This window comes from Acanthopagrus latus, chromosome 10, assembly GCF_904848185.1.
Source record: "Acanthopagrus latus isolate v.2019 chromosome 10, fAcaLat1.1, whole genome shotgun sequence".
In the NCBI taxonomy this organism is placed as follows: domain Eukaryota; kingdom Metazoa; phylum Chordata; class Actinopteri; order Spariformes; family Sparidae; genus Acanthopagrus; species Acanthopagrus latus.
In genome coordinates, this window is record NC_051048.1 from 5,545,906 (window position 1) to 5,649,831 (window position 103,926).

The window sequence follows — 103,926 nt, forward strand, 5'->3', positions numbered from 1 at the left end:
AACTTGAGTGTTAAGTATTGTTTTTGTCATAATGTTTCATTACTATCAAATCATGTTTGGATTTAGACTGTCATTAGCATTTTTAACGAGATTACTCCACATGTTAGTTAGCCAGAGAGCTAGCTACTAACAGGCTACTAGAGTTAGCAGTATTCATTGCCTAGCTTGGAGGAGAAGTAGCTGACTGGCAAGTGTGCTAATCTTTTTATTACTGATTAAAACAGCAAATTAAATTACTTGTTTGTATCAACCGGGGATGAAATCTGATTTTTTTGGGCTAACCCTGTGAATTCTAGTAGCTAACAGCTAGCACCCAAGATAGTAAAAGTGTAAATAATGGTGTGTTTTCCTGCACAAACCCAGTCCAAAGCACTTAAATCAATGTATTACTAGCGTGTTTTATCAGGAATACTTGCACAAATCTCTAATTTAACTGTCGGAGTCGTGGTGCATTGTGGGAAATATAGGCTAATATGTTCGATATATAAAAAGATATTTCCGGTCCTGCTGCATCGTTTTTTATGCTTTTTTCCAGCTTTTCACACACATCAGCTCCTTCCTACTTCTTACACTACAGCAGGTGTCTATATTTTTTGTTTTTGTCAACAAATTCAAGAAAAAGACCAAAGTCAACAATGTGATCTCACATTCCTACTTTGTGACACTCATCCCCAAATGTATATTTACTTATAGACATGAATCCAAATAATAAATAATTTCCTCAAGCAGCTGGGCATTGTAGTTTTTTTCAAATGTCACTCAAATTAGCATAATCAGCTAATTTGCTGGGGACTATTTTCAGCTGCAGATGAATATATGTTCATAACAGTGTATCTTATTATTGTTTTATTGTCTTGTTTGTACTTTAAATGCCCATGGATGTTATTTCACCCCTGAACAAACACAGGAAGCAGAGTAGCAGGAGTAGGAGGTGACGTTTCTCTTTCCGTCTTTGTCACAAACAAACTCCAAAAAAAAAAAGAAGAAGAAAAAAAAAAGAATGGAGGCTCTGAAACCTTATTGTAAACACACATGAAGTGTGGGGAGATACGTGGAGTGTTTCCAAGCAGCGACCTCTGTGAAGCCCGTCTGTCTGTCTGTCTGTGTCAACCAAGAGTTAACATTTAAAAAAAAAAAAAAAAAAAAAAAAAAATAGACAGAAAAACCCCGCTTCTGACGTCACTGGAAATCCCCTATATCTGCTGTCTGACTCTGACACAAAGTCAACACATTCAAATAAAAATAAATGTCAGAACCACATCCCGTTAAGTTTTGTATTGTATAGTGTATAATAATAATAATAACAATACTAAAAATAATGTTTATAAAATGCACCGGAAATGAACTTTTTAACGGCTGTGGTGTGAGACGACAGGCTCGTTGTGAGTGCGTCGGATAATTAAAATGATATTTTCAGGGCTGGTCATGCGGCCATGAAGCGTCCGCCCTGCGTGTGATATGAGCCGCGTGTGTTTTTCCTTTAGTTTCGGTTTTGTCTTCGGGGTTTCCAGCAGACTTCCTCATCCGCCCCAGAGGACGGCTGCAGCAGGGAGGGGTCGACCTCCCACAAGCTGGAGGGTTTTGTTTTTTGTTTTTTTTTAAGGGTCATTTTGTGACATTACGACGCGTGTTGCTGAACTCTGGATGTTGTTGTTGTGTGATAGCGGAAGCGCGAGGCTGCGAGCTGCGCCGCCTCCCCTGCTGGAAACGAAACTTTTGAGGGCGCGCGGCGGCCGAGCTCACGTAAGAACCCCGCTCAGAAATATCACATTTTAACGCTTAAACCGACTTTTGTGTGTTTTATCCCGTCCCGTCGAGCGGATTATCCGCCTCCCGCTCTGCGGCTGTCAAAAACGCGTTCATCGGCGTGTTAATATTAGAATGAGTGTTTCGCAATGCTCGCACAGCTGCCAAATAATGTCCGATAATGCGTCATATTTTTACGCGTTGAAACCGTCTTAACGCAGATTAAGTTGTGGCTGTGTTGTTGGATCAAAAGAGGGGAAGCTAGCATGAATATTAGTCTCTATATTAACGAGGAAACAGCCTTGTTTACATGTTGGAGTTTCCTCATCGGGCACGAAGAGGCAGTCGCTCGGACTTTTCTGGAATATTTCCATTTTATGTTGCTTAACACTTCTGCTGCACTTCACTCAAAAGAGGATTGTTGGACTTCATCAGCTACTAGTGAGGTAGAAAGTACCCAAGAGACATATATGAGTGAAAGTAAACATATCGTGCTGAAATATTAATTTAATAAATGTGAAATTCCCCCACACAGTGTCTGCTACTCCAGATTAGTAAATGACATCAGGATTATTCAGTGTTTCACTTGTTTATTCTGTGATAAATCTGAATTTTAACTTTGTGTTTTGTGAATATTTTCGGCCTACAAACATAATGCGACATTTGACTGTTATTTTGCATGTCCATGCACATGCACATAACCTATTTTGAGCTGTGTATGTAAAAGTATCTTATGTTTAATCAACTAATGTATCAGAAGTAAGTTTCTGGCATTAAATGTACTTAAGTATCACAGTAAATACATATATTTACAGGTATACATCGATTGTCGGATCCAGTATTCAACATTTTTTTGATTATCAGAATCTTTTTTTTTATCTAATTGACGATAAAATAAGTGTTATTTTTAGATTATTCTTATTATTGCACTCCTTCAATGTTAAGGTTACTCAAATTTTCATTTGATGACTGTTTAAAATGTGCTGCTAATGCTAAGTGCTTATCTAAAGGTCATATTGGAAACTTTATCATGTGGACAAATCATTTGTTTCTTTTGAAATAGCACATCTATGGAACTTGTAGAAAGGTGCAGAGTGAAAGTATCTCTTTTGATTAAAAACAATATTATATAATATAAAGGAAAGTAGACTAAAGGTAGTCGACCTGAACAGATTGTATTTATTTTTATTGAACTTTTACTTCTTTTTCATATCAAGTTTAGACTCTTGTTTTAAATTATTACGTTCTACTGTTAAAAAACTCCCAAAATTATTTGAAAGGTGCCATTTAAATAAAGGTATTGTTGCTATTATTATAAATATACTTAGTTATATTCTACCACTGTACTCTACAATATTAACCAGGAGAGTAAAGTTAGTTTTTAGATTAAGATTTAACATTCGTAAGAAATCAGACCAGTTGTTTACTGTGTTTTGTTTGTTGTTGCTGGGCAACAACTGCTCGTCCACGGAGTCGTGATTGCATGGACGACATTGTCTGCACTTTCACATACTACAATAAGCGTTAAAGCCACAACCACAACATCAACAGTGCACAACAACAGTCTCAGATATTTTTTCTTCATTTTTGAAGGAAAATAGCCTATTCCGACTTCTTAAATGTGAATTTTCTGCTTCCTTTACTCTGCGATGGCAATATAAGCAATATCGCTGGATTGCGGACAAAACCATATGACCGAACAGACAACTGATTAATCGACAGTGATGAGAAGTTACAGCAGAATCAGAGATATCACTTGTTTTATTCTACGCTTTCTTCTTCCTTTTTAAAAACCTGGCGCTTACTTTACCCACAATGGAACCACAGCATGACATCACTGGAGGAAGTTCATCAGATATCATGCAGCTTCCTCTGGAGCCTCAAAAGAGTTTATACCACTTTTTCTCTTTGTACTCTCTGTAAGAACACTTGTGTGAAAAAAAATGTGTGAAATAGGTGGAGTTACCCTTTAAGAGAACAACGTCGATCAGTTGTGTTTGAAGATTTGTAACTTAAATTGTGTTGTTGTTGTTTTCTTTGTTGCAGTATGTTTAACTCTATGACATCGACTTAAAGACAAAGGATGGACGGCGAGAGAAGTGATGGCGAGCCGGAGGTGGTGGACGAGTTTGCGTGTGCCGGCATGCTGCGTGGATCTCTGACCAAGCTGCACGGCACCGTGGAGAGGATCTTCGGCGTGGCGTTCGGCATCGGGGCGGACGATCTTTCCCACGGCAACAACGGGCAGATCTGGCTCAAACTGCAGGGGCAGAGCGACGGTGTGAAAGCCGCCAAAGTAAGCCACCGTCTCCTTGTTAGACCTGATCGAGAGCCAGTCCGCAAGACTTGATTTGGAGAGGTGGTTTCACCTCCAGTGCTAGTCTAGAGTGCACTTAGATAAGAGGCTGTGCTGCTGGTAAATGACTCATCGAGGGTTTTTAAAATGTTGATTGATAAGTCCTGGTGGAGTTTCAGTTTATGTGTACATGTGGTCGACCTGATAACATATGACCGACTGACTGACTGACTCATGAACGCAGATGACTTAAAACTGAACTGCAAAATCTCCTCGCGTTGGTTGCTCTGTCAAAGCGATATATTTCGATATATTCTATTTGAATGTCGTGTTTTTTCTCCTTCTTCAGAATAAAAATATAGATATTTAGACTCTCCTGCTGCAGTATTTTCCACAACTACTGCGGCAATATTATAGCAAAACTATAATGACACAAAATGTCTCTGTGTCGCAGTTGTTTGTGAGGGGAGTTGTGAACCAGGAGGAGCAGAAGGAGGTTTCCTACCCGAAGCTCCTTCACTGCGTCTTCTGCGGAGCCAGGGGGCTGTTCATGGACTGCCTGATAAGAAGCACCTCGGCGCTTATAGTGGTGAGTGTTGCATTGTGGGTTTTTTTGCTTGTTTGTTTTTCCACACTTGCGTGAGGAGGAGGTCAAAAAGGAGAGACATCAAAAGCAGGAAGAGTTCGAGGAATCAGAATAAGCCAGCTTTGTTCTTCTTCAGGCAGCATCAAGGAGATTTTTCTGGCACAAGTCGGGAAATAATGAAACGTGATTTATATAAAACTGCGACACTCGCAGCAGCACACGATCTGGAGCGGGGGGTTTCACAGTCTGCCTCTGTGGGTGGGTTAGCTGTCGACTACGTCTCAAGCTCCCCCCCTTTTTTTTATATATATATCTCTCAACATTTTGACAAATTGGCATCATTAAAAGTAAGCCGAATTAAAGTCTAGCACTTCCTGTTTACAGTCCAAGTGCAGACAACTGCCACTGGGAGGCTCTGATCTTGAAGAAAACTAAAAAAAAAAAAAAATTCTCAGGCAAGTTCTGTATCAGGGAGAATCTTTAATCTTTGATTTCTAAGCAGATTTATGGGTGTGTATTCACAGTGGACAAAAGAGTCAAGTCATGCTGAATCTAAAAATACGTGCAGCCAGACTGTGTTCATATCTGACTGAGAAATGACTCAAAGGAGGAGTGTGAATTGTGACGCAGGTCGCGGCATACGCCTCGCACCTCTCCCTCCGTGCTCGCCCTCCCCTGGGGAAGGCGTGGCTCACAGTCACAGAGGTCAAAGGTCACACTGATGCCATTTTTCTGTAGAAATCTTTGTTTTCTTTTGAAATAATCAATCTTACAGAACTTGCATAAAGGTGCAGAATATATGTATCTGTTCTCCTTAAAAAGAAAATCTGTCTTGGACCTCAACGCACCATTTTACCATTTATTTAGATCAAGAGACTTCTCTTGTTTGACAAATCACAGCCAGCTGAGTGCTGCAACTCTGCAACCCATCGCCCAGAAAAGGATAAAAACTTCTCTTTACAATGCTTTATATAATTTTTTAGCTGTGAAAGTCTTCTCATTGGCTTAAACAGATGTGATGGAGCCGTGGTTTAGACTTTAGCTCTCCCTTCGTTGGTGTACAGGCTACCAACCTCCATCTTCTGTCTAACTTCCTTATCGCGTACTTGTCTTGGGTTCATCTTACGACATGTTTTTCGCAGCTCTAAACCTTTGTCTGTTGCTCATGTCCCAGCTGCTACTTATCCTTTCAAGGACATCGTGTGCGTGCAAGCAAATAATAGAGTAACAGTCCATCATCTGACATCCTCGGTTCTCTCCCTACAAAAGGCTCGCTGTGTTCTTTCTCAAATCCCGGCCTGTCTCTCCAATGTATCTACCCTTCGCAATGCTTGTTTCAGTCACACCTGTCAGCAGGATAAGTGCAACTCTTAATAATACAGTTAATTAATGCAAAGTGATTTTAGCTTAGCAGCCAGGCACTTGATTCACCTTTTTTGAAATACACTGTATACAAGCATGGGGTTAAACGAGACAGATGTAATTCATTACCAGCCAGAGTTCACAGAATTATGTAACACGCCTCCTCATATCGATTCACATCATGTGGCTTTCATAGGAAAACATACACAGTACACTGGCATAAACTGTGAACCTTGGATCGAGCCGCGGCAATAATTTCTGACCTCTCTTACCTTCCCAATGTATCTGCTGTGTTTTACCTGCACAGCTCTGAATTAGCACTGATTTCTGTCCCTGTGTGTAGTTTTAGAGAAGAAATTCAAACTTGGAATTTTGATATTTACAATGTCGATGAGGTAACGATACAAACTCAGACATATTTATTTTCTCAATAAGTGACTAAACGATCTGTTCTCAGAGGAAAACAAGGTCCCAGGACACTGTTTGAAGCTAGAAAAGGTGGCAGGGTCCGCCACATGTAAACATAACCGTATGAAACTGTGTTGCGCTTTAATGTCCAGTTTCAGTTTATTCAGTTATGAAAACAAAGAGAGTTTGTTTATTTAGTTTGATTAGGCATATAATTAAAATCTTGTTCTGATTAAAATTTCTTCCCCAAAACTACAGAGTGCTCCTTTAATGTGCCCTTTTTTTTTTTTCTTTTTTTTTTTTGGATGACGCAACAATGACATTGACTAATAATGTGGTATCTTGGGATTGCATTCTAGTTATTCTTACAAGAAATCACATTATTGGTCAATATCATTATTCTGTCATATTTAATTGTAATGCTGTGGTGTCGTCGTTGGGAAATTTTACCCTCTTGCTAAAATGTTTAAGTCAAAACGCAAGTACACAACTCAGGGAAACTTCATCAGCTCTGTCACTTTTCATTTTCACTCTTAGTTGTTGCTACAAATTGATTGGAAATCCCTCGTTATTGTGTCATCATCAATAGCTCGAAAGCTACTATGTAATTTTGGGGAAGAAGTTTTTAATCAGAACGGGAAGATCCTCATTGATTTTTCATGCGAAATAAACAGACTCTCTTTGTTTTAATGACTGAATACGCTCAATACAAACTGACCTTAAAGGACAGGACAGTTTCATTCTGTTTTACTTTGTGTATATGTGGCAAAACAGCGTTGCAGCATTCTCCTAAACAATTAAAGGGGGTCTTGTTAAAAACGCTAAAAATAACAAACATAAATTGGCTTCATGCATTTGTTCAAGCAAGTGTCAAGAAGCCCGAGATCCAAAATTGATTTGAAAGGGGGTTATTTACAATCTTTTGTAAGCTGAAATCTTTCGCTGTAGATGTTTAGCTAAATGTGTTAGCATGCGCCCTGTCTGAAGAGGGTGAACCAGCTCGATCACACATCGAGGGTTTGAATAACATCTTTTAAAAACATTTAGGGGGCTTCTGGAGACTTGGATTATGTCAGACAAGCTGTATGGGTCTTTTTTCAGTTGTTTCTTAACTTTTAAACAAGTCCACATCTACTAAGTTTTGCTGAGAAGTTCCAGCTTCCAGTGAGTGACTTATCATCCGTGGGTGATTCGATTTAATTCCTACAGCCCTCAAGATTGACGTCATGCTCTTTTCCTCTTGTCAAACCAGGTTGGTTCTACAGGATCCCTCCTTATCTCGGGTCTTATGGAGCCGGTGGTGCGAGCCTACTCCCTCATCGCAGAGCTGGTGGAGAGATACGAGGGCGTACAGTCCAGATACTCTGAGAATGGGGACAGAGGCCTAGGCGAGTCTCTGGATTCGCGCCGAGCCTTCAAAACCCTTGTGGAGAACTGGGAGGACAGGCACATCCTGGATCTGCTGGTCTTACCAGGGTCGGTGAAGGAAATCCTGCTGGATTTGGTGAAAGAATCGGGGCTTGGATCAAACCCCAGACTGGCACTGACAGATGGAAATGCAGGGGTGCGATCGCTTGAGGATTCAGAGGGTAGATGGGACAGCACTACTGATCGGTGGGTAGAAGGGATGACTGCAGGATCGGGGAATGACTCTGCTGCGAAAGACTCCTTCTTTCAGGCTTTCCCCACATCTGGGGGAGCTCGAGGGAGAGCAGAGGGAGCTGAGGAAAGACTCATTCGTTCTCCACAGGAGGTGGGAGAGGAAGAGCAGCTGGAGCAAGTGGCAGCAGGAGGTACCAACATGACAAAGGGAGCAGGGGTGGAGGAAGAGCAGGAGCTGCAGTTTTTGCTGCTTTTGAAGTTCTTCACAGCCATGGGGTACACGGAGGATGTTGTGAAACGAGTCCTTGCACGAACGGGACCCAAGGAGGCCTCGCAGATCCTGGACGTGGTCCAACAGGAGCAGGATCGCAGTGACCAGGAGCAGGCAAATCAGCATCGCCAAACCCAGAAGAATCAAAACGGAGTTGCCTCTAATCAAAGCGAGAGGAACCGACCTTGCGAGACGGAGCACAGAGAAGATGAGGAAACGGCAGCAGGAGGAAGTAACGGAGATGTGGGAGATGTTTGTGATAAAGCGGGAGATGCAGCTGCAGGCGGCACAAGTCCCCTTAAACAAGAGGGTAGTACCGAGAAAACGGAGGAAGGACGCGAGGACGACTTTGTCTTAGGAGTGGTGAAGAAAGCTGCAGCCAGCTGCGGGTACAAGGAGCAGAAAGTCGCTAAAGTCTACAACATGTTGCCCAATCGATCCACTCACCAGCTGCTCCTGGAGCTGCAGAGAGACGGGAGCAAAGAGACGGACGCCTTCAGGGAGGGCCCGAGAGAGATGGACGACGTGGTGCTGGAGAATCTGAAGGTTGGGCCAGGAGAGAATGAAGCACGAGGAGAAAGTGAGCTTTTCATACCTGCAGAAAAGAGAGAATCTGATGACAAAGGATGGGTAATGGTGCCAAACCTACCTGGACCTGTTGCAGAGCCAGATTTATTTGCTTGGCATGATAAACCCCAGCAGCACAAGATGAATCAGTACAGCTCAAAGCCAAAGCGACACCAGCCCCCCAAGAACCAAACCCTGCACAATATCGTCCTTCCGGAAGTGAAAGGACCACCCATGCCCATTTACTCCTCATCCATAGATCCTCCACAAAACAATTTCCAGTCCAACAAACAATACGGACAAACTGACTACTGGCCTAATCAAGCCGCCTCAAAACAAAACCATCCAACCCAAGACATCGTCATCAATCCAAAACCCCGGTTGGACTTAAAACGAGCGCTCCAAGCCCCTCAGCCCCCCGTCTTCACAGGGAAAGACTCGTCTCCCACCAGGGTGAGGGAAAGGCAGGGCTTCATGGCCACCTCGTCAGTGGTGGTGACAGGGGAGCAGCGTTTCCTGGAGGGGCTGCAGATGCCCTTTGACCTTCAGCTAACAGACAAGCCCGGGGACCCGAAGCTGAGGGCGATCATCATTGACGGGAGCAACGTGGCCATGAGGTGGGAAGGATTCATTTAAGTTTGTGTTTTTTTCTCCTTAAAAGTCTCCAGCACATTTAAGTTGTGGTATATTTGACGTCTGTTTTTGAGAACTGTTCGATGTTTTCCACAGTCACGGGCTGGGTCACTTCTTCTCCTGTCGAGGCATCGCTTTGGCCGTCCAGCACTTCTGGGACCGAGGCCATCGTCACATCATCGCCCTCCTGCCACAGTGGAGACAGAAGAGCGACCCCAAGACCAAAGGTAACACTTCCTGTTCCTCGTGTAGTGCTGCAATAGATGGAGAAAGTTAATTACAGCTATTTTGAAAATGGATTTGTCGTTTGAGTCATTTTTCAAGCAAAAACGTCAAACATTTGCTGCTCCCAGCTTCTTAAATGATTGATGATTGAATTGATTTGACATGTTATTGAATTCAGTAATTAATTAGCACATAAATAGAAAATAATCTTAAAAAGCCGGCCTAGTAGTTGAACACAATATTCTTTCATTTAAGAAGCTGGAAAAGGGAGATTTTGGGCATTTTGGCTTTAAGAATGATATTAAACAATTAATCCATTATCACAACACTCACCGAATAATCTGTAGATCAGTTAACTGACTAATCAACTAATCATTTCAGTTCTAAACCCACAAATGCACTTGCATGTTTTCCACTATTCACTACATTCAATGGTACATTTACTTTAATCCTGGCTCTTTTTCAGCTAATCATGATGCATGTTTTACGTGTTATAATGTCACTTTGTCAAACACTGTGTGATTTCTAAATGACGAAGCCTGATGCGCTTCCTTATATTTGACTCTGAGTCACATGTAACAGTAAAACAAATCAGATGTTGGCAAACTTGTGAGTGTGTGGGCGTGTGTGTGTGTATTTTCCCTTCACTAAACATAGTGTTGTTTGTTCCTGCCACACAGAGCAGCACTATCTGGTCGAGCTGCAGCAGCTGGGCCTGGTCTCCTACACACCGTCCAGAGAGGTCCAGGGCAAGAGGATCAGCTCGTATGACGACAGGTAGACAGTCTATGCTTAAAATAACAGTGTCTGTGAAAGTTACTGGTTACTGGTTTCACTCACTCACCGGTGATATCTGTGTGAAAGTGAATAAGAAAGGAGGATCTACTGGCCGAAATGTAATATAATATTCACAACTATGATTTTAGTAGCGTATAATCACCTGAAACTAAGCATCACTGTGTTTTCATTACCATGAAATGAGTCTTTAATATCTACAGAGTGTGTTTTGTCCTGCTGCAAGACTTTACTTTTTGACGTTTTAAAAGAGCAATTTGAACCTCCCTCTCCTCTCTTCTAACTTTCTCATCCTGCACTTGTTTGGGTTTCTTTTGTGAGTTTCTCTGCTGACTCTCTACTTCTCATCAAAAGGACTCCCTCTGTGCAAACAAAATCATTATCTATATCCTTGGCCTCTCCCCACTGAAGGCAGCTGTGTTCTCTCTCACACCCTGGCTTTTCTCTCCATTGTATTAAACCTTCATAAAAAGAGGTTAACACTTGATCCAGTCACATTTATCAACAGGATATGTACAGCTCTTTAATAATACTACAGTTTGTTAGTGCATAGTAATGAAATCACAGCAGTCGGGCACCTAAACCAGACAGTTAAATTAATTAATCTTAACACTACTGAAGTTAGCATGCTAACCAGCTAGCCCCCAGCCCATCCTATCTCGTGATACCACCACTTTACTGACAAAATGCCACATATTTTTACACATATTGTCTTTACTAAACAGATAAGTACAACAACACGCCCTCTGAATTCAACTTTCTTTGCTAAAGTAGGGCATAAATTGGACATAACACATGTCCTCTCGTCACCTGAGTTCATAGTCCTGATCGGAGCAGCTGTAATTCACCTCCGTACCCTTTCCCCTGTCTTCAAACTGGCATCTGTAAAATCTCTCAGTGTTCACATACTGCATGTAAAATATACTAATCGACATTCGACAAGTATGCTCACAACTGTGAGCATACTTAGTGTTGTCTCTTTGCAGTGCAAATACATTATATACCCAGTTTGAACGAGGAACTGGGACAACCACTTTGGAATATTAGGTTTCAAATCTTTCCCTGTTTCCACAGATTTATGCTGCAGCACGCACAGAAGACAGACGGCGTGATTGTGACGAACGACAACCTGAGAGACCTCTCAGATGAGTCGCACGTCTGGAGGGACATCATCAAAAAGAGGTATGAAGAGTCAACACATTGTTCAGATGTGACAGCTTCCATAGTCTGAATTAAAATGTGACGTACCAGCCAGCAGGATAGAGTCGCACAATATAGTACTTATATTTCAGTACTTAATATGATCTGATTAGTCATTCATATGTCTGTTTAAAGGGCTAGTCCCCCTATTTAAAGTGGTATGATTTCTTCCCCAGACTTCTTCAGTACACGTTTGTTGGGGATCATTTCATGGTGCCGGACGACCCTCTGGGCAGAGGGGGGCCTCACCTGGATGACTTCCTTCGCTCAGAGCACAGGTATTAACACCCACGCATTTATTATTTCATAAGAAAGAAACTCTATCATGTTGTGTCCTCTGAATTATTTCTCTTATTTCCCCTCAGGACTCCTTACCCAGGAAACCACTCTTTTGCCGGCGTAGCCACCAATTTCCCTGCCTCCAAACCTCCCCGCTCCCAAACTGAGGTCCTGAACTTCCGCGACCGAACGCTGGGTGGAGCTCTGGATCCGACACGTGGAGAGAGTCGGGTTAGAAGGCGAGGACATGGAAGAGGATGGGACGCCGGTCACCAGCACCAGCAGTTTGGAGCTCTGGCCGCAGACAGGAGTCCAGAGGAAACAGCCAGCCTGAGGGAGCAGCTCTGTCAGGTTTTTGCGGGTCAGGACAACATGGTGGCGCTGGTTCTGCAGTGCCACCCGGCAGAGACAGACATTAATGTGCTGTCTGGTCTGATCCTGGAGCAGCAGCAGGACTAGACGCCTTAAAGTCTTGGTGTTCCCCGTGGGTTAATTCAGACTTTTTTATGCCTTATTTTGCCCTGGTTTGAGTGATTATAAATGTTTCCCACCAAAGCAACTACAAGAAGAAGAAGGAGTCACACCAGCTAATCATTGATCTGCATTAACAAGGACCAGCTTTCTGTTCACAGTCCAAAACACATAATTTATCGGTGGTGAGATAACTTCACTATCTCATATATTACTGTTTCTTCTTACAATCCCTCTCCCGTGCATAATGTTCTATCCACAGCAAAAAATTCCAGATTAATCCAAGTCTGATTCAGCAGAGCAGCTAATGATGCTAAGCATGCTGTCCCTTTATAACTTGTTTGAAAACTCTTCAATCTTTTTATAAAGAAAAATGAGTTTGTGTTCCACATGGTGGACGTATTTGACATTCATGTTCCCAAGCAGATGAATCCTGATGTTTTAATGATACCCGACACTGATTAATGACCAAGGACTAATTACATTCCCATCAGCTTCTACTGCTCTTTGTGGTCAGTGCTAATTGGCAAACTTTAGCATGCTAACACATTAAACTAAGATGTTGAGCTTGGTTAACGTACTTGCTAAACATTGGCATGTTAGCATTGCCATTGTGAGCGAGTTAGCATGCTGATGTTAGCATTTAGCTCAGATCATTGCTAGGCTACCAGCAGTGGTGGAAGGTGTATTTTTCACTCATGTACTCTATCTAAGTACAGTTTTGTTGTACTTATAGTTGTAAAACATTTTGTGCTGCTTTATACTTCTCCATTTTTAAGAGGAAAATACTTTTTAACCTTTTGTTCTTTTAAATTTTTACTTGTGTCTAGTGCTGCTAAATAGCCAGTGCTAGCATGCTTACAGGCCAAAGAAACATGTAGACATGGAAAATTGGAATGTCAGCATTGGCACTGTGAGAATGTTAGCATGCTGATGTTAGCATTTAGCTATAGTAGCGCTTCACTGAGCTGCTAGCGTGGCTGTAGACTCCTTTCTCTTTGATTTTTGACACCAATTTGTAAAGACAGCTATCAAACATCCTCTTCAAGGGTGTTTTAGTGGCTTGACGTCACTGTTTTTCATTCTACAGCCATGTTAGCGAGATGATTAATTCTCACTTGGTTCTTGTACAATTGTTGTAGGGGTTTAGAAAAAGAACAGAAAAAAACAAATCTATTTTTTCTGAATTGTAACCCCCTAAAGGTTTTCACCTGGTTGTTTTAAAAGTCTTACAGGCACATCGGTAACGCTGGATAAAGTTGTAGATAGTTGTTGTTGTATTGAGATGGTTTGGGTCCAAATGTAGATAAGCACCACCAGCTGTCGGGAATGGATGTCATGTCCCAATGCTAGAATAATACTAAACCAATCATTACAATATTCTGTGCACTCGATGTTATATATTTTTTTAACTTATTTTAACCAGGTCTGATGTTGTCATGACCGTAGCCTTGAGCAGAAGATCATTTTAGAGTGTGTCTGGATGAGGAAACAGAGCTTCATGAGCTGAGAGATGATAACAAACAAGGGCTAGTAGATCTTTCATCCTTATATATGATTGAAGATCAGATCCTCGATCCAGCCTCTCAAAGTTCAGATAAAATAAACATATTTTTAATGTTTATATGTACATTTTATGGCTTTAAGAGGTCTGCCCTTGTTTCTGTATTAAAGTGTTTCTTGATTCAGATCAAAATCCTTAAAGTGTTTGCATGGTGTTTCTGAATGTCTCTGTCTTGGGATCAGCCATTTTAAAATAACATCAATCTAGAAAATTATAAGTGTAAAACCAAACCTACGAATTTATAGAACTATCACCGGAGATAGAGGAGCTAAAACAGTGTTGCGGTGGTAGTTTGCGCCACCAGTTAAGCTAAAAGCACTCCATCTGAAGTGGATGCACAAACTCAACCACATGTCAAGGTTATAGATAATGTCTTTTCTAATCAGTTCAGGATCTCAGTGGCTTCCGGAGACTTGCATCAAGCCATGTAGAACTTTCTGATCATCATTGGATAGATCGATGACGACTGAATTTTCATGTTTGAGCGAATTTACCCGTTGAGCATGCTTTTATTTGGTGATTTTAAAGGTCAAACGACAAAAATGTGGATGAATCTGAGTAGAAAGTGACAAAAGGGAAGTCGACTGTACAAATAATCAGTGTTTCAGCTGCCACTTAGTGACTCAGTGTCAAGTCCTAAATACACATCCTCATATATATATATACAGTGAGACTGTGTTGGAACGACTCTCACAACTTTCCACCAGAGGTCGCACTTCACCACTGTTTAGAGTAACTACGATGCCGCAGACAATGCTTCAAATTAAATTCCTACTGTGAAATGAAATGAGTGATGCATCCATGTTTTACTTACTGTTTTCTGCCCTCTGCAAACAGCTTTTGCCTCAGTGTCATGGTGAAAGTTAGCTGTGGTGGAGGAAGTAGTCCTTTAGATAAGGACAAGCCGTCACACCACACAGTAAAAATACTGCAAGTGGAAGCAATACATTTAAAAAAGCACGTTTGCATAATCATTATAATGTACTATAAGGAACTTTTAGCTGATTATACCTCTTTATGACCTACATAAGCAAAAGAAAAGACCAACAGCAAGAATAGTGTCTATTTATGTTTGTCTTTGTTGTTGTTGGTTTATTATTTTTGAAGACACATCGCAAGGCAAAGCTTTAGCTCAACAAACAAATCTGTTCGCTGTAGGATTAAATGTAACATAGGTGAATGAACGTTAATGTCACCAAAACAATGTTGACTTGGTTTCACTGTTGTTACATTACAGTTATTAATCTTTCATAGCCAGAAACAGATACATAACCTAATCGCTGAAGAGATCTGCTTAAAAGACAATAATACCAACCAAAACAAAAGCTCACAATCAAGATCTTTGACGACACACGGCTGTGGTGCTCACACCACTTTTGACCACAGGGGCTGCCAGAATCAACAGGAATGAGCAGCTTTAAAGTTCTTTAAAGCTGCTTTAAAGTAGTAAATACATTTACTTAATGCAGAATAATGTCCTATTTGACTGTGTTCAATTATTAATTAGATTGTTATAAAAATGGATTCATCTGCTACTTATTTCTTCATGAACGGATTGATTTATCGACTGGCTTTTAAATTATTTCACTGACAAAATGAAGAACGCAATCCAAAATTTTAAGTCTTTTTGTACACCCGTAGGTTTCAGCAGCCAGATATTGGAGTAAAATCTGCAGTATGGTAAGTCATCTAGCCTCTTGTATTGATTGCCATCGGAAGCACTTTCTGTCTTCTTCCACATGCAACAAATAGTTACACAATGTGTTCACTGTACATATATTTGTTTTATTTATTTACACAGGACAATAGAGATGTCTTCATGTTGGATGACTTGTTTCTTTTTTTGATACACAGGACGGTTAAGTGGCCTCTTTCTGAGAATAGTTGTGTATTAAACCAGTTAGGTGAGTTGAAAACAATAGTGAAAACAGACCGCATGTCTATTTCGAGAACATCCTGAGGATCTTGACAAAAGGCTCAATGGACCAGCCCAGTAAATTACATCCAGCACGTCCGATGACTTCTGATGCGCCTCGGCAGGAGTTAAAACTAAAGCGAGCAGCAGTGGGTGCTGATTGTAGGTCTGCTCCGTCTATGTAATCGGCAGTTTAACACATTTGCATACTGTGCTGTAATGGAGAGGTACAGGCATGTAACAATGCAGAGAAAAAGTGACATCACATCACAGAATAAATGTTATCTATTGGGAACCAGCAGATCTTATATGATGTACAAAAATTGCATGATGTCCGGTAATGAAAATGATAAAGTAGAAAGCAACAGGACATCAGATTTGAGGATATAAGTCTCTGTTTATGTCTCCACAGTTTTAAAGTGACAGGTCATCATAAAACTACTACAGAAAATGTCTCTTTACAGAAATCTGTGTAGAGTCATGTCAGAAGAAAGAAGATTCCAGAAGATTCCAAACATTTTCTATGGATAATATGACAGTAGTGTTGTTATCTTGAATCCTTTTGGCGATGGTAATCACGTAGTAAAAATTTGACGTGAAGACGGACCGGATTCACAGTTTATCTGATCAGAATCAGGTTTATTGCCAAGTAGGTTTCACATAGAAGGAATTTGCCTTGATGTTTGTTGTGCATAACAATAAACATAATGAGAGTGAGAAGAAAGCAAAGTGCAGTTACTGGAATCAAGTGAGTCATGAACAGAACTAGAGAATATAGAACAGAAGCAATTAAAAGACAATGGTATATTCAAATATATTGACCCCTGGAGCGCAAATGGTCAAACATTTTGTAGAATGGGCTCAGACAACAATTGAAACCCAACCAGATTGCTTGTGGTTTAAATTGTACATTTTAAAGGAAAGAACAGATGTCAGTCAAATGAAGTTGATTAAAAAAATATACATTTTCTTAAACACTTGGTTAAAATGTAAAAACACGTGCCTCTAAATTGATTTGCTCAGTGCACAAAGTACCTCTGGGCATCACGCAGGAGGCACACTCAGAAAATACACACAAGTTAACCTCTCTGGACGAGTCACATCTATCGTGGCATACATCTAGCGATGAAACAATGCATCAGCGTTGAGACTTCACATGGTTTCCATTTGGCACTAAAACCTGCAGCTGCTCCGTCTTTACGACAGCATGAGTGTGTGCATGTTTGCTGACGTTGTAAAATCGGTTGTTTGGCAATATAGGGGGAATATTGTCACACCAATAAACATGTTTGAGTTGAAAAAACAAATAAGACCAGAGGGGCACACGGAGGAGAGAGAAAGAGCGTCTGCATGGGATTATGAAGCTATTTCTACAGGATAGGTTAAACGTAAAGAGCATTCTCTCTGTACGCAGGTCAGTCAGACTCTCCCTGGTCAAGCTGGTCATGTTATGGAAAGAAAAAAAACGTCTCCCTACTTTTAAATGAATAATGTCCCCAGTTTCTTATTAAGTGTTCTGAGTGAGGATGCACTGATATCTGCCTTGTTATGACAGTTATGAGCCTATCTGCAGTAAGATGACATTCACTGATGGCTGATGGTTATCTGTTGTGTGGCATTAACTTTGTGAAGCCACATTTTGCGAGCTGCAGACTCCCAACAGTCCACCATCTGTTTGTAGGGCCGTGAGAAGACTGAAATAATGTAATCACTGAGTTGGCAGAAGTACAGTAGACTGACAGGGGGTTTGAAAAAGTTACTTTTTAAATAAACGGTGTGTGTGTGTGTGTGTGTGTGTGTGTGTGTGTGTGTGTGTGTGTGTGTGTGTGTGTGTGTGTGTGTGTGTGTGTGTGTGTGAAATAAGGTTATATTGAAGGTTGTGTCATTCATTTGTAGAGTGACTCGTACGTATTTTTCTTTCCCCCTTTTTCTGCCAGCATTAGCTCTAACTAAGTGTACCTAATTATCCTGATCCAAAAACTATTAAAAGTTGTATAAGTACAGGCTTTGACATGTGGAAGCCCGGATGAGAACTTAGACATAGTAAGTGAAGTAGGTCGTAAGATAATAAGAAACATCAAAATTATGAAATAAGAAGTTGGAACGATGAGATAAAGAGTCCAAATTTTGAGCTAAACCAGTCAAAAAGATGAAAGTCATAACTACAGACAAAAAGTCAAATTCACAAGTGAGAACTGATAATTATGAGATACAAAAGCAGAAATTTGTACATAGAAAGTCATAGCTATGGACACAATGTCATAATTATGATAAATTATCATCACAAATTTGCCTGGCTGGATTGGAGCGCGCGTGCTCGCGTGCGCACGCCCCCGCCGTCACCTGCCTCGCGCTCGGACCTCACACATTCTCCGTCTCGAGCGCAGCAGCAGCAACGGCTGCCGCGGACTCACTAACGTCTGTTTGTTTGTTTTTTTTAACAAGAAAAGTCGGTTTAACGGGATGTTTTCGACTTTTTCACGCGTTTTTTTTAAAGGTTTAAAGTCTTTTGTAGTGACAGCGAGAGGCTGACGGGGGGGGAAGTTGAATGACAAAGAAGCAGAAGGGAAATTAACCTTATCGTGTGTTGGAGCCGACAGACGTTAAAGGGAGCGACGGGAGGGACGTTAATACACGATGAGGTGAGAAGATCATTCATCTCCACAAACATTAGCTTTCTGCAAATCGCTTTTTTTGTACTTTTACACCGGCTAATTTCCCAACCCAGTGTTGTTTCAGCCCTGTCACACAGTTAATTAAGCACATTGAACCGTTTAATTAAGTTAATGAACCGATAATAAGGATGTCACAAGATAACTATTAAGCTAACTTTGTTTAGCGTTATAGTGACGTGTCTGTCATATAAAATAATCAAATATACGACAAAACAACATACTGTAGTATTTTTCACCATGAGGAACGACTCCTTACTTTCACGATTAGGCTAATTACCCTAACTGATTATTAGATTGACTTTTGTGAAGGTTAAACTAGCATTAACTGTTGCAGTCATCCGTTACTGCACAGATAAATCTACTTAGATTATTGATGAAAGCTTATCATTCTTCAGCACTGGTGATAACACCTCATGCCACATTTTCCCTGGCAAATTCAGAAATTCAGCACTGTAGATGTAGCTGCCTGTGTTTGAATTGTTGGGTTGAACAGTCTCTTTCTGAATTCCTCTTGGTCGCTTCAGAGATGAATCAATTATTTAATCCTAGTAAAAGTGACTGACAGCTATTTTGATAATTGATTAATCATTCCAGTCATTTTTTTTGCAAGCTCAAATGTCAAACAATGGCTCGCTCCAGCTTCTTGAATGTAGGAATTTGCTTGTTATCTTTTTTGGTTATGATGGTAAAGACTTATAATATCACAGTATTTGCAGGCCACATTGCGATGCACGATATGTACCTCAATAATTTGAATTCTTCTCAAAAGCACTTCATAAATGTAATCCCTACCTTGATACCAGTATTGCAACAATATTGTAGGGACGAGTAATGGTACTTTCACAAAACACTAACACAAGATTTCTGATCAATAATCATCAGTGATGGGGATATAATGACCAAGGCAAGTATTAAAGCAAGTAAAACAGTCTTGGGGGCAATGCTAATACCGATATCAGAGAGTAATACATTTTGATATTGATATATCGTCTGATATTCACTCATTTTTTTGAGACAAGTAGTTTATTAAACGATTGGTCAATAAGCAGGAAATGTCAAACACTTATTGGCTGCACCTTCACAAATATAAGGAAATTTGCTAGTTCCGTCCTGGATGTTTCAAAATATTATTAAACAGAACAAGCAGTTGGAGGACATAATCTCAGGCTCTGCTTCTTACTGTTATATGATAAAACCCAAAGTCTGGTAATGGATTCATTGGAAAAATTATGGACAGATTAATCAATAATAAAAAGACAGTTGCAGCCTCAAGTCAAAGGTGCAATATGTAAGAATTGTCCACCTGTTGAAGTCATAATTAAAACAAATCGGAGGCAACATATCACCAAAGTAACCACTAACTGCTAACTGTAGCTTTGGTTAGCCACTCAGCCGTGCAGCTGCTCCAGACTTTGAGCTCGGAGCGCTGGGTAAGTGCAGGAGCTTTGAGCCCTGCAGCACAATACATCATAACATCAGAAAACTGCTATTTCTTCACATTAGCTTCATCATTTTAGTTAATTTTTGTGTTCTCAACTTCACATATGCACTTTTAAAGCACCATAGCTAAGGTTTTTTATTTAGAATAGAATAGAATTACTTTATTGGTCCTAGACTGGTAAATTATTTTAGGCATTTATCTAAAACTAAAAAGTCAAATTAACTGGGTCCATGTTCCTAGTTGTTTGGGATCTAAATAGGTCCAAGTTAGTTTTGGAAATACCCTTTTTTTCTCTTCTCTTTCTCAGTGCTTTACAGACAAGCAGAACAGAGTAGTGAAACCAGCAGACAGTGGGAAAAGGACACCAGTGGAACAGCAGCAAGAACAATAAATGTACTGTTGTTACCACACGGTTTCACAGAAGTGTGCTGGCCTTAAACAACACACATGGTGCCTCATTAGTATTTGTGTAGAAAAAGAAACTAGACTGTTGTCATTTAATGTATAAGGGCACTGCATGAGCGTCAATCATGGTGGAGGGATGAGTCAGATGATTTACTTCTAATCCCTCATGACTTTGCTTTTAGATTGGATGTGTACCTGTAGCAGAAGAGACAGATTAAAGAGAGGTTTTTTTAATAATCCTAGAACTGGAGCAGACAGAGGGAAGTAGGCATGATATTTCGCCCACTGATCCACACTGTCTGTACAGTACTATGAGAGCCAGATGAAAAGGTGGAAGAAAATAAAAAAAGTAGCACAGGGGCAGATTATAACACAAAGTGTAGGTGCTTACAGGAAAAAATGTTTTTAATGTGCACTGGGTGCGTCGCGGATATGTCATTCCAGTACACACCTGAATAGACTGTACGTGTGTGTCACTGGGGAAGAGCCAGCAGCTAGACCAACAAGTTTTTGCATAATGGGGAAATAACAAGAAGTCATTCGTCATTAGAGTGGCATTAAAACCATGCGGAGCTATGACAGCCCTGCTGTCATTATTGGACACAGACACAAGCACAGTCTCTCAGCTAAAACAAATACATGTTTAAATGTGAATGAATGTATTTTTTCTGTTGTAACCTTTAAAGTTTTTGTCTTTTTTTGGCAGCAAGAATCGTCTTCAGTACAGTATGGATCAGAACTCGTCAAAGGAGATCATGCTATGGTTTAAGATTCCTTATCAGCGATCTTTGGGACCTTAATGGATGGATTTTGATGATATCTGTTTGACTGTAGGAGAGTATTCAAAACAAAGGAGCTGGACAGACAGACATAGGAGGACGTTCTCCCTGCCGCATGGACATAAACAACACCTGACAAGTAAAAGATAAAGAAGGAAAACACAATCCTGGAGTGTTCTTATCATGTAAACAAGCAGACTGAGAGATAGACAGCCAGAGAAAAGCAAAGTGACAACTTGATAGATGGTGAGATCCCTCACACTCTCACAGGTCACAATGCCAGACGAGTCTCAGGGTTTTCAGGAAAAGGGGAGGCCTGGAGACGAAGCGTCACAGGTGTCGGCGGTGCCAGATATTATGGTGGTCTCCAGTGATGGGAAGAGCAAAATCACCAGAGGCAATAATCTGGAGCTTGACGACTTCGGTCAATCCGCACAAAGGGGTGACGTGAACATTTTGCAATCAGGACTCGGTGAATCCCAGGCTCCTGTAGAGGTGGGTGTGGCGAAAATAGCGCAGGCCCCTGAACCTCTCATGGCCAATTCTTTATTAAAGGGAACAGGTGTGACCCTGCAGGCTACAGATCACGATGTCCCGGTCAGCTCACCCTCTGATAAGCTAAAAACCGACAACAGCACGAATGGCTGCAGTGACTCTGACTACAGCAGCGCAAAATCCAGCCCTGGATATGCGTGCACCAGTTTCAGCACTGACCTCTGTGAAGACGAGGTATCCCAACTAGATGGGGGCTCCTTAGAAAAGTCGAACCCTATCCCCCCTGTCAATTTCTCTGAACACACTTTAGACAATAACACCAAAAATAGTCCAGATGCTAACAAAGACATTTCCAAAATAGACTTGACCATTGAGCCAAAAGCAGAAAACTCAATCGACGATTCATTGAAAGTCTACCAAACAAGGGACAGCATTGATTTCAAGTGGGACGAGATGGATGGAGATGAGGACAGGCGAAGCACCCAGTCCAAGCGGACTTTGAAAGAAGACATGTGTTGCTGCTACCAGACGATCCACAGGGCTTTCCTGCATTGTGTGGAAGAGACTCCAGCCATGGTGTCTGGGCTGGTGCTGTCTTTGGCCTTCTGCGTGGTCATCATCATCCTCATCCCCACCACAAGGGTGAGACACGGACAGTGTGTGTGCGTGTCTGTTTGTGTGTGTGTGTGTGTGTGTATGTGAGGGGATATGCTGCGCATGTAAACATACACTTTTCTTTGATGACCTCCCAAGTGTCAAGAAAATTAAGTTATTTATCAAGTAGAGCTTAGAGATTAGTCATTCAAAAGAAAATTAACTACAACTGTTTGGTGATTGATTCATCATTTCAGTCATTTTTCAAGCAGAAATGTCAAACATTTGTTGGTTCCTTCCTCTTAAATTCAAAAATGTGCTGCTTTGTTATTATTTATGATACTACATGAAGAGTTTCTAGGTTTTGGACTGTTGGTTGCAATAATATGGAGTTTGGAAGTGTTAGAAGTTCCTTATGTCCTCTGTGAAATGTGTAGATTAATAAAAGAGAGAGTTTAGGGCTTCAAACAGTTATTGTAATAATCGATCACAACATCCCAAAGCTCATGGTGATGTCTTAAAATGTCTCGTTTTGTTTACTGTGACATGAGACAGAAAAAAGCAGCCTCACACTTAAGAAACTGAGAAAAATTTGTTGCTTTTCTTTATGTGTTTTTGCCGTATATTTTGCCAATAATTACCGTATTTGTACACATATGTAAGTTAAGGGCTCATTTGGGTATGAGAAAGGTAGTCGACTCATGCATTCTGACAGGCTCACAGGGCTTCAAAAATCTGTCTGCGTTGCATAAGTGTCCTGATTGATTCCACAGGAGCACAATGCAGAAAAAACATTTTACAGCCAGATCACCTGTGAGCCAAGGAAATAGATCATTAAACCTGTTCTTCTAAAACACCACAACATTCTTGTGCTTCAGTCTACATGACTCTCATTCCTCCAAAACAGCACAGACATGGGTCATCTGGGTCAACCTGCAACTTTAAAGCTGTATGTGATGACTTTTCATTGTTAGCAGTGCTTTAGATAACATACAGGATTTATCGAAGCTAATATTTAGACCCTAGATAATTACACAAGCACAGAACTGTTGTATTGTGCTGGAACTGATGCCTTTTTTTGTTCCGGCTGAACAGATGTGATAAAAACTACATGCTCCACTTATGTTCTACTTTTGTTTCTTGGTCCAATTAACTGTGCTAAAATATATATAATTGTTCCACTGTATCTTGGAAAAAGTGTGTTAATAGTCTGGTGTGCTGAAAGTCAGAAACAACAGTGTTGATTCTCTGAACACATCATGTTGTCCTATTGCATAAATGAAAATACCTTTACTGCACATGGCAGCAGCAGATAAAAAACATTGCACCAGCTGTTAATAGCTCAGCCTGGCTCTCCTGTCTGATGAATAAAGGCATTTTAATTTAGAAGCAGAACAAGCAGGTGGCTTTTGGATAAAGTGAACAGCTGAGTCAAAAAGGGACGATAAAAGGTAGATTGTTTTAAAATTCATGTAAACACAAAGTGCTCCTTGAGTGCTGATGCTCACACAGCATCTATGAGGAAAACCGTTGAAGATATTACTACCTTTGAATTGAACTTTTTTAGGTGTAACTCATCACATTAACACACTAAATTGCGTTTGTTTGCCCACCTCTGAACAGAAATTTAACAACCATGTTGCCACGCTGTCCGTGGTGTGTGTGGTTCTCTGTCTGAGTGCCGTCCTGCTCATCTGCCTGCCCTGGCTGGCCACAGTGAGGCGCTGTGGAGGAGCCCTGGCCCTCTTTGTCTGGGGGACGCTTTACATCACTGCCATAGTCTACATCTTCGATGGAGGACCTATCAGTACTTGGGAACAGGTGAGAAGGAAGCATACATTAGAAATTTAAGATTAGTTAACCGCCCTTGAAAGTTTAACCCCTAACTCTCCTACCTTCCCTTAACTTCTCAGGTGGCATTTTTCCTCTTCCTCTCTCTGAGTGTGTACACAGTGCTGCCTCTCTCTATGGCCTGGGCCCTCATGGTTGGGATTGGGACCAGTGTTTCACACATTATCATCATCAGCGTCTACGTCTCCATCAAAAGCCCCGAGACACCAGACCTGGCTGTGCAGGTAAGGTCTGAAATAGAGATGCACCAAGTTTGATCTGCTGATTTCAGTTTTCTTTCAAAGATCTGTAATTGACAGAATATGCAAACATTAGGGCATGCCGAAAAACACATTAAATTCCAGTCCCTGGCCAATCAATTTGTGTATTTCTAGAGTGAGAAGTTCAATGTTCAGTGAAATTTGCTTACTCTCTTTATATTGCCATCATGCCAGTTATTTAAATATTTGAGTGGGCCAGCTTAGCTTGACGTTATGACTGGAACATGGGGGAAACAGCTAGCCCAAATGTGCTTACTATCTAAATAGTTTTTAGATTTTCTTCTCAGTTTAATTTTCTTCCAGCTTTTTCTGAAAAGTCATATTGACAGCTAAGCGTGTGCGTGCTAGTAGATAGTATTGGGTGAAAAACAAATAGCTGCACATAATAAAACATCATCTGTAAATGTAGTCAAATATTGGCAAATGAGCTTCCTCTGAAGCCTTTCTGCAAAAATACAGTCCAAATTCAAATATCCTTCATCAACCTGGACAAAATGCAAATTATCTGCATCACTATTTATTGGTTAGCAGAGTCCTTAAACTGGTTTTATGTGGTCTGTTGTTTGCCTCGGGGTACATAACAGGGTGTTGGTTTTCAGTCAGACATGAAATACATTAATAATGACACAAGTAATCATGTCCATATTTTCAAACAGCTTTTCACTACCAGAAGGTGTTAAAGTGGTTGCATAGTTGACTGAGTATGATATATAATATGAATGAGTTCATATTTAGGCTACACACACTAAATGTTGATATTGATTATGACCAGCTTCCCTACGGTTAAAAGTTAAAAACAAGTTCCTGTATAGAGGTATTAAGATTTAAATGGATAAAATTGACAGGATATTTTGATTTGGCCTTTATTTAGTGTGTTTGGCCCATTCATTGAAAGATTTTGGCCTTGTCCCAGTGAAATATGCTGATTTTTACCACTTTTCCTTGTTGAGTAAATATCAAAGGGTTAGGATTGGGGTTATCAAAGTCTAAGTAATCTCCTTTCCTTTTCCTCTGACTTCCCTCTCAGTTGATAGCGAATGCAGTGCTGTTTGTATGTGTGAACTGTGTTGGGATTTTCCACCTGTGGATGACCGAGCACGATCTGAGGCTCTCCAATCAGAAGAGAGAAAAGTTCGGTGCCATACGCTCCCAGAAGGAATTAAAGAAATATCAGCAGGTAAAAAAATTCAACTCAGCAGACAGTAACGCTTTAGCTTCAATTGTTCGTCATTCAACTCAACCTTGCTTTGCTCATCTGTATTGCAGTCCAAGTCACTCCTTTCTATAAATGTGTGACGTTGACAATCCAAGAAATCCATACTTGTCCTCTTTTGTACAGCTTGTTTCAGTTCCTCTGAGTTTAAAATCGTTAAGTGTAATAACTCTCATTAAAGGGCTCTCTACCTGGACAGCCAGCGTTTGGTAACTGTATGCTTTGCTGGCTATTAGGTCAATAGATTAATCATTCACTTGTCTGAAGCCAAGCAGCGATTGAACAAGCACACCAGAATGGACACTATTCACTGCAAGTAAACAAATAGATGAAACGTGATCCACTGAGTAAACATGGCAATGCTTCAAAGCAGCCTTTGATGGTTGCCTGTTTCTTTTACAGCCATTGTGAGCACTCTGGCCCCTCTATAAGACAAAAATCACCCAGTGTAGGAGATCTCAAAACACATCACCCTTCATCTCCAAACAATTTTTTACCCCCGTCCTCTGTGTGTCTTTGGCAACAGGAGCAGCTCCTCCTGTCCGTGTTGCCACGGTACATTGCTATGGAGCTGAAAACGGAGGTGATAAAGAGGCTATCCAAGCCCAACAGCAAGGAGGAGAATGAGTCCAGCTTCCACAACTTTCACAGCCTGTACATACGGCAGCACAAAGATGTCAGGTGATGATCACAGTAACACATTAAGAGACAACAAGACAGAACTTTATTAATCCCGAAGGAAATTCTTCAGCCAGAGAACCTGTGAATATGTGGCTGATATTTGTGTCCATCCGTTTGTGTTTGTGTAGCATCCTGTATGCAGACATTGTAGGCTTCACAAAGCTGGCGAGTTCCTGCACACCAGAGGAGCTGGTTGCTGTGCTCAACAAGCTCTTTGGCAGATTCGATGACATTGCCAAGGTGAAATACCAGCAGCTCAAAATAAGACTTATCTCTTCACAAAGGACAGTTTTGTGTTAGTTATGAACCTCTCACTTCACTGCTTTGTGTTTCTTACTATAGAAGAATGGGTGTCTTCGCATTAAGATCTTGGGTGACTGCTACTACTGCGTATCTGGTCTGCCTGACCCCATCCCCACCCACGCCAGCAACTGTGTTCAGATGGGATTGGACATGTGCACTGCTATCAGGTCAGGTTATCTAAAGTTTTTTTTCCCACAGGGTTGTTTGACGTTTTTTTTCCAGCCACAGGAATAAAAGCCTTTCAGTATTCCTAATTTGCATCTGACATTACCGATATTACCCGGTACAACTTCCTCTTGGTCGCCATGGCCCTTTACTTCACTACTCTTGCCTATATACAACTCACAGCACACTGCTGCAGACCGTTGGAATCACTAGAATTTGAAACAAATTGCACATTTTCAGTGTGGTCATACTGTGTTTGCACCATGTTGAACAAATATAGAGATAATGGCTGTGTTTCTCAAGGTTATTTGACATAAAGTGGGATGACAGAAACATATTTTGTTTATAAATCTTTAAACCTTGTGTACTTGTTCCACAAAGACCTGCACCATATTTCTGCTGAGGCTGATCTTGTCCCCTCAATAAATCTTAATTGTTAGTATATGATTAGAATATTATGAGATATGCCAGTTAGAATCACTGTTACAGATGTTAAGAATGAAAATAGTTGCACAGTTGCTCCAAAAACATAAAATGATTTTAAAATATTGTGTCCTCTTTTTTTGTCTTTCTAAAACTACCCATACAAAACAGTGCAAAACTATTGAATGATATTTACAAATATTCCAACAAGAAGTGCGAAAAATGAACAGGACCATGTGATTCAGATTTTCCTGAAACTTTTGTCTCCTTGTAGTAAGCTACAAGAGGCGACGGGAGTGGAGATCAGCATGCGAGTGGGTGTTCACACCGGTAACGTGCTGAGTGGTGTGATCGGCTTGCAGAAGTGGCAGTACGATGTGTGGTCACATGACGTTACTTTAGCCAATCACATGGAGTCTGGAGGTCTTCCTGGGTGAGAAAATCTTGAAATCTCGAGATAATGAATTCATTAAAGTTTAGTTGCATCTCTGTATGCTTTGATGTAATTTTTTGTATTAATTACTATAAAAAGGCGAGTTCATATCACAGAGGAGACGCTGCAGCACTTGAACGGAGCGTACCAAGTGGAGGAGGGCAACGGGGGGAGTCGGGATCCTCTTCTTACAGGAAGAAAAACCTACCTGGTGATTGACCCCCACGAGCCAAACAGCATCTCTAGGAGATCTCAGTTGGTAGGTGCACATGTGTTTGTCCAGTGCAGATATTGCAGTCAGTCATCTAAGTCTATCATCTAACAGCAAGTTTCAGAAGACTTTTTTTGTGGTACTGACAATGATGAAGGATGTTGGATGGGCAGTTGTCTCATTTTTTAATTTGAATTGTTCAAGAAAACTTAAGACTTGGACCAAATGATTTGAGTGTCATGTCTGGTAGATAAAGTCATCTCCATCTCCATCATTTCAGGCAAACAATCTCACATCAGGAGAGACCAACCAACGGGCGTCAATCAAGATGTCTCAGTACCTGCAGTCCTGGAGGACGATCCACCCGTTTGCAGATCTAAGCAACCCAGGTGGCAAACCATCCAAGAAGTCAATCATCCCCAAAAGGACTGTCAGGAACCAATCGCAGCTGCCTGCAGTATGTATTTGTGCTGCAAATATTACACACCACCTCTCGCTCTTCAGTTCCTCGTCAGTGTTTGATCGTAACTACTCTATTGTTTATTTAAGAGAGGTGTTTATTGGTTATTTTCTGTTGGCTTTTTGTTGACTGTGTGTGTTTGTTTCAGGAAAGCCCACCACAACAGAACAGTAACACCTGGTAAGTTTTCACATATATGAGAAGAATCTGAGAAACATGCAGTTAAAATACATTTTTAAGCATTTTGATGTTTCTTGCTATTAAGTATAAAGGAGTTCTTTTACAGCTTTATTCCTTTAATCAAGCCCTAAATTGAGGCCCTGAAGATTGTTTCCTAAAACAAAACGTTTCTTCTTGTGGTTAAAGCTGCTTCTAATGTGTTGTTTTTTTCCCAGGTTGGTCGTAGATAACGGTGTTCGGGGATCACTGGACACAATTGACACTGCAGGGTACGTTTTTATCCAAATTCTGTTGTAAAGAATTCTGTGTTGACATATTAAGTTATGCTAATCTTTTAAAGATAAATAGTATCATTGATGTCTTCCTTATTTTCAACTCAGACTTGTGTGGTGTTTTTTCCAGTTTGTTCCTCTTTCATTTTTTTTGTCCATTCCTCCTTTAATTTTTCATTTTTTCTTTCTCACAAAGGAGGAGATTGAAGAAGCTCAACTGTTTGACTCTGCTGTTCAACGACCTGAGCCTGGAGAAAGAGGTAGCTTCATTCTCTGGTTTAATCAGAAGCAAATAGGGTCATAAATACAGTAGTATGTTTGCATGAAAGAGCAACCATGATGTGTGCCTGTGTGTGTTTGCAAATTAATAGTTTTTATTGTATCTTCGTCCCAGTTCCGCTTTTCAGAGGTAAAGGGTTTACACCAGTCAATAAGCTGCGTAGCTATGATCTTCGTCACTCTTTTCACCGTCCAGATGCTCGTCTCTAAAAAGTGAGTCGCAATCACATTCACACATTCAGGTTACTGAAGTAAAATTAAGCCCATCAGCACCATGCAGGCATCTCCATTCGCTCATCATCAATGATTTGTTTTCACCCCTCCTTCCAGGAACTTTGAGATGGCTGTGTCATACGGTGCGACCTTCCCTGTGCTGGTGCTGCTTATGTCCATCGCTTTCACTGGATACTTGGCGGTAAATGAACACTTGATTGTGTATTGGAATAGGTAGTGTGATTACAATGACGCAAAGCATTTCTGTGTTAAACTTTTGAACGTCTCTTTGTTTCCAGAAGTGGCGTTCGAAGATGCCGCTGGGTGTTCAGTGGATATCTGGACTGTCCCGAGGTGTCTCCACCCGGGCGGCGCTGCGAGTGTTTGTGGTCACACTCTGTCTGCTCATCGTCCTGCTGATGGCGTTCCTCAACTTTGTGAGTTCCTCCTCTGCCTAACAGTTATTTTGTCACATTCTTCTTCATATCTATCTCTTTCTATTTGCATTAAACTTTTTCTTTTCCTGTGTTGTTGTTGTTGTCTTGTTTTTGTCTTTCAGATCTTCCTCCCAGGAAACAACTGCACGTCAATTACCAACAAGACAGAGCTGGAGAATCTCAAACTCTACACTGTGCCTGTAAGTACTTCAAGACTAGACATTTCACCATGTTTCATCTTTATCATATAGAAAGTACACTGATGCTGCATTATGTTTTCCTTTTTCAAAAGTTTTTATCTTGAACTTTGCTTATAAATCAGGCTAACGCTTGCCTTTTAATTAGCTGAAAGTAGCACTTGCTTAAATCTTGAACAATCCACTCACTCATGTCATCCTTTGCAAATATAACAGTGAATACATCAAGTATCTGAAATGCGACAGTTTTGCATATTTAATCATTTAGTTATCAAGAAATGTATCTATATGGATTTCTAGAAGTGTTTTCTACCTTCAGCGAGGTAGTTTATAACCCAAAGAAAGCCCTATTACTGACTCATTATCATCTCTTGAATTTTTAGAGCTTCAATACAAGCACTGAGTATCACACATAACATATCAGAAACACATAAACCCTGCCTGTTTCCCCAAACGTACAGTACTACCTGTACTGCTGCCTGCTGGCCATGCTGGGAGTGATCGTGTTCGTCAGGACGTGCATGTCTGTGAAGACGCTGCTGCTCACCTTGGCTGTGGTCGTTTACCTCGCCCTCTTCCTCCACGTTTACGCCCCCAGGTCCACCTGCCTCGTTAACCTGCTTTACAACGACACCAGGTGAGTGACTCTGCAGATGTAATTATGTGTGAACACCAGGGGTTCAAGTGGAGCTTTATGTGCCTGAACATGATTTCGAACATAAAATGAAGCAGCAGAAGAATGGCTCCAATTTCTGGTGATGTTGACCTGCTTTTTTTATGCCAGCTCTAGCTTTTCAGCTGGCTGAGATTGTTATTTGTATTATCCTGTTTAAATTGATGTAAAATAAAAAGGAGCATAGTGGCTAAAGCGTTCAGTCTGTTGCCAGTGGGAAGCTAAGACTTCTGTCTTTCCAGGAAATGACATCACAATAAGCAAAAAATACTATTATTATGTAGCCACTGTCAAACACCTTTACACTTGGCTCATAAAAATGATCATATCCCAAAAACTGTACATGTGCACAGTTAAAATAACTTGAAGAGTGTTCAGAAATGTGCAGTTAATCTCTCTATATTTAAAATGGTTTTGGATCAGCATGTTTTGTGTGTTTATTTGGTAAAATGTGATAAAGTCACATCCAACTATGTCATGTCTATACTTTTATCAATTATTATGGTTTATTGACATACATAACCTTTACATTATGTTGCACAGATGTTAGGGATATGAAACATTTGATGATATTCAAATGTGACATTTAATCAAGCAAAATACCACTAGACTCTGGCGGACCATCTCTATTGCAGTTAATTACTAAGTTGATTAACAGAAAACAGTTTTTTATGTCTTAACCTATAAAATAATGTTACAAATGAAGATGCATGAAAGTGTTCAGGCATGAATATACACAGCTGTCCTCACAGCCACACAGCCTCTCTGCAATCTTTAAGAAGTTCACGAGTTTCCACTCATCCACATTCATTCACTGTTATCTATAGTCATCATTGTCTGTCTTGCTCCACCAAAGGTGTTAAATTTCCTGCCTTTTGTCTGGAACTCAAGAGTCTAGATTGTGAATCCTTGTCTGGAGTTTCACATCACCATCATTTATTCAGGAGCTTTGTATGGCAAGAGGCCTGCCCGGGGGAACAGGAACTATTTACTGCGAGATACAAGACACTCTTGTGTACTCTCGTAATGGAAGGAAAAAAAGAGTGACTGTATGTAAAGTGAAACTCTCACCAAAATGTAACTAAGTCTTTATCTGTAAATGTACATGAGTCAAACCTTGGTGTAAATGCAAAATTAGAACGAAAGAGGCACTTCAGATTTTCAATGGGAGTGCTACAGGCACTTTTACAATAGCATCAAAATCGCTATTTTTAAAACACTAAGAAGGCTCAACACAACATGAAACTTTGCTCGTAGTATCACCAGGGTCTCTACACATGAACACCAGCATTGAGAACATTGTTTGTACACAGTGTTTACTAAAATTAAGGTTTTTGAATTACTCACGTTAGCAGCTGTATCTTCAGCACGCTGCTGTCATGGCAGACAAAAAGTGTAGATCCCCTGAGTGCAACCTAACAGGAGGAGAGTAATGGTGGACCGCTCCTAAAGCCTTCCTGTCAGGTCGCACTCGGGGATCAACACTTTTTTTCTGTCATGATGGCGGCTGAACAGAATTTGAGTTCAGAGAGAAGCGGCATGATGGCGCGAGGAGAGTAAACAACAATTAGAGACACAGATCAAGTGTTCCAACCAGGTCATGCTGACACTGACAGTATTCTTCCTCATACCTCATCAAAGTCTGATATAATCTCGTTGAGGAAGGGCAAGCACTCCAGACCGTCCCTGTTGGCGCTGCTCCCGCTGTAGAACTGCCCGAAAATTAAACTACAGTAAATCTTATAAGTGCCTCTTTCGTTGTAATTATGTTTTTACACAAAGATTTGACTCATTTACATTCACAAATAAAGCCTAGGTTGCTTTTTGGCGAGAGTTTCACTTTAAGTTGTGGAGATTATGTGACAGTCTATACTAAACTAAATATGTGATTAAGCATCTACAGACCCGGAGTGCTGAAGGACCCTCAGATCATGTCCGGGATTTGGCTCGTCATCTTTTACATCGTGTGCCTCATACTGGCCAGACAGGTATGTGTGTGTATATTAGATGATCTACAGTATGCCTCAAAGAGGAGAGTGTGTACGTCCATTTTGTTCTGCATGTGCAGGTAATAGTTTTGATTTATTTTAACATATTGTGCTCTTCTTGTTTCCACCAGGATGAGCTGGGTAGCCGCGTAGGCTTCCTGTTGGAGTGTTGTTTCAAGACGGAGAGGGAAGAGATGGAGACCATGGAGAACGTTAATAAGCTCCTCCTTCAGAACGTGCTGCCGCTCCATGTTGCCTCCTTCTTCATGGGCAAAACTATTCGCAACCAGGTGAAAGAAAACAAAACAGATTGTCCATATCCAAATTCTGTCTTGGACAGCCTGCCGTCCTGTTAGCTATGCCACATTTCACGTATCATTTTCTGCTGTGAACAGAGTTAGAATGTGCAGCGTTACACATTTGATATCACTAGAAAGCCCTAAATGAAAAAAAATGAGTAACTACACTTGCAAGAGGTCCATTTTTCTAAAGAAATATTGATTTTGTGGCATTTTACTGCTTGTTGTTCTATTAAACTATGATTCTGAATATCTGCTTAACCATACATCCTGTTTGGAAAAAAGTTCCTGAACTCATCCTCAACCATCCACCAGAAATAGTTTTATTTTTGTGACTGGATTATAATTTATTGATCACTGCTTTTTTTTTCTTTAGCCAGCTTTAGTTGTCTTGGGGAACAAGTGTTGCATCATGACCTTATCTTGGAACTTGAATCTTATTACAGAAGTAAACCACCATGTGACCTAGAAATGAATGTTGGCATCGAAGTGAAAGACATTCATCAACAAAAACTAGCAGAGTAGGTTTGACTCCTGTGGCTTCGTGTTGCATTTTATTTCTTTATTTTATGTCAAACTGTGTTTCAGGACCTGTACAGTCAGTCCTATGACTGTGTGTGTGTGATGTTCGCCTCTGTGCCTCAGTTCAAAGAGTTCTACAGCGAGAGCAGCGCCAACAGGGACGGTCTGGAGTGCTTGCGCTTCCTCAACGAGATTATATCAGACTTTGATGAGGTATGAAGAAGAATACTGTCAGTGTCAGCATGACCTGGTTGGAACAGTTGATCTGTGTCTCTAACTGTTGTTTACTCTCCTCTCCTCATCACGCAGCTTCTCTCTAAACCCAAATTCTGTTCAGTGGAGAAGATTAAGACCATCGGCAGTACGTACATGGCTGCTGCAGGGTTGACGCACTCGCCTGTAGGGGACGAACAAAAGGTTTGCTATGCTTTCTCAGAGTTTCTAACATAAATGTAACATGTTTAGAGGCAGGTGTTTGTCCAATACGCTTCCCTTCATTAATATGATCTCTGGCTCCCCCTACAGAAAGTCGAAATGTCCTACAGTCATGTGCGCGCCATGGTGGAGTTTGCCATCGCTCTGATGGGCAAACTGGAGCTAATCAACACTCATTCTTTTAACAGCTTCAAACTCAGAATCGGTGAGTTTATTCTAGATTTACACTGATAAAATGGTCAAGGAGAGACATTTAAGAAAGACAAATAACATTTACTCGTCCCTCCCTGTTGTTTTCTTGCAGGAATAAACCACGGTCCAGTGATTGCAGGAGTGATCGGAGCTCATAAACCTCAGTATGACATCTGGGGGAACTCCGTGAACGTGGCCAGCAGGATGGACAGCACAGGGGTGTTGGACAAGATACAGGTCAGAGAAGAAGTAATACATAACGAGAGGACAACATTCAGTCTTTGCGGGAAACACATGCATATAAGGAAGAAAGATAGAGTATCTGTGTACAATATGTAACATTTCACAATCTTTCAAGTGTGTTTCAGTCTTAGTTGTGGCCAGTGTGGGCGGATAGAGAATGATTACACATTAAATGCTTCATGACGTGTATTCACTTCCTGTGAGGCAAAAAAAAAAAATCAATATACATTCCGTCTGCTATTCTTTCCTGTCTGCTACCAGGTAACGGAGGAGACAGCCCGGATGGTGGAAAGCGTGGGACACAGCGTCACTCTCAGAGGAGTGGTCAACGTCAAGGGCAAAGGGGAGCTCACCACTTACTTTGTCAACACGGACCAATCCTCTCCTCCGTTCTGACCTTCACAGGCTTAAGCTTATCAGTCAGACCTGGATCCAGACATTCGCAGCAAACGCTCGTTAGCTTTTCTTCGGTCGGTCTGTGAACTGTTGCAACTAACCTGACGCCACATGAGTCATTATGGCCGCCCACGGAGGAAAACACAATCAGTGGCAAAGACTTGAGAACAGACCTGCACTCATCAGGAGCGTCTGCACTGAGCTAACATTGAAACAGATGTAGCAATACAGGGAATCCCCCTGTTAGCGTTACATCTGTGGAGGAGCTGCCTTTGTCTTCCGGATGAGACACTAAATAAAATCCTGACCGGTTAAATGAAGACGACAACTGGCAACTGCAAAAACATGTTGCTTATTGTATCTGTACTGTATACTGCACACTTCTCACTGAATTGTTTTTTGTTTTTCCTGGTACATTTAATATGGCTGAATGGTGTTCATGTGCAATTAATTTATTAAAAAGAAGATAAGGTGTCCATTTTAGATGTACCAAAGATTAGTATAGTTTTGATGAAGGATGATGTAGAAGTAGCGTTTGCCTCAAACACGTTTTGCAGTTCATTTTAGGTTATTTACCATGTTTTTTACTCTCCATTGTGGTTTACAAAACAGCATTTTTGAACGTGTTACATGTTGGAAAAACAGGGCTGTGTTTTTATATAGTCTGCGCTTTTATTGTGAAATCCTGGATAGACACCCTATTACACCTAAAGAGAATGATTCACATGAAACTGTCTGGGTTCCCACACTCCTTAAACATGTATGTGTGAGTAGAAGCTTGTTATTTCGGGTGTCACAAAGACATTTTTACTGCAGCCATGTTCATGAAAAATAATGATTTCCTCGTTCACTGTGGCCCAGAGCTGACACTAGATACTGTACATACATGTCTGCACGCAGGCATAATGATGTGTTGTGCCACGAAACGTCAGATACAACACATTTGACATTTGCACTTTCTAAAATGTTGTCTTTCTTAAAGGGAGTTCTGCATTACAATCCAAAGTTGATAGCACACAGAATATTTCCCCTTTTCTTTTGAGTGTATATTTCTGTGAGGGATGATGTGAAGCTTGAATGTATTAAAAAAAAGATGTTCAGCATATGGAAATATTTTTATATTCTATTTATAAACTAAAACTAATAAAGAATCGACAAGTGATGCGTCTGAGTGCACCCGCTTCCTCCGTACCTATGATGAACTGTGGAATTTCCCCGAGTCCCAGCAACGCCCACGTCAGCTCTGATTGGCTGAAGTCACTCCTGCCGAACTTTTCTCACTTGCGATTGGCTCCCCCTGGTGTCAGTCAGTCTGCTTCCTGCTTCACGGTGCGGTTTGTTATTAAAGCTAGCTCCTTTAAATCTGACGGGAAATGTTGACGGCCTGAGCTGATGAAGTTGGTAAGTGTTCAAAAAAAACTTCTGAACTTCAAGATAACCGTTGTTTGTTAGTCGACAAAATGGCGGACATGTAGCTTGTGTAGTTTTTTTTTGCCCCCCAAACGGAGTTCAGTTTGAACATGAATGAAGAAAGTCTAACCTTCGTTACCTGACGCCTCCGTCACTGGAGGTAGCTAAGCGGGCACGCTTCAGCGCTCCTGTCGTGTGTTTTGTAAATAGTTATATTTCCTACTTTTACAGGCAGGGGAAAGGTTTAATTCTTCTGTGAGCCAACTGCACTTAAAGAGACGCAAAACATGTCAGGGGGTCATGAGTCAAACAGGAAGCGCCGCCCCCCGAAAATGTTTTTGATCTCGACCGACCTGAAGGTCCAGGACCAGCTGGACGGTACCATTCGGCTGCAGCGGGGGTTCCTGTGCCAGGAGCAAGATAAGAGCAGAGGCGACAGTCTCTGGGTGAAGGTAGAAACACACGCTGTTAACTTGAGATATTATATTAAATGTTCATTAGTGCCTACTTTGTCTTTTATGGAGGACTAAAACTGCCATCAGTCAAGAATAAATGTCTCTTTAGATAAGTAAATAAAATAAATGCAGTCATTACCTAATCTGTATTTATTAACCTTTTTTGGGGGGGGGTCCCCATTTTTGTTGTATTTATTTTACACTTTATTTGATTTATAAGTTTATTCTTTTATTAATGGATTATTTTGAAAAATTTAAAGGACAAAATACAGAAGTGGATCAAGAACTGAATGCGTGAATAGATGAACATCAATATTCATAATATTCTTATTTTTTTACTTTAATTTTTTATCTTATGTGGAGAACTGAAACTGTCAAAATGGAACATAAAAATATTTTTTAAAATGATGATAAATAAGTAAATATGATTAATAAATAAATATGCCATTAAATGCACCAGAAATAAATACTAAAAAGAAAGATAGTCATTGATTAATATATAAAATGTGAAATAAATTAATATTTTGTTTTTTTCCTTTTATTGGGGCCCCATTTTTATTTTGTTTTTTCACTGTTTAATTTAATAATCTATTCAATCTTTTTTTTTTTTTTAAATTGATCAAACTGCAGTATATCCATGATCCTTGAAATCATAGAGATCCTTGTGATTAATGACGTTGAGTTATGAAAAGTTAATAACTTTCAGCTTTAAAGCAAAAGCAAATCAAAGTCCTCCAAAAGAAACACATAGTTAAGAAATCACTTATGATTCAAGCAACATTTCCAGTATTTTTCATCTCACCAAATCTATGGTTTCATAATACACGTTTCCTGAAACTGCTTCTATTCAGTCAGTCATTGTTGTCTTCACTCAGCACGTTTCCTTTTTATAACAAATGTTTATCCCCTTTTTATTTCAAAAGAAACAACAGCCACATGTGGTACCCGCCTCTGATTTCCTGCCTCCTCTCTCCCACACATGTTCCTCTTTCTGCCTCTTGTTCTCCTGCAGGTGTTGGACAATGACATCATGTTAAAACTAGAGAGGAAGTTCCTGCATGAAGTCCCAGCTGATCTGAGCGGCCTGCTGGAGCCTGTGACCGACCCGGAGGCCCGCCTCAAACTCCTCAGTAATACATTCATAGTTAGCTACTGCTATGAGAAGTACAGAGGGGGGGAGCAGATATAAATAAAGATCATGTTTTTCAAATTTGGGACTTGTAACTGCAAAATGAGAAGTAATATCAGATCAAAAATGTGTCCTTACTGGCTAAGCACTCAGTCCAGAACTTCCCCATCTTTTGGTTTTTGTTGTTTTTGTATATTGCAGGTAATCCAGGGAAGCTGCAGCAGTTTGCTGCCCTGCCCCTCGATGCTCCGCTGTGGGTCCAGATCGGCCAGCAGGACGAGCTGGCGGAGGCGGAGCTTAAATACATCGGGCCGCTCACCAGAGGGAGCAGCGCTGTGATATTTGGGGTTCAGCTCAAGGTAAACTCCACTCTGGAGTATGAGAGAAAACCTTCCTGCATGCCTCGCAGGTCTGAGGGTTTACATGCACACTGTGTGATTTCAGCTGCTTGAGGTCTGTCAATCAAAAGATAAAGATAAGCAGTGTGGGATCATGGGAGTTGTTGTCATCTGTCTGCGTGACTCAGGCATAAACGTCCACAGATGTTGTTTTTTTTTTTCCCAAGTGTTGTTTTATTCACAATTGCCGACTTCCTTCCTCATTCCAGGAAGTTGTAACAGTCTTAGTAGAGAAATGAGATTCTGGGATGTTAATGCGTCTTCGTGTCTCGTCTGCAGGGCTCAGCAGCCGGGAGAGGAATCAGCAACGGATCCTACAAAGGCAACCGGCTCTTCAGCTGCCCCGAAGGCTGCGCCCTTTTCCTCCCGGTCAGCCACATCAGGCCCCGCCACTGGTCGCGCAGCAATGGCTCCGACCCTCACGAGCGAGGCCGCGAGCGAGACCACCACCGAAACGGAAGTAGTCACCCCGACAATGGGCACCACGGCAACAACAGCCGCCCAAATCCTCATCCTCATCATCACCAACAGCAGCAGCAGCAGCAGCAGCAGCAGCAGCAGCAGCAGCAGCCCAGTCGTCACATCAGCTTCCACCAGCATCGTCCCAGCAGCCCCCCTCAGTCTTTTGGCATCCTCCCTCGGGCGGCGGAGTCCGGAGTCACGGTTCAACACCACGTCCAGGTCCGAGGCCCGTCCTCGCCACCGCCATTTCAGGTTGGCCAGCGGGTGTGTTTCCCCCTGGAGGACAGTGTGTGTGGAGGGGAGGTGCGTTACTGCGGCCTCCTGCCCGGCCGGTCCTCATCTGGGATGTACGTCGGAGTCCTGCTGGTCAGTACGACACGATTAAAGGATAAGTTGTTAGTTTTATGTCGTTTCGCATTTCCTGTCATATCATAACCGTTGACTTAAAAAATAAACAAACAATGGTGAGAAAAACAAACTCCAGGCTCACAAAATGTAGATTTGTAACATCTCATGTTTGTGTGACTCGTTTTCAGGACACTCCTGCCGGTAGCTGGGACGGGTTTTATAAAGGAGAGAAGCTCTGCCACATTCCTTCCTCTCTGTATGGACACCTTCTACCAATCACCAAGGTCTCCGCAGGTAGAGCAAAGACTTACACAGCACACACTCACAGCAACTGTTGAGTCACCTGTGGAGAAAGTTCCCAGAAAGAAAAAGCACCTAACCCTCCTTCTTTTTCCTCGTAGAGTCTAAATCCCACCGTCACAACCCTCTTCCCCAAATTCCCAAATCCATCCTGAAGCCCGTTCCCCCACCCGGCACCAGACCCGTCCCTTTGTCCCCGCCTCCCTCTGCTCCCAAGGTCGCCCTGATGCCCCCCTCCAAACAACCGCTCAAACCTCCTCCACTGCCGCCGCCGAAACCCACCCTCAAACCGCTGCCCCCCGTCCCACCTCCCAAGCCTCACAGCCCCACGTCCCTGAACACCACCGACCAGCCGCAGCACACCAACGGCGTGCACGGGCCTCCCTCGCCGCTGAGGTCGCCAGACAGCGGCGAAGCAGCAGGAGAGGACGGAGAGGATGGCGAGCTGGAGGTGGGGTCGATGGTTGAAGTGAACGACCCACCGCTCTTCGGGGTCATTCGCTGGATCGGACGGATCAACGGGATTTCGGCGCAGGTGGCGGGAATCGAGCTGGTAAGGTCAAAGATCAGTTCTGACTCATGTGATATTGTTTCTGACGCTGACTCTAAAACAAACAAACCCACGGCGTGTGTGTCAGGACCAGGAGCTGTCTGCAGGAACAGACGGCAGCTACCTCGGCGAGCGTCACTTCCGTTGTCCGCCCAACAAGGGGCTGTTCGTCAAGCTTCGCAACTGCAGGCGGGACTCGCGGTTCCCCGCCCCCGAGACGCCCGTCAATCAAGTGGAGCGATGCAACTCTATAGGTAGGAAAACACATCAGCCGGAAAAGCTCTGAGCCAAGCTGTGCAGCTGTAACACGTGACCCTGTGTCCTGCTGCTCGCAGCCTTCGCAGAGTGGGGCAGCGAGCGCGTGGACGAGCACACACCGCCCGTGGACGGAGAGGAAGCCAGCGAGCTGTACGAGGGCCGGAAGAGAGGCATCCAGGGCCACCTCAACTCCTGCTACCTGGACGCCACGCTGTTCAGGTAAACAGAAGGAGTTATAGGATGTTACGGGTATCTAAGTACAGAAGCAGCCAGGTGTGCAGTTCCTTAGAAACGCACTGACGACTCCGGTTTATTGAGGCACAACAAGTCATAAAAACAGATTTTCTATGTTCAGAATACAATCTTGTGATTTGAACTTGTGAAATCTTGTGGTGAAGAGGAAGCTGTGGTTGTGTTTTATGTTTCCGTCTCATTTAAAAATATAAAGAAGAAGTTCTGATGGGCGCTGAGATGTTCCCAACCACTAATTTCCCAGATTTTTGATGGGAAGTTTAAACTCTTTGACTTGTCTCATAGAAGCAAAACCCTCAGAGAGCCGCCGCCATTGAGCTAATAAGAACATAATTGAATACAACTTGAATATTATGTACATTATAGGAGGTATTTCCACCCTTTAATGACATTGTTTTAACCATGCTGCTTGCACACTAGTGGCATGACATCTTCAACATGTAACTTGCATTCTTAAAGAGGCTCTATGAAACACTGAACATGGCTGTTTATTGAGCCCCTCTGTCGTGTCTCTCTACAGTCTCTTCTCCTGCTGCAGCTCGGCCGACTGGGTCCTGTTTTGGCCCTCTGACACTGAGAAGGACCAAACCTCCGGTCAGGCTCAGGACCTGCTGCGATGCGAGATAGTCAACCCCCTGAGAAGGTGCGTACACGTGACCGGGATGCTTCAGATTGCTGTTGCCACGACCAAGATGTTCGTTTAAGTATTTGTGCGCTGGTGTGTCTAAGGTACGGCTACGTGTGTGCCAGTAAGACCATGGCGCTGAGGCGACTGCTGGAGGCTGCGAACAGCAACACGGGCTTCACCAACCAGGAGAAAGGTGTGTGTGTGTGTGTGTGTGTTTGTGTTTGTCTGGATTCCTGCCTGTGCATGTGATCAGACAGAGGAATGCTGTCATGCTGTTTTTCTGCTCCGTCCATCAGATCCTGAAGAGTTCCTCAACAAGCTTTTCCAGCTCCTCCGTGTCGAGCCACTCCTCAAGATCAGGTAACCTCACACAGACTCCATACACTCTGATTCACTGTCACACAGGCCGGTGGTTACTTATACCTTTTCCATCTATAAAAGAAAGCCATAGGATACAAATTACAGAGAGAGAGAGCCTGAAGCCGGATGATTCAGTCGTAAGCAGGCATTGCTTTTTTTCTAGTGTCAGTGAGCGACTTCTCCGTCCTCTCTCCTGTCTGTCAGATCGATGAGCCAGCAGCCTCAGGAGTGTCACCTGTACCAGCTCTTCCCGCCGACCCTCCCTCCCTCCCCCTCTTCGCCCCTCTCCCCAGTCGAGTCCCCCATCCCCCTCCTGGCCTCCCCGTCGCCCAGTCGGATGAGGGTCGCCAGCGTCCAGGCGCTGCTGGAGTCCTCCTTCCTCCACGCCGGCCTCAAGTTTGTCGAGGTAACAGAGCGACAGGTTCCGAGATTTGGTGTCGCTTTAATCTGGTGAAAATGTACGATCACATCATGTGTCGATCGCTCCTCCAGGCTCCCTCCTGCCTCTTGCTGCTCATGCCTCGCTTCGGAAAGGACTTCAAAATGTTTGACGCCATCTTGCCCTCGCTGAGTCTGGACATCACAGACCTGCTGGACGACAGTAAGGACACAATTCTGGATCAATCTGTTTCTGTTTGTGGACTTTAGGATTGATTTTTTATCAGTTACCGATAGTGAAGTGAATCTTTTGTGTTTGCAGCTTTGAGGCAGTGCAGCATCTGTCAGGCTGTTGCAGAGTGGGAGTGTCTCCAGTGTTACGAAGACTTGGACATCACTCCAGGTCGTCTCAAACAGTACTGCCAGACCTGCAACACACAGGTAACCACTGCTGACTTTAGATCTGATCCTTGACTGGTTTCACCTCTACATATTGATTTTCTTCATGTTTTCTATCGATAACCAGGTCCACAGTCACAGGAAGCGAGAGTCCCACATCCCGGTGAAGGTGTCCGTCCCCGGTGGACCGTGGACGGGCCCTCTGCACTGCACCCGCCAGCGGATGTCTCTCTTCGCGGTGACGTGCATCGAGACCAGCCACTACGTGAGCTTCGTCAAGCACGGGCCTCTCCCCACAGACTGGCTGTTCTTTGACAGCATGGCAGACAGAGAAGGTGAAAGATCCTCACCGCAATTATAGGATAAAAAAATCAAAAAGACAAGTTATTAAAGCGCTCTCATTTCTCCATGTGTTCTCACACAGGTGGCGAGAACGGCTTCAACATCCCCCAAGTGAAGGTGTGTCCAGAGGTGGGCCGCTACCTCAGCCTGTCGCAGGAGGAGCTGAGCAGAGTTGATCCCTCGTCCTTACGGGAGAGCGCCCGCCGCCTGCTCTGCGACTCCTACATGTGCCTGTACCACAGCCCAGAGCTCAGCCTGTACAAGTGATGCGGACACAACACACACAGATGTATTTAAATAAGAAAAGACAAAAAAAGACATATTCTGCCCAAGTAGGGCAGCAAGCCCAGATGTGTTGCAGGTATTTGCTAATGTATGAGCCCAGTCGTATCAGGTGATTACCTGCCTGGAGACTGTGCAGTGCCTTAGAACTTAATGTAATCTAAAACTGTGACAATCGGCTAAATGTGAGAGAAGCCGAATGAATCCCTGTGAACAAACAGCCTGTAGTTAATTTATGTTTAAGAGCTCTGAACTTGGTGGTGAACGAGTCGTGTGGGTGCTGTATTTGTTTTTACACCTGAGTTTACCTGTGCTGATGTTATCCATGCTCACACGTTGCATAACCACTGTGCCTGTAACTGAAAAAACACATGTACACTTTACAATTGAATTTGCACTGCCTTGTTTACATGTCAGTATGTGTGTATTTATATATGATATAATATCTTTGCCTTAAACTGACTATAATGACGACACACAGACGTGTACTAATACTGATTGTATTGCACGGGTTGTTTAATATATCACTGCTGCAGACTATGAGGGCTCTGTCCCAGCCAATAAATGCTTCGATATTCTTCTAGTTTGTTTATATTTGTGTCTTTTTTTTTCAATAAAATGTATCAGCAAACATGCAGACAATTATATAGGGAAGTAAATAATCAGCATTGGCCAAATAACTAACACCAACACACCTGTATGCAGTTTATGACAGGAAAAAACAAGCTGTCAAGCTGATTTAGGATTATGATGATGAATCAGCTCAGAAAAGGCTGACTTCCTGTTTGTAAATTTTGATTTATGGAATATGAAATTAGCTTCTGAATAACCCTGTCATATCCCGAAAACTACAAATATAAGGAGTTTTGGTTTTAATTTTCTTGACCTTTTAGGTATAAGATAGCCAATTAGATACTATTTCTGGTATCCAGTTAAAAGGAAATATATTTATTGTTGATACATGCCAGTGGTTAATTCAATGTGATTTAATTTCAATGTATGTATATGCAATTTGGTCATAAATCATTATTTTATTTTTTTGGTTTAATTAAAGTAAATTTGCCTATTATATACATATTTTTGCAATTCGTTTACTATGACTAATTATAATTGATTGTTTATTGTTAATTAATTGTGTTTGACGTATTTTTCAATGTGTAATAAGCAGAACGTTCCTTCCGAAGTCTCAGGGCGGACGTGACGTATATCGTCGTAGCGTCGGCCGCGTAATTGCGTCATCACTACGAGCCCGGAACCTGCGAGCGACGACGAAGGGGGTCGACAGTTTCCTCTGCACGTCGAGCTAATTTTCCCCACATTTCGCCCAAAAAACAACGATTTAGACGCCAGACAGCCGACGGTTGGATGTTTATATAAGGTAATATGAATATGAGTCGACGCTGTGTGAGCGTATTTCCATTTTAACATCATGTTTCATCCGCTTAGAAACGGCGACGTCGAGTGACAACCCTTAAAACATCGGCTGCTTTGCTTTGACTCGTTTTAATTCGCGTGTTTTCTGATTAAAGTGTCGTTCTGTCGATTATTTTACTGGTACAGGAGAAACCGGGCGATTCTGCCATCACAGCGGCATTAGTAGCAATCAGTAGTCTGCTTATGAAAGCCTCCATCTGGCTTTTTATCTCATTTAATTCACGCTAAACATTAAGGTTACAGCTGGATAAGACTGTTAAACAGCCCCTTACTCGTGTCTTTCTAAAAGGCTTTTCCCAAAACACTTGTCAGAGATGTTAAAGAAGTTGGAATAAGTGTATTTGTCACAAGAACTGTTGTTTCCTTAAGGACCAGGTTACAAGAACTGACCAAACATTATATAAAACATAAAAATACCCTGACACAAAGTGATGTAACTTCTGTGCACCTCTTAGTCACACAACTAACAGCTGGATATTTGACTGTACGCATCTTTTTGAGTTCTCAGGTTTTGTTTTGGTTTACCTTATGTGTCATATTATTAGGAAGACAAGCGATATCGATGCTCGACCTAAAGGAAACTTGTCATTTTGTTTTTATGTCTGTAGGTGCTTTCTGTCTCTGAGGTCCAGCAGTGCAGCAGGTTGCTATGGCGTCTCCAGGGAGACAAGGAGGAGGAGGAGGAGGAGGAGGAGGAGGAGCTCTGTCAACGAGAGGAGGCAGCGGGGCCAGGAGGATGAAGTGGGCTCTGGAGCTGAGCCTGGGCAACACCAGGTGAACAGAGAACATGGACACAACTCCAAAAAACACATGTCAACACTGTTACACACACACACACAAATCCACATATCTTATGTTTCTGTGAGGCTACCTGTTGTCAATTGATAAAAAAGGTGGCTGGCTACTTTATAAATAAAGCAGAACAATTTCTATGCATACACTTTGGTTAGTAACTGACTCTTAACATCCCTGAGCTCATAGCTCTCCTCCATGTGATTGAGCATTCGGGGAATACAAACTAAACTCTTTGTGTTGCCTCTGTGCTGCAGGAGCCGCGGTGACCGACAGGGCGGTCAGGGCGATGTCGTCTACCCCATCGGCTACTCAGAGAAACCCGTCCCCGACACCAGCATCCAGGAGACGGACAAGAACCTGGTGGAGAAGGTAAGCAGGGAGGAGCTTCCTCCTCGTCTGTGTTGGGGTATATATATATATATTTTTTGCAGGTGTTTTTTTTAAATATTTGTTTGTTTAGTTGTTATTTGGGGAATACTTCTGGTTAAATGAAATTAATTCAAATCAAGTAAAGGTGCAGCATGTAAGATTTGAGTTAAACGATCTAAAACTAAAAATTATCACCACAATGTGAAGCAATAGCAGTTTTGAAATTATGATGTCTCTGTATTGTTTTCTAACCAGTTAGTCCCGAGCCTGTCTTGGTCCAGAGCTTCTCTGCCAGCAGTGTAGATACTTGCCAGGTGCTCCAAGCTCCCAGCTCAGATCACTAGCTGCACGGCTAACTAGCTAACTGCAGTGACGATGGCAGGAATCCGCAGTTACTCTAGTGATGTGCTGCCCCTTATATGTTTTGACAATTAATTGTAACGTAGCAAAAATGTACATATTGCAGCTTTCAAAGCCTCGTTGTAACTTCTCAAGTCAGGCTGCAAGAGATGACAACAAAATGCAGATGTATGTAAGTTAACGTGTAAATAAATGGAAAACACAGACAACTGTGAAACAGTAAAACTTAATACATGAAAAACAGGAAATTGAGCACTGTTTTTGGTATTTTGTGTCACTGCGACTCTTCACCTCGAGCCGCAGGATGTGCATGATTAACGCAGAGTCTCTTTCTCTTCATTCCTGTGTGTTGCAGCGCTGCTGGGACGTGGCTCTCGGGCCCCTGAAGCAGATCCCCATGAACCTGTTCATCATGTACATGTCAGGAAACACCATCTCCATCTTCCCCATCATGATGGTCTGCATGATGGCCTGGAGGCCCATTCAGGCGCTCATGTCCATGTCTGCCAGTGAGTATGCTGCATTACACTTTCACATCAATTTGACGTCTGTGTCAAAGCTTTGACACCTTATATTCATGCCTTGGCTCTCCTGCGTCTCAGCCTTCAAGCTGCTGGAGAGCTCCAGTCAGCAGTGGCTCCAGGGCCTCGTCTATCTGGTCGGTAACCTCCTGGGCTCGGCGTTGGCGATCTACAAGTGTCAGTCGATGGGACTGCTCCCAACACACTCGTCCGATTGGCTGGCTTTCATAGAACCGCCACAGGTAAATGTAGAAGGTTTTGTTAATTTGTCATGTCTCTATGCTGCTCGCTCACTTTCAGACCAGTAGAGGGCAGCATACACCCATGTTGTCATTACATATATAAATGAGAATGTTCACACTTGTTAACAAGTATTGCATTTGCTTTGAGACCAAGCACCTCTCTTCTCTTTTACCATAAAGGCCGGTTTCCCACTACAACTCAAAACATCTCCAACAGTTTGATAACAGAAGCCCGGCATTTAGAAAAAAATATGCAAAAATTGCAACCAAAGTGAATAATGATAGAGTAATAAGAAAAACATAAGAATATAAAGAAAGACTGCTTGTAAAATAACATAGTGGCTGAAGCCCCGGCAGCACCCTCGAGTCTTTCGTAAACTTTGTCTTTTACAGTTTGAAAATGACGTTTTTCTTTCCCTCCATATAAATTGTATAAATGATGTCATCCATTCATCTGTTTGATGCTGTCGACTAAACAAGGTAATAATTTGAAATTTTGTTTCCTCTCCACAGAGGATGGAGATCCTGGGCGGAGGGATGGTGTTATGAAGAAGATGGCGGGTGCACAAACCAGATTGAAATATTTACAGAGGTTATATACTGTATACTGTACATTCTCCACCCGAGGCCCCTCCAGCTCTTGTCCACAACACATCCAACCTCTACAGCGACAGTCGCAACAGGAGAGACGTTTGTAAAATCAGCAGCAGGATGCACAGCTTTTCTACACAGCCCTCGTCCTACACACACACACACACTTTGTTTGCCTTTGTTGACAGAAACATTAACGTTACTCCAGCCTGCTGATCTGCTTCATGTCTCCGCCTCTGCTCTTCCTCATTCATCTCTTTTTGATTCTTTTAATAAAGATTTAAAATCCGGCAGAGCATCATGTTGACCACTGTTGGAACGACTGTACTTTTTTTTTGCCGTTGAAATTTACAACACGGGTAGAGGTTATATGTGAGGTTATATCACAACAAGCAGAGTTAGGCCCTTTATTTTTGGCAGACCAACGTCATTAAAAATAAAAATGTATCTATAACTTCTTGAAATAACAGTTAATGTTTAAAATTAATAGGGAAGAATGTCTTATTAAGTTGTGTAGCAGTAGAGTTTTCCTCCTTTTTTCTCCACTCTAGATTTTCATTTCTGTTCGTCAGCATGATTTCAGCATGCTCGCCAGCAACATTGAGTAACCTGTTTTAATTTATAGGTCTGTTTATTTATACTGATTTGCTCTATGAGAAATGTTCTATGAAATAAATCCTTATTGGCTGAATTAAAACGTTTTCAACTGTGTCAATAAAATGTGTTGGATGGAAAAAAAGAATACGTGTTGTTAAAAGTATATACGGTTCATAAAATAAATTGTAAATGATCTTAGAAATGTTCGGTAGCTTTCAAAGCAAAGTAAGAAAATGAATGAACACAAGAAAGTTTGATTGTTATGTCAAAAATATTTTATTGTTTTAATATATTTTCGACGCACAAACTTGTCAAATTAAAACAACAAACTTATCTTCTTAAAACAAAATAAGATGTTGTGACAGCAACTTAACAGTACTTAATGTGAAATACATGTGTATTGTTATAACTATAAATGTTATAGTTATAACAAACTATATAGTGCTAACAACATATTCATTGTTATAGCAATGTGACGACAATGTAATTATAAAAAGTTTGCACAGTGTGATAAGGTAAAGACTGAGCTGCTCTTCTGTTACCTCTGTGGTTATTTGTCATGTTAGTAGCTACAGGTAGCTACTGTCATTCCTTTCACTCGGCGTGAAGAAGTGGAAACCAAACAACTGCCAGTGACACTGACTGTGTTGAGCAAACGTTCAATGTCACTGTTGAGTTTCACAGAAAAACTAAAAAGTCAATTCGGAGCTGTTTAATTGTAGTTTCAAAGTGACAACAATATTGCAACTAATCGGTGAACGGACAGTACAGCAGCAACGATGGAGCAGTCGTGAACTTCTTTATCTTGTTTTGCTGAAGATAACATTTCAGTCAAGATAAGAATAAGATTGAACACTTGGAGTAAGACTGAACCTCGCTAATTTTGATTTATTGCAAAATTCACTTTGATAACTCTGGTTTTGTTTTATGGGTTTAACAAGTAGATCAAATGTATTGAAACATAAATTTGATATTAATGGGTATGCCAAGGTGAGATCTTGCTGCCTGCTTATTTCATGCGTAAACTGTCAGTTGATTTTCCAGAAAATACTTTGATAACATAAGAATTAAACCAGTTAATTTAGTCATTCAGCCATATTTTATGCTCTATTTTCAAGATAAGAATCTAAACTTATTGTGGGAACACGTTAAGATGTTTCTTGAGATTAAGAAAGGACATGATCTGGAGATTTAAATAAATAAATAAATAAATAAATAAATAAATAAATTCGACCAACCATGGCCACTCCAGGCTTCTGTACATACCAGACCTGTCACAACAGAATTATGGTCTTGGTGCCAAAAACAACTTTTAACTAGACAACTTGAGTGTGAGTGGTACGTTAAGGCACCTGTATGTGAAAAATAAGTTTTAGCTCCACCAGAAATATAAAAAAAGCAGTTTAAAAAAAAAAAAAAAGAAAGAAAAATTCTTCATTTTTGACTTCTCTTCCTTGACTCCTCTCACCTCTCCCTTGTTCCCCTCCCTCCTCGATAACGTTCTTATTTGTGGGTGTGTTTGGTGTTGGTATCAGCAGCAACACCCTGCAGGGAGAACAAAAGCATTCAGGTAGGGCAGAGGGAAAACCTGAGAGGCGAGAGGCAGGAACCTCACACAGTTTTTTTGTTTTTGTTTTAGGCGCTGATGAATCAGGTGAAAGGTTTACTGCGTTTACGTTTTGAATTTCCATCATATATGTTTTAATTTACATAGGTAACAAGAATACTGTTTATAAGGAGCATATGTGTATGCATGGCAGTGCATAATAGCAGCTCAAAGTAAAAAAATAGTCATTTGTTCGGCCTAATATCATGTCGTATTTTGACTTCAGCATTAGTACGTCATGATTTTGACTCAGTACATCACAATGGTAATGTAACCATTGTAAATATATTTGCTTATGTACTGTAGGCCAGTGGTTTTCAAACTTTCTGTGTCCAACACACACCAAAATTCAAGACACACCTGCATTCACATGCCAGCCTCTACCACAGGTGTGTTCTAATCACTTTGTTTACTTTTTGTTCCCTGGAGGCTTTTTAAAAGGATTTGTTTTAGGGCAGAGATTTAGCCTCTATCTTAGGAAGTGAATGTGTAAAAATAATATGTTAAATTAAGTATGTAAAGTATGAAGTTTTGATATAAGCCACCTAAAGTAGGACTAAATTACCCAATCATTACCAGCTGTGACAATAGTGATGCTGCATACACATTAATGTATCATTATAATCCAGCAGCAGAATAAATACAATCTGGCCATTTTTCATAATGAGTTACTTTTTGTTCTTTAAGATGATGATGAATGATTATTCTGTAGAAGTTTGTGTGTGATGCCAGCCTACTTTTATTCAAAGGGACACTACGGAGTTTTGCAGAAACTTTTAACATTTACAATAGTAATACAAACTCAGAAATATTTATGCTCTCCACAACTGACTAAACAAGCTGTTCTCAGAGGAAAATAAGGTCTCAGAACACTGTCTGAAGCTAGAAAGGTGGCAGGGTCCGCCACATATAAACAAAGTAAAGCAGTATGAAACTCTGTTGTCCTTTCAGGTCAGTTTATTCAATCATTAAAACAAAGAGAGCTTCTTTATTAAGTTTGTTCTCTGTATGTTTTCTTGAACACTATGTAGCCTAATTTTACTTAAGATTTTTTAGGACTTTTAGGCTACTTGTATTGTTAAACTGTTTTACTTTTTTTTTTAAATATTTACACAAGTAATAGATCTTAATACTTAAATCAGAAATGATACATTATGTAGACATTATGATAAAGTAGCCATATGTTTAGGTTGGCTGACAGCTAGCTAGAATAACTCTTAATTTATCTCATCATTTTCAGTTATAATGTTGATTTACCAACATACAAGTGTAATTTTGTCCTTTAATACTTAAACATTTGGGTTTCCATACACAAACTATAAATAGATAGATTAAAAAAAAAAAAAAGTATCTTAATGTCAACATTGCAACCAAGTAGCCATATTTTGAAGGTTTGTTGACAGTATCATTCAAATGTATCTAATAACTGTCCTTGTGTGTCAGATTATACGTTCATTTTTGTCTTTTAACATGTTATAGACAATTCGGGCTTCCATATAAACTATTGCCACACACAGAAAGTCTTGGGATAGTTTGGTCGCCTGACACCACCCCCAGATGAGTCGCGGTGGGCCGGGCCAGGCCGGTCCGGGCCGGGCCGTCAGGGCTGAGAAGGGGGCGTGACAGGTGAGGAGAGCGGTAGAAGAGAGAGAAAAAGGATGGACTTCTTGAGAGTGCGTTCGCCATGTGAAGGAGAGCAGAGAAAAGTAGGCTGTGAGGGTCGTTTTTAGCTAGTTATCATCGTCGTCCGGTTGTTTAGTTTCCGTGTTGTTGCGGGAGAACTCGTCACACTGTGTTCCGCGAGGCTTTATTTAGTGAACGTTCTATTTTTAAACCGACAGCGCGTGCACTTTAACGGATCTCGGTATAAGGAGCAGGGAGCAAACAACACGGAGAACTTTTTTTCTTTTTCTTTTTTTTTTTCTTTTTTTAATAAAACACTTTCTGTTACCGATAAGTAGTTGTACGTTATTTCCTTCTTCTTCTTTTTTTTAAATTTAATTAAATTTAATTTTTTTTAAGTATTTTTGTTTTAGTTGAACTTTTTAGTCTGTCAGGCTTGTAAACCCGTCGCCATGGAGAGGTACGTCCGTCACTCAGCAACACAGGAGTACCCACATCCTTTCATTCACGAGGTGAAGATGACGACGGCTCAGAGGATCAGGGTAACTATCACTTTTAGGTCTCCGTGTTTGATTTCAAGGCAGTAAATCCACAAAAAAGTGCAGCTGTAATGGCGAGAGGAATCGCACGGGCTCCAGTCAACCTCCAGAAACTCACCACCTGAAACTAATCAGGCGGTTATAGGACTGCCAGGAGTTGAGCTCGTCCTCAAAACAGATTGCTAGCTAAGTAGCTAAACATCAACTGCTTGACTTCAGTGCCAGGAATCAGTGAGTCCATCGTCTAAACTTTAAAAGTTAAAGGGTCACTGTGTAGTTTGGGGGAAGACATTTTTAATCAGAGGAGAAACAACGTCATCACGTTGTTCACATTAAGTCACATTTTTTATGTGAGTAGTCGCACGGTTTAACAATACAAGATGCTTAAAAGCCCTGTAATTGAAATCTTGATTAAAAGTTTGCTACGTGGCATTAGATAAAAACAAACTAACAAAGAAAACTATGTATAATATACATAGAAACTATCAGAGCACTGTTTGAAAAGACTAGAAAGTAGCTATAACTGTATGGAAGTCCAAACAAGGACACAAGTACATCTGTATTTTGGTGGGTCAAAAAAAGTGACGCACTAAGAGAAAATGTATTTAGATCTATTACTTAAGCCCTGCATTTGAAATATTAAGTAAAAGTAGGCTACACAGCTTAAAACAATATCAAGGAATAAGGAAAACCATATACATATAAACATCAGAAGACTTATTGAAACGACGAAGTAGCATTAGCTTATCCAATGTCAAAATAATGAAGTGTTAGAGGACGAAAGTACATTTATATATATTGGTGAGTCAGAACTAAACATGACATACCAAGTGAAAATTAAAATGAATAAACAAACTGACCTTAAAGGACAACACAATTTCACGCTGTTTTACTTTGTTTATATGTGGCGGACCCTGTCACCTTTCTAGCTTCAAGCAGTGTTCTGGGAAATAAACACGTCTGAGTTTGTATTGTTGCCTAATCAATATTGTAAAAATTACAATTCTGTTTGAATTTCTTCTCCAAAACTAAAGTACCTCCTGTAACGCCAACTCACAATTGCTTTACTTTAATGACAAGAGTCAGCGAGTTCAGCGTAGTGTATTGTCTGAACTTGAGAGTCTAAACTAACTTTTTTGTCTACAAGTTTCAATTTATTTTTTTTTATATGATGGACGTCCTTTAAGAGAACAAAGAGTCCTTTACAGTCCTCTCTCTGTCATTGGTATGTTAAGCAAAACAGACGAGTCATAAATGTTTGAGGCAGAGGCAAGGCAGTGACGATAACACTCACCACAAAGTTGCATAACGTGCCAGTCGGGCTGGGCTTAAATTAGTAGCATGATGTTAAGGAGAGTGTTTTTCAAAGAGCGATATGCATCAGAATATGGGAAACGTTAGACAAATCACATCAAGAACTACTCAAAGTGATGGGGAATGCTTAGTATCGCATCAGGCAAATGTCTTCAAACTTTTCAAGCTTTTTCTCTGACTTGAGTCGGCGTTCATGTGAATTTTCCCAGTCAGAAATGTGTTTTTCCAACTATTCCAACAGTCACATTTTAAATATGTACCTGTTTCTCTTCTGATACCCAGGGCATCATCCTCGGCAGCGTCCTCTTCCCTGTCCGCATCCTCCTGGCATCTCTTCTCTTCCTCATCATGTGGCCTATTGCCCGGCTGCGATTGGCCGGCCTGTCCGAGGAGGATCGCTCTCGACCGGTCAAGGGCTGGCGCCGCTGGCTCTTCCACTCGGTCATCTTGTCGCTGAGCCGAGCCGTCTTCTTCTGCCTGGGCTACTTCTGGGTGAAGGTGAAAGGTCGCAAGGCGGACCTGAAGGAGGCGCCGGTGCTGGTGGTGGCGCCTCACAGCAGCTTTCTGGACATGCTGGTTCTCTGTCCAACCGAGCTGGCGACGGTGGTGTCGCGGTCGGAGAACGCCAGCCTGCCGGTCATAGGAGGTGAGGACGGAAAATGAATCGCCAAGAATTCATTGATCAGATCATTTATCAAGCTGAAATACAAAACTTTAGCTTGTTACAACTACAACTACAACTAATCCAAGTGTTTGCTGCTTATCTCTTGTTGAATGTAATATTTGGAGTGTGTTTGTTGGACAAACTACAAAATATGAAAACGTCCTCAAGGGCTCTGGGAACTTGTGACTGCATATTCAACAACACAAAATGGAGATAAGAATTGATGAGTCAGTTAATCAATTCATTTGAGGAGGCGAGAGAGTGAAAATCTGAAGGAAGACTGTAGCAAGAGATTGATGGAAAATCACTTTTGGGAGTCACAATAGAAGGCAGGCAGTGGAACGTCTAAGATGTTAATGCAGTGAGTGAGAGATTTGAGGAAATGGAGCATTCGCCTCGCCACAAACTCTCATCAGACAGAATGAAGTCTTTTGTTTACATCAGTTCTGTTTGTAGCTGTGTCTGGATAAAGTCACTTTTTTATCTGAATTTATCTCCACTGGATTTTTCTGTTCCTCACCAGCAGACAGGACAGTGTGATGACCACCTATTATGCAAACAACCAAGAATAATATTTAGATTAAAGCGATCGGGGGTAATTAAAAGTATGCAGGGAAGTCCAAAGACAAACAAGTGACTCACTCCTCTTGGCTGCTAATCTGCTCTGCCTGCTTCCTGTCTTGCTCTCTCGGCCATCTCGCTCCAGACTCCGTCCCTCGTTTGTGGTTCTGATTTTTGTTCTTTTGTTTGTGTGCGTTTCAGCTCTGCTGGAGTTCAACCAGTCTGTGCTTGTGAGCAGAAAGGATCCGGAGTCGAGGAAGAAGGCCGTCGCCCAGGTCAGGGAGAGGCTGACCTCCAATGGCTACTGGCCACAGGTGAGAGTTGTTCGCTCAACACTTGTGTTGGCAACAGTCTGCTGCGGCTGGCATTTATTCAAGTGAGAATGCAGATTAACTGAAGACCATCGTCCAACAGCACAACTGTCACTGACGTCTGAGCCCTCTGCCATTGTAACATGTTTTGCACAAAAGTTATACCTGCCTTAATGCAGTGGTTGTTGTTTTTTGTGACATGTTGGAGAGAAAATGAAAAGTTTGTTGGTGCTAAGTGCACTAACGTTACTTCTCAGTGTCCTGTTTATTTATTTTTTAATCAAACCTGTCTATTTAGGCAAACACGAGACACTTGGTTACATTGTTAGCATATGTGTTTCTTTTTGTTGAGCTGCTCTGAGCACTGCTTGGTGTGTTTGTCTCCTCATTTGCTCTGTTGTTATTAGTGTAAGTTAGGGACACGTTACAGACAAGGTTTAAACAATACAAGCTGCACCAGAGTGGACAGGAAAGATTGAAACGGGGTCACCTGCTGCTTGATTTTTATCTCAGCTTCACACCTGTAGAGTCGTGACACTGTCCTGCTGACAAAATCTGTCCAGACAGACAGGAGGGTGTATAGACACCTGGCAAAGTGCTCAAAATCACTTCTGCTGTTTTTTTTTTCCTGAACAAAAGGTTTCTCCAGGATCCCATTTTGCCGCGATGACTCACAAAGTAACAGAAAACATCACCAGTCAGTGCTGTCATGGCTGGGAATTATCTGCTACCATCTTGGCTGCAGACTTGTTTACAGAACTGGCAATTACTACCAAACTACCCAACCGCCACCGCAACAGTTATGCTGGATGTTAAAGAAACAACAGTATCGCAAATCTCAAAACTCTGCTCGTTGGCTTCACCTCGAGTAAACAGCTGAACCAGATCAGATAAATGATCTGAGATGGAAAGTTGATCTGATTGATAGGAGAATGCAGCAACAATACTTTTCTTCCTCCATGGATTACATTTCTTATCTCATCCTTGATCACAGTTTGGAAACTGATGTAACCTCGGGTCAAGCATGTAACAGAGGATGCAGAGCTTTTTGGACAATTTTAAACCAGTCCATCTGTACACAAACTGTCAGGAGAAGGTTTTTTCTTCACCTTAACTGATCAACTACATTTCTGATTTCTAGATGCTGATGTTTCCCGAAGGAACAACGACTAATGGCAGCGTCCTCATCAAATTCAAACCTGGTGAGTAATGGGCAGAGAGTCCCATCTGGTTTTTCCTGATTCCCACTAATGTTGGAGGAATGAGTGGCGTGAGCGTTAAAGGGCATAGCAGCTCGCCGTCTCGCATCTGAATGATTTAACTTCTCATTCCAGTCCCTCCCCTCTGTCTCATTGTTTTGTTTTTTTTCTTTCTTTTCATTTTCCAAACTCGCTGTCATCAGGTGCCTTCCTTGCCGGGGTGCCTGTCCAACCGGTTCTGTTGCATTACCCCAACAAGCTGGTGAGTGAAGTCGTGTTTGCAAGAGGGTCAAAGGTTAAGCCGATAAGAATTTGAAGATGTTAAAGATACTTACTAACATAAACAATAAGAGAACAAGTGTCCGTACTGTAAACATCATTCAGCAACCTGCATGTGTAGCGCATGTAACAGAGCTTCTTTGTTCTCTTTGTTTCTCTGTGCAGTTTGTTTTCACACACAACGTTTCACTCATTTGTATCCGTCACTTCTTCCCCGTCGCTTCCCTGCCCACATATCAGTGTGTACACAAGACTATCCTACATTTTATCAGGCTGTAGTTATGTTTATGAACATACTGTCAATGTTGTCCCGGCCACTGTGTTTGCATACTGGGGAAAGTGACTACAAGTACACATGCTATAAAAAAAAAAAAAAACCCCACCCAGTCTGTTGATATAGATTTCTGTCTTTTGTTCCACCTGGTTGCATTGTGTCCACTGTGTGATTCCAGTGTTTTTGTGCCTCCTCCTCAGGATACTGTTCGCTGGACGTACAAAGGAACAACCTGGTGAGTTCCTCCGTCACCTGTCACCTCCAGTCTGTCTGTGTCGGGTTCATTTCATTACATAGAAGCTGCGGTAAAAGCACTGGGTTTCTACACGGGCAGGAAGTTGAGTAATCTTGGGGAAGTTGATTTAACAACATCTTGGATTGTTCTTTTTTTTAAAGTTTTTCATTCTGAGGGAATAAATATGGGTTCCAGGTGTGTATCAGTGAGGGTAGGCCAACAACTCTTGATTAACTTTACTCACTATAATAACCACATTCCTACACAAATTCCACCTCTGCACCAGACCACATATATACACCACCTGCCTTTTAGACTTACTGCAGTGTGCAAAAAGGAAAAATCCGTCTAAAATTTGGTTTAAAATCATCTTGAAATGTCCTTTTTAAAAGCATTAAGACACCTTGATTCACCGTCATATTGTTTATCCATGATGCCCGTCCCTATCTGTTGTCACATTGAGTGGTTTGTTGGGTGTTTGTTGACTGCAGCAGTCAGGCCAGAACCACAACACATTTGCCCGTGATGGAGTAAGTGACAAAGTCACAGGATTGGTCCAGACAGTCGAGTCCTGTTCCCACATTTGCAGCTGTCCCATCCAGATGAATCCATGCTAAGCATCACATACATGCAGGCGGAAACATGCATCATTAGCAGGAGCTTTAGCTGCCTGGATGGGCAGCAAAAGTTTCCGTGTTCTGTGTTAAATATAACATTGACTCTTTGTCCATCAGGCTTGAGGCGCTGTGGCACACAACCTCCCAGCTCTACACCAACGTGACTGTTGAGGTGAGACTGTTTACCAGATCGTTACCTTTTCAAGGTTTAAGTTACTTTGTTATAATGTTCTGTTTCATCCTGCTCCACCTTCGCCTGCTGCTGACTAATACACTCTTTTATTGTGCTGCAGTTCCTGCCAGTTTACAACCCCTCCCAGGAGGAGAAGAATGACCCCAACCTGTATGCAGACAATGTTCAGAAGCTCATGGCCAAGTAAGAAACACAGCGTGCAGCTGTTTGGTGATTTATGTAACCATGTCGGGGACAACCAGTGTTATTTTATTGGCTGTTGGTTCAGTTACGAGCCTCTGCTTATAGTTTATAGTCTTTTAATGCTATGTTGTCATCTGTTGTGCTGAAGGCTGCTGGGATTTTAACCTTTTCTAAATGGAAGAAAAACAAACATTGGAGGTTTTTGAGGTCAGGCTTCAGATGTTATTGTAGTTTCCGATAGCTGCCAGTAGATGATAATAAAGAGCCATGTTTTTTTTCTGTCATGCCGTGTCCACCGAGTAGTAGTTGTGCTTTTTAAGTGCTAAATTAAGTTTCAATTTGTCTAAAATACTTTATGTACTGTATTCTTTCTTTGGATATTCATTGTGAGGCTACATCACATTATTCTTTTTTTCTTTAAAGCTACAAATGACGGCATGTTGTTCTTGGTCACGTGAAGAAATTGTTGGATGTCAGCTGTTATTTGAGACGACACAGCAGCGGTTGTCTACATTTATCCGTATACAAATTAAACCTTTCACTCAAGGGATTTCCTCCAAAACAAACCAAATGCACAAAAGTGACCTGTGTTTTTCAGCCCTCTCTGTATTTTAGTCCACAGCTCAGACTTGAACTAGGAGGGTAAAGGAACATGGCTGATTTGATAAATAAAAGCCTGCAGTAACTGAACTGTTTAGTAGAAGCTACATGTTGTAACATCTTTCATAATGCTCCTCTCCTCCGTCCCTCAGAGCTCTGGGAGTCCCAGCTACAGATTATGTGATGGATGGCCGAGTTCCCGTCAGTAAACTGGGCGGTCTCTCTCTCCCGGTGGAGTCACCTGCCAGGAAAACACTCTCACTGTTGCAAAGAAGGTGCAGAAGATCTGACAGTGTTTTGTCTTTTTTTGTTGTCGTCTTCTTTTTTCTTCTTGTTTCTCACCATCCTTCTCTCTTTCAGTCTGGGAGCTGGTAACGTGGAAGCGGCACTGGGCAGAATGATTGACAGGTGTCAGACAGGAGCTCAGGGTTCAGCTCGGGCCAGTGTGGACGAGCTCGCCGACATCCTCGGGCTGACGGACCGACAAGCAGCCGTCACCATCTGTGGCCTCTACTACTTCAAGGTAGTGGAGGTTTTTGTGCATGTTTGTCTGAGATTTTCTCTAATGGTCTCATCACTTCACATCCGGTCTGTGTTTCAAAGTGTTAGTTATATCAAAACAATGGGACTCCAGAGGACAGCTGTTATGAAAGTTACACAGTCAGATAATAGCAGTTATTATATGATGCTCAATTGTTTCCCATATGACTCCAAAATCTTTATAATGCAAATATATATTGCATTGGTGGTCAGAAGGTTGCTCACAGACTCACATTCTTGGCAATTACTCAACAATAAATTTAATAATTATTTCATGGTTTTGCTCAGCTGTCTGATCAGGTAAAATGAAGACATGACAGCATTTAATATCCAAAAGACCAAAGGTCCAAAACTTCACTGTCGCATGTCATAATATTCTGAGTCGAAGGTACGTACACCTTTTCTATGACGTAAGGACATCAAAAACATCTGCCACTGTTTGTGTTTTTCCAGGATGAAGTTGTGGACCTCCGACAGATCTGTTTGAGCGTTGCCGCTCTGTCAGGATTGTTCAGCTTCAAGTCGGTGCTCCACACTGCTTTTACTGTAAGTCCTGCTGGTTTATTTATATATACATGTTTATAAAGATGAAACCCTCACAGTGAACGTGTTCATGTGTCACATCAATATCGTCACAGAGCTCTTTGTGTTTGTCAGCTGTTTGACAGAGAGGGCAGAGGCAGCCTGAGTGCAGAGGAGCTGTCCGACCTGATGGGGGCGCTGCTGGGTGTTCCTCAACGCAACACTGCCGAGCTTTACACTCAGGCGTCCAATCAAGGCCAGCTTACTGAAGGTGAGTGTCTCAAGTACTGACCAGGATCCGCTGTGTCTTACTGGACAAGTGATGCACCAAACCCCAGTAGGATTTTGGTCGATTTAAGGATGCTGATTTGTAATTTTTTTTTTTTTTACATTAAATATGAACTAAAATAGTCACTTCCACCTCATTTTTCCACAGAACGTCTTCTGCAAGTGCTGACGACCCACCCGACGTATCAGCGAGTGGCAAACGAGTTCATGCAGTGCGACAACGCAGGCGCTCACCTGGCCAACGGGAAGGCCGAGAACAACAACGGCAGCATGCAAAACGGCAACGGATCTATCCACTACAACAAGAAGTTCGATTGAGGATTTTTTTTTTTTTATCGATTCACGTCACTCTCTTTGCTTGGTTTGTTCTGTACTGTTCTGTGCCTCACAGGACAAACTGAAGCAGAGTTACACTTGACGAATGATTGTATTTTCTTTTTTCTTTTTTCTTTTTTACATTTGAGTGCGTTTTTGGATGTATGGATGTATTTTTACTCAATATTACTGTAACGTTATACCACAAAACCAAAGTGTGTGTGTGTGTGTGTGTGTGTGTGTCGCCAGTGTGCCTTTTAATTACCCTCATGATATCTTGTTCCAGATGCTGTTAAAGGACTCGACAACTTTTGTCATTTGAAGCCATATATTGTCTTATTTATATTTAAATTCCCTCTTTTGTATACTTAATGTTTTTTTCTGTGTTTTGCTTTTAACGGGACAATCATAAGTGCAAAAAGACTTTGTAAATCAAAATGAATTTTATGTAAATTACTACTGCTCACGTTTTTGTGTGAACACCAGTTTTTATATTTAAAAATGAATTAAACTGTGAATAATTTTACGGAGATTTTTGGTATTGCATTTCATTTTCTCAGTATCAAATTACCCTGGACGTCCACTTGATGCTCTTGGCTCTTGCACCGTTTTAATGGAGGCGATTTAAATGCAGACCGAAACACATCATCTCGCTCTTCTTCCTCTTCCCGCCTTTCCTTTCTCTTTACCCAGCTGCCGGTTGTACAGGATGAAGTCTTTATATTTTGTGGGTAACTTTTTGGAACGCCGTGTTTTCCTCTTGTTGGTTCCCTTACGACTTGCTCTGGTCACAACAGTTTCTTGTCCGGCTGATAAATTTAAGCTCTTTCTACAACTTCTTCTTAAAGGCGGAGTTGGTTTACAGCCAGGTGTTTCCACCTGTGCTTCATCTTTCTTGCTCCACCTTCCTCTTTTCGTCGGACTTGAGACAATTGTATCAGTTTCGTTCAGCCTCGCCTTTCCCTCTTCAGAAGACTTGCGATCTTGGCGGTATCTTTTCATCGGACTCGAGTTGAGGCTTTGGCCTTGCATGCCCGCTGTGTGGTCTGGACTAGATGGGGGATCCTCGACTGTCTTCTTCTCTCCTTTCCCTTTGGACACCTTCGGCTTATGAGTCCCAGACCTTAAGCTGTAAAAGTCAGAAGTTGTGGTTCCTGCAACCGTTTTCTGTCGTTTCTGGGTCTCTGGGGGGGTTAAATGTGGGGTTTTCTCACAGTTTTTCCCAAAAGGAAACTCATTTATCTCATCCATTAGTCCTTTGGGGGATTCCTGTCTTTGACTTCGGTCATCCTTTACTGAATCATGTGTTGAATGAACTCTTGGACTCCCTCCAGAAACATTTTCCTTGTTGGGAACTTGACTTGAGTCCAGCAGATTCTGAGCTTCAGTTGTATCCTGAGCCATCTCTGAGAGTTTGATTTTCCCTCCCGTTCTCGTGGCAGGAGAAGAGGTCGGCTCTACTTTTTCCTCGGAAGTCTTGCTCCAACTTCTCCTTCTCATCACATAACCAGACTCTGGAGGCCCTTCTTCTTGTCTTTGTTCCGTTGACTCACCCAAGTCTTTCTCTTTTAGAGCAGTGTGAGAGCCCTGATCTCCATCCACCTTGAGTTCCTGCTGTTGTTCCATCTTTTCAATCTCTGTCAAACTCCCGTCAAAGGTGCTTCTTTCCTTTCTTGCCTGGTCGCTCAGTGTCGTTGGGACACCTTTTCCGAGATTTTCCTCACATTTTCGGTCCGTTTCCTGCCGTTCTTCAGAAGAAACACCTGAAGATGCAACCTCTTGAGAGTCTTGCAGCGCCAGGTCCAGGTCCTGTTCACACGAATCCTCATCGACTGTGGTATCACACGACTCTGTGTGGGAATCTTCTACGAAAGACGAATTAGTTTGCTCAGGAACCGCGAAGACCTCAAGACAGGAGGGCGTCAGATTTGTGTTTTTGGGGATGCATTCCTCAGGTTTCCTAATCTGAGCTGAAAGGTTGACCGTCAACAAATCAGCTCTGAAACCGGGCGCAGAATCCTTTGCGGCAATGGCGCAAGCGTCCATGTTGGACCCTGAAACACTGGAGAACTCGAGGGATGGAGAATCCCCTTCCTGAAGGTTTCGGGACATCTGTGTTTCTGCAACGTTTGAGGACTCTTCTGACGGACCTTCGCTGGGAAATATGGCTGCTGGTTTCTTGAACGGTGAATCACTGTCTCTTGACTCAACATCCGAAGTAGAACTAGCGTCCAGGGAGATGTTGGCGAGCAGCTGAAGAGATGAATCGATTAACTCAAAGATGTTGACGATGTCGATGTGTCCTGTCGTGGCATTGGTCTGAAGTGGCTCTTGAAGACGGACGGGAGAAGAGCCAGTCCAACCGTCGTTTGACTCACTGTTCCTCGCGCTCGTAGTTGAATTCTGTCCGTCGTGGTTTGGACTTGTGTCAGACTGTGTGGCGACGGGTGGTTGAGCTCTTTGGACACGTGAAGTCGCCGGAGGTGTTTGTTCAGTTGCAGCGTTGGAGTTCGAAGAAGGTGGATATGAATCCTGCTGCAGGAGCGAGGGAAGATAAAAGATGAGTTAATCAGCCTTTTTAATTTAGCATTTGTTAGTGCATGATCCTAATAATCTGGCAACAGGACACTGCAGTCAAAGTCTTTTGCAAGTAAAGTTAAGAAATATCAGGACTTATTACTCAAAAAATATCACAACTTTTTTCTTGTAGTGCGATTTTACGTCCAAACTTTTTCAGCATTTTTTTCCAGTGAACTTTATTGGACCTTTTATTCAACCGGGCCAGTCATTAAGAACACAGTTTTGGGAAGGGGAGGTCACAACAACAAGACTATTATTTTTTAAAATCATTTTACCTCGTGCTGAAGTTCTTGTAGCGGGACGTCAGTGGGCTGCGGGTCTACGGAAAGAAGGCGATCCAGGGAATCTTCTGGATTTAGAATCGAATCCACCTGAGAGGACAAGATGATAAAAGTTTTTTCTTTAATATGTGGTGATTTATATCCACTGTGTATTTTTGTGGACCTGACTACTGGAAGAAAACACAGCACTTTTTAAAAAAAATCATTACTTTTTGGACGTATTATAAATTTAATCTTAACCCTCCAAATCTGGATTTGTAGTTATTCAAATGATCTATCCCCATTGCTAAAATGTAGGACTTTTTTACTGTATGAATGTAATTCATCTAATCATTTTTAATTGCTTTTTAAAATGATTTTAATATAACAGAACCTTTCTCTCTCAGTATACCTTCTTATTCTTGTAATTGACTCAATGCACTAATCAAAAAAAGTCTTCCAGGATAAAGTATTGTGAAAAAAAAAGAGCCAAAATATTTATTTCAAACTTTTGCTGCTAACAAGACGATTGTGTTATCATGATTACAAGCTAACACAGAGACATGCTTGGCTACTTCTGCCCTGACAACCACTCTGTCTTCCCCGATTTAAATGAAAATTAGCTAATGAGAAGAATAATATCACAAAATATCATAAACGTCACTGATGACTCACCCCTCTGATGAAGTCCTCATCGCTGAACAGTTTCTCCAGATACTCCACTTTTCTGTTCTTCTCTTCTTCCTCGTTCTCTCCGGTCTGCTCGCCCTCTGGGATCTGAGCGTTGTCGGAGGGATTTGGGTGTTGAAACCACTTTATTTTAACTTTATCTTTATGCTGTAGAGTCTTCTCACTTATTGAAACATTTTAGCACACAGACAAAACATTTAAAAATGATCAACACACTGACTAAAGATGATGAAATGTAACATTATAACATATGGAGGGGGACCTGGAGGCCGAGGGAGTCCATGATCGCCATGTACTCCTCAAAGACTCGTTCAGCCAGTGATTCTTCATCTACAGAGGGCAGAGGTCCGGGAGAAACGTTGAATTCTGTTTTGCCGTATGCGTCGTCATTTTCCTGCTGTCCTTCTGAGGGAAAAGAAAGTAAAAAGAAGATTGAAAAATGGGGGGAACGGGGGCAAAATCATCAGAAGTCATTTCCTTCTAAGAAGAAGTGATGTCCTAATGAGTAAAGTGTCTTCGTTGACCTCTGACCTTCGGACTCGGCCCGCTCTGCACTCTGCTCGGATGTCGCCGTTGCACAAAGCTGCTCGTCGACCTGCTGAGCTGCACCTCTCAACACCCTGAAGTCAGACACAGCCTCACGATCAGGATTCAATGATGCTTATACATCTGCTATAATGTCATCTGTTATATATCTCTTACAGGTCTGGACAGCAGAGTTGAGGTGGGGGCACTGACTGGAGACGCAAGCACCCGCTGGGGTGAAGCAGGTGCAGGTAGAACTGAGGAGGAGGAGGTGGGGCGCACCAGAACGGGGCCATCACACGGGGACTTAAACCAAACCCTGGGTTCGATGTAGAGGCGACGGGGTTGGTATTCATCCTGTTGGGCCATGGAGGAAAGCAGGGGTTCCACATGAGCTGTGGTACAAGAAGCGTCAGGACGGGATGAGGTCTGCAAGGGAAGGGACTGCCTGGAGCTTGGGGGCCGACGGGGCCACTCGAGTTCGGGATGAGGTGTTGATGCACAGGTCTTTGGTTTGAGCATCTTTGATGAGAGCTGGCTGTCGTCGAGGTCATTTCTGAAGCTCTGGAAGCTCCCTGTGCCGCTGACCCGCCCATCACAAGACGAGGTTCTGCTGGACTGAGCTGTAGGTTGGAGATTTTTGGGCTCGTCTGGAGGGACGGGCCTGATAGTCGTTGGGCGTCTCCTCCATTTTGTGAAGGCGATCTGTCAGCAGAGGACAGTTGGGACAAAGTCATGCGATCGAACGCTCGTCCTTCATTCTGGATGATCTCAGGCAGGAGGAACACCGCTGGATCCATCTTTTATCTCTGAGGCGGAGAATTAACAAAAGTTTTCTTTTAACAGCCTGAGATCACATGTTGAAATTCAGGGAATGCTCCAATATTTATTGATGCAATCACTTAAACAGACAGTATGTAAAACAAAGCAGTGTAGGATCATGGGAGTTGTTGTCTTCGTATGTAAAGAACCACCATGGCAATGAAATCTATCATGACTCAGGCAGAAAGCGACCAAATGAAGTGTTACCTTCATTAGAATTCTGGATTTGTCTGCGTACGAACATTGTTGGAAACATTTTGGCAGGGTTGTAAAAACTGCAACCAGAAGTGAAGATACGGTGTTAAAATATGACTTTGCTAAAAATTATCATTCATACAACTTAGAGTCTCTGATATCAAAAGTAAATTTCAAGAAGTACAAGTGAAATTAGATTAAACATATATTTTCAATGTGTATGTGTTTGGCTTAGCTGATATAATATTCAGCATTTTTCTGATTAAAGGAATCTGTGGCTTTAAACTCGTTAACACATTGTAAAATGAAAAATTAAATTATAAGCCCCTAATGGGATGAAAGTATCGTATCTGATCCAGTCAAGCTATTTCACCATAAGAGCTTATTTCAACATGCGTGTAAACATGCGTGTTAATTTGATTTGTCGTTAGGTGCTAATGTAAAAAGAGTGCAAGAATCAGTTCAAACAATGAAAGTGGAAGATTATACACTTTCTACAAGTCAATCAAAGAATTTTACAGTGCTTACCTTCTTGTAGGAGATGTTTAATCTTCAGCTAACACACTCAGCTTGAATCTGTTGTAGGTTTTTGAAAGTAAACTTAATTGGGGTTGATTTGTTTTCTTACAAAAGTTGTGATTTCTCCATGTTAACATTCCAAACTTTATCAAGTGACATAGATTAAAATGTAATACTGTTTTACTTATCTATATATCTATATATACATAATTGTTTACAGTATTACTAGCTATATGAGTCAAATATAGCTTCAAAATAGCTTTTAAAAACAGCCAATTCCTTGTAAGGCCAGAAATATGTAAACAATGTGTTTCTTACAAAGTAGCACTAAAGGCTCAGTTTATATAAATGATGGAAGTTGTCGATAAGCAAGTTGATATTTTTGTCATAATAAAAATATGTAAATTACAAATATTTTATTTGATACGTTTTCTTAAGCAGGTGAAATAAAAATAAAAATATTATTAGTTTTATTTTATTTTTTGTGATATGTTTTATTGTTTTTGTATTTTAAAAAGACTCCAAAAAACTTTCGGAGCATTTTAGATTGTCTTTTCTATGTGGAAACTGAAATTGGCGACTATCTTAAGAAACGCCATTTCCCGTGGTGCTTTGCGCGCTGAACTCCAAACCGGATATCCGCCTCGCTTTCCGAGCGACAAGAAAGTTCGCCACACGTGGAGTTCAGAGGGGAAACGGCGTGTTAGCACCAACCTTTTAGGTGTTATCGATATAAAAACAACCTCTCCGATATTTTATTGTGGCTTTTTAAAGCTTTAAACCAACTTTGCGTCAAGATGTTTCTGCAGTTTTACATCAATGAGAACGGGGACAGAATCTACACCCTGAAGGTAACCATAACGTTGTGTTTACGGTCACCATAACTCACATTATTCTTTATAAATAATTTATAAAATTAAAATATGTTTTAATTAAGTATTAAATGTGCTTTGGCTTATTTGAAGAAGTTAAACTCAGTGTTGAAGCTTTAATTCAACACTGAAAAGCATACTATGTCGAAGTTAGCTAGCAGCTAATGCCTGAAATGCTACGTTGTTTATGTCTTGTGACTTTCATATTAAACTTCAGGGGAAAACGAGGCCTGTCAAAGTCAAATACAGAAGTTAATACAAAGGTTATCAACTGTTTAAAGCTATTATTTGACTAGTAGCACATCAAAGTTTCTTGGAGGCTTTCTTGCTAAAACACCCGCTTTGCTAACATCACAGAACCTTAAAACAGATTTGTGCAATAAAATGCTAAAGTTGCAATATTTATATGTGGGGCTATTGTTTGTCCCGTCATCTAATAACTGCATTTAGCAAACATGAAATCAAGTGATGACATTTAACCAAATGATATGTTTGTGTTGATGCTGTAAAGGAATCCCTGCAGACACACAAGCTAGATACACAACAAAAAGCACTCAACATGGATACAAATAAGACATTATGCCTTAAATACAGTATAATCACCAAAACTGAAGCATGTCATAGTTTTGACCTTTTTAATAGTTGTCTTGCCAAAACACATTTGGAAATTGTCACATGGGTATGAAACTCAGCATTTAGTTTATTTTTCTCTCACAGTACTGAAATCAACTGAGCTGTTGTGCATTTTCTTTCCGTCTTTGTGACTAACAGAAGACCGACCCGGCAGGGCAGCCCACCAGCTCGGCCCACCCGGCTCGCTTCTCCCCCGACGACAAGTTCTCCCGACACCGAGTGACGGTGAAGAAACGCTTCGGCCTCCTGCTCACCCAGCAGCCCAGACCTGTTCTGTGAGGGAGCGGCAGAAGAAGAGGCGATGGATGGATGGATGGATGGATATGAGACCCAGACACGGAGGGATGAGGATGGAACTGTTGAGCAAAAACAAAATACACACTCTGGATCCCAGCTTATGAAAGTGCTGCCAGGACTTGTCCTCAGTTTTCACCGAATACTCCTGGCACAGATTTAGGGGACTGATCATGTTTGGATATCTTATTTTTATGCACCATAATTTTCTTGATGTTCATTTAAGTTTGTCATAATTTAGTTCTCATGCAGAATAAATGTTTGGGTGATTGTTTGTAGTCAGTTGTCCGTGTGTGTGTTTAACATCCAGTCATGAAATGACTCGGAAGATTTGAGGAAGTTTTTTAACATGATTTGTAGAAAAGATACTTTGTTATGAGTTTAAAGTCCTAGGTTAAAAATTCAAAAAGCAAAGTTATTAATAGCAAAGTGCACACAGTACAATGGCCATAGTGTCTCTAATATCATATCTAATGATTGGACTGTAAACGATGCCACTAACTAGTAACTTGTAATTACAATTAGAGATATAACGAATAAAGACTATAAAATGAAATAAATGGATAAACCACTGTCTCAAAGTTTAAAGGGACACTATGTAGTTTGGAAGAAGAAATTAAAACTCAGAGTTTTAATATTTCTCATATTCATGAGAAAATAATACAAACTCAAACATCTATTTTTTCCATGAGTGAATAAACAAGCTGTTCTCAGAGGCACACAAGGTCCCCAGAACACTTTTTGAAGCAGAACGAGGGCAGGGTCCGCCGCATATGAACAAATTAAACGGTATGAAATTGTGTTGTCCTTTAAAGTCTGATAAAAGAGTGTTTATTGCACTATGTAGTTTTTGGGGAAGAAATTGCAATCAGAAGACATTAACAAACCTAAACAAATAAAATAAACCAATTGTTTTTATGAATAAATAAACAAACTGGCAACACAATTTATACTGTTTTATACTTGTATTTGGCGGACCCTGGCACCTTTCTAGCTTCAAACTGTGTTCTTGATATCATAAACAGTATATTTCAATTTCTTCTACAAAACTACTGAGTGATACATTTTAACCAGGTAGCACTGAGAAGCTGCTGCAGCAGAGCTAGTTGGCTGTCTGACTTAAGAACTACACTTCCCAGGTAGCGTTGACGCGTCGTTCGTCATCACGCATGCGCTAACCGTTGGAACGACGGCAAGGGAAGCAGGACCTGCCGGACGAGCTCGCATGTTTTTTGTTGGGTCGGTTGGACAAAAAAAAAAAAAAAGAAAAGTGCCGAGAGAACCTGAGAGAGAGGAGCCAAATGTTCCCAGATGTAACTGAAAACAGCCATATATGGTGGAGGCGTTCTTCAAGGGAAACCTGAGCCAGGTATGCGCTTTAATGTGACTAATATGTCGGCTTGGGGATTTTAAGTGGGCATTTGTCGCTGTCAGTGGAATAGCTGGAGGTCCGCGGAGTTAATCAGCATGGCTAGCCGCTGGCTAACGTTAGCTTCGGCTAGCTGTACCCGAACAGCAGCGACCACCTCACCTCACCCGATAGCTCTGACCGCTCCCCCCCCTTCCTTCGTACCTGTGGCCACGCAAAGCGATGGCTTAGCGCCGGACACGCCGCTCCTCACCATGCGCCGCTTAATTTGAACAAAAAAAACCCGACAACTTTGTCAGAGGAGAGGCTAATTCACCCCGCCAGTTTATCCCAAGTCGACCGCGCGCCTTTCTGATTTTAGCCGGCTTGGAGAGCGTTTCCCCGGCTGAACCCTGCTGGAACCGCAGCTCCGCGCAGATGCCGCATTCCTTTTATGAGGACAAAAAAAACCAAAAAACCAAAAAAAACGCTGTCCAAGGTTGGGGTCCAAACGCACTCTGATAATAACGATTTTTGTGGCAACGCCGGCTCCGTTTATTTAATATCGGGAGGTGTTTGCTGACCGGTTCGAGCCAGAATTATTATAGCTAGCTTAATTGGCTTACAACGGCAACTGAGTGGCGGTTAGCATGCGAGCATCCCCCCAGTGAACCGAGAGCTTCGGTTAAGTTGCAGGTCGGGACTAATTAGACCGTGTTTATCCTAATTGTTAAAGGCGTGTTTGGCTTGGTATGCTTCTTCCTGGATCGTGTTGATTACAGCTGCATTAACGCGAGCCTCCGTGACAGAGACTTGACAGCTAGGGTGAGAGACAGCCAGGTCCCTCATTTTGACTCCGTGTACTTTAGTTATACACACTATTAGCAGCCTTGTTTTGGCTCTGAGCCCTGGTGCTCTGCAGCATGTTGACATTAGGAGCAGGTGGTTCTGATACTGCTGGAAAAAGGAGAACTTAATGTTGAATGCCGTTTGGTGTTCATTAAACCCAGATGAAACTTAAGAACCCCCCCCCCACACACACACACAAAATATACCAGCTTCATCATCAACACAGCACCAGGTAATATCAGGTGCATATCTAGATACCATCATTAAGATAACACATCGTAATGCATTGATTCCCTGGTATTTTTTAAGATTAAGTTAAACGGGCACTGTGGAGAAGAAATTCAAACATTGACTGTTAATGTTTAACATATTAATGAGGTGAATAATACAAACTTAGTAAAGAAGCTGCTCACAGAGGAAAACAAGGTTTCAGACTAGAAAGGTGGCAGGGTCCGCCACATATAGACAGTGCAAAATGGTATGAAATTGTGTTATCCTCTAAAGTCAGTTTATTCAGCGATGAAAATGTAAAAAAAAAAAAAAAAAAGTGTTAATTTGCTTATTTTAGGCATGAAAAAAGAACATTTGTCAATGAAGATCTTTCTCCTCTGATTACAGTTTCTTCACCAAAACTACGTAGTTCACCTTTAATCATGATGCAGCATGATTTATGTGCCGTGAGGCTGAAAATCTACGTTCAAGATGCCAGATGAACATAAAGTTATAAAAAAAGGTAAAGGGGAACAAAATGTTCAGCAGCATGCTCTGCTCTAATATTAACCCTTAGACCTGAAGTGGACACAGATGGATGTACAGTTACCGAATCTGATGTAACAGCATGCAAGCCGCAAGAATAAGGTTGGAAATGTCTACAGTTGTAAAGAGGGCATGCCCACAAGAGAAACGTCATACGATACCCGTGCTGGATAACATACCACGTTGGCCTGTATTGAGATGTGTGACGACACTTGGGTGTGATGGGAACAATGCAGCCTGTTCAGTCACAGAAGTCCACAAAACATGTCTGGAACTTCAGAGCAAGACGACAACAAAAGCAACTGGGGAAAAAAAACAAAACATCAAATGGTTTCATGCAGCTTGTCAGGTGTAATCCAAGATGCCGGAAGCACCGAGATACTGTATTGATTGAATGAACGATGGGATTTACAACCGATTTAAAGCTGAAATGTTCACTGTAGCTTCTGAACTACAAGCATTAATACACACTGTGTCTGAAGTCAGTGTACTAGACAGTATAAATAATGTATTTTCAAATCAGTTTGGGGTGACTTGGATCACACCTGGCCGAGCCATTTTACTTTTTTCAGGATTTTTTTTTAAACGTTTTTTAAACAAATCCCCATCTACTTCAGTTGTTTAGGAAAATGCTGTAAATGCTGTTTTGCTGCAAAGATCCAGAAGTGTTTTGTGAATTACCAAACTTCACCCGACTTTCCATCAGCACAGGGGTGAAAAGATAATGGCTGAATTTGTGTTTTTGGGTGAACTGTTACTTTAAGTGTTTTCTCCTCCTGCCACCACCTGGTTCTCTCTGGTGTGTTTGCCATTAAGCTGCATTGATGATTCCTAATTGCCTGTAGGTGCGACTGTGTTTGACTAAAAAACCTCCCGGGGGGTGTTTCCCCAAACACAAAGCATGCTGGGATAGGCATCAGCTCCCCTGCCGAGCCGAGCCGACCTCGGCTAAACATGGCTTGAACTTTGTGCAAATAATGGGGATGCTTTTCTAGTTGAGTAATCTGTCTGTCCTCCGTCTGTCTGTGAATGTGGACGGACCGCGAAGGATAGCGTGTGAGAGGCAGGCAGCATTTTTTTTTTTTAAAACAGGGAAACGAGCCGTGTCTCAGCATGCAGAGCGAGAGCAAACAGCCAGCAGCCACGCCACAACCGGTTGGAACCGCTCTCCCTTAATAATTAAATTATGAACTGGGCTAAAACAACAATTCAGCCACATCCACCTGTCGTGTTACTTTTTTCCCCCAAGGCGACGGAGTCAATCCCGTAGCTGACTTTGCACTTTCTGGTTATTGGTTTATGCCTCCTTCATTCCAAGAGGTGTCATGTTGTGGTTGAAGGATAACACCCCTGTCAAAATGTACCTAGAGTTAGTTAAGCTTGGTTTGTTCACTATAAAATGATATGTTGATGTCATAGGAAGCCTCAAAAGGGAATGTGAATGAAATGAAAAGGTGTAGTGACCTTTTTATTGGGTCGAAACACTTTTTTTTTCAACCTTTTACCCACAAACTAAAGTAACAGTGCTGCTTTTTCCTTTTTTTCTGGTACTACAGAGAAATCATTGTAGAAGCGTGTTGAACTGATTATCTGTACAAGTAAACACATTACTCAAGTGCTGCATGACGACATGCAACTCCTACATACTAGCATAAGATCTTCTGAGATTTTATTAAAGTGTGAAATGTTATAGATACAGTTACATGAAGATTAGTGCTGCATTTCTGTAATTTAACTCACCATATATGTAACTTCTGTAAGGCACGTGTGTTGCTTTTAACAAACATTAAGTCCAGTTTTTCTGCTGTGTAAACTAATTTCTGCTTTATTTTTTTCTCTCCCTTTCACAATCATCTCCCACCCTCTCCCTCACTGCACCGGTGCCATTTCTCCTGCCATCAGAAGAAAGACGTTTTTATCTCCAGAGTGCATGTCAGGCAAATTTTAGTCGCGATTACTTGAGGACTTTTAATTTGCTATGTGACCCCTGAGCCATAGTCCTCCTCTTTGGAATAAAATAAAAACATAGAGTAGGTAGAAACACACCCTCTGCCTTTTTGTGGTTGTGTACTCGTCTCTGGTAGCTGCTTGAAACCTGCACACTAAACATTCACACATTTTTTTTTATTGAAGTGTTTCTGTGTCTGTGTCACTTTTAAATTGACAGAACCAGAAAGATTATCAAAACTCAGAGGATTTCCTTTCACATGCCTGGTGGCAGCCAACCACTTTGCTTCAATGGAGAAGTGCAGCAGCAAAAGAACACCTTGTAGAGGTCGCCGTCATCTCAGCATCACCTGGGAGATAGCCTAGCCTAGCCTTGCTCAGCTCGGGTCAGCACCGCTAGTCCTTGACCGCTCCCCAACCCCTTTACCTGCCGCATCCCACACCACAGCCCTCCCCTCCCCCCCTGCTCTTTCCAAGCGAGCTGCCATGGCATCGGTGCGCTTCACGGTGACGCCCACCAAGGCGGAGGACCTCCCGGGGCTGTCCGACACGTCGCCTGACATCAGCTCCCGCTCCGGCGCCCGCGTGCGATTCGGCTCCAGGGAGAGCGTCAATCGAAGCGACCCACTCAGCGAGGTGTCTGGAGGCGGGACGGCAGGAGGAGGGGGCGACACGCCTGAACACAGCAGCGTGGACCAAGGTGAAGCACACACACACCCACACACATTCAGCTAAACATTACGTGGTGTCCTTTTAAAATCAAGCTAAACATTATAAGGCAAGTGTTTATCATATGCTTCACAGACGTAATGATGGCATCAAGTGCATCTTGTGTGTTGAAATAAAAGGCACATCATACACACCCAGCCTGCATACCAGCCTGTCACTCTGATTAATGTAATCCCACTACAGACGGTGAATCCACAGTGTAATCCGTACTGTATATTTGAGACGTCTCAGACAGCCGCTCCTCTAGCATGACATATTGGCTGAGACAAAAGCATGTAATGTGACAACTTCCTGAACAGCTGAACCTCTTGATTGGCTGCATTTTGACTGATTGCCATGTAGTCATTCGATTTTACTTTGAAATCTCTGCACAACAGGCGATGGCAGTTGGGGAAAATGTAATGAAAACACCAGCAAGATTACATAGCTGGATCTGCTTTTAGATTTTTGGGGTGTGTTGTCAGTCAGAGGTTGATGTAATTGAATGTTTATTCGGTACGGACCCCAACAAATGTCACATTGTCGTGATTATGATAGTTTGCCATATTTTGGGTCCTCAATCTCTCCTATTCTGGGTCCAGTCCAACCACATTGACATGTTACATATATTTTTAGATTCAGCCGTACGTACAATTCCAGATCATGTCGTTATCTCCAGATAAACATCCACAAATCCACTCAGAAACCATAGAAAAGTACTCCAGTGATAGCTGTCCGTACACTCATGAGTACATGGTGATCAGGAGTTTCGAAAGACTAATTCTGCATACACTTTTAACAGTTTTCTGTAAAAAAACACAAGGGCCTTCAGTGTTAGCTCACTGAATACATAGCAGGTATAATGAGGTGCAGTGGGTCAGGTGATGGGCTCACCGTGTGATTTTGAATATCCCTGACCTGGAGGTGTCAAGCGGAAATAGAAATGAGTCTTAAGTCCTCGGGCATCTCGTGGTATAATTTAATAAAGCAGAAGAGGGGCTGCCATGCAATTTCCTGCCGTTACATCACACAAGTTCTGGTTTTACTCAGATTTCAAACGTGATCCTGATGCTGCTGCTCGGAGCGGTCAGTCTGTGGATTCATCTCATTGTGCCCATTTTAGTTAAAACACATTTTAGACACACACATTTCTGTGTATTGTGGCTCTGTGTACAAAAGAGAAGTGCTGTTTTTTTGTTTTTTTTTTCTTTAGATGTATCCTTTACTCTCGTCTCAAGTTCAACGGTGTGTTTTCAAGTGTGTTTTATGGTGTTTGGGGCCATAAAGCTCTCGATTTGTTGCCTAAATGAGGGCTGTACAGCAAAATGAGCAACTGCTCAACTGGTGGGAACAATAAAAGGACTTTAATGTAAGCCTGTTGTGAAGCTAGTGTAGGTTTCACTTCCCTCACTGCTGTCATCGGCCCACCTACGGTGATTCTGGTCTTTATTTAATGGTAGCCGACAGCAGGGGCCCTTTTCACACGGGGCTAACGGGTACAGATGTGAAGCTAGTAATTCCAGTTTGACATGAATGGCGTGGAAATCCAGATGAGGAAATGGAGGAGAACGTTTTCTTCTCACTGCTGTGGCCTGTGCAGTTGTCGTACAGTAATTCACTTTCCCGAAGTGTTTAAGAATAGCTGCGCTGATTCACTGGCTCAACAAGGGCAGTATAACTGTGGAGAGATGTAGCTGTATTAGCAACACTGATCCACTTAAGTGGTTGCATAGTAGTGAGGATGCCCCACGTTGTTTAATAAGCTTTCCATAAATAGAAATCGAGCCGGTTAATCCGATTGAGCTTCGATCAGGCTGTGTGATGCTGCGGTTGTTTGTACAGAGGAAACAAAGAGGTAGACTGTCGGAGACACGGAGTGCGCAGCAGTTGTCTCGGCTGAAATAGAAACGCAGTGTGCTGACGAGAAAAAAAAACGCTGTAGCTGCTGTTGAAGTGAATGAGTCAAGATCCTGAGAGGCGATGGGGTGGGGGGGGCGGAGGAACGGGGAGTTATTTTCAGAAAGGTCAAATGCTCTGTGATCCATTGTGTTTTATGGCACCAATAAAGTTAGCGATTGAATTTGACGTCCGCAGACACACACGCGCGCAGCCCCCGACTCCGGGAGCTGTCCCGCTTCACTGGCTGCTCACACATACGCAGAGAAAAAGGCATCATCCTCAGATGTGATCTCAGGTGGAGGACTTCCCTCACGCAGCTGTGTTCCCTTGTGTTAAGCTCAGCGTGAGCTCATTTGGAGAGGACAGGATGCTTACTTCTGTCTGCAGCGATAACTCAGAGGTGACTCCGGGTCAGGGATGGATATCACGGTGTAACTCAGGATAATGCACGATCATAATACAGCGATTCTGCGATATGTAATACATCTGTGTTACTAAAGGAATTAGGCTTGGGTTTGACTGAGAGGAAACACGGTGCTAGGGCTGATTGATGCTGCCTTAAAATGTTATGTCCAAATTAGCACAGAGGTCAGATGAAGTACAGTGAGGATTGTGTTGTGTGGAGGTGAAGCCGTAGTCAGGCAGCTGTCCACGCAGACTGCAGCTGTAAAGAGTCGATTTCATCAAGATGCTGTGGCTGTCACTGTGATTCCGGCCTGTCCTGATCAACAGGTTAGGCCTCGAACATACCACAGGAAAGTCCCACATGTAAAAAACACATTTTATTGTTTTGTGTTTCAGTGTACAAAGAAGTAACTTGTAAGTTACCGGAGCTTGTGTTGACAAGAGGTATGCAATAGATATGTTGCAAAGCATCAGTCAGTTAACATTTTTTAAGAAGAAATGAGCAAAACTAGCTGAGTAACTAATGTTTTTGGTACCTCACCAGTTGGTGGTTGTTTATCTGGTGTGGAGTCAGTTTCACACTCGCTATCTTTGGCCAAATAAGGGACTGCAAACAGGATGGGAAGTTGCCTCCCACCAGCCAAATGCTGGTAGTTTTCTTTCCTTTACACAACTGTTGACTTCTTTTCTCGGCGTGTAACAACCTGCTGATGTTTGCTGGTGAGATAGTAAAAGTTTGCTGATGCATTTTGAGATTTAGAGGCTAGGTCATCAGAGAGCTGTTTGTCTCGACTACAGACCGGATCACAATGTTTGTTAAAAATGACTTCCTGGTAGAAAACCCATCCATCACTCACTAGGTTACATACAATTTAATTAACTTCTATCAATTTACCTGTTGGGCCACAACTAAACAAAATAAAATCTTAAATGTCGCCCAACTTAACAGTAAGTCTGACACATTGCTGTTGGGTAGGAATAACAGCAGAGACGTAGAGAGAAATCGTACGATTGTCTTTAATTGTATATATTTAAACGCTCCAGTTATGGCTGAAAGTAGAAACATGACTCTGACACATGATTGCAGGATATTAATTCTGACTTTTAATAGTCAGATCAAACTATGAAAAGATTGGAATCCTTCAGAGAGAACATACTTCAGCTCAAGATTACAGAGATGGTTTGCCAATCCACCAACCAAACAGAATGCATGTTTTTATTTAAATATTTGCATATATGTTTTAACAAAACAATGCCTCACGTGTAAGTGTCCTTCAGCTCAATGTGACAGTGCATCTGGCCGCCTGCTGCCGATAGCGTGAGTGTGGCGGAGCAGGGAGGGAAGTGATGTTGCTGACTCAGGTGCTGCTGATGCAGTGGTCTGTGCTGACTGAGGCGGAACTGAGCTGAACCGGCGACACGGCGGCCGTCGCATCAAGCTGTGTGTGTCCGTGTGTGGGAGAGAGAAAGTTTGAATTAATCTCAGCGAGAATCACCACCACCTTGCTATGGTGATGGAGGGGGGAAAGATTCACAATTTTTCAAGTCCATCTCACACAGATTAAATAGACAAACCAATTATCAAAAACTAGGGCTTAATTTAACAGATGACGATTAGTTGATGCAGCTCTAATTACTTAATTTTTTTCTTAGTATCCCTCAACAATTAAACTGTCCAGAGAGAAATAAACTTGATTTTGAATCACTTGGATTGGAAGATGATCACTGACTGGCCTGTATGAACAGGAGGAATTATTGCAGCAAGCAAAATCTGTTTTAGTCTTCGGCGGGCACCTGTGAATTGATGTAGGACTTGGAAACATGTCCTTGAAAGATGTTTTTCCCGCTTTCCTTCAATTCGTTATCTCTGTTTTTGTGTCCAGGTGATGGAAACTCCAAAATCTCCAGTGTGTACATCAACAACACTCACGGGGTGGATGACGATGACTTCTACGACAGAAACTTGGCCCTGTTTGAGGTTTGAAACACAACGCCAAAAGAAAATGTTATCATGTGCATTTGTGTTCTAAATGTCTTGTAAACTTCAGCTGGTGTCGCAGGTAGAAACTTATTCTCGTGAGCCTGTTTCGTGACTTCATGAAAACGTGTCCTTGTTATGTGTACAGTACATGGACAGAAACAGACCCTCCTAATCATGGTTGTTCATTCGCCAAAGTGTCTGCTAAATTAGAGCCAAAAATAAACCAGCATTTGGCTGGTGGGTGCAGATCAGTTCAGGTTTTTAATAGATTTCGAAGTTCCCTGGAAACAGCCCTGTCTTCTCTCTCCCACTTCTTTAACAAGTCATTCACTGTGCCTCGTTCTCTCCTCCATCTCCTTTGCTTTTATCTGTTGCCGTCCTCTGTGCTGGTCATCCCTTCTTTCCTCCACCTTTCCTCGTCTTTGCTCCACTTTCTTCCCTCCCTGCCCCTATTATTTATTTCCTTCCTTCCCTCTCTTCCTCTTATTTCACATCCCCTGGCTATCTCTCCTCCCTTCTGCCCGTTCTTTCTCTCACACGACAGGAGGAGATGGACACTCGACCAAAGGTGTCGTCTCTGCTCAATCGCCTGGCCAACTACACCAACCTGACGCAGGGCGCCAAGGAGCACGAGGAGGCTGAGAGCATCGGCGAGAAGAAGAAAGCCAGCAAGGTACATCAGACCCTGTGTGACCTGTAAACACACCTTGTAAACAAATAAAAGCACAGTAAGGCACTTGACAAACAAAGGTGCAGCAACAGTACATCATATGAACATTTTAAGATGATGACACTCCCTAGAATTCATACTGACAAATGTACGATACAGTTAAACAAACAATACATACTTTTTTATACGTTATTTCTGTTTAGATGTACTGATTTGGATGCTCATGACACATAACACCCCATGTGCTGTACAGTTAGAGCACGATCCCAGATGCACTTTGTTTCCTACAGTTTTCTTACACCGCAGCGATCACAAACCAAGATTATGATCATGGGTACGCTGGTGGTGCAGCAGCTGCATAGTTGGTACGATTGTGATCCCAGTAGGAAATGTCCTGAAGTAACTTTTGTATGGTAGTTAAGTAATATATGAGGGGTTGGGTGGGTGTTATAAAAAAACTGAATGACAGCCAACAGTGTTTAGTTACATGTATTTAATTTGACAATACAGTATCATTGCACCTAATTGTCGACGGTGAGATGTGAGCTCAAGTGGTACTTTATTCAAAAAGTGAATGTATTGAACTGATCTCTGTTGCTAAAAAAAAATTCTATAAAGAAATCAAAAGCCTAAGAATCAAGAGAAATGATCATCCATCCTTTTAACAGCTGGCCTTTTGAGATACTGTGACAGACAGATTCTGTCTCCCACTATTACCCTCTTGACTCGGCGTCTGGAAGTGAAAGTACAGCGCAGAGCGACCGTGGTCTGAACTGCAATCCTTGCTGATAAGAAACCAGCTGGTCTCGATAAGACAGTCTGCTGTGGTGGTTCAGAGTCATTTACTACTGCCACCCTGTTCTGATTGCGCATTTTGCAGGATTGGTCACGTTTGCCAGCAGACTGGCTGAGATACCAAAACATGTTTAATCTTCTGTTCTGGCCACACAGTGTGTTCAGTGTAAGCATTTACGTAAGTCTGGTGCCTCTGGGTGGGGAGACGCAGTGATTACCAACCACGGTTCGTGTTTCCCCCCGGGGGGGAATCTTTGCAAGGTAGCCGAAGCGGGTAGTGGAAAGATCGTGTTGCTCATCTGAACTATAAAAAAGACAGTTTCACATTTTTGTGTTGAGGGATAATAAAGAATGGAGCCAAAGAGGATTACAAATTGGTGCGCAGCTGATCTTTAGTACATTTATTGTCGCATAAACTGTGAACCACCAGTTACAAGAAGCTGGCAGCACAGTACACACTTCCCACCAACCGAAGACACTTGTGACACCTTAACACCAAGTACGATCTGAGAGTCTGTGTGTGAAATAATCCAGGCCGCCAAGCAGAAAAGTCTAGATAGTTTGCAAAAAATAGTGGATATATTGTTTAAAAAATAAGCTAAAAGTTATTTATGAATGCTGTCAAATTGGTAAGCTAAAAGTAATGCAGGACTGGTTGAAATAAAGGGCTAAACATAACTTAGCAACAGCTGAAATAGATAGATAAATGTAATTAATAGTTAAGAGAATGTGATGGATGAAATGTTGAAATGGCTAGAAGCCGGAAGTATTGGATAAATATTTTACACATCCAGTTTAAGCTTGTTTCTACGATTTATATGAACAACAAAATGAATTTTAGTCAGTATTAATTGACATCTTGTTTAAATAAAAGTCTAGATAGAGTCTTTAAAACATTTGATTTTTGTTGCTTCTCTCTGCTTCATCCACCTTCCAGTCGCCACAGATGGGGACGTTTATGGGCGTTTACCTGCCCTGCCTCCAGAACATCTTCGGTGTCATCCTGTTCCTGCGGTTGACCTGGGTGGTGGGAAATGCCGGGGTGCTGCAGGGCCTCTGCATCGTCTTCATATGCTGTTGCTGTGTGAGTATTTAAGTGCCTGGAGTTGTTGGCATGCAGGAATAATAAGGCGAGAGTAAATCTCTAAATTTATTGTCTGTCCGTCTCTCTGCAGACGATGTTGACCGCAATATCGATGAGCGCAATCGCCACTAATGGAGTCGTACCAGGTATTCATTCACGTTCACTCTTTCTCTTTCATCCGTTCGATTTACATGTGGACGAAGTGGCACTGGTGTGCTGTGGTAAGCTCCTGACCTGAACTCGAGGCTTACCTTAAAGCCTTTCTTTCACTTGCTCTCACACAGCTAGTTGAACCTTTTCTTCTGCGATAATCAATCCTTTTATGGCGGCCATTTTTGAGTTGTGACGCCTGCGGATGTTCATGTGAAGGTTGTTTTTCCCTCAGTTTGTCCGTGCTGCTGAAGTTCATGTTTTATTCTAATGAGTGTTATTTCTGTTTGTCCTGTCTCTCCCTCTGTCTGCCTCTCCCTGTCTGTCTGTACACACATTAAAACAAATCCCCAGGATATTTATCTGCCATTGACTTTACCTTTTCACTGGAACGCCTCTAGATGAATATCTCAAATGTCAAAGTAGTGTGATATTTTCCACTGGCATGTGACATTTCGATAATTGACCATAGAATTAAAACCCCCTGGGTAACATAGAGAATTAATCTAACATGTCCAGTTTGGCATCAATCATCTCATTCCATGCTGTCTTTTTCTCACCTGAACAGCTTCTCATGCTTTCTCACCATCTAGTCTACAGATGGTAGTTAATACTGAATGTGTGTAGTTTACTGCAGCTAATGTAAGAAGTAATCAAAAGTGTTTGGCTTCCTGAATACAGCTCAGCACCACCGATGTGTAGAAAGCTTTCAAGGGACAGTATTTGGTAGCATTCAGTCAGTTTCAGCCATCGCATTCATACGCACATTTTCTTTTATTAACATTAATTTTGTCGTGTTTGTCGAATGTACAGGAGCTGCGTGTGTGCTTTTCTTTTGGGTTATCGGGTTGCATTTTGGAAACCAAACACTGAATTCTGAACTCACAGTTAGTAATGAAATTGTAGTTTCTCTTACGGTATGATTCCCTCATGTGCTCTGTTTTTATAAACTGGTTCAAATTGTATCGGCAAGTTACACTTACTGTTTCTTTGAACTCACTCTGAGTATCACATGTGAAGGGCTGGGTTTTTTATGATGGGTTTTCCATAATGGGGTTTATACCTACAGTAACATGTCTTTAATCAACATATTTCTTATTCTTACAGTCACATATTGTAGAAAGTGACACCTCCCTGTCTTCTTCCGTTATAAAGAAGGTTTAAGTACTATATAAACACAGTAAATGTATCAAAACGCTAATTTCACAGAGAAATGCACACAACCTGTATTCAGAAACTGTGCCTTTTAAACGAGACACTGGGACTTCTGTAACATTGTGATGTCACAACAACACAGTCCCCGCCCTCAGCCACGCCCCCCAGAGCAGCCATGGTTGCAAAAACCATCAGGCCTGTAGGAGCTGACCAATCAGAGGAGACTGCAGGAGGGGACAGAGGGTGAATAGAGGTGCTGCAGAAATGGACCGTATGAGAAAATTCAAGTGTTTTTTCAACATTAAATCATCTTGTAGTAAACAGTAGTTCAATATTTGATACTTGGACATGTTTTAGTAGCCGTTACCAAAAAGGTACTGAGGTCTGATTCCCAGCCCTGAAGATAATCAAGAGGATATAACTGATGCAGTTTACTTCAAGTGAACAAAAACAGTATTGAGTGGTTTGCAGATACGATTTGACCAAAGATCTGCTCTGTCTTCTTACTCCGATGTGTCATGTAGAACATTATGCTTATTTCTTCAAGCATAGGATGACTTCTCTCATCAGCTGTCCTCTTTTCTCTCTCTTTACCTCCTTACATCATAATATTACTAACATCCATCCCCTCTCTCTCTCTCCTTTTATGTCCCATCTCCTCTTCTTGTCCACCATCTCTTTCTCTGTCTATAATTTTCCACATCTCTTATTCTTCTGCCACCCTCCTTTACCCTCTCTCCCTCTCCATTTCCACTTCTTCCAACCCTGATGTACAACCTGCCCCGCTCTGTCTCTCTCTTTTTGCTCTTTCTCTTTCTCCTCCCCCTCCAGCGGGAGGCGCCTACTTCATGATCAGTCGCTCTCTGGGTCCAGAGTTTGGGGGGGCGGTGGGCCTGTGTTTCTACTTGGGCACCACCTTTGCTGGAGCCATGTACATCCTTGGAGCCATCGAGATCCTTCTGGTGGGTTTATCTTCACCCTGCCCTGCAATTTGAATTCAGATCAAATTAAGATATTTAACCATGGCGATGTGAAGATCAATTGAAAATGTTTCGATTGTCTCTGTTTCATCTTCATCTCCCAGATGTACATAGCACCTAAGGCAGCCATTTTTGAGTCAAAGCATCCTGAAGGCGAAGGAGCAGCCATGTTGAACAACATGCGGGTCTACGGCTCTATATGCCTCCTCCTGATGTCCTTGCTGGTCTTTGTGGGAGTGAAGTACGTCAACAAACTGGCCTCCATCTTCTTGGCCTGCGTCATCGTCTCCATCGTCTCCATCTATGTCGGAGCGCTGGTCTCCGCTTTCAAACCGCCACAATTCCCGTAAGTGTTGATTGATTTATTCCAAAAATACAGCAAAGACCAAAACCTTTTTTTTTTGCCTGACTAATAGCCCTCTTCATCCACAGAGTGTGCATGCTGGGAAACAGAACGATCAGCGGCCACGAAATTGATGACAACAAATGTGCTAAATTCATCCAGCTGCAGATCAAAGAGCCAGAGAGGGTTGAGACCAATTTCACCATAACTAATGGTAGGAGCGTGTCCTCACACCAGCCTGCTCACTCACAACCATTTCTATTATTTATTTTTTGACATACTGTATTCCTCTTGTTAGAAAATGGCACTGTGGGCCCGACCTTTGACCCCAGCCCAGTTCCTGCTCTGGTGAATGAGACTACAAGCATTTGGAAGCTTTTTTGTGAGGGCCCAGAGCTCAACGCCTCCTGCGACAAATACTTCAATTCCAACACATTTTCTGAGATCGCTGGGATCCCCGGTCTGGCCAGTGGGGTCATTTCAGGTAGTGTGTGTGTTTGTATGGTGAAACAATATTTGTATATGTGGCACTTTTCAGTACAAAGCTTACATAACCATATTAAAGTAACCACAGAGCCCTGAGGGTTGTGGGGTTAGCTAAAAAAAAGGTTGGTTTTCAGCCACTTCAGGAGTCTTGTGAGTTTTTGACATGGGCTTTTACTGTGAAGAATTAACAGGAAATCAAATGTTTGTTTTAATGAATTGGTGGAGCTTATTCAACGCACATTCTTCAATAATACAGCTGTTCGGAAGAACGCTTACAACCGCTTCTCTGACTGCTAGTCACCGCTACCGACCAGCCTGCTGCTTTTCTTTTTAGTTGAAGACACTTATTTGAACAGGTAGCCGTGTAGTGATGGAGATGTACGTGTATGTAAGAACAATTCATTTAAAATAGGTACAAACAGAAGCTGAATGATCATAAGTAATGCATTTAAATTCACTAAATGGTATCAAAGTGTTTCAGGGTACTCTGAAAAGAAGTTCCAGGCAGCTGAGACATTAAAGCTAAAAGCAGATTTTTTCCAAGTTCGTATTTTTATTCGTTGCTCTCCATTATAACAACCTGCTCCTCCTGACTGAATCTGTCAGCACGCAATCGACCATTTTTGTCCATAAGACGAGTAAATGACGCATTAAACTGCCTTTTTTCATGGGAGCGTGCAACCACCGTTGTGACTGTCATTAACTCTGACTGGGGTTTCTGGTTTTGTCGAGCCAGCTCGCAGAAAGAAAGCAGATGACAGCTACAGGATAACCGCACTAACATGATAAAATCTCCTCCTCACAGAGAACCTGTGGAGCGCCTACCTCAGCAAAGGGGACGTGGTGGAGAAAGGCTCCCTGGAGTCGTCTCTGGACGCTCACCCGGCCTCCACTCATCAGCCTTATGTGTTCGCTGACATCACCACCTCCTTCACACTGTTAGTGGGCATCTTCTTCCCCTCTGTCACAGGTGAGGACAGCTGCACCAGCTGTGTCGGAGGGTAACTCCATTCTGCTCTGTTATGAAAAATGCTTTATCGACAGGAAGAAGGTAGGCGCGGTATTGATTGTTGCTTCAGGTACAGCTGCTTTTATTCACGGCATCTATTCTTGGATTCACTCAACACCTTAAATTTAAACTCAATTCCGTGCACTTCTGTTTGATCTTCATTATTTTATTGAGAATGTCAACACTTGTCTACTCTTAGCACTGCTTTTGTAATGATGTTTTTTGTTTTTTTTTCCTCAGGAATCATGGCAGGTTCAAACCGGTCAGGGGATCTGAAAGACGCCCAGCGCTCCATCCCCATCGGAACCATTCTGGCCATCCTCACCACCTCCATCGTCTGTATCCTTTCATGATTCTAACAGGGCTATAATCTCCAGGTGCAGAAACGTCTGTTAAATAACTACCCGCTAACTGTTCAGGCAGAATGCTGGGGAGCTATCTATGTCATCTTTTTAGGCACTCGTTTTGCTAGATTGATTGCTCGTTTTAATAGTGCAATTATCTCTCAGAGGCACTTATGATGCATTTCATTTGACTCGCCTGCTGAGTGTTGTTATCCTGAGTGACGTCCATCCAGATCTGACCAGCGTTGTTTTGTTTGGAGCCTGCATCGAAGGAGTGGTCCTCAGAGACAAGTCAGTACATCTGCTCTTGTATCTGATTGTATATATATTGATCCTGTTATGTGTGAGAGGAAGAGAGTGGTTATCAAGTTGTTATTCCACTGCAGGTTTGGAGACTCTGTTAAAGGGAATCTGGTGGTGGGGACCCTGGCGTGGCCCTCTCCCTGGGTCATTGTCATCGGGTCCTTCTTCTCAACATGCGGCGCTGGCCTCCAGTCGCTGACTGGCGCTCCCCGACTCCTGCAGGCGATCGCTAAGGACAACATCATCCCTTTCCTCCGGGTAAGAGCTGCAAACATTCATTTTCATTACAGGGACTTCAGAGAGATGCTTATTTAAAGCCGGTTTATTCACACATGACCCGACCCAAAGTAGAAGGTACAACCCCGAGTCTGCTCTGAGATAAAGGTAGACTCGGCTTGGCTTACCGGTTTCTTTTTAGAGATCCTTTATTGCTTTGTTTAGGAAGAGGCTTCACCACTGTACAGATTTGAGAAACCAAACTTTGTAGCAAACTGAGTTTCTATTTTTTGTTGTTTATTGATGAATATTTGAAAGGCTGCTATTTTTAGTTAAACTGTTAGAAGTCAATCTTTTCTTGTAAAATACTCCTGTCTTTTATCTAAAAACCAGCAATCTGTTCATCTTCACAAATCCTGAAATTATAGTCTGACGTCAAAAGCAAATCAATATTTTAACTCTTTGTTGGTGGCAGGTTTTCGGCCATGGGAAGGCCAACGGGGAGCCGACCTGGGCCCTGCTGCTGACGGCCCTGATCGCTGAGCTTGGGATTCTCATCGCCTCGCTGGACCTGGTGGCTCCCATCCTCACAATGTATGTATATGACAGCTGTGTGTGTGTGTAAAGTGTGTGTGTGTGTGTGTGCATGGCAAGTATCTCACTAATTATTTCTTTTTTCATTTCAGGTTCTTCCTGATGTGTTATCTGTTCGTGAACTTGGCCTGTGGTCTCCAGACCCTCCTGAGGACGCCCAACTGGAGGCCACGCTTCTCCTATTACCACTGGTACTACCACACACGCGCGCACACACACACACACACACACACACACACACACACAGATAAATACTGACTTGTGCCTCTGGTGTGTCCAGGACCTTGTCATTTTTGGGGATGACGATCTGCCTGGCGCTCATGTTCATATCCTCTTGGTACTACGCAATTGTTGCCATGGTGATCGCCGGGATGATCTACAAGTACATTGAGTACCACGGGTACGTTGCCATGGAGATGCATTCTCCCTCACATGATAGTACATGTACAGCATGGTCAAGAGGTGGTGTGTGTAAAAGTGTGTGTTTAGTGTCTGTGTGTCTGTTTCCAGAGTCTATCACTTTGGTGTGTGTGTGTGTGTGTGTGTGTGTGTGTGTGTCTCAGGGGAGGTAACAGTAAATACCACAGAGTGTATTTTTTATGTTTTCCATGCATCTGTGTGTGTCAGGGCGGAGAAAGAGTGGGGGGATGGGATCCGCGGTCTCTCGCTCAGCGCTGCCCGTTATGCCCTCCTGAGGTTGGAGGAGGGACCACCGCACACCAAAAACTGGAGGTACAGTCCTGAACAGTCCTGAACCCTGCTGACACAAAATTCATCATTACTGCACCTCAGCATACATGTCATTCACTACATAGAACTGCTTTACATCATCTGGATCATTTTTACATATTATAACATCGCCGTTTTGAGTGATTGCACTTCAACAAAATGCAGAATTTCTACTTACAGAAATCAGATGATAACTATGCTTATTGTGGTCATTTTTACACTGATAGAACCATTTTGAATGCACGTTCTGTTGGACCACTTGCAGTTATTCATTGTTGAAATCCACATCCATTAACCCACGCTCGTTCCTCTCCAGGCCCCAGGTGTTGGTCTTACTAAAACTGGACGAGGACGCCCACGTCAAGTCTCCTCGCCTGCTGACGTTTGCCAGCCAGCTGAAGGCGGGAAAGGGCCTGACCATCGTCGGCACGGTCGTCTCCGGCAACTTCCTACAGAGCTACGGAGAGGCCCTCGCCGCTGAGCAGGTGGGAACTATTGACTTGGTGTTCCTCTTTGTGTTTCATTGATTAGATGAAAGAACGAAATATTCTATGTTTCTTGTCTCCTGTTTCAGACTCTGAAACACCTGATGGATAAGGAGCGTGTGAAGGGCTTCTGTCAGTGCATCGTGGCTCAGAAGCCGCGGGAAGGCATCAGCCACATGATCCAGTCCAGCGGCCTGGGAGGAATGAAACCCAACACGGTGGTGATGGGCTGGCCTCACGCCTGGAGGCAGAGCGAGGACCCCCAGTCCTGGAAGACCTTCATCAGTGAGTCAAGCAAATCTAAACCACACTCTTTTTTTCTTTTTTCTGTCCCTTATCTCAGAGGTTTTGGTTTCAGAGTTGGCAGACTAACAGCGCCCTCTCTCTTCCCTCCAGACACAGTGCGGGTGACCACAGCAGCTCACCTCGCCCTGCTGGTGCCCAAAAACATCTCTCTGTTCCCCAGCAACAGCGAGCCCTGCACCGAGGGCTACATCGACGTCTGGTGGATCGTCCATGACGGCGGGATGCTCATGCTGCTGCCCTTCTTGCTGCGCCAACACAAGGTAAGAGCGCTTCTCCCCTTTTCTACGTTTTTTAGTCTGTTTTTAATTGTCTCTCCTGCATCGCTGCATCTCTAATCGCTTTGTCTGACTGTTCTCTCCTCCTCAGGTGTGGCGTAAGTGTGGGATGCGAATCTTCACAGTGGCTCAGATGGAGGATAATTCCATCCAGATGAAGAAGGATCTGGCAACCTTCCTCTATCACCTACGCATCGAGGCTGAGGTGGAAGTGGTTGAGATGGTACGCTGCTCACACTGAGGACATTTTTACTTGTTTTGATTGTGAAATATTATCAGCATGATCATTACCAGTTGGGTCGGTTTGTTCTAGAGATTATGAAGCAGAAAATAGATTTATGACTATTAGATTTCCAGCAAAGTGTATTGTTTCAGTGCACTAATGTCATTTTAAATGATAAAAAACTGTTAAATGTTCTTTTCAAGACATTTCAAACATCCTCACATCACTCACAAACAAATTCCTTAACAGTTATCTAACAGTGTAACTCTCCTCGTCTCTGTCATCGTTTTCTTATCTCTTCCTCTCTCTCGCCTCCTCTCAGCACGACAGCGACATCAGCGCCTACACCTACGAGCGGACCCTGATGATGGAGCAGAGGTCTCAGATGCTCAGACAGATGCGACTCTCTAAATCCGACCGGGAACGAGAGGTAATCCTTGCTCTGACTGTGCGTGTGAAGCCAGGGCGTAGATTTGCTTATGGACAGCCAAGACAGTAACTAGATCACTGAATTGTCTCCACCAACAGTTTTCTGCTACACGTCTTTAGCAATGACCTTACCTCGTCTGCTTTGTTTGTGATTGTCGTGCATCATTTTATCAGGGAAACCCTGGTAGCAGCAGCAGTAGGCAGGAGGCAGGTGGAGCTACAAGGTCTCAGGTGAGGTCAGTGGTTATGGGCAGCTGTGAGTTGATGAGTTTTAGTGTAAACTGTAGAGGCTATTTAAACTTAGTTGAATAGAGAGAAAAAAGCAAAAGCACACTGTCTTTTTGTAAAACTGTTAGAAAGTGATTTACTGTATTGTGGAAATCTTATTGTTGTCTCAGATTTAATATAAAAAATATATGTTGTGATATTGACTATTATTATTATTATTATTATTATTATTATTATTATTATTATTATTATTATTATTATTATGCCCCTGTTTTGGGCAAATTATTCAAGTTGACAAATGATGGAAAAGATGTTTCCGTATATTGGCTTTAAGATATTTTGTTTCTTTCATGATTTCCACATTAAACACAAAGTTAAAAAGGGGGTTTTAGACTTCACTAGATCTACTCATAACCAAAGATCAAGTTATGTGAGAGGAACATTTGATACGCGTCTGAGAGCAGGATGATTATTTGGGCTAGGAGTTTAATAGGAATAAAGATTTCTTTTTTTTTTACTCTATTTGATGAGTTTTAGTAGGAACACCGTCTCTGTTCAGTTTCATTGTTAAAGTTCATGTCATGTCCTTCCACCTCTGGTCTCCTCAGCGGGTACGCTGGAGTTTTGATGACGTAAGTTTACCGGTTAAACGGTAGTGAAGCGTCGGCAGTCTGATGTAGAGCAGTTTAGACGTAGTGGCCATAGATCAGTGAACACCTCCTGAGTCCTTCAGAGAAAGACACAAAGTCTGGATGGTTTGAGTCGGCCTGTAAACTCCCGGTGCTCATTTATCAATCTGTTCGATTCACCAGTACAACGACATGGCTGCTACAAACCATCCAGTAATCTGGTGATTTATATTCATGATTCATTTTCATTTTATCATTTCTTTTAATTTCTATCATTCTTACTTGAAATGTTCAGTTTCAGCACTTTATCTGAAGGATTCAATAATTTAATACATTTAGTTCACAAAGTTGTCATACATGCTGATCTGAGTCAAATGTGCGTTTTTTTTTTTTGTTCTTTATTTTTTACTAAACAATCTTTTCTCTGAATGGACTGATTTTAAAAAGAGCAGTGAAGACAGTTCACTGCTGTTATTGGCTCTCCATCCACTATTCTTCTTCCTCTTTCTTCTACTACTTACTTCTGCTACTGCTTCTTCTTCGTCTACTTTTTTTCTTTTTTCCCTCAGGTTCTCCTTTCTTCTTCTACATCTTCCTGTGCTTCTTCCTCTTCTTCGTCAGCTTCTCCTCTTTCTTCATCTCTTCCTCGTTCTTTTTTCTTTTTCTCTTTTCCTTCAACTCCTCTTCCTCAGTTTCTTCTCCTTCACCTCATTCGTCATAATCTTCTTCTTCTTCTTCTTCTTCTTCTTCTTCTTCTTCTTCTTCTTCTTCTTCTTCTTCTTCTTCTTCTTCTCCTTCTCCTTCTCGCTGCTCACTTCTGAGTCTCAGTAGCCATTTGACTCTGGTCTCTCCAGGAAAGAGGCACTAATGTCGTTGTGTCCCTGTAGTTAACCTGCTAGAGTATCTCCAGCCTGTGTTATTTATTAGCAGGTTAGGTGACCTTGTGTTGTCTGTAGGTGTATCTTTCCCCCAGGTTCAGGAATACTGGAGTCCTCAGCTCAAACACCTCCAAAGGAAACACAGACAGACAGGTACAAAGGGACAGACAGAAAGAGAGAGAGAGAGAGAGACAGGAGGATGGATGGATAGATAGATAGAAAACTTTATTTATCCCCGAGGGGAATAAGTCATCATAGCAGCAGTACAAATAGAATCAAACTGTAAGGAAAGAGTCGGGGAAGGGAGAGCAGCGAGAGGGAGGCATGGAATAATCTTGTGAAACGGTTTGAGATGAGATGAGAAACAACGTGTTCGTGTCTCTGTATCGTATCAGGCCCAGCTGGTGAAAGACCGCAACTCCATGCTGCGGCTGACGAGCATCGGCTCGGACGACGACGACGACACCGACGGCGGTGAGCGAGACAGGCCTGCGAGCGGCGGAGGCGGCAGCTCCGAGCATCACCGTCGAGTTCAGATGACCTGGACCAAAGAGAAGACCTCGCAGTACCGAGCCACGCACTCCGGCTGCTCCACACCCGAAGGCTTCAGAGACATGCTGAGCATCAGGCCGTGAGTGGAGACAATCGATTCAGAGCGGCGTTCTCTGCCATCGTGGTTAATTTTCTGTTAAACGTGTCTCGCTTTTCTTCAGGGACCACTCCAACGTCAGGAGGATGCACACCGCCGTCAAGCTCAACGAGGTCATCGTCAACAAATCCCACGACGCCCGACTCGTCCTCCTCAACATGCCGGGACCCCCCAGGAACCCCGACGGAGATGAAAACTGTATCCTCAACACTGAGAGTTCTACATTTTCACTTATTCCACCAGATTAGAGAGTCATTTCAGCACGTTTGAGTCTTCCTCAATCCTGCATTGTTTCTAATGGCCAGCAGGGGGAAACTCCACCGGTTGAAGAAAGAAGTCAGATCATATGTGTTCTGATGAGAAAACTGATTAATGACCACAGTAAACAATTTCCTGATGAGTTTATGGTCTCAATCTCTAGTTTCAAGTCTTCTTCAACACAGCTAGATGTTCATTTAGTAAATTATGGTCCCATTTAGAGTAAAATAGATGATTAAAAGGGTATGATTGTTCTCAGGTTCTCAGTCAGATCCAATCAAGGAACCTACAAAAGAAGGAAGGGTCAATATGTCACTTAATCTCACTTTGGTGCCAGACTGTGGTGACCGTGGTATTGAAGTCTGTGGGAGATGCATGGAGAAACACACTCAAACCCAACATGCCGCACAGAACAACATGTCAATAAGAAAATCCTGGAGGCATTTCCCATAGACTTCAATACAGCTAACCCCACGGTCTGGCATCAAAGAAAGTATGGGTGACATAATGACCCTTCCTTAATTTTTTTTGTTTTTAGGCTCCTCCCCAGATCCTCCTTCTGACCAAAAATGGTTAGTTATGGATGAAAAAACAAGATGGTGACTGTCAGAATATCAAGCTCGAGGCTTCAAAATGGTCGTCCACAAACCAACAGGTGATGTTACGTTGAGTTTACACGTATACATAGTTTTGTTTCTGTGCTGGTCGAGTTTTCATTCCCAACGTCGTACGATCCTTAACTTCCCGACCAGACATGGAGTTCCTCGAGGTTCTGACCGAAGGGCTGGAGCGCGTCCTGCTGGTCAGAGGTGGAGGAAGTGAAGTCATCACCATCTACTCCTGATTGGACGAACAGAGAAAGCGATAAAGAGGCAACCGATCACGCAGAAGTGAAGCGAAGGGAGACTTGAGGGAAGAACCCTGTGAGCTCTGGGGGACATGGGCTCCTAAAAAGAGAGAGACCGTCATTGGCTGCAGCGTCAGTCATCACGCCCGACACGCACCCCCCCACAGCCCTTTTCCTCTCATCTTTACACTTTTCTGTCATGACAAGAGTTTCCATTCCACTACTGTCAAGCTACAGAAATGCCAACACAATTCCACGAACAAGCAAAAACAAACTAGCGCGATTAACTGTATGCGTGTGTGTGTTTGTGTGTGTTTGTGTGTGAGAGTCATCCACCTGAAGGAGGTTTGGTTTTGTTGGAGAAAGGGACCAGTGTTGTGTCAGGTGTGTTTGGGGCGGTGGACCAGCGAATGAGAAGATTTTGTGAGGCGTCCCAGAAAACGGAGCGTTCGTTCCACTGACGAGACTCAGGGTTGCTTTTTGTACAGAATGAATCGTGGAAGCAGATGTGAGTGTTTTGAGAGTCGGCTGAATGTCTGAACTGAGTGTGTTTTTGTTTTTTTTCCTCCTTTATGTTTACTCCAATTCTACGTTTAAAAACTGGAACATTAACACCTCGAGTTTGAAACCCGCTCGGTGGTTCATTTGAGGAAAATCTGCAAGTTTTTGTGCCGAGATCAAAGGAAGAATTACGGTTATCATGTAAGTGCATATCAGTCCTGGTTTCCGTTCTTACCTCAGAATTTGTTTTATCAATGGTGAAGTTCAAAGTTGAGTGACACTCAATTAGTTACAAATTCTTCTGTTTGTCTGAACTTGCTGCTATTTCTCAGAATCTTCTCCCCTGTGTGGAGGCCCATTTTAACCAGCTAAAGTAAACAAAGCATAAAGGAGAAGTTAGTCGTGATAAAATAAAACTGCACAAACATTTTAATTATTATCACTGATTCTCTAAATTTGGATTTATCTCATGATTTTGATGATAAATTTCACCTCCAAAGTTAAAATGTTGGATTTTATTTTTTCTTTATTATTATTAGAGAGTACGTAAAAACAAAAGTGCTTACTTGGTTAGTTCCATTTTTTTTTTAGATAGTTTTATTATTTAAGGTTTATAAGAAAAGTCGACTATTTGATGGAATTTCTAGATTTAAACATACCAAGTCAAACTTCTGCGATAAATCAAAATTATTTGATTAAAGTCTCTCTGTCAAAATGACAATTTTGTATATTTTGACTTTCTAGGGCAAAATTATTGATAAATCTCTTTCTTGATGATTTCCCTAAAATGATGGGACAGTTGTGTAAAAAGTATAAGATTGAAAGTCAAAATTGTGACTTACAACGCCTTTAATTATAATTATTAGAGTAATTTTGACTGACTCAGGTCAAATTTAAGACATTAAAGGTCCACTGATAAGAAAAAAAGGCTAATAATTAGACAACATTTCTGGATTTTGACATACAAAGTCAAGGAAATTAAAAGGGAAGAAAGACACATGACTTATCTCGGCAAAATGATTATAGATAATGTCAAAAAGATTGAAATTATGAGCAAATACATTAGAAGTTTTATGTAAAAAGTTAATTATTTTACTTGAATCACTCATACCTTCATCATAATAATGATGATAATAATTATAATAATAATAATAATAATGAAAAATTGTAATTTTTTACTCAAATGGATAAAAGGTCACATTTAAGTATCTCTAATTTTTACAAAGTCACCATCTTTGTATCTTTTCTTGGTAGAAATGGGCTTCCATACACCCGCTGCTCCACAATCTGCCGCTAACAAATGACGGAAATGATTTACAATTAAAGCAACACATATCGTTATCTGCAGACAATGTGAAACACGGGCAGTGCGCTCTGCTGTCATGAAGAGAGGGCGGCTGTCTCTATGCACCACATTTAACGCATTTGTGATGTCAATGGAGATCCGCTGCTGATGAGGAAACTGTCGGCGGTCGTCTTCTCTGTGTCGTGCCATAAACTGGCCCCGTGTTGGACTGCATGTGAGGAGTCACGTTAGTGTTAGAGACTGGAAAGATTGTAAGAATTTGAAAGTCAGTATTGTTAGACGCACTCGAGAGAACCACTGCACTGCATGCTGTCAGATGTCACTTTGAAAGAAGTGTGTGTGTGTGTGTGTGTGTGTGTGTGTGTGTGCGCATCGTATGAATGACTGTATCTGGTGTTCTCCATTCCTTCTGATGAGAATACCGGCTCCTCTGTGTGGTGTGAGCTCGTGCCCTGAAACTCTTCACCTCATCATACACCCGAACTAAACCTGCAGACATCCTGCTTTACGTGTGTCTGAAAGAGAGAGAGTGTGTGTGTGTGTGTGTGTGTGTGTTTGTGTGTGAGCTTGTTGCTAAGGTACGGAGCTGTAATCTAGAGGTGTTTGATTCCACATTTTATGCTTTTTGTTCTTTTTCTTTTTTCTTTTTTTTTTTACAGTGTTATCGTGCAGGGATTCTTTTACGTTCATTGTTATTTCCTAAACATTGTGTTCTTGCTTGTACATAAAGACAAAAAAAGATCCCAAGTTTTATCTTTTTTTAATTACATTAATATAAAAAAAAGGAATCATAAAAAACTTTGCTTGAAAAATTACGGGAATAAATAAAGCAATTTTGAAGGAAAAGTTACAATATTTGTGATCCTTTTTGTTTAAACGCATGTCTGTTTTTGTTGGCTGATAATTGGTATTATCATTTATTAGTAATTATTATCAGGACACTTGGATTAATAATATCCAATTGTTTTGATAAATACTCACATTTATAAGGCTAGATTGTGATTAATTTAACAGCTGTTGCAGTTATTTATGCTGTGATTGACTCGATTACTTTGATTATCAAAATCTTGTATTTATTTGTTGATCAGCTTATTGATAAATCACTAAAAGAGACTAAGTTAATTGTATTTGAGGCCACTTTTTACATACAGTGAGAGCATGATGGAAAATGGCGACCCATATTTTTAAGGTAACACTAAATAACTATATTAAAGTTCATCAAAAAGCACAAAGGGCAGATTTTCATGATAAAAACATAATGGCTGTCTAATTGTAATGTTCATCGCTGAAAGTAGCTTATCAAGTATTTTAAAAATAACACTTTTAGCAAACTACAGAAATGTAATAATATCATCAGGGAAACAATTGTATGTTGCTTCATTTGTTAATTTAGTATGATAATTATTATTATACTATTTTGAATTCTAACCTTTTATTCATAAATACAAATGGTGTTTCAGTCAAAAATTATATTAAAATATATCTGCCTTTTATTTTGGAACGACGACGTCTCTTCTCTGCGTGATGAGGTCACTTCCACTTGTACGTACAATCCGGAAGCCGGTCCCCTGTTGTGATATTTGAGGAAATCAATTCTGGGCGAAGTTCACTTGCAAAAGTGGGACAAAAAAACAAAAAAGCAAAACATTGATCAGGTTTTCGGGGGTGAGCATGGAGGTAAGAGTGGTTAGCTTTAGAAACTTTTGTCATAATAAAAGGATCACATTTGTCTTCGTGTGATGATCCACTTGTACACACGATCTTTGGTTGTCACAAACACAACGATGGCCCCGTGAGGAGCGGATCACCCGGCTGTCACAAGCGTTAGTCCTTAATTAAATCCGTTAATTTAACCTCACCTCGTCTTTTTCTGTTTAATCACCTATACTTAGAGATTTTGGGTCAAACAAATCCCTCCTGGTGCTTAATTTAAAAACTCATACGCTTAAGTAAAGTGTTAAAATCATTCACTCGGCACTGGAAGTCTTAATACAGACGTTAAATATAACTCTCCACATGTTTTAAATGTTATCGTGTTATCGGTAAATGTTTTATTTAAGAAATAAATGTCCCTGCGCTTCGCAAGAGGATTTCAATGGACCGAACCATTGGAGAGAACAGGGGGTTAAACAAACCGTTAAAAAGCTAAAACTACTGAAATTTAATTATTAAAACGTTTAAATAATCGATTTGTTGATTTAATTATGTGTCTTTGGCAGATACACTCCATGTTAGAATTTTATTTTTACTGTTTAAGCTACAAAAATCATCAGTGCGAAGTTGTGTCATTATCGGCTGGATCCATGTTAAAGACCATGACAGGCAGCTTCCTGTCGCTTTCAAAATAAAACCAGGAATCAGCAGATCTTTCAATGTTACGTAATTTTTAATATATATATATATATATATATATATATATATATATATATATATATATATATATATATATATATATATATATATATATATATTAAAGAGTTATAGTTATAGTTTCATATTTAGTTGTTTCATATCATTTAGTTTCATATTTAGTCGGACAATTTACAACGATGTAAAACGTAACGTTAAGAGTAAGACCAGCTGATGTTTTACAGGTGATGGGAATGTAACAACCGTGGATAGGAACAAATACAGCTAAATTTGCTGTGATGAGAAAGATACAAGAATTGTGTCTGTACGACTACAGAGACAAACATAAGAGTTATGAATAATGTACTATAATTAATGTACAATTAAATACTGTGTAGTACAGGCAAACCTGTATTGTAAACTTTAAAACATTTGTTTTCTATATCGTGTATATATATGACCTCAAACATATTTACGTATATACCGCAAATTCGTGTTACTCATTTGTCAACATATGCACCAAATTATGTGTTCAGCTAAATGTGTCCAATAGTGTAGTTTTTCTGGCTTTATTTTGAAATCTCCATCCCTCAACATCCGGCGCTAGCCTCGATTAGCTTGACTCTTTCCGGTGATCCCATCCGTCAGGGATCCGTGGCGCCGGATCCATTGAGCAGCCTGGCCCGGGCCAACACGAAGCGATAACGGGGACTCGGCCAGCCTCCCTTCCCTGTCAGACACCTTGAGCACGATCATTGTCGTTTTCGGGGACCTCTCGAGCGGCGCCGATACATTAATTTAGCCGCGTTTAGCTAGCTAGCCGCGGCCGTTGGTTGAATGTAACGTTTGAGGTCCGACAGACAAACGGGCGCCAGGCTGCTCGTGAAGTGAGGAGCACTGCAGCCTTGCGTCAAAGCCAGCTAAAGCTAAACCGTGGTAGGACAAGTCAGCAGTAAAAGACCGGCACCAGCCACGTTACCTCGGTAGCCAGCCAGCCAGCCAACCAGCCAGCAGACAGGTTATTTTTGGCACGGTTTGCCTTCGTGCACATGCTCCGCTTTAGTCGCGTATGCTAGCCCAGCCAACATCTGTCAGCGTTAGCCCCTTACAATAGAAATATCGTTCAGGTTAACTAACGCTGACTCCATTCACTAGCTACAGCTGACACCACTTAAACCACGCATCTTTAAACTCAGATTTAGAAAAAAAAGATTATAAAAAGGTAGGAAATTTCCTGTCAACTGCGTAACAACGTGATTTGAAGAGGGGGCCTCATAGCTAACATATGAGGCCCAGCTGAAAAGATGGACCTGAATTTTTATTCGGATTTGACGGACGGTACCGGGCAGCACGACGGGGACCCAGAGTTCCTGGACCCGCAGTCGTTCAATGGATTTGACTCTGACAACAAGGTGACTCCATCTCACGAAGTGGGACAGATGGAGACGATGTCAAATTCATGCATTTGGGTTTGTTTATTTAAACTGAAGAAGAAGGGGGGGGGGAAGCCTGTCAGTAAACGCATCACAATGTGTAGATATAACCCAGTTCTCTTTTAAAGTCAAAAAAGGAAGATGAAGAAGAAAAACCTCTAACAGTATCTTCCCCTAACTTGTGCTCCTTTATGTTCCAGTTCCCTGGAGGAAGTGACAACTACCTGACGATATCTGGGTCCAGCCACCCCTTCCTCTCCTCCTCAGAGGTAAGTTAGGCCTTCACACCCACAACACATGACATTAGAATTTCTCCCAGACAGGTCTTTTTGTTTTACTGCTCTGGAGCCCCCCCCCCTTTTTTTCTTTTACTGTGGACAGATGTTTTCGGCTTACAACCATGCAGAATCACATCTGTAGCGATGCACATTGGAGTCACAGAGCTAACGCTGCATTCAAGTCACATCTGAGTTTCCAACTCGTAGGTGGTGTTTGATTAAAAGGGGCACTGTGTGGTTCGGGAGAGTAAATTCAAGAGGAAATGATACAAAGTCTTTCCATAAGTGAAAAAACAAGCTGTTCTCAGGGGAAGGTAATGAATAAACGTACGGTTTTGAACCGCCACAGTTCCCGGTGGTAAGAGGAAACACATATTAAAGGGGGAACAGAATTTGACACAACATCGGAGCGCTCCACTGAGTGAATGCCCGTTAACGCTTGTTTTATCTCTCGCCTCCAACACCAGCGGGGTTCTTTCTCTTCACACATCTACTCCAGTCATTCCACCGTCACCTGGGGATGGTGACCGGGTAAAACGATGCCACTTCCTGTCTCGGTTGCACAAACAGAAGACACACTTCCTTTGTGCCGTAATTTGACCGTTGATTTCAGGGAACAATCCGGCCTGGTGTCAGGACAAATAGCCTAGTGAAGGAGAGGTTTATAGGAACCAACCTGACACCTGAACACACCCAGAAAGTCCTCGGCAATGCTGAGAGTAACCTTCATCCGAGTGATCAGTTCAGACATCACCAGCTGTTTGATGCTTAGCTCTGTGACTCGAATGTTGAGGCGCCAAATCGGCATCAACCATGTTCATCTTTTTAATTTTTCTTTCAGCATACATAATGATAAAAGATGCCATTACAAGTCATGCCAGAAAAGGTCTTTGTGCTGTGTGTTTGACCCATTTTAATGTCAGTTTGGCTGCCACAAATGTGACCCATTGACATCTGTCATCTCCTTCATCGTGCACTTACTGACATACTCACATTTTTTAGTGTCCCACTAAACCCATTGACCTCTTCAACCTCGCTGGATCTGCTGGTGGAGTATGAATCATTTATAAATACCTTTTTGTTTTTTATGTTTCACACCCTCCTCCTTCAATTCAGACACCTTTTTTTTTAATAAAGCTGTCACAGGGGAAAAAAAGCTTTTCTCAGAGACTGAATTACTGAGCACTGTCAAAATTCAAGTCTACAGACTTGACTCATCTAAAGATTAGATCAGATGATGGGATGGTGGATTTCACTGTGAAGCGGCTGCAGACTCATGACGTGCACGCGGAGGCGTTGAGTTTGAGGTCAACCTGTTGTGTTGATAAAAGTTTAGTTGGACGTGTGGGTTTGTTATCACTAGAGACCTTCCAGTAATACTTTGATCATCAGAATTCCCACTATGTGTCGCCTGTTCACCCTTCAGCACTTCGTGTCGCATGTTCTCACTTGTCTGCAATAGAGTGGCGTCGAGATGACGTAGTTTTGTCGGCTAACAGAAGTTAGCATCCCCCTGGTTTCCTTGACTAAAAGCCGCTGGGATTCTTGACAAACACGAGTTTAATGATACTTCTGTTCAGACAGATAAACACACATGAACACCATGTTTTTGAAGAGTCTTTCATTAAATTAAATTGCAAGAAGTAAGAAACTAACATGAGGGTATAAACAGACAACAAATTAGTAGTTTCATTCCTCCCACTTGAACCATGTTCATAACACATCTGTCTATAAATTCATGTTTAAATCCACTCTGCTCTCTTAATGGGAAAATTCCCAAATCAATTGCTCCAATGTCTGCGACAACTCCTGTAACAACTTTTAAGGCACATAAGCACTTTATAATTAGATTGTGGGACACTAATAATGTATTATATATCGTAGAAGAAAATGTGTGGATATGACCATGTCCAGGTTTTAGGACTCAATAGTACACCACTCTATATCAGCAGTTAGGTTCAAAGTAGAAGCGACGAGCTGTCAGAATCCAATCACTGCCGCCTACCTGTCAAGAGTTCATTCACGTTTCCCCACAAATGACTGACACCCACAATCTTCCAATAACAGTCTCGCTTCACTGATTCATGTGTGATTCTTATAGCTAGACGTGGTCAGACGTATCAGGATCCTGTCAGATGATTTGGTTGGTCGGTTGCTAATATTTTTTAGATTGTTTTTTGGGGGTCAAAAATAGTCAAAAAGCTGTAATCTCTGACTCCCATCTGTCCTGTGGTTCTCTTACCTCCCTTTGCAAATTATTGTTCGCTGCCCTCCACCCCAATTTCTCACAAACTTGTTTTCTCTCCTCTATTCCTCTTTCCTTTTTTTTTTTTAACTTCCATCCTCCCTCCAGACGTTCCACACTCCCAGCCTCGGCGATGAGGAGTTCGAGATACCTCCCATCTCTTTGGACCCGGACTCGGCCCTCACCGTGTCCGATGTGGTGTCCCATTTCGGGGAGCTGTCGGACTCTGGCCCTTCAGACAGCGTGGTGGTGCCCGGCAACGCTGTGGTGGAAGGGGACGACCCCTCCTTCGCCTCCACTTTCGTCAACGCCCCCTCTCAGGGGCTGGAGCACCTGAGCCTGGGAGTCATCAACCAGTCGGGAGGAAGTGCTTTGTTGGGGTCGTCTCTGGGGATGGTGAGGAGATTGTAACTCTTCGAAGTCGTCTCTGTTTTTAAAATTGGTTTTATTCACTTACATTCTCCGTCCCCAGGATCTCGGTCATCCCATCGGCTCTCAGTTCAGCAGCTCGTCCCCGGTGACCATCGACGTCCCGCTGGGAGATATGAGCCAGGGCCTGCTGGGGTCCAACCAGTTGACCACCATCGACCAGTCGGAGCTCAGCGCCCAGCTGGGCCTCGGCTTAGGAGGAGGGAACATCCTGCAGCGCTCCCAGTCGCCCGAACACCCTCTGTCGGCCACGGCGTCACCCACCAGCTCGCTGCAGGATGATGACATGGACGACTTCAGAAGGGTGAGTCGTCACAGTCCCGAAAATGTAAATAAACAATGTTCCTTATTTCATTCTTACGTTATCATTTTCATCCTGTCCAATCAGAGCGTCCTGGTGGAATCTCCGGTCTCCCTAGCGGTCTCTCCCGGAGTCATCTCCCTCGACCCCTCGCTGTCGGAGTCCCCGCTCTCCACCCCCGCCTCCAGCATCTCGCCGGCCGTCGGACGGAAAGGAGGAGCGGGAGGAGGGAAGAAGGGGAAGAAGAAGAAAGACCCCAACGAGCCGCAGAAACCCGTGTCAGCCTACGCGCTGTTCTTCAGGGACACGCAGGCGGCGATCAAGGGGCAGAATCCCAACGCCACGTTCGGGGAGGTGTCGAAGATCGTGGCGTCCATGTGGGACAGCCTGGGGGAGGAGCAGAAACAGGTGAGAGGAAGTCCTGCCAGCATCCCTGATGAGACGAAAGACGCTGTTGGACATTTATGAAACGTGTGGTGAGATTTAAACACAATCCAAATGTCTGTGTGTGATTTTACAACTTCTTATTTCAGGTTTATAAGAGGAAAAACGAAGCGGCAAAGAAGGATTATTTAAAGGCGCTGTCGGAGTACAAAGCTGGACATATTTCTCAGGTGAGAGCTTTTGATTGATGAGAGTCACACCAAAAGTCAGTGGGGTCTTTAGTGCGCTGTGACCCGTTCTCCATCCAAGTGTTGTTGAAATCCGTTCAGTAGTTTTTTTGTAATCCTGCTGACAAACAGTCGGACACAGGATGTAACAGAACCTGCTCGGTGGTGATAAAAGGCGCGTAATTCTTCTACATAACATCAAAAAAAGTATTTAAAACAGTATTCCAACACGTTTTCTTCATCGTGTCCAAATATCTTCTCTTCAGGCCCCGATTGAAGTCATGGACACCGCCCCGTCGCCCCCACCTCCAGCCCCGGCCCCCGCCATCACAGCCATGCCTGCCGCCAGCCTCGCCGCTCGCTCCACCAGGTCGCAGCACTACAACCCCGAGGAAAACACCATCACCAACATCTGTACCTCCAACATCATCCTGGACCTGCCGCAGGTCACCACACGCTCCCGCACCGGCGCCATCAAACCCCAGCCTCCACCCGCGACCACCCCGCCGAACCCCCCCACCGTCACCAAGATCATCATCAAGCAGACGCAGCTGCCCTCAGGCGGCGTGTCCGTCACAGCGACGACCGCCTCGTCTCCCCGCCAGCCGCCGCCGCTGCAGCAGATGCAGAGCACCCCGCCTCCGCCTCGGCTGCAGCAGATGGTACACGCCCAGGCGCCTCCGCCTCTGCAGGCCAAGCCGCGGGGTGCCGCCACCGCTCCGCCTCCGCTGCAGATCAAGGTCGTCCCATCGGCGAGGCAGTCGGATTCAGGCGCGCCCATCATCGTGACGTCAAGCGGTGAAACCAAGTCGGTGTCGTCCTCCGGTCTGACGGTGGAGGTGGGACAGTCGGGTGACATGATGACCGGTGGGGAGGAAGTGGCGGAGGAAGGGGTGAGCTCAGCAACACGGACGCACGCTGTGCATTTCGTCTCATTTGCATTTAAACTCTAACAACTGTTTGTATTTCTCGTCTCTCAGATGGAGGTTGAGGTGAACGTGGCCTCTGTCCCCAGCGTGACTCCAGCCGCCAGCCGGAGCATCTGCGTCCGCGCCGGCTGCACCAACCCGGCCGTGGACAGCAAAGACTGGGACAAGGAGTACTGCAGCAACGAGTGTGTCGCCACACACTGCAGGTGTGTGCACAGTTACAATGTTACATTTAGTCACAATTGCAAACTTCTTTCCCTTCTTGCTCGACGTTCTTCTGGAAGTTAGAGTCGCAGGCAGCCAAATAAAACCCTTCAATATAAATATGGATTTCTGTGGGTTTGAACATTGTGAGAAACATTCGGGATGAAGTGAGTACTTAGGGGCCTGATTTCACTGACTCCTGTTGTGATCACGTCAGGGTTGAAAATCTGGAAAATGCGTAATGTTATTTTCAAGATTAGGAATATGCTTGAATTAGAATGATTTTCTGATATAATCTGGTGTTTCATTTAACAAAAATCATGTGATCGTGTGAAATGAAACGATCCCATCGTCGTATTTGTCGTCTCCTGGTCTCGAAATGAGCAAGACCTGGATGATCATGATCAAAACATACAATAAAAGTTAATATGAAACACTGATAACTTAAAGTGATAGCTGTGGGTTTAAAGAAATGATCCTCTGCAGCTGCATTAATAACAATTTAGTCGAGCTGATGAGGGTGTTGAGTGTCGGGGAACTGAATAAGTAATCATGACGTCCTGTGTACGATCAAAATGAGGATATTCAGGTGCAAGACCTGACGTAAATCGACACACAGAGTGAAAATCAACCTTCTCTTGATCTGTTCTTCTCTGCAGAGACGTGTTCATGGCCTGGTGCGCCATCCGAGGGCAGAACTCCACCACGGTCACATAGGAGGTGGAGGAGGACGCGTTTGACGGAGGAGAGCAAGGAAATGGACAAAGAATAACACGTGAAATGCAACTTGAACAGAGGAGTGAATGATGGTAGGCTCAGGTACTGGCACATAACGGTCCGTTTTATCATGTCAAGGAAAAAAAATAGACAAGACAGTCACTACAACGTGCGTTCCTGTGGTCGGAACGAAACTGGAACACTGCGGCGAGGATGACGGCTCGCGACACGGACCGACGGAATCTACGGACTTCCCCTTTTTCATCATCTGTTGTGAATTTTGAACCATGGACTGAAGAAAAGAACGTTTTATATGAACTTCTGGTGTTTTTATTGTTTTGAAAAAGAGAAAAAAAGAGAGAGATCATGATCCTGCAGAAGAATCCGGTTCATTTCAAAGAAATTCCACTTTTTATGTGTTTGCTCTTCCCTTTACTGTCACACGGAGGCTCGGTCCACGTGAATGAAAACCGAGAGGTGATTTTTGTTTTTATTGGTTTTTTTTTTCCAGCGACGTGCGGGTGCTTCGCTGCGAGCGGTCCGAGGCTGCTACAGAGATTTAATTTCTAAACCACGAGAATCATCCTGGTGAAGCACAAACGGTCTTACAGGTCGTTTCCAAGTTGTACGAAGCCGTTTTGAGACGAGGTGGAAAATAAATCCGCTCGCTTTGTTGGGGGGGAGAAAACAGCCATCGTGGGGGAAAACAAAAAAAAAAGGATTTTACTTTAAACTTTCAGAAACAGGTGCTAAAGTTCAGGAAACAAAGAAAAGGCTCCTGTGTTCTCTGTTCTGCTCTCGAGCTTTTTGAACCCAGATATTTAGTTTCACAAGGAATATTTGTGGTGGAATTTGGTGTTTTTTTTGAGTACAAAAAAAAACAAAAAAATGAATTGGAATGAAATAAACACACCAGCTCTGATGACGCTACTATTTGGGGGGGATACAGTACAAAAGCTTTACTTGTTTTCTTTTTCTTTTTTTTACATGAGGTGTTTTAATTTAACGAGTTGCTTCCACAGAAGAAAACTGTTCCCGGTCGGAGGAAACGACGCAGCAGTCGCTCTGGTTTATTGTAGATACCCTGGAAATGTTTTTAATGGTGAAATAAAAAGTATTTTATGTTTTAATATACATTTGGTGATGCACATTTTGGGCTCACAGGTACAACTGGAGGGGCTGGTGTTTCATTAATTTCACTTCCTTTTTTTCAACCAATGGGAAATATTTAAAGTATTACTGATGGAATGTAACTAAGCACATATATTCAAGTACTTCAATTACAGTTTGGCACTTTACTCAAGTTTTTCCATTTTCCACTACTTCATACTTTAACTTCACTACATTTTGGGGACTAATGTTGTACTTTAGTTACTGTTACTTGGCAGATTACACGCTGCATCAGAGCCAAAGTCGAGCGTTTGAAATGATTTTATTGGCAACAGCATTTTAAATAACATTTATTCTGCTAACCAGTTAATATATGTGTAACTTCACTTGTGCTTTTGTTACTTAAAGGCTTTTTTCTATAGTTAATATCAGATTCTTTAAGACTTAGACAAGAAATATTCACACGGTCACTTTAACATTTGCCAAAGTGATATTTAAACATGATGTCTTTATTTTACTCAAGTATGACTTTAAACTACTTTTCACAACAAAGCACAGATACATTTTATTTTGTATGTTTGTTTCTTCTGCACTTACACAGAAGAAGCCATTTGGTTCAACTGATAATGAGGACATTTAAGGGTTTTTCATTGAAATAAACGAACAAGGTCAGATTAGTTCTATGTATAATCAGTATAACGTACAATCGATGCAGTGTTTATACGAAAAATCAAAAACCACATTTGCCACATTTTTAAAAGCCTTTTATTTTGATAGGAACACAATATACTGTTTGACCTTTTGTAA

At 42.2% G+C, this 103,926-nt stretch overlaps 9 protein-coding genes across 26 annotated transcripts; 8 read left to right on the forward strand and 1 right to left on the reverse strand.

Annotated features, from left to right (window-relative positions):
- Positions 1–1,347: 1,347 nt before the first annotated feature.
- On the forward strand, positions 1,348–14,795 carry khnyn (KH and NYN domain containing). Of its 2 annotated transcripts, none has more exons than XM_037112227.1 (9): positions 1,348–1,743; positions 3,793–4,042; positions 4,497–4,631; positions 7,651–9,455; positions 9,568–9,698; positions 10,377–10,473; positions 11,566–11,673; positions 11,868–11,969; positions 12,057–14,795. In XM_037112227.1, exons 2-9 carry the CDS (start codon positions 3,830–3,832, stop codon positions 12,427–12,429), a joined length of 2,964 nt encoding a protein of 987 aa, XP_036968122.1. In that variant the 5' UTR covers positions 1,348–1,743; positions 3,793–3,829; the 3' UTR covers positions 12,430–14,795. The 2 variants fall into 2 exon arrangements, with proteins under 2 accessions (XP_036968122.1, XP_036968123.1); XM_037112228.1 differs by lacking the exon at positions 1,348–1,743 and adding an exon at positions 1,757–2,192.
- A 3,478-nt stretch (positions 14,796–18,273) lies between these two features.
- Positions 18,274–35,740, forward strand: LOC119027230 (adenylate cyclase type 4-like). Of its 3 annotated transcripts, none has more exons than XM_037112224.1 (26): positions 18,276–18,562; positions 21,148–22,357; positions 23,933–24,130; positions 24,223–24,384; positions 25,448–25,597; positions 26,160–26,314; positions 26,443–26,554; positions 26,657–26,784; positions 27,480–27,638; positions 27,738–27,897; positions 28,130–28,306; positions 28,458–28,489; positions 28,705–28,758; positions 28,958–29,021; positions 29,156–29,253; positions 29,371–29,455; positions 29,553–29,690; positions 29,813–29,890; positions 30,349–30,524; positions 32,455–32,548; positions 32,680–32,838; positions 33,436–33,582; positions 33,679–33,786; positions 33,895–34,009; positions 34,109–34,233; positions 34,501–35,740. In XM_037112224.1, exons 2-26 carry the CDS (start codon positions 21,464–21,466, stop codon positions 34,633–34,635), a joined length of 3,903 nt encoding a protein of 1,300 aa, XP_036968119.1. In that variant the 5' UTR covers positions 18,276–18,562; positions 21,148–21,463; the 3' UTR covers positions 34,636–35,740. The 3 variants fall into 3 exon arrangements, with proteins under 3 accessions (XP_036968121.1, XP_036968119.1, XP_036968120.1); XM_037112225.1 differs by having other exon boundaries at positions 32,464–32,548; XM_037112226.1 differs by lacking the exons at positions 33,436–33,582; positions 33,679–33,786; positions 33,895–34,009; positions 34,109–34,233; positions 34,501–35,740 and adding an exon at positions 33,294–33,378 and having other exon boundaries at positions 18,274–18,562.
- A 169-nt stretch (positions 35,741–35,909) lies between these two features.
- Positions 35,910–43,169, forward strand: si:cabz01101003.1 (ubiquitin carboxyl-terminal hydrolase CYLD). Its single transcript, XM_037112230.1, has 17 exons — positions 35,910–36,036; positions 36,277–36,497; positions 37,513–37,630; positions 37,831–37,988; positions 38,307–38,855; positions 39,026–39,131; positions 39,239–39,690; positions 39,776–39,941; positions 40,023–40,164; positions 40,718–40,840; positions 40,927–41,018; positions 41,122–41,185; positions 41,390–41,591; positions 41,678–41,786; positions 41,886–42,004; positions 42,090–42,297; positions 42,387–43,169. Exons 2-17 carry the CDS (start codon positions 36,333–36,335, stop codon positions 42,569–42,571), a joined length of 2,958 nt encoding a protein of 985 aa, XP_036968125.1. The 5' UTR covers positions 35,910–36,036; positions 36,277–36,332; the 3' UTR covers positions 42,572–43,169.
- Positions 43,170–43,810: 641 nt separating this feature from the next.
- emc4 (ER membrane protein complex subunit 4) lies at positions 43,811–47,637 on the forward strand. The gene is made up of 6 exons (XM_037112240.1): positions 43,811–43,964; positions 44,629–44,794; positions 45,070–45,184; positions 45,900–46,053; positions 46,147–46,307; positions 46,821–47,637. Exons 2-6 carry the CDS (start codon positions 44,670–44,672, stop codon positions 46,854–46,856), a joined length of 591 nt encoding a protein of 196 aa, XP_036968135.1. The 5' UTR covers positions 43,811–43,964; positions 44,629–44,669; the 3' UTR covers positions 46,857–47,637.
- A 3,022-nt stretch (positions 47,638–50,659) lies between these two features.
- Positions 50,660–59,890, forward strand: lpcat4 (lysophosphatidylcholine acyltransferase 4). 2 transcript variants are annotated; one of them, XM_037112236.1, is made up of 13 exons: positions 50,660–51,266; positions 52,860–53,223; positions 54,004–54,116; positions 55,255–55,315; positions 55,516–55,574; positions 56,066–56,100; positions 56,835–56,889; positions 57,011–57,093; positions 57,846–57,968; positions 58,054–58,216; positions 58,687–58,779; positions 58,891–59,026; positions 59,192–59,890. In XM_037112236.1, exons 1-13 carry the CDS (start codon positions 51,177–51,179, stop codon positions 59,359–59,361), a joined length of 1,545 nt encoding a protein of 514 aa, XP_036968131.1. In that variant the 5' UTR covers positions 50,660–51,176; the 3' UTR covers positions 59,362–59,890. The 2 variants fall into 2 exon arrangements, with proteins under 2 accessions (XP_036968131.1, XP_036968132.1); XM_037112237.1 differs by lacking the exon at positions 50,660–51,266 and adding an exon at positions 51,338–51,494.
- Positions 59,493–65,041, reverse strand: LOC119027234. Of its 5 annotated transcripts, XM_037112234.1 has the most exons (9): positions 64,959–65,040; positions 64,443–64,510; positions 63,591–64,222; positions 63,420–63,508; positions 63,151–63,293; positions 62,874–62,975; positions 62,214–62,309; positions 60,524–61,893; positions 59,493–60,457 (listed from the first exon to the last, which is right to left on the reverse strand). In XM_037112234.1, the coding sequence occupies exons 3-9, from the start codon at positions 64,211–64,213 to the stop codon at positions 60,004–60,006; spliced, it is 2,877 nt and encodes a 958-aa protein (XP_036968129.1). In that variant the 5' UTR covers positions 64,214–64,222; positions 64,443–64,510; positions 64,959–65,040; the 3' UTR covers positions 59,493–60,003. The 5 variants fall into 5 exon arrangements, with proteins under 5 accessions (XP_036968129.1, XP_036968128.1, XP_036968126.1 ...); XM_037112233.1 differs by having other exon boundaries at positions 59,493–61,890; XM_037112231.1 differs by having other exon boundaries at positions 59,493–61,893.
- Positions 65,042–65,562: 521 nt separating this feature from the next.
- nop10 (NOP10 ribonucleoprotein homolog (yeast)) lies at positions 65,563–67,026 on the forward strand. The gene is made up of 2 exons (XM_037112062.1): positions 65,563–65,800; positions 66,593–67,026. Exons 1-2 carry the CDS (start codon positions 65,747–65,749, stop codon positions 66,731–66,733), a joined length of 195 nt encoding a protein of 64 aa, XP_036967957.1. The 5' UTR covers positions 65,563–65,746; the 3' UTR covers positions 66,734–67,026.
- Positions 67,027–67,176: 150 nt separating this feature from the next.
- LOC119027141 (solute carrier family 12 member 6-like) lies at positions 67,177–93,379 on the forward strand. Of its 7 annotated transcripts, XM_037112055.1 has the most exons (29): positions 67,177–68,117; positions 71,604–71,731; positions 71,869–72,348; positions 76,544–76,638; positions 77,186–77,314; positions 79,044–79,190; positions 79,282–79,336; positions 81,327–81,457; positions 81,580–81,821; positions 81,908–82,032; positions 82,117–82,302; positions 83,110–83,274; positions 83,554–83,652; positions 83,891–83,948; positions 84,044–84,218; positions 84,652–84,770; positions 84,863–84,961; positions 85,051–85,170; positions 85,398–85,502; positions 85,816–85,984; positions 86,074–86,269; positions 86,381–86,550; positions 86,657–86,788; positions 87,111–87,218; positions 87,392–87,448; positions 89,031–89,105; positions 89,348–89,583; positions 89,666–89,799; positions 90,612–93,379. In XM_037112055.1, the coding sequence occupies exons 3-29, from the start codon at positions 72,135–72,137 to the stop codon at positions 90,701–90,703; spliced, it is 3,633 nt and encodes a 1,210-aa protein (XP_036967950.1). In that variant the 5' UTR covers positions 67,177–68,117; positions 71,604–71,731; positions 71,869–72,134; the 3' UTR covers positions 90,704–93,379. The 7 variants fall into 7 exon arrangements, with proteins under 7 accessions (XP_036967950.1, XP_036967949.1, XP_036967951.1 ...); XM_037112054.1 differs by having other exon boundaries at positions 71,604–72,348; XM_037112056.1 differs by having other exon boundaries at positions 71,607–72,348.
- A 680-nt stretch (positions 93,380–94,059) lies between these two features.
- On the forward strand, positions 94,060–103,242 carry tox4b (TOX high mobility group box family member 4 b). 4 transcript variants are annotated; one of them, XM_037111968.1, is made up of 10 exons: positions 94,060–94,190; positions 96,496–96,564; positions 97,576–97,626; positions 98,927–99,214; positions 99,291–99,551; positions 99,636–99,956; positions 100,082–100,162; positions 100,426–101,052; positions 101,140–101,294; positions 101,952–103,242. In XM_037111968.1, exons 1-10 carry the CDS (start codon positions 94,185–94,187, stop codon positions 102,007–102,009), a joined length of 1,917 nt encoding a protein of 638 aa, XP_036967863.1. In that variant the 5' UTR covers positions 94,060–94,184; the 3' UTR covers positions 102,010–103,242. The 4 variants fall into 4 exon arrangements, with proteins under 4 accessions (XP_036967863.1, XP_036967864.1, XP_036967862.1 ...); XM_037111966.1 differs by lacking the exon at positions 94,060–94,190 and adding an exon at positions 95,444–96,274; XM_037111969.1 differs by lacking the exon at positions 97,576–97,626.
- Positions 103,243–103,926: the final 684 nt, after the last annotated feature.

Coding starts and splice junctions, on each gene's coding strand:
- khnyn (XM_037112227.1), top strand. CDS start 3,830: ATGGACGGCGAGAGAAGTGATGGCGAGCCGGAGGTGGTGGACGAGTTT. Junction 4,043..4,496: donor ACGGTGTGAAAGCCGCCAAA/GTAAGCCACCGT, acceptor TCTGTGTCGCAG/TTGTTTGTGAGGGGAGTTGT. Junction 9,699..10,376: donor GAGCGACCCCAAGACCAAAG/GTAACACTTCCT, acceptor CCTGCCACACAG/AGCAGCACTATCTGGTCGAG.
- LOC119027230 (XM_037112224.1), top strand. CDS start 21,464: ATGGTGAGATCCCTCACACTCTCACAGGTCACAATGCCAGACGAGTCT. Junction 22,358..23,932: donor TCCTCATCCCCACCACAAGG/GTGAGACACGGA, acceptor ACCTCTGAACAG/AAATTTAACAACCATGTTGC. Junction 29,891..30,348: donor TCAAACTCTACACTGTGCCT/GTAAGTACTTCA, acceptor CCAAACGTACAG/TACTACCTGTACTGCTGCCT.
- si:cabz01101003.1 (XM_037112230.1), top strand. CDS start 36,333: ATGTCAGGGGGTCATGAGTCAAACAGGAAGCGCCGCCCCCCGAAAATG. Junction 41,019..41,121: donor CTTCACCAACCAGGAGAAAG/GTGTGTGTGTGT, acceptor TCCGTCCATCAG/ATCCTGAAGAGTTCCTCAAC. Junction 41,592..41,677: donor CCGGCCTCAAGTTTGTCGAG/GTAACAGAGCGA, acceptor TCGCTCCTCCAG/GCTCCCTCCTGCCTCTTGCT.
- emc4 (XM_037112240.1), top strand. CDS start 44,670: ATGGCGTCTCCAGGGAGACAAGGAGGAGGAGGAGGAGGAGGAGGAGGA. Junction 45,185..45,899: donor ACAAGAACCTGGTGGAGAAG/GTAAGCAGGGAG, acceptor TGTGTGTTGCAG/CGCTGCTGGGACGTGGCTCT. Junction 46,308..46,820: donor CTTTCATAGAACCGCCACAG/GTAAATGTAGAA, acceptor TCCTCTCCACAG/AGGATGGAGATCCTGGGCGG.
- lpcat4 (XM_037112236.1), top strand. CDS start 51,177: ATGGAGAGGTACGTCCGTCACTCAGCAACACAGGAGTACCCACATCCT. Junction 55,575..56,065: donor TGCATTACCCCAACAAGCTG/GTGAGTGAAGTC, acceptor CCTCCTCCTCAG/GATACTGTTCGCTGGACGTA. Junction 57,094..57,845: donor GTTCAGAAGCTCATGGCCAA/GTAAGAAACACA, acceptor TCCGTCCCTCAG/AGCTCTGGGAGTCCCAGCTA.
- LOC119027234 (XM_037112232.1), bottom strand. CDS start 64,213: ATGGATCCAGCGGTGTTCCTCCTGCCTGAGATCATCCAGAATGAAGGA. Junction 63,509..63,590: donor CAACTCTGCTGTCCAGACCT/GTAAGAGATATA, acceptor GTCTGACTTCAG/GGTGTTGAGAGGTGCAGCTC. Junction 63,294..63,419: donor AGAGCGGGCCGAGTCCGAAG/GTCAGAGGTCAA, acceptor CTTTTCCCTCAG/AAGGACAGCAGGAAAATGAC.
- nop10 (XM_037112062.1), top strand. CDS start 65,747: ATGTTTCTGCAGTTTTACATCAATGAGAACGGGGACAGAATCTACACC. Junction 65,801..66,592: donor ACAGAATCTACACCCTGAAG/GTAACCATAACG, acceptor TGTGACTAACAG/AAGACCGACCCGGCAGGGCA.
- LOC119027141 (XM_037112054.1), top strand. CDS start 72,135: ATGGCATCGGTGCGCTTCACGGTGACGCCCACCAAGGCGGAGGACCTC. Junction 83,275..83,553: donor CTTCTTCCCCTCTGTCACAG/GTGAGGACAGCT, acceptor TTTTTTCCTCAG/GAATCATGGCAGGTTCAAAC. Junction 85,503..85,815: donor CCGCACACCAAAAACTGGAG/GTACAGTCCTGA, acceptor GTTCCTCTCCAG/GCCCCAGGTGTTGGTCTTAC.
- tox4b (XM_037111966.1), top strand. CDS start 96,167: ATGGACCTGAATTTTTATTCGGATTTGACGGACGGTACCGGGCAGCAC. Junction 99,957..100,081: donor TGGGGGAGGAGCAGAAACAG/GTGAGAGGAAGT, acceptor TTCTTATTTCAG/GTTTATAAGAGGAAAAACGA. Junction 101,053..101,139: donor AGGAAGTGGCGGAGGAAGGG/GTGAGCTCAGCA, acceptor CTCGTCTCTCAG/ATGGAGGTTGAGGTGAACGT.